Here is a 144,179-nt window from a genome sequence, read left to right on the forward strand (position 1 = left end):
TAAGACTTTCTCTTATCTTTCTTTCTAAAATTTTTAATTTGAAATTTTGTATTTAAGCCAGTGGTGCATTTTTATCATTTTTTATACAAGATGTGGGGTTCAGGCTGAGGTTCATTTTTCTTTGCTATGATGTTCCATTGCTCTTGCTACTTTTGTTGAAAAGGCTATTTTTCTTCCTCTGAATTTCTTTTTGTTTTTACCTATGTAAAAAAAAAGTTGAAACTTGAGCACATTATTAATCAACATTCTGTAACTGACATTTATAAAATACTCCAAACCATAGCAGAACACACATTCTTCTCAAGCTCACCTGAAATGTTCTCTATGAAATGCCTCTTTCTGGGTCTTATACCACACCTGAACAAATCTGAAGGAATAGAATGCATACAAACTATGTTCTTAGATCACAGTAGAATTAAAAAGAATCAATAGTTTAAAGATAATTCCCAAATATTTGAAAGCAAAGAAACATGCCTGTAAAGTTGAATCTGTATCATATGAAGTGATGCTTTGGCCTGTTCCTCTCTTCGTGTGGCATGGTTCTTTTACTTGAAAATCTTGATATTGGATAGACTGATTTCTTCCACTTAATTTTTTCCCCAGAGTTCTTTTAGGTGTTTGGCTTTTTCATCTGTCAACATAAATTCTCAAATAATCTTGTCTATATTTACAAAAAAATATTATAGAGTTTTGATAGAATCTATTTTTAACTTTTGCCCATATTTGGGAATTACTGACATCTTTACTACTTTAAGTTCCCTTATCCATAATCGTGGTGAGTTCTGCATTTATTCAGATCCTCTTTGATTTCTTCCATCAGCATTTTCTAGTTCTTATGCTAGAAGTCCTCTGTATCATTTTTGTTGAATTTATTGCCTATTTTTTTCACACTTTAAGTGATTTAAATGGGCTGGAAGGCCATTTGTTACTGTTGGTGGGGAAGAGGGTCACCATTTGCCTTTGGGCTGGCATTCATCTTGTCTTGGAGAGGTAGGAGAGACAGCTTGCCTTCCCTACCTGAATTCACTGATGCCCACGGAGGTGTGTGGTCTTGCTACCCCAGTGTCATTGTGAAAGACCTGCCCCACACTGGGCCTCCTCTCACAGCACTTGCTGGACTGGGGGAACTGAACCTCCTTGCTGCTGGCTAGAGGTGGAAGCCCAATCTCCCACTGGGCCTTCACCAATACCGTGACAGTAGGGTATTTTACGTATTTTTTGGACTGCACCTTTTTGCCTTTCTGTGTTGCTGACTTCCTCTTCAGTCTTCTTATATTTATTGTATATATGATCTCCTGGGGTTATTCTTTGCAAAATAATCTTGCAGAAGAAATAGGAAAAAGCTTGTCTATCTTCCCAGAAACCATTCTTTCTATGTGGAAAGGTTAATATTAAAAGGTTTTTGATTTCCCCAGGAAACTGCACACATGAAACTGAAACTTTATTTTTATCCCCCACTTGAAATCTCATGTTCTTTCCAACACATTACACTAGTATGTTTACTCCGTATTTGAGTTCTGAACTAAGTGTTCAGTATCTATTAAAAATAGACTTGCATTAGTGCCTATATTTATTCTTGACACATTGAATAAACAGAGAGCCAAAGAATCTATTTGCTCATTAGCAAGAAAGTAAATCATGGTATGTCCATACAATAAAACACTACTCAAAATGAGAACTGAGCTACTGAAATATGGATATATTCTAAAACATTATGTTCAATGAAAGAGCATGTGCTGTAGACCACCATTTACTTGATGCTCCAGAACTGGTAAAACCGAGCTATGACAAAAAAAAAAATGAGATTGGTGACTCACAGAGGAGTCGGGGAAATTGCCTGGGAATGAACATGGAAAAACTCTCTGTTTCCACAAAGTGCCTGCCTTAATGAGGATGTGTGTTAGACAGGGGCAAACATTTATCCGAGTCATCGAATTACATAATTAAGACCTGATAATTGTATTGCATTCAAATCACATCTCAATAAGGCTGATGTGTGGCAAAGACAATGGTTGGCTAGAGTGTATATTTTGTGCTGTGCTTCTCAGTCATGGCAACAACGTGTGGCTGTGTTCACGGTGAGTGGTGTGGACTGCTACAAAATGGAGAGGAATGAGATGGCATGCAGGGTGGTGGAGTGGAAGGAATGGAGGGGTAAGAAGTAGACTTCAATCCTTGCTGAAGAGTGGAGGGGGGAGAGTTGTTGAAATGTTGGGGTTCAGTATCAGACTACAAAATTCACCTCAGTAATGCTCAGTGAGCAAATGAGTGGTTGGAGACAAGTCCCCTCATTCATTTGAGAATTCCATTGTCCTTATGGGTGATTCTGAGAGGCTGGAGTAGACTGTGCCAAAAAGAAAATTAGGGATAAAGACTGCACAGACATCCCCAGCCCATGATTGGAAACCATGTGTCTGACTCATACTGACAGCCTCATGGGACACAACTGAGACACAGACAACCTAGTGGGGAAAAGTCACTCCCTAATTCTTGTAACAGTGCATGCTGAGCTTGCACAGTACTGAGAATCAAGTTTTAAACAGGTTAGTGATCTGTCCAGGATACATAGTGTTGGTAGTGGATACTCCTTTGAAATGTGACTTATAGCCCTGGACCCTTCTGTTGAGACATATTTAGGAAGGCCTATGGATACCAAGTGTTCCAGATCTGTAAACTTTAGAGGACAGAAAATGAAATCAACGATGGCCACAAGGAGTGGGGAATGCTTTCATCATTACAGTGTGAGTGAGTGTGTGTGACTGAGTATTGAACCAGTAAGGCTCTTATTACCAAATTGGATGATCTGCAAACTCAAATTAGGCAGTGGAGTATCAGTGCCTCCGTTCATTAATGCATGCAAGATTCTTCATTAACTTGAAGTAAGGGTAGGAGAGCAACTAGTATTTAAAAATAGAGTCCAAAAGGTGGAGAAAGGATGCAACAGTGAGGCACCTCCATGATTTGTTATTAGTTTATAGAATTCCTAGTCAAGGCTGACTGCACCAAAGAATTCTTTTCCTATAGGCTATAGCTCATTGCTCTGTTTAGCAGTATTGAGAAAAAAATTAAAAGCAAAAAGAAAACTTTAATATGGTCAACTCTTTTAGAAAATAATTCTATTCCTGAAGCTACTGTTGATGGAGGTATTGCTGCATAATAATGCCATATGGCCACACTCCAATTTCAAATCACACCCTGAGGTTAGGAAAATGCCCTGATTATTCATGAGAAAATATCATATCAGGAAAACTAATTTTCAGTCTCATGCCTGTCCAGCAAGGTCACACCTTTGCCCTCAGACTCTCTGGGTGTGTTCACGTGTACACACACCAGGCACTCTTAAACGTGCACACACTCACTCACACAACTGTAATGACATCACTCCTTCAATACTGCAATCCTGCCCAGTTGCATTTTCTGCCCCACAAAGTATACACAAGCAGGACACCTTTGGAACCACCCTACTAATTCACCCTCTCAAATCTCCTCAGTGGGGGGTTGGGCTCTGGGTGAACCTCCCAGTGAGGTGAGCCTGCGTTTGCCTTGTGTAGCCTCCTGGCTCCCTCTCCATGATAGGATCCATTTCTCACTGTGTCTCTGAGCAAGACAAAGAGGGGTAGTTCTACTCCCTGTCCTCACAGGACCCCACCTCATTAACAAATTTAAAACCAGTGTTTCCAGGTTTTGTGGTTATTTTTACTTTCAGTAAAATCCCAGGCATTGGACCTTGGTCATCCTATTAGGGAGGGACACACATGTGGTACTTTTGTTGATATTCAGGACAAAAGAGGGCTAATGGGAGTCTTTGGCCCTCTGGCCTGACATTCCTACAGAGACCCCACTTGCCTGACCCTTTAGGAAAATTGTATTTGAAGAGGGAAGCTCTAGATCAGCTCTGAAAATGTAGTTAAATTCAGGGTTGTGTGCAAGACTGGTAATGAAAAGCAAACCCCAAAAGCAAAATTCCAAATGGAAACACACCTGGTGGTGAGTGAGCTGGTGGGGCTATTCAGTGAAGCATTCATTGCATCAGTGACTGGGATGCTGATGGCAGCTGGGACCCCACCGTCACCTCTGCAGGATTTGTCTCTGCAGAAACCCACTTGCTCAAGGCTCCCAGCACGCCTACCCCATGATTCCTGAGGTAGGAGCAGCCAGTTGAGCCCACCTGAGAGCAGCTCCCAAGGCCATTCCGGCTTTGGTAAACTGCAGGGTGGCAAAGGTTGTCGTTGGCACTGTGTCTCATTCAACCTTTCCTTTTACTCTCTACTGTCTTTGTCCTTTCCCTTCATAGTGCTGGCATCAGGGGTCCATCTCATGAATGCGTTGCCTCACCAAACTTTTCTTCAGCATCTGCTTCCTAGGGACCCCAACCTACATCCTGAACTTTAATATTGAGGTGACTGGAGTCATGGTTGTCCAGGGTAGCTTGGAGAGTTTCCATAAAGAGAATTGGGTTCTAATGGCCCCATGCTACCCAGCACAGGTTTGCCCAGTTCCGAGCAGGGGGAAGAGATAGAGATAGGGTGGTAGATAGATGGAGTGTAGAGATAGCCCACAGGATCATGGGACACAAGCTCTGGGGGGCAGGCCTCCTGGCATCACAACAGCTCCAGACCCCTGTACGATGGGTGAAGATGAAGGAGCCTCCTTTTGGCAGGTAACATCACTGCAATGTGCTACAGTTTGAGACAGATGAGCTCAGTCATAGGATGGAGGTGGAGTGGGACATCAGCAAGGAGCAGTGTGAGAGTGGGAGACGCCCTGTGTAGCAAGGGTAGGGGTGCAAGGAGATGTCCTAGGGTCAGGGACATGGTGGGTGTCCTGTGAGACTGAGAGGGAGCTTTCTGTTGTCTCCACTCTCCCAGCCTGCCCACACCTGGCCTGCACTAAACCCTGAAATATGTATGAAAACGGTTGTCATGGCAAGTTTGGAATCTCATCTTTATTTGTGGGGACCTGGGACCTCACCCAGTGGCTCTTCACCTACAGGTGTGCATGGACCAGACCCCGTTGACTGGTAGTCAGGATAAAATATAATATTATATTGTATTAATATTAATTATATTATATCAATTTATATTTATTGATATTAGCCATATTAATGTATTATGACCTATCATATTAACATCTATAACATTAATATAGTCATATGCACAAGTTCTAGAATATGATTTTTAACATTTTCCTTTATTTTTACATTTGTATTTGTTCTTTTTTAAATGTTTTAAATTTTTTATTTGTTCTAATTTATTGTACATGAGAGTAGAATGCATTTATACATTTTGAAAAATCACACATAAATGGAGTGTGATTTCTCATTTTTCTGATTATACATATTGTAGGATCACATTGGTCCTGCAATCATGTATGCACATGAGGTAATATGCCCGTTTCACTCTACTGTCTTTCCTACCCCACTATCCTTCCCCTCCCTTCACTCCTCTCTACCTAATGTAAAATGACTCTATTCTTCCCTAGCCCTTTCCCCAATTGTGAATTAGCACCTAAATATCAGAAAAAACATTCGGTCTTTGGTTTTTTGGGTTTGGCTTATTTTCACTTAGCATGATATTCTCCAGCTCCATACATTTACTAGCAAATGCCATAATTACATTCTTCTTTAACGCTGAGTAATATTCCATTGTGTGTGTGTGTGTGTGTGTGTGTGTATCACATTTTCTTTATCCATTTATCTGTTGAAGGATACCTAGGTTGGTTCCACAATTTAACTATTGTGAATTGAGCTGCTATAAACATTGATGTGGCTGTGTCACTATGATATGCTGATTTTAAGTCCTTTAGGTATAAACTGAGGAGTGGGATGGGTCAAATTGTGGCTCCATTCCAAGTTTTCTGAGGAATCTCCATACTGCTTTCCATAATGGTTGCACCATTTTGCATTCCCACCAGTAATGTATATGAGTGTAATTTTCCCCCCACTTGTACTGTTGTTTTTATTCTTGATAATTGCCATTCTGACTGGAGTGAGATGAAATCTTAGAGTTGTTTTGATTTTCATTCCCCTAATTGCTAGAGATGTTGAACGTTTTTTCATATATTTGTTGATCAATTATATTTCTTCTTCTGTGAAGTGTCTGTTCTGTTCCTTAGCTCATTTATTAATCGGGTTATTGGTTGTTTTGGTGTTAAGTTTTTTGAGTTCTTTATATGTCCTAGAGATTAAGCTTTATCTGAGGTGCATGTGGTAAAGATTTTATCCCAATCTGTAGGCTCTCTCTTCACATTGTTTCTTTTGCTGAGAAGAAGATTTTTAGTTTAAATCCATCCCATTTATTGATTCTTGATTTAACTTTTTGCACTTTAGGGTTTTTGTTAAGTAAGTCAGATCCTAGGCTGACAGCGTGAAGATTTGGGCCTACTTTTTCTTTTAGTAGGTGCAGGGTGTCTATCAGCAAGACAATTGTAAATATTTTTGCCCCAAACAGTAGAGCATCTGTGTACATAAAACAAACCCTTCTAAATTTCAAGAACCAAATAGACCACAACACAATAATACTGAGTGACTTTAACACACCTCTGTCACTACTGGACAGATCTTCTAAACAAAAACTAAACCAAAAATTACAGAACTAAATAATACAATCAATAATTTAGACTTAAGAGACATATATAGAATATTTCATTCATCAGTGAGCAAACATACTTTTTTTTCTCAGCAGCACATGGATCCTTCTCCAAAATAGACCATATCTTATGCCACAAAGCAACTCTTACTTGATATAAAAAAATGGAGATAATATTTGCATTCTATCTGAAATTAGAAATCAATGATAAAATAAAAAATGGAAGCTACTCTAACACATGGAGAGTAAATAATAAACACTATTGAATGATGAATGGATAGTAGAAGAAATCAAGGATAAAATGAAAAAATACTAGATAAATGAGAATACCGATACAATATATCAAAATCTCTGGGACACTATGAAGGCAGACGTAAGAGGAAAATTCATGCATTGAGCTCATTTTATTAAAGGAATAAAATGTCAATAAATAAATGACCTAACATTACATCTCAAAGCCCTGGGAAAAGAAGAACAAATAGCCACCAAAAACAGTAGAAGACAGGAAATAATTAAAATCAGAACTGAAATCAGTGAAATTGAAACAAAAGAAAAACTGAAAATTTGACAAAAGAGTTGGTTCTTTGAAAAAGTCAATAAAATTGATAAACCCCTAGCCACACTAATGAAGAGAAAAAGAGTGAAAACCCAAATTACTAAAATAGGTGATGAAAAAGGAAATATCACAATGGGCACAACTGAAATACAGAAGATATTTAGAAACTATTTTGAAAATTTATAGTCCAATAAAATAGAAAATATTGAAGAACTTGACAAATTTCTGGAGACTTTTGACCTACCTAAACTGAATCAGGAGATCATACATGATTTAAATGGAAAATTTTCAAGTAATGAAATAGAAAATGCCATCAAAAGCCTAGCAATTAAGCAAAGCCCAGGACCAGAGGGATTCTCAGCTGAGTTCTACAAGACTTTCCAAAAAGAACTTTCATTCTGATTATACATGAAAGTAGAATCTCTTTTGACAAATTTACACAAATATGGAATATATCTCATTTTAATTAGGTCCCCAGTCTTTTGGATGTCCACAATGCCACCTGTGTCAATTTCATTGAAATATTCCCAGAATTGAATACATGGGGCTTAATAGTTTAAATTCTTATGAGGAAACATTTCACCTGAGGGCGGTAAGTTGTTCCCTCCAGAGTGAATAGGTACCACCAGGTGAAGGTGAATGTGTGGAGTAGATCCTGGAATCAAATTTGCTACTAAAACAAGAATAAAAAAAAGTGAACAGGGCTTCTCATCTCTTTTCAGGGCAAACCGCTGGTGTTTGACTGACTCAGATGCCTAATTTCCTCCTTTTTCTCTGCTTGTTTCTGCAGCAATAAATGAGGTCTCACTGAGATGTTGGTGTTTTCTTGTTTGTTTTTTTTTGGGGGGTGGGGGATATGAGGGAATTCCCTTCTATTTTCTGCAGTCTGGCAGTAGGTCACCTCCTAACTCCTCTCATTTCCTCTGGCCGGGAGAGGGCATTTGGTGTTTAGTGTCTTGCATTTGGTGTTTAGTGTCTTCCATTTGATAAAACCTCTATAAGGATCAATTGAATTCAGAAATACTACAAATCATGAGACTCTTCTGGTTTATACAGAATAAGTTACTATTGTTGACATATTTATTTATTTATTTATTTTTGCGGAGCTGGGGATTAGAACCCAGGGCCTTGTGCTTGCCAGAGCAAGCACTCTACCAACTGAGCTAGATCCCCAGCCCGACATATTTATTCATCAACAAATAATAAGATGAATATGGCTCTATAGAATTTAAAATCAAATATATGATTAAATTGATTATATATCTTGCATTCATAAGAATGGATGAATAATTTGGAATTAAGAAGCAAATAAAAATAGAGTTGATAAATTAATTCTGCTGGAATTTGAGACAATTGTGCTGTCAATTTATATTCAGAGGTATACAGAGGTATTCAGTTGTCTCATGGGTCTAATAATTGGCTTCAATTCAAGCACGTACAAATTAAAATGGTAATCATTTGGACATGTGCTCTGCCTGACCCAGATATGGTAGTGAGCTCTAGGGGTCTGCTGGCGTGATGGGGGAACCAGGGCTTCAGGTACCATACCTGTTGCATTTAATCCTTGTTTTATATTTGTGAATATGACACCAGCAATCTCTTCTCACTAATGGACATGCAGCAGTCATCAAATCAGTTTTCCTGCAATTCTAAGAAAGAAAGAAACAGCATACTACAGTGATTCAGCTACATCAATGTTTATGGATGATCAATTCACAATAACTAGATTGTGGAACCAACCTAGATGCCCTTTAATTGATGAATGGTTAAAGAAATTGTGGTATATATACACAATGGAATACTACTCAGTCATAAAGAAGAATAAAATTATGGCATTTGCAGGTAAATGGATGGAGTTGGAGAATATCATTCTAAGTGAAATAAGCCAATCCCCCAAAACCAAAGGCCAAATGATTTCTGATAAGTGGATGATGATACATAATGGAGTGGGGAGGAGGCAAGAATGGAGGAAGGATGGATTATATAGAGGAAAATGAGGGGTGGGGAGGAGGTGGGGGAAAGAAAGATAATAGAATGAGACTAAAATCATTATGAACATATATGATTACACATACGCTGTGACTCTACTTTGTGTACAACCAGAGAAATGAAAATTGTACCCCATTTGAGTACAATGAATCTAAACTTAAAAAAAAAAATGTGAAAAAAGAGGCCTGTTAGGAAGGGGACCTTCAACCAGACACAAAATCTGTCTGTGCCTCTGGACTTCCAAGTTCAGAACTGTGAGAAATAAATTCCTATTCTCTACAAAAATAAAAGAGAGAGAGAGAGAGAGAGAGAGAGAGAGAGAGAGAGAGAGAGGAAGAAACAGGCGTCATAACCAGAAAACTCAAAACATGCCAGGTCTTCTTGGCCAAGTGTGACATCTGAAGAGAAGGCACACAGCCTGGCATTAAGGAACCTCAAGAAATATCTGGGATGTGAATGAATGAATTATATGAATTATTGAATCTCATTCATCATTTGCCTGTATTAGACATTTAAGTTTTAAAGATATGTTCTGTTGTTACAAAGGGTGTAAAAGTCAACATACACAGACACATCTCCTTTTTATGTACCTGTGCTGGAGTTTCTCTAGAATCTTGCTAAGGGAGGAATTCTGGGCTGAATCGTATGTTTATGTTAACAGGTACTGCAATTATTTTCCAAGCTTGTGTTCCAAAGTTCCTTTGCACTAATAGCATACAGTGGTTTATTTTCCTTGAACATTTGCTGATTTGGACCTGAACTTAAAGTGGTCAAGGACCAAGTCTACTTAACTCCTTTTAATGCCATTTTATGTAAAGGTCCAACAGGCAACGTACCTTCTAAATGTTTATCTCCCCTTCTTTTATTAAGGAACTTGAATGTTGCAGAAAGTCCTTCATGACATCCTTAACATTAAACTCCCCGCTTCTTTATAGTAGTAGCTAACAGGTCAGAGTCCCAGCAAACAAAACCTTGGCAGAAACCCCTTAGAAGGACACACCTTCATGAATGAAAGACCCAGTTTTGTTGGGGAGAAAAAATTCCTCACCCATTTATACCTCTAAAACCTCCCTAGGAGGGCGTGTGAGGCAATGAGGAGTAGAAGTCACCTTGAGGCATGAGGTGGCAAGCATGAGGGAAAGCCTTGCCAATGATAGTGGAGTTTGGAAGTCTCTGCCTTGGCCCTCTCTTGAAGGCACACATATTTGTCCCCTGTTTATTGAGAATAGCAGCTGAGGACACACCTGGTTTTCTTGTTAGCCATTGTCTTTGATCTTGGAGAACCACTGCCCACTGCTGCCCAGGCAAGAACAGGGTAAGCCAGAGACCTGGAGGCCTCATGGCAATGCCTTCCGATGAGAAGACCCTGGAGGGTGTCCTGGCTCCCAGGCCTTGTAGGATTGGCCAAGGCATCAGTTGCACCCATTTTGTGGTTCAGCTCCTACCTCTGCTCAGATCTGCTTTTCTTACATCCCTAAGTTCTATACCTCCTCAAAGCTCTCCCTGGTAAACCCTCTGAAGGCAATGCTTGGTTTCAGCACCTGTTCCTAGTGAGGCCAATCTCAGATCCTCTGAACAAATGAGCACAGATGTTGAAAAGCTAATGTCATTGCTCAGATACCACTCGTACCCTGAACATCTCCCAGATGCTTTGTAATATGTGGCAAATAACATCTTTTCTGTTTAAGCGTCTTCATCTGAATTTCTGTAACTTAGAGCTATATACAATTGATCTGTGCAGTCCCACGTGTTTGACAAGGGGTCAAAGTCCTGATGAATGTGGAGTGCTAGGAGTTACAATTTTTAGCTGTATTATGAGGATATATAAACAAAGAGAAGGTGAAATTGTTCTCTGGTCCTTAGCTTTCTCTTCTCCTGCTCCTTCAACCTCACTCTATCTTAAGAGAATGATAATCCCAGACTGTGTTTTCTTCCTTTTTGGCACATATCACTATTCCAAACTGAGAAGCTTCCTGTGCATTTGGAAAGCACATCATCTTCACCACTCAATTCTGGCTCATTTTTCTCCTTCCCTGGATATCCTTTTACTATCCTGCCTGTGCAGCACCCACTATCCCCTCTACCTTGAGGCTATAGTTTTGGACTTAATTAGATTGGAGCTACCTATTCCCAAATGTCTTTGTGCAAGATTTTGGGTAAAAGCTGGCTGGATGAGTTTTTATAAAATTCGGAAGGCAGAGGAGAAACAGCAAGTGTTGTTTATGATCTAAAGTACCATGTAGGGCAGCCAGGTGCTGTGTGCTTGAGTTTGCTGTCTCTAGCTGGTTGACTCACCTTGTTAGTTCATGGTCGTACAGTTCCAACAGGCAGCCTCCTGCAACTGCTCCAGATTCTGGGTCGAATGAATGCATTACTCCTTGGCAAAAAGCATGACATTTCCTGCAGATCACCCACATCATTAAGGTTTGAGACTGTGAGAGGCAGATGTAGGTTCTAGTTTACCTTGTAGGTTGCTGTTTGTCCTCATGGGTTCCAGTCACCTTTGTAGATTCTACTTTGTCCTTGAAATCCCCCATGTCACTTCCAGTCTTCCTTCCTGTCTGATGGCCAGGCTGCCTTCAGACTTACAGCCAATACCAGACATGAGGCAAAGCCTTACATAGACTTCTGAATCATCTTAATCATTGCAAATGGTTCACTCCTGTTAATAAATTCCTTATTCTATATAACTCATAATTCTCCTTCTGAGAGGGAATACTAGCGGATACACTTAGTAATCAATCCCTGATTTATAGAGTGTTGATGAGTTTAAAGAGTACATTTTTCACATCTCATTCCAGTAATACTATCCAATGAAACACTGTAATGGGTGGCATTTCATGGAGGGTGTCTGGGAAATTGGTTGGGGTGTCCTTTCTGCTGCTTCTCTTTCCCCTTATTTCTGTTGAAAATTCAGACATTTAGGTATGAGCTCCAGTATCATTATGTAACCTTGAGGAAGGAAGACACAGGCCAGGATAGCAAAGCAGAAAGAATGAGGGAGGCTGGTTCCCCAGTGGATTCCTAGAGCTGTAGCAGAGTTCTGGACTCTGGACTTCTTTGGGGGGAGGGGAAGAATACTACAACTTATTAAAAACCACTAGAGTAGAAAATCTGCAACTAGTCACCATTTCTTATCGATTCAGTATATAGTTTGCTCTTCTGTGAAATCACTTGCACTATGCAGCTTTGTTGTCTACGCATGAATCCTCCTGGCTAGGAATTGACTGTGAACCCCATGGCAACTGTGTAGCTCATCTATGTCCTTTACACTTGGTATAGTGGCTGGTACATAGTAGGATTGCTGGAAATATCTGTTGACTATCACTGACTGAAGATTCATATGGTTATTAATTCCCCATGAAGAAATTAAATTTCACTGAAAAATCATTTAGCAAATCTCACACTGATGTAGCACACCATGATCCCTGTTCTTCCACATCCATTTTTTCTATAGCTATCTATGCTAGAAGAAGTCAAAGTGATTATATTTTAGGTTTATAATAGGCTTTTACCCTTGACTGCATCTGTATTCAATCCTTAGTGATTTTTGTGGGGGTTTGCAAAGACTGTGGTCACCTAAGTGGACTCCAGACTCTTGGAAAGAACAGGATCTGTGAGTAGCTAGGGATTAGCAACATCCATCATCACAGTTGGCAGAGCTGAGGCCCCACTGCTCTGGCTAAGCAGTTGTGGTGTGGTTTCCAGGTAAAGGCTCCCTCCTCATTGTGCCCAGCTAAGCCCACAGAGATATCTCCCTGGAAGGGCCCAGGAATTTGCCCAACCTAGAATTTCATGGTAGCATTGAATGAAGAGATCAAGTCCTCCAAATATTCCTTATAATAAATCTAATTTATGTGCATATGAGTTGTATGGGGGGAGATAGATAGATAGATAGAGAGAGAGAGAGAGAGAGAGAGAGAGCACGAAAGTGAGCATGGGAGAGACAGATATGCACCATATATCTATCTCAGGGTGCTGGGTATATGACTGTATAAAATTGAATTCTTAGGATTAGTAGCACAAAAGTAAGGTTAGTAAATGCAAGTACAGTGTTTTGAGGTTTCTAAATTTATAGAGAAAGTTAAAATGATTAAGTTTTATTGCACAGCATTAATTAAATCATATCTTGGGTAAATTCTGAAAGAAAAGTGAAAGAATGCATAAATTAAGAGACAAAAAATAATAAGAATATCTGATTTATCTAGAAGAAGTTAAACAGGCTAAAAACATAAAAGAAGTAGGTAATATAGAAAGCAATTAATAAGAGAAAAAGCTAACTATATCTGTGTTTATGTAAAATATAAGTGGATTAAATAGTCTTTATAAAACGGTAGAAGATGAATTATAGTCTGATTGAAAGTATTTGACACATATCCAACAAAAGATTTTATCTAGAAAATCTCCAACAAAGTCCCTTATCTAAGGAAGTCTAAAAATTTAATATGTTGAAAAAATGTATATATAATGAACAACAGACAGGAATTTCATCAAAGAGGATACATAGATGGGAAAAAAACCCATGAAATGATATTCAAGATAATCAGCCAGCAAAGAAATGTTAATTAAAACCACAATGAGACATTACTACAAAAATATCAGAATGATTTAGATTTTAAAATTATATAAGAAATAACACCAAATATTGGTGATAATGGGGAGAAACTGTATCTCTCCTATATTCCTGGTAGGGATACATAGTATGGTGCAATGAAAATCAGTTGGTCAGTTTTTATTTTTTTTAATAAAATTAAATATGTAATTTCCATACAAACTGGCAATTGCACTCTTGGGAATGATATAAAAATTAAATGAAAATTTATGCTCATAAAACATTCACAGATGAATGTTAATTGCAGTTTTATTCATAAAAATCAACAATTGCAAATACTCGAGATGCCCTAAAACAGGTGAGGGTTAAGTTGAGTGTTATATACTAATGATGATAAAAATAAATGAGTTACTGATACACACATTTCCCAATTTCACTGAGTGAAAAAAAGATCCAATTCAAAGATGTTACATACTATTCAATTTCATTTATTTAAATTTTTGATATGAAATCATTTTAGAGATGAAGAACAGATAAGTTATTGCCAGGGTATGGGGCAGAGAGGCGGAGGCAAGGGAAGGCATGTTTGCTCACAAATGGGTAATACAAGGATTACTGTGGTGATGGAATTGTTTAACATCTTAACTTTCGTGGTGGATATGAAAATCTACAATATGGCAAAATTTTACAGAATTAAGTACACACATCCCCTACGAATGATTACAGGTAAAGTTGGAGAAATATTAATAAGAGCAGTAGACTGTATTCTGGGTTGTGACATTGTACTATAATTTTATGAAATATTGTCTTTGAGGAGAACTTGGAAAATTAAACACAGGACCCTCTGTACTATTTATTACAGATACAATGACTGTACAATAATCTCAACAAAACATCCAATTAGAAATCAAATAGGAATAAATGTCATAAAGATGTTGAGCAGCTCTACACTGAGGACTATATGATATTATTACCATAAGTTAAAAGAAAAACAATATAAATGGAGTGCTGTACCATGTTTGCTGACAGTAGTAGTCAACATTGCAATGTATCGTTTCTTCCTTTGCTTTCTACTTAATACAATCTCTATGCAATGAAATTTTAGGTGGCTGTTTTCAGGTAATTACCAATTGATGCTAAATTATTTTAGAAAATACAAGTGCCAAGAGTAACAGAGGTGATCTTGAGGAGCAGAAGAATAATTCTGGAATATGCATATTATATATCAAGATTTATTTTTATAATAATTAATATTTGTCATAATGGTGCAAGAACAGATAAATAAGTAAACTAGACAAAACAGAGACTCCAGAATAAGACACCCACACACACAGGTAGTCAGGTACTATATGATAAATGCTGTGTACTGAAATTATTGTTTTCAGAAGCAATTGGTTACTATATAGAAAAAATATAATAAATTTTGACCCCTATTTCCTAGTTATGCAAAAAGTCAATTTCAGGTGGATTGTACATTTAAATATAAAAATCAAAATAACACTTAAAATTAAAAATATCCTCATTACTTTCTAGTAGGAAAATAGTTCCTAAATAGGGAACAGAAGTGCTATTTTTTTAAGAAGGATTTGATGAATATGAGGACATTGAAACTGGGAATTTGAATTTATCAGAGGAACTGTTAAGGGAGAAAAAGCCCAACACTCAGAAAAGAGTTTATATATGATAGACATCTACCAAAGGATATTTGTCCAAAATTTGTAAAACACACTTTCAGTTGGCAAAAGACTCAGACAAGCACTTCATGAAAGAGCATATGCAAGAGCCATAAACTTGTGACCAAGTGCTAAATCTAATAATGGTCTGAAGTAACAAATTAATACTATAATTCTTGTGGTTACATTATTTGTAGGAAAAGCCTTATTAATTATTTATGTTTCTATATGTTATGGTTTGAATATGTGATGTTCCTCAAAGATTTACATGTGAGAAAATGCAAGAGTTCTGAGATGAAATGATTGGGTTATGAGAGCCTTAACTTAAGCAGTGCATTAAGCCACTGATATGTGTTAACTGGGTGGTAACTGAAGGCATACCGACAGGGTGTGGCCATAAGAAGTAGGTTACTGGGAGCATGTCTTTTGGGCTCTATGTTTTGTCCCTGGTTAGCAGAGCTCTGTCTGCTTCCTGACTGCCATGTCCTGAGCTGCTTCTTCCATTGTGACCTTCATCCACAATGTTCTGCCCGTATTTGGACCCAGAGCTATGGAGTCAGCCATCTATGGACTGGACCCCTGAAATCCTGAGCTTTTCCTCCATTGTGTCTACTTGTCAGGTCCTTTAGTCACAGTGATGAAAGAGCTGGTCAAACACTGAAGTTGTGTCCCTTTGCAATGAGAATTTGCTTCTTATCTCATGAAGAAGTAAGCTTTATTTTCATAAGTACGGCATCTTTACATGCAGGACCCCAGAATCCCTTGAATTTGGAATGGTTTTGCAACTTATTTTCTTTGGTTAGAATCGAGGAAGTGATGCTACGTACTGCCTTGAAGTACTGGTCTTGCCATAAGGAGCCCAGGCTAGCCTCCTTGAGGATAAGAATGCATTTTGATAGGCAGAGTCAACAACCAATACCAAAAGTCAAGCCCATGAGTGTGGCCATGTTGAACTATTCAGCATCGATTGAGCCACCAGGTAACTGCAGCAGCATGAGTGACCCCTGGAAAAAATAACAAAAACACTGAACAAGTAACTCAAAGCCAAATTGCTGACCTTTGTAATTGTGCAGTGTAGTACACTTATTGCTATTTTAAGTCTCTAAATTTTGATAGGTTTGTTACCCAGCAATTGGTAGCTGAAGCAAAGATATAGCACTAAATTCCTACAAGACTAGCTAAAAATGAGAAATAGAAATAATGCTAAATGTTAACCACAATTCACTGTAATTGGAACTGTTCACTCTGTTGGTGGAAATGTAAACTGGCACAATCCTTCCGAATACCATTTGGCAGTATCTCCTAAAGTTGAATAGACATACACATACTCATAATACTTTGAAAGTCTGCTTCTTAGGTTTTTGCTTGAGATGAATGAACCCATAACAAATGCAAGACTATTAACTGCAGCATTACACATAAAAGGTGAAAACTGGAAACCACTCAAATATAATAAAGACAGGATAGAAAAGTAAATTGTGACACATTTCTACATTATACAGTCACAAGAAAAATGAATCACAACTACTTGGGTGGTTAGCACAAACATAATACTAAGAGAAAGATTTCAGACACAGCAGAGAATACATAATGCATGACCAAATTTATATAAAGTTCAAAAATGAGCAAAAACTGTCTATGGTTTTAGGAGTGAAGAGTGTAACTACATGAAGGAGTTAGGAGGTAATGTAAGAGTGTTTTCAATGTGATAGTAATATTTTGTTTCTTAATCTGAATGTTAGTTACATGGACATATGTCCTTTGTCAGAATTCACCAAACTGTACAATTAGAATCTATGCATTTTTGTGTATATTTGTCACATTTCACAAAAATTAACAAAATATAAACTCATAGTGAAAAAGAATATGTTGCTCAAAGAAATATTGACAATTTGATATTAGAGAAAATACTGCTAAGCATTGATTACATGAATAAATACCAAGAATAAGTATTTGGCAAATATTACTTTTAAATAGGTAGTAAGTGTAAGGATTTTTGTCAATTTTTTTAATGTTAATTTATAAAGAGTATATTTTCAGAGGAAATTTTACTCAATGTTGTTTTTGAATAGAATAATTTTTAACTTTAAAACTTGTACTCAATACTTTAAACTTGTAATCAATAATGCAACTATCAAATTTTACTTCCTTTCAAAGCTTATCACTCTTGAAATTTTCCTAGTTTGGAGGAAAAAATATATGATCATCTATCTGCCATGTTCCACCTATTTTTTCATATAGTACTATTTGAGATTTTATTTCTATTTGCTGATGGTTTCTCAAAGTTCACTCTTAGCTCCATGTTTAACATATTTTTTTTATGCACTTTACCTCTGCCAATAAGCTGTAAGTGGTTTCTCTGCTTGGCCAGAGAATCGGGTTCCTGTACGTTCTCCTAGGCCCATCTGTCACCTCCTTGAAAAATCTTTTAGCAAAACCCTTACTAAGTCAGTTTAGCAAAATCCTCTTCACCACTACCCTTCCCTATCTCATCACCCTCCTTTATCTGATCAGGTTCCCCATCCTCCACCATCCCTCAGGCGATGTCTGATCTTCCTGGCTGTCCTTAGGAAGAATCTGGATCAATCAGTTTAGCCAGAAACTTCTTTGAACTCTGATGTTTTCCATCAAAATTTTCATCCATTGATTCTGACCTTGCTTCTTGGCTATAAATTTCCACTTGTTCATGCCTTATTTAGAATTTATTCCAATCTTTTTCTTCTCTGTCAAAAATCCCACTGCAGTGATCCCTGTGCCTATCATGGTGGCTCTGAACATAGTCTTTCTTACCACACTTTAATAAGTTCATTGAATAAGTTTCTTTCTCTGACATTGCTTGCTTCACTTGCTATAGCAAGGATGATTTGGGGGGGTCCACAGTCTTGCAGATCTTCTTATAACTTGCTGTTTTGCTTTTGATTTTCTGAGATGGGGATTTCTTTATGTTGCCCAGGCTGGTTTCAAGTTCCTGGGCTGAAGCAAATCTCCTGCCTCAGAGTTTAGAATACCTGGACTACAGGCTTGCATCACAGTGCTGGCTTCCCTGTTTCCTTAGTGTTCCAGAATTTTGTCCTTCTTTTAGAAATCTCTTGGGAACTTTGGCCTCTCCCTACAGAAGAATAGCATCTCCCCTTCTGTACTCAAACACATTTTCTTGTAGTTTTAAGGGCATTAACGAACACTGGTGTATATGAATTTTCTCTTGGCCCTTGGACCTAAGTGTTCTGAGCACCTGTTGCTTGGCCAGCTAGGCCAGCAGATCCCCTTGCTGGGGAATCTGCTTCCTGAGTACAAAAGGACCCTGGGAGAGCACTTCCTCTCTGCACCCCAGGTCAGTTCTGCTGCACTGCACTAAGCAGACTCTGAATTGTTTCCCCTCTAATTCTGTCTTCTCTGAAGCTTCCAAAAAATCCCCCCTTACTATGAACTCTCCCTGGGCCCCTGCTGCACCCTCTTCCTCCTCTGAGAAAGAGCTTTCCTTTATCATTTGGACCTTTGTGTATTTACTGCTGCAGACTTTACTTGATTTTCATTTCCGACCAAGTTATATTGCATATTATCCTGGTTAATACTGTGATTTGAGGTAACCTCATTTCTGTAGGATAATGAAAATATCAAAAAGAATGACTGTTACATATATAGTGCATAATGCATATCAGGCACTGCTAGATTTTAACAATTCTTATAATAACTCTTTCCACGTTGATATTGTGATTTTGATTACCATAGGGAAAAGGGTGGACAGGAAGATTCAATTGCTTGACTATCATCTTTTGACTGTACAGGGTAAAACTGAGACATATCCTCCTGTCTCTAATATTGGCACATCTCTTCTTGGGTCACATCTATGTCCAGCACTTCATCACTGGGTTGATTTTTTTCTGACTATTGGTTCTGATTATTGCAACAAATTGTGTTTCATCACCTATTCAAAGTTTTTATTCCCTAAATTTATGTGATTTATTTTTTAAAATGAAGTGTCTATGGTTTGTTTTCTCTGTAACTAATGTTGAAATTGAACCCCCATGGTGAGACACTAAGGGGTGGGACCAGGTGGGAATTTTAAGAGGTAATTAGGACTCTGCCTTGATGAATGGGTTAATTCAGTCATAAGATTAATGGATGAGTAAGGTTAATGGGTTATATGGGGAGTGGCTCTGTTTAAAAACCAGATTGACTAGGTCTCTGGCACGGCTGTCTCTTGCCATGTGATGCTCTTGAACTCTGCAAGCAAGAAGAATATCACCAGATGCAACTCCCATAAAGATGCTATGGGATCCTCTTCTTTCCTGGGATTTATAAGGTTTCATTTCTCCATGTGTTTCCCCCACATTGGGAGAACAATCTGCAGGGAAGGAGTGGTTGCTAGATGGTAACTTGGAAGAAATTAAGTTTTGGGCTTCCCTCCTTTCCCATTTCATCAAACATAAATAATTGTGCAGTGTACCAACCTCAGGGAGAGGTCTCACCACAATACTGAAGTTAATTTTATTCCCTTCTCAATTAACTCTGCAGCAAACTCTGTGAGATCAGAAAAACAAACAAAAGAAAATCTCAAATGCACTCCTAAACAGAAGTGAGTTATGGAGGTCCTTGAATGGTATCTATAAATCAGATATGAGGAATCAAGGAAGGTTCTGAGCTTACTTTTGAAGGGGACTAAACATTTACCAGGTGCAGGAAAGGGAAACTATGAAACAGCGAGCAGTAGGGTCAGCAACTGCTGGGATCTGTGAGTGAGCATGAAACTGCAGGTGTGGATGAGGAAGGCAGGAATCCAGCAAGAGAGCAAGCAGCAGAGGAAAGTGGGTACTAGACCAACCAGGCAAAGGACGACATTCTGTAGGAGACAGGGCACCTGTAATCAGCTTACCTGGTTGTTATCTCTTAGATATGTAGTGTTCCCCAAAAACTCATAGGTGAAGCAATGCAAGAATTTTCAGAGGCAAATGATTAGATTATGTGAAGAGTAAACTAACCAGTGGATTTATCTACTGATATGGATTAACTGGACAGTAACTGTAAGCAGGTAGGGTGTTGTAGGTCACTGGGGGTGTGACTTAGGGGTTTATATTTTGTCCTTAGTGAGTGGCACCCTTTGCTTTCTGGTTGCTATGTCCTGAGCTACTTTCCTACATCACATCCTTCTGTAATGATGTTCTGCCTCACCTGGGCCCCCGAGCTATGGGATTGGCCAACAATGAACTTAAAACTGTGAACCAAAACAAACTTTTACTCCTCTAAGTTGTTCTTGTCAGGTCTTTTGGTCACAGTCACACAAACACTGACTAAAACATTTGTGAAGATGTGCAGAAAGCTTACGCCAAGGAAAAGATGAAATAGTGATTACATGTGCAGATTTCAGTATCGGAAAGATTTGCCAGCTGTGTGAGCATGGTAAGTCTTAGTCTCTGGTTCCTCTACTGTAACATCTTGATGCCAATGCAGATTTTAAAAGGTTGTTTGGGGGAGATCAAATGAGAAGGGATGAAATCTACTTAAGCTCAGAGACTGGGTCATAATTACTGTCCAGTTAATGATAACAATCATACTACTACTACTTTCAGACATCTCAGAATGAGGCATTTCACACCAGATCAAAGAATCCTGATGTTCTTCTGTACCAGAGGCTCCCAAAGTTCCTGCAAATGGCCTGTCAGCTGAAGGCCCAAGGATCAGATGTAAGCATAATACACAGGACACAGAGAGTGATCCCTCCGTTTAGCATTCTGGAGCAACTGAAATTCCCCACACCCAATCACAGTTGCATCTGCATCCCTAAATTGTACATTATTTTCTGATGCTCCTCATGATTTGAATTTTAATCATCCCTTTCTTGAAAGACAAATCAAGAAATAAGAAAAAAAAAAGGGCTATAGATACTGATTTTCTCTGGAAGGCTACTGCTAATTAAGATGTTGAAAGCAATTTTAACACCATTTCTCACCATTCTGACAAATCTGACAGGTTTACAAATTAACATTCCAGGACTCTAAAACTGAATGTCCATGTTTGTCAGATTCTTACCAAATATGTTTGGTAATTGCTGCAAGTGGCAAGTGGTACACTACCAAAGAAAAATCCACGTGGAATTTCAGGGAACCCAAAGTGACTCAGACCAAGTGGCCCCTGCTGCCCTCACATGTCTTCTGTAAGCTGTACTGGCCTGGGAGAGCAGAGATGGAGACTCACCCTGCTTCACGCCACCTGGCCATTAGAACCCTCTTCCTTCTGTTGAAATTGTTCTCTAGGGCTTTTCACAACTGGCTCTGGATCAGACCTTGTGGGCTACACATGACAATTCTAAAGACTCTTCCTAACACCAGCCATTCAATGACACAACAATATGGCAATTAATGTGTTTTACCTTGTTCCCCTGCTTTGCTCAACATTCATCCACTGTGTCATAAAAGGCTTGCCTGCAGATGTGTAGACTATCCACCATTTTATTGGTGAGACCTGTTTCAATTCAAAAAGATGAAGTAATTTGCTCCAAGGCACACACCTGTCACATACCTAGTCAGTGGCAATTTGGCTCTTAATGATGACCCTGGAATATGGTTTAAAGTCTCCTTGTTGATATGAAATAAGCTTATCCTCTCGAAATAAGTGCTAGCTCATCTATACCCATAAATGTGGAACTTGAAGCTCTGAGTTCTGTAAAGCAACTGGGTCCACTGGGATGATGTATTTCAGGTAGGAACTTAAAGGAATGTCATTTTAATAAATCATATTCAACAAAGTAAGTACTAAGGATTTAATAAGGAAATATCACAACTAAACAGTACCTGCACAGAGAGAAATATTCTTGCTAAAGAGAGGAGTAGGGTGTGATCCCACTGAGAAGATACCCTCTTGCAGAACCACTTTTCCAATCCCAGGACATGTGGCATGGAACTAAAGATAGAACCTCACTCATTCTCTGACTTGGACAGTCTTTTGCTCAACAAGTTTATGTGAATGCATGTGGGTGTTATTACCAGTAATGTTTTAAAATTGGTGTTGGGGATTGAACCCAGGGCCTCATGTGTGCTATGCAAGTACTTTACTGCTAAGCTACATGCCCAGCCCCAGCAATTTCTTTATACCACCACATTTTTCAGTCCAAAGAAACCTTCCTATGTGGTTCCTTGAAATGCTCATATCTGACATTGCTGTTATTTTATTGTGTTGTACTTAAAACCTTAATTCCTTATTTCTGTCATTACCATGGGTTTCTGCGGGAGGGAAATCCTGCCATATTTATAGCTAATATCCTACTATAGGATGAGGGCTGGCATGAGATAGGTAGTTGCTAAATATTTGGTGCAATACAAATTCTGAAGTATCCTCCAAATCATTGCTTGACAAATCAGTAACAATTTTAAATCCTGTTAAATAACACATTCTGCTGAAGACAGTTTTGTTTGCACTAAAATTATTATTTGGGGCAGTTAATGAGAAAAAAAAAATTTCCTTTATTAAGGCCAAGTTGCCAATTCTTCCAATCCCTGTGCTAGAGATCCAAGACATATGGTCCCCTAGTTAGGGTCCTTCAAGGATATTTGGAATGCAAGATGAAGATGAAATACATATCTCATATAACATGAGTTGCTCCAGATATATTCTTGTCCAGCAAACAAGCTAGTCAGGATACTTTCTCATTTTATTATGTTCTGCAGCTGCTACTGGGATAGCTAAATCCTCATTTCCCATAGGAGAAGGACAGAGGCTGTTTAAAAAGGTCATTCCTGCCAGGAAATTTTTGATAAATTGGCAGACAGACTCAATGTTAGATGATAATATTTTTCTCCTTTCTCTTGGTTTTCTCCCATTACTGTTCTTCCTAATTTTTCTTCTTTAATTTTTATTTTCCCTTCCTATAAATCTATCCTGTTATTATAGTTTGGATATGAAGTATCCCTGAAACTCCTGTATTAATATAGGAGTATTCAGAGATGTAAACTAATCAGTCCCTTATAATTTGAATGGACTGCATGGGTGGTAAATATAGGTGGGGCATGGCTGGAGGAAGTAGGTCAGTGGGGGGCATAACTTTGGGGATTAGATCTTGTCTCACTGGCTCTTCCCTCCCTCTCTTTGTGCTTCCTGGCTGCCATGGACTGATGGTTTTCCTCTACCATGCCTTTCTGTCATGATGTTTCACCCCATCTCAGACCAAAGCAATGGAGGCAGCCAACCATGGACTGAAACTCTAAAACGATAAGCCAAAGTAAACTTTTTCTCCTCGAAGTTGTTCTTGTAGGATATCTTGGTTACAGTGACAAACATTGACAAATGCACCTCTATTAGATATTTTAGGATGGGTAGGTATCAACTGAGTAGGAAAAAACAGATTCAGGTTGAATCTCAAAAGTACTCAGGACATTATTTGCCAAGTAAACTTCAAAGAAAATTTAGAAAATGGAATCAGAAATAAATATAAGATGATTTTTTCTAACCATTCTCCTTTTCCATGTGTACATCATTCTTCTCCTTGTGTCCCATGGTGAAGACTTTTAATTTCAGTTATTACAATGATACCGATGTTTAGCACACTTTGGATTCCAAGTATGAGCTGGGGGAATTATACTCATTAACTCATTTGATTTTATCAATCTCCTTTTAAATTATCTTATTCTTGTATTTTAACAGAATTTTAAGAGGCTTAGAGAAGTTAAGTGACCTGTCCAGGGAAATGCTGGTAATATTAATCTCTATCCATCCCATGTCTGTATACTTCCAAAGCCCCATGTCTTTAGGTCTGTCCTGTTTCTCTATACCACGCACTTACTTGTATCTGATGATATCTGTCGAATACAGAGTTCAAGTCTTTTCTTTGCATCATAAATGCCTGCCCAGTGTACCTACAACAGTTGCTTGATATGAGTTTACTGAAAGAAAGAATAAGCAATTAAATAAACCAGTGATAGAGCAATACTGCCACTATCCCAATCCTTCATTTGCTGAACATTGTTTGAGCATTCACTGTGAACTAGCCCATGTTCCTAGAAGAAGAGCCTGAGACAAGGACTCACATGCACTAGATTTATTGAGCCAAGGATCCCCAGAGAGAGGGGGATAGGAAGGATGATGGAGCAGGGTAAAAAGCTAAGCAAAGATGGGGTCCCAGCTGGAGTCTTGATTCAGTCTGACCTCTTGGAGATCTTTGGTGTGTGAATTGTACCACAGAGTGCAATTAGGCAAGAAGCCAGACTTTCATCAGTTTGTCATTAGCTGTGAGCTGCCCATAGGGAAGGGGCCATAGCTCCCCAACCAGTAACTTCTATTAGCCAAGTGAGATTCCCTGGAGAAAGGGGCAGCTGTGAGTCATTAGCAGCTAAAACGCAAATGAGCTGGCAGTCAGTGGTGGAAAGGGCAGTGGTACACAAGGAAGGTAAGGTACATATGAACAGAAACCAATAATCTCTCCCCAAACAGACATTATTAGAGTTCTATGTGCATTTCCATAGGGGATTTCTAATTAGGATATACTTTCAGTGCCTACACGCACTCCATCTATGGGTTTACCTAAAGACCAGGCTTTCCCATGAGGCCTCCCTGGACCACTCCAAGCCACATGGGTCTTTTTTATTCAAAAATCATGCAGTACTTCTCTGAATCATAATTAAAGGCAACTAATCATTGCCTTTAAATGCCTTCTGATTGTTGTGAATGCATATAATTGTTTTCATATTAAATCTTAAAGCTCCTCTAAAGCATGGATTGTGGCATCAAAGGTTAATGTGTTATTTAGCAGTCTTGCTGCACTCAGTCCAGTGCTGGATGCTGTTAGAGATGCAGTAGAAGGTATGAATCCTTTGTAGTAATAAATAAAAATGATAGACTGAACAGTATCAGATAATAACATACATTTTGTAGTGTTTTCTATTTGCCAGGCAATGTGCTGTTCACTCAACAACCATTATTTCATATAATCTCCACAACATTTCTGTTGAGTAGTCTGTTATTAGAAACACTTTGCGGCATTATATGAGAGAAATTTCCTGGATAGAGTATCTTAAACAAGTTAGGAATGTGTTCATCCCATATATCAGATAGAAATGGGTTCATCCTCTATTCCAGGAAACCTGGAGATAAAGTCCACCTGGCAGTGGTTCAATGACTGCCTGAGATTCTCCTGACCCTTTCCACATGCCTGTTATTCCATGGTTGCTGCTGCCCCAGGTATATTTGCATTAATAATAGAAGGAAGAACTATTACCAGCTATATCTGTCCCATTTTTTTCAGATAAAATAAAATCCTCCAAAAACACTAGAAAATTTCCATGTCCATGTTACATCCATAAAACTATGTTATAAGGTTATCTTTTTCTGCATGATAGACTGACAAAATATGCATTTCATCTTCTCAATTGCTAGAATATAGTAGGATGTATTGCAATGACAGAGAACAATTGTTGGAAAATGTTAGTCAGGATATCCCACAGACATTTTCAAACACATGTAGCTACTACACTTGTTTGCATTTCATAGATGAGAAAAATGAGGCAAGTAAGTAATTTTCCAAAAACTGATAATCAGTGAGTCATGTATTTATGTTTATCTCTATGTAGTCTGCACTGTTGCCTACTATTTCTACCTCAAAAATGCCAAGAGTAATTTCAAGCACCACCTCACCTTTATCATCATCATCTGTGAAAATCAAAAATTTCTAAATCTTGGTCTGCTCTCTATTTACAAATACCAGATACGGGAAAGTCGTGTTTAATTTAACACATGAGAGGTCATCAAGACATGTGCACCCAATTAATGACTGGGCATTGTTAACAGAACAACAGAGCAGGCAAGCTTATGCCACCCTCCGTGGTTAGTTACCCACTTATCTACCTCTCCTTTGGCTTGGTAAAGACCACCAGTTTCTTCTTTCATAGCGTCATGTCTAGGTGATTTTGCACATCACTAATTTTATAGTCCACAACCTCCTGGATTGAACAATTTATTGATTTTGGTGGTGTTTTCTCAATCTCTGCTACAAGTAAGACACTTAGCAGGAGGTCTGCTGGTAGAAGGTGTGGTATAAATGTAAAGTTCATGAAAAGACATGCACTTTCTCATCTTAAGGTACGAGTAACTTTGAGGATACAAGTAGAGACAATACAGACGAGAAGGTACTAGGTTTCATACTGTGGTGAATTTCTTTCTGTGTTCAGGGCATCACACTGATAGCTTGAAATCATCCACAGTGGGAGTACTTATTCCACACATGTTGGCAAACATTCCGAAGAGGAACTTTTTTTTCTCTCAGAGAGTCAGTTGTTGCACATTTTGTAACACACCATTTTTGTTGAGCAGTCCATTCAATGAGTTCAATTGTGTATCCAGAAAAAAAAAAAAAGGTGTGTTAATCAGATTTTCATCACTCTGAAAAACACATGAGAAACACAACTTAGAGGAGAAAAGGTTTGTTTGGGCTAAGAGTTTCAGAGGTTTCAGACTATGGTTGGCTGGTTCCAAGGCAGAAGTATATGGTGGAAGGACCTGAAGGAGGAAAGCTACTCAGGTTATGGAAACTTGGAGAGGTGGCAGGGTGGGGAGAGGGTGGAGAGGCTGAATGGAAGGAAGGAGAGATGGAATGTAAGTATCTGGAACAAGAAATACCCTTCCAGGTCACACACCGCAGTGATCTACTTCCCCCAACCATGCCCCACCAACCTATAGTTCTCATATCCTCCCAGTAAACTATGGAGGCATCAGTGGATTAATCCACCGATTTGGTCAAAGCCCACATGGTCCAGTCACTTCTCCAAAGCCCCATCTCTGAACACTGCTGCCTTGGGAACTGAGCCTTTAGCACATGACTCTCTGGGGGACATTGCAGATCCAAACCATAACAAAAAGGAAGAAAAAGGGAATTTAAACAAAATTTCATCAGGCTGGTTTAGGATTTGGGAAGGATATCAGATGTAAATTCCTAACTTCCCAGCTGCCTCACTGTTATTAACATGCAAAGCCTTGTACTGTTTTCAGCAGGGTCCTACAGCTCTAGGCAACACTTGGTAGGCAACTGGCCTTGGTTCTTTAATCAGCACTTGTCTGTTTCTTGCTGAATGCACCTGTGACTGGGATCAGAAATTCAATGGCATGTGGTTACATGTATTTTGAGTTTCTTAATTCTATGGAGCAACTTTAAATGTTATTAAGTTCCTAGAGGCAAACTTATGAACTCACTTTGCCTTGCATGTTGGTGCTCCAATCTCCCATTCATTATCTCTCTGGTGAAATGGCCTTTCACAGGTAATCAATAGCTAAACTGATAAATGGGAAGGCTCCTTAAAAATCCATTGCTTGATTGCTGAGATGGAATGTTTTATTCATTGACAGGTGTAATTTATCATTCCGTGGCAGGAGGAGAGTGCTTGTTCCAGCTGTTCTCACCACCATTGCTCAGCAGTGGGGCTTTCTGTTTGTTTCCATAGAGCAGACCTAGCTTTTGGTTAGGGAGCTGCAGTTATATTTAGCATATTATACCATTAGTCATCTATAAACATTCTAGATGCATTATTCTTCTCATTGTTCATATTTAAACTCCCCATCAAGGATCTAAATGCACAGGAAGCCATGCAGAATCTTTGATCCTGCATTCTGATTTCAAAAACTATGAAGTATTTCTGCCCATGTGGAAATCCTGCCAGGACTCAACCCAGCTCCCTAGTGAAAAATTATTGATAGATGCCATTATTGAAAATTTATTTATTGTGCTCTAAGCATTCAGTTAAAGACTTTCTATGCTAGCTATATAATATTCATAGTAACTATGAAACAATTTTATTTCTGATGCCTCTCTGATCATCTCCATGTTGCACAATGGCAAATAGCCCCTGTCAGAGTTCAAGTCAAGAAACAGAATCACCGGAAGTGATACAGAAGAAGGGATTTATTATAAGAATTTGAGTTTATCCATTGTGGAAGTTGATTGAAGTGTGTATGTGTGACTATTTATTTTGATATCGCACCTGTAGCCAGCTAGGCTTTAGCAGGCAATAAGGAAAGAAAGACAGATGTGAAGTGAGAGAGAAAGAGCAAAGGCAAAACAGAAACCTGTGAGGACCATCTAGAATCCATGAGGATGAACTGGAAGCCACACTGATCTGTCATGGAATCCAAACCTCCAGCTTCAGTGATGGAGGTGCTGTATTCATTCATAGAGGTAAACATGGATTTGTCTTTGGAATCTGAGAATCTTAATGTGAAGACAGTAGATGAAAGACATGCAGACCCAGCTGTGGTTTCACAAACGTGAACAGGGGAAAAAAATACAGCTATCTGGAGCTGGAGGAGCTGGCTGCTGTCCCATGCCAAGAAGGTGAGTCACCACATCAACAATGGCACATGAACTGCAGTAGAGTATGCTGGAGAAGGTTAATCCTGAGCTGCGCTCTCCTGACTGTCGGTTGTCTGCCTGTGTTTTGGTATTCTCACTCCTGATGGATGACAGGTAATGATAATACCTAACTCCCATCATCCAGGATCTTCTGTCACAATGCTACATAACCAACTCAGCTTATAAGAATAGGGGACTTCAGAAGCACTGGTCCAAGGCAGACTTTGGAACCCAGAAAGGATTTGAATCTTACTCAAAAGTACTTGTGATGACCTATGTGCTTGTTAACTCTCTGACTCTGGCTACATCAGGCAAAAAATAAGTTGTAAATGACACTCTCTAGCTTGCATGAAGATTCCATGTGAAAAGATTTGCAGGGTAACCTGTGTAGTATTTGGGAAGTATGTTACTCAGTTTTTTATCACTGTGATCAAAAGTCTTGAAAAGGACAACGTAGAAAAGGAAAAGTTTATTTTGGCTCATGATGTCAGAGGTTCAACCCATCATCACCTGACTATGTAGTTATGAGGGAGAGCTTGAATACAATAAGGTAGAGATAACTTAGTCCCCAAAGGCACTCCTCCAGTGACATACTTCCTCTAGCCTACTACTTGCCTACAGTTATCACACATTAATCCATTCAAATTACTAACCCATCAAATGAATTAACCCATTGCTTAGGTCACTGCTCTCACAATCTAATTATTTTACCTCTGAACATTCCTGCATGGTCTCACATATAAACATTTTGGAGACACCTCTTATCCAAATCACAACAGGATGTGACATGTAATGCAATTCACACATGATGGTTCTTTTCTCTTCCCTTTTCCCTCTGTCACCAAAACTATCTGGGTCCCTAGCCTGACCCCCTTCACCCTACTTCACCTGTGTTTGAGGCTCTTCCCCTTTCACTGGCACCTCCTTTCCCCACAGGTTGGAATATGGAACCTTTGTGTATTGACCCTTCATGGGGAACTACTCTCTTTGAACTCTGAACATCAGTCCTTCCCTTGCTTCCATCAGTGACTCTACCCAGCCCAAGACTCCCATGACCCAGCTGCAGACCTCTCACTGCCAGTCCTGCTCTGATGTTACCATGGGCCTTTATGGGGCTTGGCATCCACGGGCACCTGCAGCTCGCTCTGACCTTACCACCAACTCCATACCAAGATGGGCTCTAGTTTTGGCACCTAGAGCCTTTCAATCTTCTCTACTCTTAGCATTTACCAGTCAAGACTGTACCTTACCTAAATGTATAAAAGATAATCAGTTAATAGTGGAAACTTTCTGGTTTTGGAATATTTTCTATGTATTTTAACTGTGTATATCTGCAGTGTAGAATTAGAACTTCATGGGCTGGGGAGATAGCTTAGTCGGTAGAGTGCTTGACTTGTAAGTACAAGGCCCTGGGTTCGATCCCCAGCACCGCGTAGAACATGATGAGTTGATACACTCACATATTGTGAAATCATCTAATAAATACCTGACTGTGCATGGTTACCTTTTGTATGTGAGTGAGGTGAGAACACTTAAGATATCTTTTCTTAGCAAATTTCATATATGGAATATAGTACTGTGCTCTATATAAGGCACATGTCAAAGAGCTTTTTCCCTTGTTTTCTTCTAGGATGTTTATAGTTTCAAGTCTTATATTTAGGTTTTAAATTCATTTTGTATTGATTTTTGTGTATGGTGTAAAATAAATTTCCAATTTAATATTTTGCATGTAGATATCCAGTTTCCTAACATCATTTGTTGAAGAGACTACCCATTCCCTCTTGGGTCTTTTTGATACCTTTGTCAAAAATTAGCTGGTTGCAGATACTTGAGTTCATTTTTGGACTTTCTATTCTGTTCAATTGGTTGATGTATCCGTTTTTATACTGGTACCATGCTATTTTGAGTGCTATAGAATTGTAATATAATTTGGAGTCAGGGACTGTGGTTACTTTAACTTTGTTTTTCTTTCCCAGGATTAATTTGGTGATTGGGAATCTTTTGCAGGTCCGTGTGCATGTAGATTTTGTATTTTTTTTCTATTTCTGTGAAAATGACATTATAGTTCTGATAGGGGTTGTGTTGAATCTGTATATCACTTTAGGTAGTCTGGATATTTTAACAGTATTGATTCTTTTAATCCATGAACACAGGACATCTGTCCACTTATTTCCATTTTGTTCAAGTTTTTAAATCAATGTTTTATAGTTTTCAGTGAAAAAATACTTCACCACCTTGGTTAAATTTATTCCCAAGTAGTTTGTTCTTTTTGTGCTATCACAAGTAGAATTATTTCCTTGATTTCTTTTTCATGGTATAGAAAAATACAAATTATTTTGTATTTTAATTTAAACATAATGATTTTTAAATGATTTTCACATTTTTATTTCATATTCTGTAACATTGCTCAATTAATTCATTGATTCTAATACTTTTTTTGAACTTTAGGGGTTTCTACACTTAAGACCATACGAGAGGCAAATTTTATAGCTTCTTTTCAGATCCCATAAATATTGACATGCATGTTTTCAATTTCATTTTTGTAATGATATTTTTATTTCCCTTTTGAATCTTCTTTTACATATTGGTAATTAAAGAATGTGTTATTTAATTTCTACTGATTTGTAAATTTTCCAATTTTCTTCCTATTGTTGTTTTCTAGTTTCATACCATTAAATTAAGATGGGATAATTAATGATTTCAATCTTCTGATATTTGTTAAGACTTGCTTTGTGACCTAATATATCACCTGCCCTGAACAATGCTCCATGTGTGTATAATAAGAATGCTTGTTCTGTTGCTTTTGGATAAAATGCTGTGCATGTTTGTTTGATATATAGTGTTCAAATTCACTGTTTGTTGACTCTTTTTATCTGGTTGATCTAGCCAATGTTGAAAGCAGGGTATTGAAGTCTCCTGTTCTATAAGTCTATTCATAAAGCCATAACAAAATATCTTTGGATGACTTATAAATGGTGGGAATGTATTCATATACTTCTGAAGGCTGTGAGTTCCATCATCAAAGTGTGAGTAGATTCAGGGTCTAGTGAAAGTTCACCCTCTGCTTCAGAGTGTTTCTTGCTGCATCTTCCTATGGCAGAAGGGGAAAGTACTGTGTCCTCACATGAAGGAAGGACAGAAGTCTTCCTAAATCAATCCTGGAAGGTTCATCTGCTAAGACCATCACATTGAGGATTTAATTCCAGCATGAACTTTGGAGCAACACCAGTATTCAGACAATAGCACCCACAATCACTGTACTGCTGTTTATTTCTTATTTCAGCTCTGTTGTCATTCATTTTCAGATGTTCTGAATATATATGTATCCATGAAAGTAGACATAGACATGTTTGTTATTTTCTATTGAAGAATTGATTAAACTTACATGGTGACTATCTTTGTCTTTTGTGACAAGTTTTGTGTTAAAGTAGATTTTGTCTAACATAAAAATAGTCACAACTAATCTCTTGATTATCATTTACATGGAATGTATTTTTCTACCTTCATTTTTAGCTTACATGTGTCTTTTTGTAAACTATTTTTAAGCAATAAATTTTTTATACTATATTTTTAATTTTTAAAATTCTGTTGGTACTGGGGATTGAACCTAGAGACACTTAACCACTGAGCCACATCCCCAGCCCTTTTTTGCATTTTATTTAGAGACAGGGTTTCACTGAGTTGCTTAGGAGTTTGTTAAGTTACTGAGGCTGGCTTTGAATTCTCTATCCTCCTACCTCAGCCTCCTGAGCTGTTGGTATTATTATAGGCATATGCCATCATGCCCAGCTGCTGTTTATTTTTTATGTGGTGCTGAGGATTGAACTCAGTGCCTCACATGTGCTAGGCAGGTGCTCTACCACTGAGTCACAACCCTAGTCCCTAATTGTGTCTTTAAAGCTAAAATGAGTCTGAGTAGAATTTACTTGGATCTCGTTTTATTGATCCATTTAGACCCTTCATGTCTTTTGATTTGAGAATTTAATCCACTTACATTCCAAGTAATTGTTAATAGATAAGAACTTACTTTTGACATTTGGTTAATTATTTGCAAACTGCTCTGTGGTTCCTTTTTGCCTCTCTTGCAATCTTCCTTTCCCATTTGATTTTTGCAGGATTATGTTTGATTACTTTTTATATTTTGTGTATCTGTTTTTTCTTTATTACCATGAGACTTACATAAAGCATCTTAGTTTAGCAATCTATTTTAAGTTGAGTCAACCAGACATTTCATGTACAAAGACTGTATATTTTTACTTCTCCCCCATTTTATGTGATTGATGTTACTATATCTTTTAATAATATATATCTATTAATAATCACTATGCCCATAATTATTTAAAAATTTCTTTTTTTTAACTTTTATACTAATGCTAAACATGATTTACCACTATTACAGTATTAAAATATTCTGAATTTAACTATAGTACTACAGGTCTGTGAGGATTGAATGTTCTTCTTCATTCTTCATTCTAATGTTACTTCTGTTATGGAAAATTTTTATACAATTTTATTTAGTAATCAAATTGGCCAACTGTTTTGACAGTGAGACTCTGTTGGATTTGAATGGGTTTACCCTTCATATTGTTCATTGCTAATTGAGTGAAGTTATCCCCACCTCCATTGATTTCACCATTAATTTCTTTTATAAAAAATTACAAAATTCATTTCACCTGTTCTTTATTCTCTATTTGCAGCTTTCTGAATTTCACTTCTAATGTCCTCATTATTTATTTATATATTGAGGTTCAAGGAAGACTTTGATATAGAATACTACAAATTATTAGAGTAGAAAAAAATTATACATTTCTATTAATTTCCAGTTTTGCAGATGAAGAAGTGAAGAATCAGAGAAATGATGGTCTTGTCCCACCTTCTTGGCTAGTAAGGTTCATATCACAACAACTAAGATCTTTTCATGCCTGGTTCATTAAATAGGTTCTGATTACATCTCCTCACCACTACAAACTCATTGTCTTAGTGCAGACAATGCACTAAAGACTAAATAAAAGGATCCTCTGGAGTCTTTAATTTTATTTTCTTTCAATAGATGCAAATAGAAGCAACTTCTTGTTTAACATGGGATCCACATTCATAGATGTCTGTTATGACCCTTAAATGTTGTTACGGAAGTAGTGTAAAGATTTGAGGCATTTGTATTTATATATATATATAATAAATATATTATTATTATTATAGCTAGTCATTTCAGGTTTTATCGCCTCTTTTTTAAAAACTCCCTAGAGAGGTTCTCTTAGGACTCAAAGATACAAAAAGTAGCTACCATGGGCTAGTTAATTACAGATGGGTTCCAAGTACCAGTGTACATTCTTGTCTTGAGCTGGCTCACATTCCTTAGAATCTTATGGAATTTCTTGCATCCATTGCCCAAATTGTACCACCTATGGACCCTGCTCCCAAAGAGATATTTGATGCCCTCATAGAGTTGCAGGTAAGGAGAAGTGAACTGATAAAGCGTGAGGACCAACATAGTTCTAATGAGAGAAGAGGAGGAGGGAGACAGAAAGAATGAGAGAGTTGGCTGTTCTTTCCATCTCCACCCCTCCTCTGCCAGGAAGGACCAACCACATAGAATTTCTTCTCTTGGGAAGGAAAAAAGAGGACAGTGGGCAAAGATAAGACATTTGTTCTCTAAATTAAAAAAAATATATTTGTTTTATAGGATTTCTTTAAAAGTGTTTCTTAGAGTGAAAAAAATTGAGTGTAGGTGGCTTTTCGTGACATTTGTCTTTCACCAAATATGTGAGGTACACATATAAATAAAAAAGATGGAAAAGAGAGAGTGACATTAAAAGATAATAGGGGGCAGAAGGAAGGAAAATAAAAGGAAATGAAGATAGATAGAGGATGTCAGGGGAATGAAGAACAAAATGGGGTAGAGCTGGGGTAGAGATATCCTGGCAGGTTTTAGGGTCATGGCCAGGGGACATAAAGGGGGGCATGCCCTGCAATCAGCGAGCTTACTTTTCAGTGGAAGTAGCAACTAGCTACTGTTTGAGTCTGTTCAGTCCTCTATAACACAATGTCCTAGAGCAGGTGGCTTATAAACAATAGGAATCTATTTCTTACAATTCCAGAGACTGGGAAGTCCAAGACAAGAGTGCCCAGAGATTCAGTGTCTGGTGAGGGCCTTGTTCTGGATTACAAACTGTTTTCTTGTATTCTCACATGGAAGAAAAGGGTTAAAGAACTCTTTTGTGTTTCTTTCATGCGAGTACTAATTCCTTCATGAAGCTTGGTTTCGGGGTGATGATTTCAACAAGAATATTTTGGGGGGTATGGAAGGGAAGCATCACTCTGGCCATAGTGGTAACTGTGGATTTGAAGCTATTTTGGGTGTGGTTGATCTTATCCAGATACTTCAGTTATGAAGACTGACACAAGCCCTGTTTTGAAACCAGTTGTGATTAACTAGTCCATTTTCACTCCTGGGACCCAGTTGAATTTTTCATGTGCAGGAAGGAAAAACAGTGAATTGGTCTCAATTCCAAGGTCTTCTTATCTCTGGAACATCATGCCAAGTTCTGAGTCTGGGTCACATTCTCTGTGCTTTTTCTGTTCCCCAAAACTCTCATCCCCCATATCCTCCAGCACAATGACTGTAGCCTCCTTCTTTGTCTCACACCGGTGTCTCTGGGCCAGGGAATGTGCAAGACCTGCAGAGGTTCCTGACATTTTTTGCCAGTCATTTCCAATCTGACTTACTGTGCAAGATCCGAACTTTACTTTCTGTCATTAAGTCCAGAGTGACATCCTCAAATGACAGAAGGAAAGGCAATTTACACGAATGACTCTACTACATGCTAACCCAATAAATTAAAAATATAATTTCTCCTTTATCTTTGTAGGTCACTGTTTCTGACCATCACATCCTGCAGCCCACTATAGTCCTTTTTTCAAAGACAGTTGCCCTGGCTAAGACTTCTGTAGCCTACATGCATGCCAGATATACACATTTACATACGTGAGTTGTGCAACCCTCATGTCAGCCATGAGGGAGGATGTATTGTTATCATTCACTCCTTTTACAGGTGAGTAAATTAAGGCACAGAGAAATTAAGGGACTCACGGCACCTAGCAAGTGGGTGACAGACCTGGGGTGAACCAAAGAGGAGTGGTTCACTTCCATGTTCTGCTTGCTAATCTCCTGCATTAATTACTAGCATCTCTCACATAACAGGGAGTGTATGCCATACTCTAGTCCACAGAAATTCCAGATTGTTGATTCTGGATGCCCACAATGCTGGTTTATTCATAAGACAAGGATTTGGAAAATGATGCTTCAAAAAATCCTCAGAAATATAGTGTTGACCCAGTGGCTATAAAATCTCTAAACTATAGTAGTTCCCTATGTTAGTTTCCCATTAATTAAATCTAATTTAGTTAGGTCACATTTTATATAATTTCTGTGCACAAGATAAAATTACTACAGGACTAAAAGCATAGAAAATTGAAACACAATAGAAATAAGGTAGACAGAGGGGATTGATAGGCTATGGGCAATTCATTCAGCCTCTCTTCACAAAAGGGCTACCATCTCTGACTCCATGTTTGCATTTGTATTCCAGGTCATTGTTCAGGTTGCACCACCTATATTGCATGGTTTGTGTGTAAATAAATTAACTAAATACATAAACAGCCAAGCACCTGAGTGGAAGCATGACATTAAGCTTCACTGTTTATGTGTTAGCTAAGAATTAAACCATGGCTGCTGAGTAAACTATCTAGAATACTTTAGGGGTTTTTGGCTAAACAGATTTTCATAAGAAAACTGAAGCCCAAAGAGCAAAAAATATTTTCTCAATTTTTTATAGGTGATTATTGGTAGAGGTGGGACTACTATTCAAAATCTCTTTTCACTTCCACATGTGACCCCCTTCCAACCCTATTGATAGGTAATCTTCCCTGGCCTGCGTTTATGAGATGTGAGCTTTGAAGAGGGATCTGAGGGGTACTTTAGTGCATCCAAGAAGTCACTAAGATGCGGGGAGTGGTGCTCAGGGGCTTTGGAGTTAGATCTCCTCCCCATTCCAGGAGACCATTTTACTGCATAAACCCCCATAAAGACCTCAAATAATATTATTTTTATAAATAAAAAAGACCTGGATAAAATTAGGTTCTCTTCCCTCCAATTTCTAGTTACTGCTAACAATTGCTAATGCAGTTTTAGCATCATAATACATTAGAACATCTTTAATACACTTTTGAATTCAAATCATGAGGAAATCTGAATTGGTTTCAAAGCCCCTGGAAAAGATTATTGCCAAAAATCTTCTTGGAAAAGTTCTATTGCCTTTGTTTCTGCTCTGGGGCACAGTACTAGCTGCATATTTATAATTTCTCAAGTATTGGTCACCTTTTCACATTTAATTCTTCTGACTGATTTATTTTCATTTAAAAGCAAAGAGAAAACCAGGAAGCACCATGACAGAAGCCTCAAAAATCACCTCTTTATTCAGGATGGACTAGATTATGCTCTATGAACCAAACCCAGTGGGTTTCCAGACTTACACACGAAAACACTTCTCTGTCACTCCATGCAAAGTTCACTCTAGAGTTCACCACCTCTCTGGGACCATGTTTACTAGCTCATCCCAGAAGTAACACTGTGACTTTACTTCCTTGGTCATAACTAGTCCTTTGTGCCACTATACTGCAAAGGACTGTGACCAGAGCCCCTGATATGTCTAAAGAGGAAGACTTGAGTATTGTGGATGCTAAAATCATTGTTTGCCCTAACAGTTAATTTCTAAGACATTTAAACTCCCAATTTCCAACCAAGAATTTTCCTCACTGACAGAAGATGTTTTAGGAAAGATTTTATATAAAATGCATGCATTTACCTATTTTGTCTCTTATTTTAGCTATCGTCTTCACCAAAGGCATAAAATAAGGGAAAAAATCTACTCCACCACTAGAAATCAGAAAAGAGTAGGGTGACATTCACAAATCTCCTAAATATAGTTCTTTGACATGAGACTGGATTTGGGGAAATGTTGGTCAGGGAAGTACTATATAAAGGAATAGTCTCCATGAATCTGAATGGAGGAAGAATTGCCAGTATCATTTTTCAAAATACTTTCTGATACCTGGCAGCACTGGGCTGGTGATAAATGTAGTCAAATAGGGAAATGGGTTCTCATTCCAATGGAGAAGACTTACACACTAGAAGCCAGAGCTCCCAGCTTACTGCCCGCCCCCAGGCCCACCTGGCAAAGGGACTGTAGAGGGCTCCCTGTGAGGCTGCCCATTCCTCAGACTCAAAGCTCTTGATGTCTTTGAAACACCCACAGACTTCTAAATCTTTTTTTTTTTTTTCTGAAAACTAATGCTACAATAACTTGAATTTTTTTTTTCCTAAGAAATTCAGAAGTTCACTAACACAATTTCAGACCAACATTTCAACTTTTAATGTTGGATAAACTTGGAATTTATCCTTAATTTGAAGAAGAAAAAGTACACATACACACAATGTGTATTGTATGTGTGTGCCAATATGTGAAATATATACCATGTACGACAGATTTGGATTCTTATCATCATTATATCTAGAATTCTTGCAAGTCCTAAAAAAAAATAGAAACATCACAAGAAAAAAACAGAAAAAGGATATGCACAAACAATTCACACATGGAGAGATACAAATGACTAATATGTAAATAAACAGCCTGTGTTGCTGTTAAGTAACACAATAAGCTGTGCCCTGCAAATCTGCTATATATAGGAGACTTGAGATAGTGATACTGTAGAGAATCAAGGAATGGGATAAGAGACTATTACAGGGTAAACATGGAAACAGGACAGAACCTGTTTGGAGAGAAGAAAATGGCTTTGGAAACATTGCAAAAGCAGGTAAATGGAATGAAAGATGAAGGTAAAGCAATTCTGCTTTTACATATTTAGGAAATGAAATCCTGGACTTCCTATAATCACACAAACTAGATTATGGAGACTGATCATTTGGACTAAATGGTCAAATTTTGGAAGATTGTGAAGAGCCTAAGGACATGGGAAGGCAGATTGGTATCTTGAGTATACATAGGAAAAACTTCAGAGATAATAAATGTCAAAGTATTTATAGTGTCTGAGAGTAGAAAATTATTTCAATTTACCATTTTTAGTTTTGTCTTCTATTTTAAATATATTATTCAATAAATATGTATTGCTTTTTCAATAAGATACAATTTTATTTAAAATAAAGAAAAAAGAAAGAAAATTTGTCAGTTTAAAATCCTGTAGAGCTTCTGTACTTCCTCACACATGTTCTAATGTAAGAGAGATCACCATCCACTGATCCTAAACTAAGTTCATGACTCTGCCCCTAGACCTAGCCTGCCTTGGTAAATGTCACCTCATTCCAGCAACTCAGAACAGTTGACCTTTTCTTCAACTCTTACTCTCCCCACCTGTTGAGAAAAACTTGTCCTGTAAATTCTTTTTCCTCGGTACCTTCTACAATACCTTAATACATTTGATGTCCTTATCGTTAATAAATCCTCATCATCCCCTGGCTAGATAAGGATCCTTACTGGATTCCTTTAGTTATACTTTCTCACAATCTATCTGCCATTCTACAACAAGAATTTTCTTTTTTGAAATGCAAATCTGACCATGCCTTTCAATTTCTTAAAACCCTTCAGAGTCAAAAGAACTAAAATCAGCACATTATAGTGATACAGGCATACCAATGTTTATAGCAGCACAATTCACAATAGTCAAATTATGGAACCAGCTTAGGTGTCCCTCAATGGATGAATGAATAATGAAAATGTGGTATTTATACATAATAGAGTTTTACTCATCCATAAAAAAGAATGAAATTATGTAATTTCCTGGTAAATGGATGGAACTGGATAACATCATGCTAACTGAAATAAGCCAGACTCAGGAAGCTAAGGGTTGAGTGTATTCTCTCCTGTACAGAAACTAGAGAGGAATAAGAAACTTAAAAAGGGGGAAAGGAATATCATGAAAATAGAGAACAGGACAGTAGAATAGAGGAAGGAAATTAAGGGGGAGGGAGGAGAAATGGGAAAGGAAGAATAAAATTGAACAAATTATGCTTTGTGCATGTATGAATAAGTGTGATCACAATTAATTTCACTTTTATGCATAACTATTATGTACCAATTATAAGTAAATAGAAGGAAGACCAATAGATTAGAGGTAGGGAGTCAGGAGGAAGGAAGAAGGGTGAGAAGGGAGTGCTACTGAGGATTTAAAGGGAGCAAATGATGTCATATACATTCATGAATATATCAAAATGATTCCTATAATTACGTAAGACTACATGTGCTAATAAAAATATTAAAACACTTCAGAGAGCCCCCATAGTTTTTAGACTTCAATCCAAACTCTTTACATTAGCTCCCAAGACCTCCATCACCTCTCTTCTGCGACTTCACCACTTTCCATTTTGGTCTCTGCATCTGGGTTTGTGGAATGACTTTCAGAAGCCCAAATACCTTGAAGATCTCTATGTCTTTACCCACCTTTATCTAGAGAGTACTCCTTAATCATTCTTTACTTCATCCTTCAAAATCCAGCTCATATTCTAAACATTTTATATTCAACAAGCTGAGGCAAGCACCCTTCCTCTGCCATTCTTTTTATCTTTATTTTTTGGACAAAACTACATTTTAATAATTATTTCCATGACTGGGCTCTAGGAGTCAAGGACTGTGAATTACTACTTTGTACCCATTAGGTCCTGACTTAAGGCTTGCCACATGATGAGCTTTCAATGAATGGTTGTGGAATGAAATGTTCTGGTACCCTTCCATTGGGGAATGTGGGTTTTGAGTGGTCATGATCTTCATGGTGCTTTTGCATGTGTGTGAATTGTAAATATATGAAGATCTGTGAGTAATATTTTTGATAACCATCTAAGTCAGTATCAGATGTCCACCTTGGGAGAACATTACCAGCATGATGATAGCTGTGGAATGAGAAAGAGAATGACCATCAAACATTGTGGGTGGCCAGGTGGAGATTAGGCAAAAGCACTTCGAGAAGGCTGCTTGGGCCACTGCTGCATTATTTGGCATCTGGGACTGATTGGAGCTATGAAGATGAACCTTTTATTCACATGAGATCATCCCATATTTCCTGGAATTTACATTTAATATGGAAAAGTTCCTTCTTGGGAGAAGATGGTTAAACTTGATTTCAGAGATTCCCTATCATGTTCACTGGCAGGACAGTTGACAACACCACATTACTCCAGCTGAACAGAGAGGGCCAGAATGATAACTAAACTGGAACACCCTCCCTCCCATGATCCTCCTTCAAGAGGAATCTGGATTATTAAACTTGAGTAACCACATATCTCTTTATTCTATTTGTGTATCTGATTCCCTGGCATGATTGGGTAATGGCCCCGGTGAGAGCAGATGTGCAGTCATTTCACTGGTACATCATAACCTTTGTCCCATGCCAAGGCAGAGTTTACACCAGAGCAGCCACATGCCAAGTATTTCTCCACTGGGGTCAAGGATAATGTCATCCTGTAGTGGGGAGCTGAGAGTCTCTGTGACATCTTGGAAGAGGGAGGGAGCCATTGAATTTCTTGTACTTCCTCAGTGTGATCTTCTACCACATGAAGGCAACTTCTTAACTCTCCTCCCTAACCTCCTAGCCTTGGAGATCTTTAAAATCAGAGAATCAGAAAGGTATAAGGAACCATAGTCAATATCTTTAAGTTTGCAGATGACTAAGTGGAGGCACTGGTCTTGTCATCAGAGAGAATTTTCTGAAATGCACATCTAAATGCGTTGATTACTTCTCCTGCCTCCATGCTGAATCTCACTTTTTCCAGTGGCCACAACTCCTCAGGCTGCAGGAGGTACCCTGCTAGTGTTTCCCACGCACCTCCCTAACCCTAACCTGTGGTATTTCCCAGATGAGGTACACTCTCTTTTGCCCCTAACCTTCTGCCTCATGCCTCCATGAAGCTTTTCTTCCTGACTTGGAGATGAATCTCTCAGTTCTTAGTTCCTCTCCTGCCTTACCCCTGCTCCTGCCTTACATTGCTCCTGTCCATCACTGATGCTCAGCGATGCCTCTACTCCCTGTATTTATCCTTGGCCTGGAACCTCCTCTCAGCTATCTGCTGAATCTGATTCATCTCTACCACTTCACAACTCAGCTCCCAGATCCCCGAAGGTCACTGGTCAGTGACCTTTTGTGAGAGAGTGAAGGGGAAGATGGACAGTTCAGTGAGCAAGGGGGTGTGGGAGTGCTTAAACCTGTGGATGTGTGGGTGGTAAAGGTGAGGGTAAGTAGCTACAGACACAGTTGTGGATTAGTGAGGGGCAGATGATGTGTGAGTTAGTGGGTTAGCAGTGAGAGTGTGAGTGGATGGTAAATGTGTTGGAGGTGATTGAGTAGTGAGTGTAAGTGATCAGTGAGTAGATGGGTGTGGGATGGGGCATGTGGGTAAAAGAATGGGTGGATGAATGGGTCAGGTGTGGTGAATGAGGAGTTAATGGAATGAAGTGGATAACAACATGACAAGGTCAAGGCTGTGCAAAACCAAGCATAAAACTCCTCCCTACCAGGTGATCTTTCCAGCACCCTATGCTAGCTCAACCTTCTCTCTGAATTCTTGATTCTATTATCCCAAACCCTCATTTTCCCTTTATTTATTTAAGTACATGCCACAGGGTCACCTAGAAGCAGAAGTTAAAACATGCAAACCAAAAATGAATGAGGTCTCTCTCAGTCCTCTGCAGCCCAAAGGCTGGTGTGGAGGATGGGATTCACATTGGACCCTTCATCACATCCTCTGGACAGTGAAGATAGCATGGGGGCTAGTGGTGGGCTTCTCTTCTATGATGGGCTTTTATGGCATCATCACATAAAAAGGGGATCTACAGATAGAAGGGGGACATGCATGTATGCAGCAGCCCCTGTGATAAAATGGTGCACATGATTCTCCTGAGATCAGGAGTAACATCATCGCTGCATCTGTGCATCCTCAGGACCCAACTCCAAACTGGAGACTCAGGGCTTAGAGAATGAAAGGAGGAATGGAAAGAAGGAAGCTTCCAGAATCTGAAAGTAACTGCCTCTCCTAATTTAATGTTCTCACCCACATGCTGAAGACCCTGCAGGGACCTAGCACCGTATTACCTTTGGTTTTGGAAACTAAATTATAACTGGAAAACTAAAGACATTAAAAAGAATTATAACAAGCTGGGTGGTGTTTGAAATCTCAGCTCATAATAAGACTGACTTCACAAGCAGCAGCAGTGGCTGAGAATGGCTATTTTCCCCAAAGGTGGAACCTTACGAAAAAACACATTTGGAAAGTTAATGAGGGGGGAAGAGGCAAAAAGAAACATGATTTATTTTAAAAGACATATGGAGGGAAGAATCCTCAACAGACTCGAGCAGCATTAGTGATCCTGATTGTTTGATATTTGTGTGTCAAGGACAGATCACTGAAAGCCTATGCTTGTCCTACTTTTATGAAATTACTTTTATGGGCAGTTAGGAATCTCACTGCTTTTATTAACTGCTTGAGATGTTATTTACTTGATTGACTTACAGTTCTGACCATTAACACTGGAATAGCAACCCAGTTCATTAACAGGGAAATACGGTGACAATGCCCTGACCGTCCTTAGGGAGCCACAACAGTCCGTGGAGCGCCCAGGGATGAATGCCCTTGAAGGAGCAGTGCTGGACCATTGTTTAACCGGGCGCACGGCTTAGCTCCTGGGGCTTCTCATTATCTGCCTTCTCTGTGAGGGATGATGTGACTTCCTTTTGGACTTCATATTTGACTCCAGGGGCTGAAAGAGGAAGGGCCTATTGTTTCCTGAATTTCTGATATGCACCCATAGCTTAGGTAAATTATCACTCCTAACCTTGTTGTAAGAGGATGAGGCTCATGTCTCTAGTTCACATTCATAAAGGAGCAAAGTAACACGGGAACAAACAAGTGCCCACAGCTCATTCCTTGCCAGTGTCATGAGGTTGATCTCCTGTTGTTCTGGCTTCAGGGCCCATTCAGCTGCCACGCTTGTCATCAGCTGTGCTTTTAGGAGTTTTCTGAAGCATCAAAATGAGAAATGAGGGGATCTAAGAGGAGGGAGGTGTGTTTTCTGTTTCCACAGTGTGGTTGAGTCCCTGTCCTTCCCCTGTGGCCTCTGCTCCCAGCCGAGTCATCACAGGGATCTGAAAGCATGCTTTAGATCACATATCAAACGATCCAACTTCTCAATTCCTTGCAAGTAAACTTCCCTCTGGGGCAGAGCCAAACCACAGCTGTCTGCATGAGCTGTGCCTCTCCCCTGATGAACAGCCTTTGCTATAGTCACCTCTAGATTTTTTTTTTTCCTTTTTACAGGAAACACACAGTGTAATAACCATCTGGCCCCTTTATTTCTCAGTGGAGCTTGCGTGTGTTCAGTGCTGACCTCTCTGGCCTCGCATTTGGCTGGAAGCAATCCTCTTATTAAATCAGAAACCAAAGAGGACCCCTGCCCCTTACCCCTGACCCTAGGACAAGCCTGAGGCTGGCCTCATCCTGACTTCAACAGACTGTCTGGCATTTAAATGCCAACATCTCTCCAAAGAGCCGTGATGCAGGCAGTAGCCTGTGAACAACATTTTCTATTTCATTTCTCATTTATAAGAAGAAAGGAAAGGGGGAAAATGTCATGGGAAATTTAGTTGATAGCCATGGCAGCTAGCTGATTGGGCAGAGGGGCAACTGCCTAGGGGCTGAGAACTCAGTAGTGCCTGGAAAGGTTGGGACCCCTCCCAAGAGACCCCACTGTGCCTGGCCTTTGCAGAGTCTCTGCCATGTGCCAAGGACGGTGCTTTACCAGTGTATGCCCTATGTTAACCCTCACCCTTATTCAGAGAAGCTGGAAGTGTACCAAACCTGAGAAAGATAGGCTTGGCAAGGTGGGGAGAAGACCCTCTGTCCCCCAGACATGTGGCTTTGGTTTTGTAAATTCTCCACTGTCCAAAGTCTAGTGATTGGTCTGCGACTTGGAAATCTGAGTTTAGGGAATGGAGAATTTACTTCAGGAACCAAGTGCATGTGGGCACTGTGGTCTGCACTTTCTCTTCTATCAACTAGAGAATGCAGAAAATTGATGAGAAACTGCATGGCCAGCTCGGAGCAAGTCCAGTACAAGAACCACATATCCATGGTGGCCTCCAGGTAAGGCAGCTTGGAGTTTCCTACTATATGTGGGATATTTTCCCTGGACCACCTTGGCATGTGGATTCTGCATTTTTTTCTCCTCCACCTCTACTTTTGTGGTTCTTTGCATTGACAACCCTCTGCTGACTAATTCAGTTTTTCTATCCATAATTTATATTTACCTACTCTTTCTCTAACCTGGATTCCCATGAAGGTTGAGACCTCAGATCTGCAGAACCTTCATGCAGCTGAAGTTTTGGTGACATTATTCTTGAGATTAAGAATGGAGAGCAAGGGTGTAGAAGCATAACTCAGGGAGCAGGAGAAAGGCAAGACAATTATGGGTATGGGTTTGGAGCCTTAGGAACTTTCTCAGCTCCTGAACCTTCTTGGTGAAGGTCAGCCTGAGATGGTAACTCTGGCATCTCCATATTGTACAAGATTTGAGGCGTAGGTGGCAGATGCCCCAAGCCATGTCATCAGAAAATTCCACAGTAAGAAGCAAGAAATCAGAGGCAAAGCACTATCAGTTGACTTCTGTCTGAAGCAACACCGACCACTCAACTCTGGTCACTACAGAAGTGCCTGGTGTGAGACAGACTTAAGAGTATTTGAGTGGTGTCCCACACTTTAGCAATTATATTCTTCATTTCTAGTAGAGGTATCAACTCAGGATTTAACCAATATCCTTATTTAAAGAGTTACTCTTTGGGTTTTGCTTGCCTAGAAGTTGTTCTATTTCTTGAAGCCAACTTTTCCTGCCTCTTTTCATATGCATGCAGATATAGTATTTTATTTCTTCTGGGGCAATCAGAGTACTCAAGTCCAAGATGTCTCATTACAAACAGATGAACAGAATGAGTCTCAGAAACATTAAGGAGTTCTCTACAATGCACTGAGCTCATAGATGCTGAGCTAGGTTCTAAACCCAGAGTATGTTCTCTTTCTGCTACACCAATCTTCCTCTTGGCTTCTTAACATTAGAAATTTCACATGCTTTTCACTTGAATTTACTCAAAACAAAAACAAAAACAATGCTCTCTTTTGTTTTGTTCTTCTCAAAATTGCTTTCTTATTTGTCTTAATGAGACTTTGGATGCCTCCGCATTACTTATAGAAGAGACTACAATGAATTAACTTGACTTTTGAAGTGCTCTCAAGATGTTGCCTAACCCACTTTTCCTTCATAATAAACACCTAGAAGATAATTGGTTATTTTACAATTTTTCAAAACCTCCATAGCTTGCTGCTTCTGCTATTTCTCATACTTGTTATTCTCTTTACTTCTATATGTCCTAAAATGATGTAAGTAGCTTTGGAATCAAGCAATTGATGAATGCTAGAAGAATTTCGAAAAGCATTATAGAAAAGCTTTAGATGACTTTAAAGAGACTCCCAAACATGGACAATGTTGAAGTAAAGGAGAATTTTAGAAAAATCCCAAATCACCATTTTGTGGGGGGGGGACACCTAAATATCAGACAGTAGAATGTTAGTGGAAATGTATATATGGAGGATTCTACTGCTAAGGGCTCAGAAGATAGTGAAGGACTAGTTATTAGAAACTGGAAAAAAATGAAATCTTTGCAATGGAGTGTCAGCATAGCAAAATTGTATCTTGTGTGATTACAGAGATTTGAGGAGTGAGGAAGAGTAGGTGGGCTATTCTGCAAGAGGCAGTTTGAAGATGAAGGGGTCAATGTGAAGATGAAGGAGGAAATTTAATGGGGCATTCAGGTGGTCTTAAAGAGTTGAAAAGGATACGAACTGATGGCCACAGAAAATGCAGACCTGAGATCTACGAATGCATGGAGCAGAGCTCTTCCAACAACCCAATAAGTGAGAAAACACAGCCTCCCGTAGAGCTGTTCAATAAGAGCCTGGCTGACTGACACCTTGGTGTCAGCCTTGTGATACTCTAAGCAGGGAAACCAGGTGAGCCTACCTGGGCTTTTGACTTACAGAAACTATGAGATAACAAATATGTGTTAATTTTTCACATTTTTAATTTTATTCATTCATTATATTTGTGCATAAATTGTTATGTGTCTGTACATGCACACAATATAATTTGGTCAACATTACTCCCTAGCATTTCCCCCCCAAAATGTGTATTCTCTTAAACCACTAAATTTGTGGTAATTTATTATAGCAGCAATAGAAAATCACTACACTAAGATCCATATAGAGACCTTAGACTTTTTAAATATGTTGTTATTTTTAAAATCTATTTGAGAAAATTCCTATCCATTCCTCATCCACTTCTTCTGACTCATTCTTTATGACTTCCCCTCCTGGACCTCTAATTACGTGACTGTTAGGTAATTTTGTCATTACCCTTCGATTTCTTACATTTTAAAAAATGTTTTTATTTGTACTATTCATCTTTATTTCTTGCAAATATTTGAAGGGATAGGTAAGTAGAACTTATTCTACTTTAGTTCATTAATTCTCTCTTCAGTTTGCTGTTAAGACCATCTACTAATTTCTAATTTTATTTTTATACACTTCACTTTTAGAAATTTTATTTCGTTCTTCTTATTACATTCCAGTTCTCTGGCGAATTTCTTCATCTTGTCATCTATTTTCTGGCCCATATTAATAACACATGTTTCTTGGTATATTTTCCATTTGCTATATTTCCATTGTAGGCTTTTTCTCTTAGTCTTTTTTTAAACTTCTAATAAAATTTTTATTACTTAAAAAAATGGAAAAAATGTTTTAACAGGCATTTCACAAAAGAAGATATCCAAATAACCAATAAAAATGAAAAATGTGCTCAACCTCATTATGCATTAGAGAATGCAAATCACAATGACTATGAGATATTCATCAGAATAGCTGAAATTAAAAATATTGAAAATAGTAAGTGTTGATGAAGATATGGTCCACAGGACTCCCTTACATCACTGGTTTACTGGTCAGACTATAAATTGGTACAACTACTTGGAGAAAACTTATTTGGTTGTATCCACTAAAGATACACACTTATTCATTGAAAGCTCTGAGATTTCTCCTGAATTATGTACCCAGTGATACGATGATAAATGTTAAATGATAAACATTAAACTGTCTGTCTGGGTTCTCTTAGTCTTAAACATTTAAGAGACCCAGATTCATCTCATCTTTCCTCAGTTGTGGTTCAGTTTTCCTTTGGCAGGTGGCCACAGTGCAGGCAGATCAACTCAACCAGGTATCTGTCTGAGCACTCTAGGGGCTGGCTGGTCTTTATAAAGCCTGACCTATTTCAGGTTCAACACACTATGAAAGTAAAGGCCACTAAAGGTCCAAACTGAAATCTTCAATTGTCTTACTCTCCTGTTTTCACCATTTTCTGCTCACCCTTTTAGGCTCTTGTGTTTCAACTTGAGAACCAATAAATGCCTAGAGAGTGGGCTCATTTTCCTTCTCTGGGGCCTTGTTCCTTTGTCAAATTATGATTCTAATTGTGTTCTGCTAATCTCAGAAAGCTCCAAGAAATCTGCTGAATTTCTTCTTCCTGCTTGACTTTCTCCTGGGCCTGTGGTCCAAAATCAACATAAGCTCCAGATATTAGACCATCTCCAAGAGCCTCTTTTCTCTCCAGGATTTCAGCCTCTCTAGCCTAGGCTCCTTTCAGTCTGTAGCTGCACAGCGTCCTGGAAAATACTGTCCAAGATAAGGAAATAAAACCACATTAACCATATGAGCTTCAGTGCGCCAAGCCTGGGAGTAACACATATGGCTTTTGCTCATGATTCACAGGCTATACTTCAGTCACATGATCACACCAATCACAAGGAAGGCTGGCAAGGATGGTCTATGTCTGTGCCCAGAAAGGAGAAGGCCAGGTTTTATGAGCACGTGGAAAACTGTGCATTGGCATGATCTAGATTTAATAAGGTGAGAGATTTAATTTGGGTAGTTTCATAACATTGGAAATGTGGAAGATGAACCAAATGACCTCTGAAGACACCTTTAGGCCTCCTAATCCCATTCAATTCCGAATGTGGTTTATTAAAGAATTGTCTACAGCAGGCTGAAATGCAAAAATGTAAGACAGAGACATTCTGCTCTTTTAGGAATCAAACGCTGCATTCACAATATCAGTGCATTTTTCCTGTCTGAAGTGCCAAGATAGCTCTCATGATTTAGAATTTACAATAGACTCTCTTAAAAATAACATTCCTACACAAATTAATTCAGTGAGTCCTGTGAATATTTAGCTTCAATGAGCTGGAATAAATGTTCACTATATATTGGATAACTCAAAATTCTCATCTAGCATAAAGTTAAGATGCCTTTGTATCCAGGAGAATATGAGCTAATTTCAAATTTCCACTGTCAAATTATGGGTAAAGTCCTAACTCTATACATTCACCACCTCAAGACTTTTAATAGGTATTCGGGGGGTTACAAGCAAAGCAAAACAAAGGTATCTTTTCCTAAAAATATTGGACTCTCACCAAAGAAGCTTAGGCAAAGAAAATAAAGCAGCTGGAAAACATCAACATTTGATTCTGAAATTGAGAATCATGTCATCATGGCTATTATTTGTGATTAAAAAAATAGATTGTTTCATTCAGATTAGCTTTAGATTTAAAGAAAAACTAAGCTGATAGGACAGAGAACTCCCATATACCCCTCTCCTGCTCTCATTTCCATTATTATCACATCTTGCATAAGTGGGCTACACTTGTTACCTAAGAGGAACAGATACTGATGTTGTTAACGAAAACTCATAACTTACATCAGGTATCACTCATTGTGTTGTGCATTCATATATGTTTAGAGGAATACTCTCCGGTGTCTACCATTATAACAATTGAAAGAGTAGTTTTATTGCAGTCATTGTAATATGCAATTTCTGGGGGACATGACGTGGACCATCTTTCCATGTGCCAAATTACCATCTGCAAACTTTTTTTTTTAATTGCCTTGTCAAATATTTTGCCCATTTTTAACTGAATTATCTGTTTTCTTATCATTGCTTTTAAGGGTATCTTGTATATTTTGGATACCAGTGCTTTATTAGGTATGTGTTTTGCAAATCTTTTCTCCAAATCTATGCTTTGTCTTTTCATTCTCTTAAATGTGTGTTTCATAGGTCAAAAGTTGTTTTACATTATTGAAGTCTAGCTTATCCAGCAATTGTTTTTCTTCCATGGATTGTGCTTTTGTTGTATCAGAAAGTTGAACTTAAAGTTACTAAGATTTTATCCTGTTATCCTCCAGCAGTTTTCTAGTTGTGCTTTCTACATTTAGGTCTATGATTCCCCTTGAATTAACTTTTGTGAAAACTGAAAAGTCTATGTTTAGTTTTATTTTTTTTGCATGTGGGCACTGAATTATTTTAATACCATGTGCCAAATAAAAATTTTTCCATTAAATTTCTTTGCTCCTTTGTCAAAGATCAGTTAACTATATTTACATGGTTCTATTGATGAGTTCTCTATAATGTCCTATTGATATATTTGTCTATTCTTTCATCAAAACAATACTCTCCTAATTACTGCTGTTTTATTTATTTATTTTAATTTTATTTTTACAGCCTGCATTTTGATTCATTGTACACAAATTAGGTACAACTTTTCACTTCTATGGCTTGTACACAATGCAGAGTCACACCATTTGTATAATCATACATGCACATAGAGTGAGGATGTCTGTCTCATTCCACTGTCTTTCCTTCTCCCTACCCTTCCCACCTCATTTCCCTTTACACAATCCAAAGTTTCTCCATTCTTCTCTAATCCCCTGACTCCCGTTATGTATCATCATCCACTTATCAGAGAAAACATTTGGCTTTTTGGTTTTTTGGCTTATTTCATTTAGCATGATATTCTCCAACTCTATTCATTTATCTGCAAATGCCATAATTTTATTCTTCTTTATAGCTGAATAATATTCCAGGTATTGAGAACTGTCCTCCAACTCTGCTCTTTAATGTTCTGTTTTATTTTCTTTCTTCCTTTTGAAGATGGGTTGGGTATTTAGAGATTAATTTTGTCTTTTTCAGGGCAAGTATACAATTCTTTGAATGTGTTTCATGCCTGGGAGTGAAGTGCAGATGCCTAACTGGGCTTTTGAAGTTTATTCCTTGCTTACAATTTTCCAAAATATCCATCACTCCACCAGCACCTGTCCACTCCCTGCTCCTCTAACTCTCCCCAAAATCTCATCTTCTTCCATGTGCATGTTGTTCTGTATGACTGGATGCCTTTCTGCCTCATCTTCACCTGGATACATTGTTGAGGGACTCTGAGGGCACATAAATGTCTATTGTATTTATCGTTTTTGGTGACCTTGAGAACAGCATTTTTTAAAATGGGAGTCAGAAGAAACCTGGTTGGAAAATGATGAAAAGAGAAAATTATAGATTTGGAGGTTAAGACATTAGCTATAAAGAGAAAAGAAGCAATGGGAGGTAGTTGCTAGAAAGGGATGTGGAACTTAGGTGAACACTTTTTTTTTTTTTAAGATGGAAGTTTCTAGAATAGTTTGTTTTATGATGGACATCCTCCTTTTAAGAACTCATAGCACTTAGTTGCATTCCCTACTTTAAGGAGGTGATTTATTCTAGGACCTCAAGAATCCACTAGAGAGTCCTTTGCAAACCAACCTTCTATAAATGCTGTTGAATGAATTAGAGCCCTCTGAGAGTCAAGCACAAGTGCCCAAAGTTAGGAGACTATGAAGTGCACTGAGGGATATACACAGGGGAAGGATTTCAGGGTTCTAGATCATGCCAGGAAGGGAGTATCTGGAGCCAGTATCTACGAGCTCAGCTAATGCTCAAGATGTGGCTCTGAGAGACAATTCACAGGGTTCAGGTTTTGGGGAAAACTGTCTGGTGGGTGTTAGTTATCATAAAAACCCATTCCTTTCATTTCTTGCTGTAAAAACAAAACAAAACAAAACAAAACAAAAAAAAAAAAAACAACACTTCTTTTTTTTTTTTTGAGCAGCAAATATCTTCAGCCAGGACATTTACTAACTCTTTTCATTCCTAGCCTCCCTTAAAGCAAGGATGGGCCATATGACAGCTTCAGTCAATGAGGAAGAAGAAACCAATGAGGCTTCCAGAGTAGGTTCAGGTAAAATAATTTTTTGCTAAAAGAAAATCTTTCTCTATTTTCATTGTGTATCTGGGATTCTGGGGTGAAAACGTAGCCTGGGACTGCAGGCTACAATCTTGAGATTCTGAGGTGATTAACATAGGACAAAAAGCCAACATACCCCAAAGAGATGAGTTCTTGATGGACTCATTGATAAACCCTTAAGCTGCTCATCATACAACTGGTTGTTTAGTAAGCAATTGATACTTCTAAGGTTTAAGACAGTTATTTTTCTGTTTCTTGCATCTGACCATGTGCTAATTAATCAATGAAATCTCTCATTCTTACTTTTGTCACAACATTTCATGATTTTCCCAGACAGAATGCACAGGAAAAAAGACATTGGAAGACAAAGTAAAACTTGGACTGAAACTTGCTAGTTAGGGACCTTGAGTAATTTGGTTAATTTCTTTGAACCTTTAATAAAACATAAAAGGAAGAATATCAGATGTTCCAGTAATTTGGGCAAACTTAATTTTCCACTAGCAATTTCTGAACAAATGAGAAATTTTAGATTAATAGATTTATTTATTATAATTGACTTATAGTTGAACATGCTGATAAAGTAAGTTGTAAAATGTAGTCAAGTTTTCCTAAGCAGATAGAGGAGGGACTGGCATGGTCAATGAAGGAAATAGAGCACTTCAGATTGAACATGACTGCAGCTTCCTAAAAGAGTCAGGATCGGCAGTAGGAACAGTCCCTGTCAACCATGGGCAGAGTGCTCTTGTTCTGAAATAACAAGAGTCTATGGTATGCCTTGATCAAGCCTGACAGGCTTGTGAGCAATCAGGATGTTAAGGACATTCTTGATTGAATACAGGCTCTTCCTTCAACTCTTACTTACCAAATCAGAGCAGAGGGTGCCCCATCTGTGCAGAGTTGAAGAGCAGCTGTTCTCATTTGGGGGAATTTTAGCATATGTGTTGTGGAAGTTTTCAGATTCAAAATGGAGCCACTTGTGTGAAACCATGGCACAATGGAGCCAGGGAGCACCTTGAAGGAAGGGCTCTCATCCATGAGTTGTGTGCTCATAGGAACTATCCTAGGAAAATTTTCCAAACCACACTTTACTACAGGAGACACACAAAGGCATCCCAAAAACAGCTAGCCACTGAGGCAGCTAGGTTGCCTGAGATGCTGCCTTGTAAACCTAATCCAACTATAATGACAAGTTTTACCTGCAATTGCCCTCCATCAGAGGTTGCCAGCTGCAGAAACATATTGCCTGTACCAATGAACTTTTTTTCCCAACAACTTATAAAATTTTTCTTTTTCCTGATAAAACCCAGAAATTTCCCTTTGTTTTTCAGACATATTGGAGGCCACCCTGACCTGTATGAGTGTCCTGAATCTTTACACTCTTTCCAAATAAAACTCTTTTGCTAGGAGATTCACCTCTATACTTAACATCGATACTGTTAAGCTGTCAGTGTACACCAGGACCTGGCTCCCAGGTGTAGAGATGGCACAGAGCCAGCCTTAGCTTTCATTTAGATATTTTTCTGTCCTCTCAACCTTGTAGATCAGCTCTTTCTTTGTGACCAGAAAGAAAGAACCCAGTCTTAATTTTAAGAGAAAGTAGTATTTTTTTTCTTTTTAAGTGAAAAAGGAGGAGGCATAAAACAATTAGGTTATGGTATGTGAAACTGAGGTTAGAACTTAGTTTTCTCCCTCTCTCTCTCTCTTTGGATGAGGTCTTCACCCAGGTTGGCTGTGAACTCACCATCCTCTTGCCTTAGTCTCCCAAGTAGCTGAGATTACAAGAATGCACTACCACGCCCGGCTCACAACCTGGTTTTTCAATCACAATGTCTGTTCTTCCGGCAGCTCACTCCAAATCTGTTCCAGGCAGGATAAAATAAAATAAATTCAAAACATTACCCTGAAACTGCAGCACACAAAGTTCAACTATCCACAAATAAAAGACAACAGATTTCTCTTAATTGTGACAGAAACTGGAAGACAACATTCACAGGGTGTTCAGAGAAATCAATAGTTACTGAAATAAAGGCAAAGTTAACCATGAGCAGATTTAAAAAAAAGAAACTAATAAAACATATGCTTTATGATGAAAGAAACAAAATCCTGAAGAAAGAAGTACGATAGCTAAGAAAATGGAAAACAGAAATGGTCAAAATAGGATATATCTAACGAAAGAATTAACTATGTAAACAGAGTGGAATGGAAAAATATCAGATAAGGAGAAATGGAAGGGATGAGCAGTTTCATGAAATAAGTTTCAAGTTCTTACATTGTTTTGACTAAAGGTGGAAATAATAGATCACTTTTAGACATTTTGAAATGAAGTATATATCCTAAACATTTGTGTGACTACCAAAGGAACAAATAAGAGATTTTTAACTACTACAACAGTAGAGGTAATAAGATAATGATAGAATTGGTCAATAGAGTAAAAGACTGGGGATGGGGGGAAGGAAGGGGAAGGAAGAAGAAGAATCTCCAAAATTCCAGGAAAAATAGCTCGGAATAAGATGGTCATAAATATAGTTCTATAATGAGCAACTCTCAAAGTAAATATGAATTGATTGAATTTTATGGTTAAAAATACTTGCTATCAAAGTATCTTATCATGGTTTAGTTATCAGAAAAAATGCCCAAAATATAGGGAAAACAAAAAGTTAATAGAAAACCATGAAAAAAGATATTAAACTATTAATTTAAAAAACAAGCATAGAAATACTAATATCAGCTAAATATACTTAAGGAGAAAGTACCACTATGAATAGAGAAGCTTGCTACAGGACAAAAGGAAAAAAATGCCTAGGAAGATATATGAATTCCCAACTTGTATTCATTAATTTGCATAATCTTCAGTTAGCAAAAAGCAAGCATTAATGGGTTTACACAAAGAAAATTACAAATCCAAAAGTGTAATGAGAAAGTCTAACAAAAATCTCTCAGTAGTTAATTTACCTTAAGGGAAAAAAGTAGCACAATTATAGAATATTCTAACAGCTTTATTGAGGTATAAATGATATGTGAAACAACTTCACATTTAATGTGTGCAATTTGATGAGTTCGAATTTATGTATATATATATAGGAAAACACCACCCAAATTAGGATGATAAACATCCATTGCCTCCAAAAATTTCCTGTGCTCCATTTTTGGTTTTGTTTGTTTTGAGTGGTAAGAACACCTAACTTGAGATCCACTTTTAATAAATTCTATAGGCACATTACCTATGTCAAATATAGCACTTATTTATCTTGTGTAGCTAAAACTTTATGCCAGTTGAATGAGTGCCCATTTTGCCTTGGAACTATCAATGCGTGGTAACCACTGTTCCATTCTCTGCTCCTATGAGTTTGACTAATTTAGATACCCCCTGTAAGTGAAATCCTGCACTATTTTTCCTTCTATAACTGGCTCATTTCAATTAGCATAATGTACTCAAGTTTTATCCATGCTGTGAAAAATAGCAGAATTTCTTTTCCTATGATAAGGAAACAACACAAAGTCTGTTGACAGATAAATGGGGAAAAATAATGTGGATGGTGCAGCCTTTAAAATTAAGGCAGCAGAATTCTTTTTAAATGTATTTTAAGTTGTTTATTTAATTAAATAGCTTCATTTAAAACCATCCCTCACATTGAGGAAATTTTGCAGAATGATGGATACTATCTTCTTTGGGGTGATGAGATGTATGAAACTTAAACCAAATTGAAAGCTCTAAATATGTCCATTTAATTGTCAATTATACCTCAACTACAGAAAAAATTGATTAAAAAAGATAGAGCTATGTAAAATAATAATAAAATCAAGGAAAAAATTAATAAAACTATCCTCCCTTAATAACGTGAAAAAGCAGTTTCTGTCCCAACAAACTTTAATCACATTAACCGCACACTTGATCAAGGACCTAAATTATGGGGCATTTCCTCTGATCGATGTAAAATTAAGTCATGAATCAATTCTAATAAGAACTTTTAAAAAAATCTGTGTTCAGGTGAAAACAATACAAACAAAACTAGTGTCAACAAATTGTGGGTCAAAAACAGAGATGATAGGAGTGGGAAAAGAGATTCTTGCACAGCCACTTCCACATGCACACATTAAGCCTGGTGGTTAACTCCTAGTCCTTGTTTAATTCCCTCAGCTGGCAGCCCATGACAAACGACTCATTTGTCAAACAGCTCTTTTCACTGGCCCTTTGGAATGCTCTTTGTCAGCAGCCTGCTTTCTGTTTCCTTCTCTTCTCTCCAAGTGCTCAACACAGAAAACCTCAAAAGCAGATCATTGCAACATCTCCTTCTCTGATCCATGACACGTCCTTGAATACCACCTCTAAGTCAATGACTCCCATGGTGGATCCCCCAATTTCAGACTTGGATCTCTCCCTATGCATGTCTAATAAGCATCTCAGACTCCACCTGCCAGAGCCCAGACTCCCAGTCCTCACCTGACTCCATTCACTTGTAAACTCCTGGTATATTTCAATCCATGGTACTTTGTCCTTCTAGTTGCTCAGAACCCAAACCTGATATTTTTTATGGATTGTTCTTTTCATTTCATATTCTACACATCTGGTCACTAGAAAATTCTGTTGGCTACTCTTTCAAAATATATCCGGAATCCTATCACTCCAATTCATACAACTGGTCTGCTCCTTCAGCCACTCTCTCACAACACACTCCCTATCCCTGGACTTGTTGCTTTTACTCTTTCATCCCTGAAGTCTATTTTAACATAGCTCTCAGAATGATAATATTAAGATGAAAATAAAAATGCATTATTACTTGACTCAGAATCCTCAATCTTCATTTTACTTAAATTAAAAACTCTCAGCCTTACACTGGCCCACAGGCTCTAAAGATCTCAGCCTCCATGTTGTCTCTTTGGTCCTTGGCCATTCCTCAAAGGTGGCAGTATAGCCAGCCCATGCTGAGGCTGTCCTGGGCTTGGAATGGGAATGTTCCTTCCCTTGGTTTGGTTCCCTCCCACACCTTGTTCAGGCCTGTGCTTAATTCCCTTGAGTCCTGTTTTAGTCCATTTTCTGCTTCTATAATAGAACTTTGGAGATCAGATAGTTTACATAGAACAAAATTTATTTGGCTCACAGTGTTGGAGGCTGGAGGGACTATGATCCAGGTGTTGCATTTGGTGAGGGTCTTACTTCTGGGGGGGTCTCTGCAGAGTTCTGAGATGATACAGAGAACATGACAACATCACATGACAATAGGGGCATAGCTGAGAAACAGCCAATTGCCTTCTATAATAGACTCAATCTTGAGATAACCCATTATCCCATTAATGGATTAGTCCATTAATGTGGGAAGGGTCCTCAAAACCTAATCACCTCTTAAAGATCCCACCTTGTCTCCCTCTTAATACTTCATGATGGTGATTAAATTTCAACATATGTTTTGGTGGGAATGTCAAATCATAGTACCCCTGGATTCCCACCCACAGATCCCATTTACCCTTGCTTTGAATCCTCATTGATTCCTCCATGACATTTATCTCCTTACAACAGAGATCAGAAGGCCCCTTGGGTCCTGGGCAACCCCTAGTCACTAGAATGTAGGCTCTGTAAGTGTTAGAATTTAGGTGTTTTGGGTTCACTGCTGCATCCAGAGTAGGACACTGAACCCATGGTATGTACCTAACTAATATTTGCTGAATAATTGGAATAATGAATAATAATGTCATTGTTACATAGAAATGCCTGGGATGCAGATGTGTAGAACCTGAAAGGAAATTTCCTTAAATGCTTACATTAGCAATGAAAAACCACTGAGTATTAACAAACTAAGCATCTTAATTCAAGAAATAATAATGAAACAATCAAACAGCATATTTGATTAACAAAACAAGTAAAAAGAAAGAAATTTAAAAATAGAAGATCAGAAGCTGATGAAATTAGAGTATTAAGAAAAACAGAAATAGATCTAACGATAGTTTCTGGGATGTGAACTGTACTATCTAAACCACTAGCTGCATGTGACTGTTAAATAGCTTGAATGTGATTACTTGTGTGCCTGAGAACTTTTATCAAACATGTTTAATTTTAATTAATTTCAATATCCACATGTGTACAGTGATACTTTATTTGACAGTACAGTTCTAAAAGTACACAAATTGACATGAACTCTAACTATGGAAACACAATGAGGAAACATTATGGAAACATAATGTACTAGGTCTGTTATCCAGATTTGCATTACTATAACAAAATGTCTGAGATCAACTTTAAAAAGGAAAGATTTATCTTGGTTCTCAGTTTTGGAGATTTCAGTCTGTGACTGGTTGGCCTGTTGCTTTTGTATCTGTGATGAGACAGCACCTCATGGTAGCATCACATGTTGGGGGGAAATCTTTTTAACTTATAATAGTTAGGAAGAACACAGGGTCACACATGTAGTATACACATGTGAGAGAGAGAGGGAGGTGGGTGCAGAGACAGAGACAGGGCTGGGGAACTGGTATCCCGCGGTTCTATTCATGGACTAACTTCTCCCTCTAGGACCCACCTTCTAAAGGTACTGCCACCTCCCAATAGCACCACAGACTGATGACCAAACTTTTAGCACCTAGACTTTTAAGGAACACTTATCCAGTCCTTAGTATATAGTAATTAGACTTACCTTAAGTGACCGTCAGCATTAAAATTTATAATTATATTTTTCCAATATAAATTATATATATTTTTCCAATATAAAGCTATTTAAAGTTAAAATTTACTAACCAGGGTTGCTGGGTGGAATAATAGATAAATGCCAATATTCAATTACAGCAATTTCAAAGATTCTAATGTATCTATGAATATATTGAAATTTCATAAACGTTCTATTCACTGAAGAAAGCAAACTGCATAATAGTACGTAGAATACCATGCTATGTGTTTAACATTTTAAAGTGGCAAATTTATTTTTCTAGGATAGAATTATGTGCGGGAAAGTAGTTTAATACTAAGCTGAACTCACAGAAGTTTGTAGCTCTAGAATGCGAAACAGAAATGCCTTTGGAGGCCTGGGTAGGGCCCTTAGATTACTTCATTGCTTAAAAAGTTGAAGCTAATGGGCAACATATTAAAACTTGTCAAACCTGGTGGTAGGTATTCATTATATTGTTCTGTACCATTTGTCATGTGCTTGCAATACTTCATAATATAAAAGAGAGAATGGCTAAAAGAAGAAAATGAATATAAATAGCACAATCTATACTTCCAAAACCCCTGCAGCATCCCTCCTCGAATCTGAAGCTCCTGTTGTGCAAGTCAGTGAGGCTACGCCTTTCTGAAAGCAGCTGGTGCAGGAGGCGAAGAACACATCTCAGTTCTCCTGTCTGTTGAGTGGGATCTTTCTGGGTCAGGATGGCACTCCTATGTCCACCCTCAGTGACTCTGCAGAACCACCATAAGGATTTCAGGTCATCTAGCTAGATTTCACATGACAGTGAACAGTGTAACCTGGCCTGCCACCACCATGGAGAGATTTACCTCTTTCATAAATGACCTAGAATCATCAACCTATAATGCACTCCCCATCCCACAAAGCCCAACCCACGTCCTGTTTCCTCTAGGAGATCATTGTCTCTCCTGCAGACTCCTTTCTCCAAAGTCTAAACACCTGTCCCTACCCCAATTATCAAAGGCCACCATCCATCTGGCCCCAGGAGCAGAGTGAAGTGGCTTGGGTTCGTACCACCGTTCTGCTCACCCCTTTGGTATAGAATTCCTTGTTCTTATTTGCTGTGGCCAAGGGAGACTCAGAGAATTAAGAACTGCACAGACGGATGTTGGAATACCAACTGGCAGTGGAAGAGATGTTGATGAGGGCTTTCCTCATTTTACTCCCAGATCAGACCAGCCCACTCAAGCACAGTCAAGAGAGAGCCTTGGGATTTCTTAACTGAATCTCAGATTGGACCTACCTGTTCAGTCTCCAGCAAGGGGAGAGCTTCAGGCCTCCTATGCCTGAGAGCCCAAGGCATGAAGGAGCAGAGCCAACTTGGGCTCTTATAGGTGGACATATCCTTGAAAGATAAGTAGGAGAGAGTAACTTCTCTTTGCTTATGAGCCTGATGCTGCTCCCAAGTGTACTGGACATATGATACACTCCTTCCCTCACAGAGGGCGTGGGGGTGCAGAGGAAATAACCTGTAACTAAGAACTGGCCCTCTACATAGAAGGGTCATTTGAACTTCCTCAAATAGGCCCTCGTAAGCTTTTTAAGATGATTAAATGAAATAATCTAAAGAGTCATTGGTGACAGGGGTTTGCATTCTTCCTCCCTAACAGAGATGATGATAATATCAATGAGTAACAGATAGTGATGATTACAGTCCAAGTCCAACTCAGAGCCTGAGCTCCTGCCAGTGAGCCAGTTGACCTCTGACTGCAACTGTGATGTGCAGGAAGAGGGAGCCATGAACTCTGAGTGCAGATCTCATACGTGTGCCTGTGCCCATCTGTCCCATGACTGTAGCTGGTATATACAGAGAGAAGGGACTGTGGATACTGGGTGTAGATCTCGGTATGTGCTTAGTACCAGCCTTGCCCCTGTGATTGAATGTGGGCAAGCCGTGTAGGATTAAGGGGCTGTGGGCACTAGGTACATCTTGCATCTATCTCCTCTGCCCGACTCTGTCCCTTGCTTGCAGGAGATTCAGTACCAATAAATTGGTCTGGCCCCTGGGGGGCAGGAGTGCCACTGTGACTACATTGTGCCTGTGAATACAGGCATGCAGGAGGGAAGAGGGAGGGGAGGAAGAGCTGGCAAGCAGAGCTGATGCAGATGTAGGACCCTCATGTCAACCTCCCTGGAGACAAATCCTTCTTGGGCAGAATACCAGGGCCAGACTAAAACAGTCCTCGTCCCAAGTGTCAATTGTTCTGGTGGAGTGATTGTGTGCCAGAGCCCAAAATAATTTATCACACGAATCTGTTTAATGAGCACAGACATTCAGTTTGGAGCATAATGAAAATAAATCTCTGCAAAGTGTTTTCAACTGATTTCCCCATTTAAGATTTGTCGCGTTATGGTAGCTTTCTGATTTACAAAACAAGTCTACAGGAAGGCATACTTAGAATCTCCTAAAAATTGTTCACCTCCTCCCTTATTGATTTCAAAATCTGACTTTTCCATGTTCCTTTTCAGTACCCACGTACAGAATGCATGTGGCACAATGCCGTGCTGGTTACTCAGTCCTCTGAGGAGGAGTGAGAATAAGATCGGTGCTCCGCCAGCTCCCAGCAGGGCGACGGACATTCATGGGGCAATCCCTCCTGGGACTGCTATTTTCTAGTGTCAGGGGATATGAAGATGCTCCTCATCTCTCATCCTTTTGACAGGAGAGCTAATTATGGTACAGGATATACAGAAAGAGGCACAGCTCCCTCCCCAAGACCATATGCAAATCTGAGATATACAAGGAAACACAGAGATGTGATCATTGACCACAGAGTCACCCACATTTTATGCACAAAAGGCTTCCCTTCTTAAGATGTGGGGGATGGGAACATGATAGGTTATACTCACTAACCCCATTTTCCCACTTTTTATTGCAAAATAATTTTAAACAGAAAGTTGAAAGAATTTGAAGGTAGGTACCATATTCATCTCATAAATTCCATAATTAACATTTTATTCATTTGTTTCAATCAATTCCTACCAATCTATCCATCCATCGAACTATTTATTTTTCCATCCTTTCCAAATTAAGTTGCAGACATCTTGACAGTGCATTCCTAATACTTCAGCAAAGTGTGTCTTTAACAAACTGTGTGTAGTTCCTTTCTACACAAAACTTAAACACAGTGCAATGCACAGATCTAAGTCTAGAAGAATGCTGGTGTAAGACAAGCCTGTGGCAAAATGTGGAAGGAACCCCATCATAGAAAGTGCTGTCTCTGCTGCACATCCCTGAAGAGACTGTTCCCCAGGGTTCTGATTGTTGACAGAAGTATTTTGCCCATTATAGAACTGAATGTAAAAGAAATTATACTTTAGGTGATTGTATGTGTAAGGCTTCTTTCATTTAGCATTATATTTTGAGAAGCATTCTCATTACAGCCTGTGCCTTTAATTTGTTCCTCTTATGGAGCCAACTTGACGTGGCTGCTGCCATCCTGAGTTGTAACAGCCATGACTGCTCCTGAGTAATTCTGGTGTGTTTCCTCACGTAGTTTCCCAGCATGCCATCACTACCGGGAACCCTGAGAGTGGTATGTGGAGCTCCATGACTGGACTCTGACCCCACCAGTGCCAGGAATGGGACCGACATGCTTGAGGTTAGCTTGAGCTAAACCACACACATTCTGGCTCAAATGGAGTTGTTCTTGTCTTGCCAACTTTATAAGCCCTCTACTTCTAATCCAATTACCAGATCAACTGGTCTTGCTGCCTCCAGGACCATACTTCCTCAGTATGTCTTCAGTAAATTCCTCTCTGTACGATCCTGGATCCCTTGGTCTCTTTCTTAGGTCTCACAACTCCTTGCACTTGGTTCTTTTACTAGATTTTCTTGAAACAGTTCCTTTTATTTCTGAGTAACTTTTCATTATATGAATATACCACAGTTTTTTTTGCTCACACTTGTTGATAAACATTTGTGTTATTTCTAATTTTTGGCTACTTTGAAACATATATATATACACACGCACACATTGCTGGGAAATCTTGTATAAGACTTTTTTGTGGGCATTTTATTATCTTATTTTATTTTTCTTAGATACAATTGAGCTCAGAAACAGTAAATAATAAATAAAAAAACAGATTTGAATTCCAATAAATAATGAATATTTTTAGGGTAAGTATGTCCCATCAAATATTTTATTGGAACGTACACAGAAAATATTTTTCTGAAATTCAAAATTAACTCAGCATTATCCTGTACTTTAGCTGGCAACAAGAAACTACTGCATCTCCTTTTTTCAGTCCAAAGTGGTTACACTCTTTTATACTTCATCAAATATGTCAGAGAATTCTGGTTTCTCCGTATTTTCACCATGGGATGGGCATTGTGTGTGTGTGTGTGTGTGTGTGTGTGTGTGTGTGTGTGTGTGTTTAACTTGAATACTTTTAAAAACTGTTTTCATTGATCCATTATAATTGCATATAATAGTGGGAATCATTGTGACACATTCATATAGGCACATAACGTAGTATAATCAATTTCATTCCCCAGCACTACTGAAAAGACCAGTGCCTGTTAGAGAAACCAGAGGCATTCAGGAAATTAGGAACACAACTGGAAACATCTGTAGTCATCACATTATCAAGGATGTAAATGGAGAAATGAGATAATGGAAAGGCATCACAGCAAAAGTGGGTTGCTCACTCCAGAAAACAAGTAAGCAAAAGTCAAAGAAAATGAGACCACAAAACCACTTCAGTCATCCTAAAGATACATAAGGAGAGCAGATCAGAGAGCCTGAGGGAGGCTGGGAGACACTTTTCTCAGGAGGAACGTTGGGAAACGGGTGTGGGGTCCCAAGGAGAAGAGACGCTTTTATCCAGTGGTTCTCAGAGCCTTCTCTCCAGATGAGCAATGACAGCATAACCAGGAAACTTGTTAGAAATGCAAGTTCCCTGGGCCCGTACCCCAGACCTGTTGTAACACTGAGGTGAAGCAACAATCCACATTTTAGCAATTCTCTAGGTGATTCTGATGCAAGTTCAAGGAAAAGAATCTCTTCAAGCCAAGACTCCTCTGAATTTAGATAATTTGATCTTTTGTTACCTCCTCGGTGCATCAAATCTAAGATGTTGTTATTTTGTGTATCACTTTGAAAGAAAAACACTACCAATTATTTAAGAATGTAAGAAGCATCTCCATTTCAGAGAAATGTGGGGAAATGTGCATCTTGGAGTCAGTGGAATGCAGCTTTATTAATGGAGTAGAACAGAAGTGTTGTTACAGGACCTTTTGGAAAACTGAGGTGGTACAAATCCCTGCCTTCAAACCCATATTCCTGTGATCAAGTCAGAAAGATTTCAGGCAAGTTGCTCAGAGTTATAGGTGTAGATTCATTAGAAAGGACAGAAAAGAGGAAAGGGGATGTTTTCCTGGGAGGGAGTAGGTCCTCTCAGAGAGGAGAGGAATTACACACACGTCCTGCCCTCCAGTTTCATTGGGGGTCCCAGATAAGTTTCCAGAGAGTCCCAACCAGATCCACCTTTTGTCTTTTGACTGAATGACATCAGACTTTCAGGTCCCCACTGTCATGACAACTCTAAGGTCACTTTGGCCTTGGTTGACCTATCATAATTAGAACCTGTTCTTACAGATTTTATGGTTAGGGAGAATTGCTCTTATCAGCCTGAGTTCTGACATTTGGTCTGTAAAAGAGTCACAAATGTCTCCCCCTTCTGGGGTAAATTGTGTTCTTCTTATCAGCCTCTTGGGGTCTGTCTGCATTTCTCTTCTGGATAACAGGTTGTTTGTTGAGGAACATAATGTATCCTGTCCACTTAAGCCAGGCAGGGCTGGAGGTATATCGCTTTTTCAAAAGAATGCCTGTGGCGATCAGATAGAGGGCCCATTCCCTTAGCTTCATGTTTCCACTACTCCAGTTTCTCATTACCGAACAAGATTCCAGTCTCTCAGTGTCAGGATCAAATGGAGGAGGGGAAAGTTTTTCAACCAGGCTGTAGAAACAGGGGAACCTCAGAGAAGAGGGTCCTTGTGCACATGACAGACTCCCCATCTGTAGCAAGGATTTCAGCCTAAGCTCAGTGTTCCCTGGAAGGGTGAGGTGTAGGAAAGAGAGACCACTAGGTCTGGAAAACTGGAGAGTGTGCATGTGTATGAGAGCAGAGGTCAGATGGAAGGCATTTTGCATTGCGTGCCTACTGGCTCAGCCCCTGTAGACTTACACCTGAGTCCTAGGGAAAGGGGGCTGGCAGGAAAACTCACTTCCAAATGACTACTTCCAAATGACACAGCATACACAAAACAGCATCATTTGATTCTGTAGCCTCCAGGGAAAGCCCACCAGAGTATCCTGATTTGGGGCCACAGTGGACTTACCTCCACCTTTCCACTTTTCCACTGTTAGAAATACTGGGATGCCACCAGGAATCAAACACATACTTGTAAGTAGCTCAGCAAGGCAAACTTGACTTCTACAGAAGTGCATGCTACTGAACCTGTCGAGCGCCACACTTGGGCAGGCAATCTGCCTGTTTTTAGCACAGCAGTGCCCCTGGCTGTGATGGAAGTAGCTCAGGGTTACAATCTACATGATTGGCTAATTTTAAAATCAGGAAGGGAAAAGGGGAGGGCTATAGTTGAAATGGGTACGACTGGATCTTACATCCCAATTAAGGCTAAATACTATATTCTGAAAACGGACCCCAGGACTTTCTATTTCTCACACCACCATTATTCTAGGAGAACCAGAACTTGCTGGAAAGATTGGTCTGAACTGGAGTCACAATTTATCCTATCTCACTATGAGAATGCTCCACTATTCCCTGTAATTCATGTGTCTGGGTACATTGGGGACTTGTCCTTACAGGCTTGCAACTGGGACTGGGCAGAGAGCCTCACCATCCTCACCCAGAGTGACCTGGTAGTTCTGACCCAATGCAAATACTGACATCTTAAGGCAGTCAGAGAGTTTCAGACTCCTCCAATTGATTCTGTGGGTTCAGCATTCACCCTGGAAACCTTAACCATAACTACAGCTAAGATAGTCCATTTACCCAAAAGAACATTGTTACAACAGAAATAGAGTGGAGATCAGTATGTGGACCATCAGTCCTATGATCCCCAAACACTCTTTTCCCAACTCTGCACACCACACTCAGTGTGATATTGTGAGATACATATTTGGCTTTTGTCCTGCTGTGGCTCAGACTCTTTCTGGCAATTGAAATAATGTATGAGGCAAGTTGAGAGAATGACATGCTATTTTTGAAGGTGGAAGCAGTCCTTTGAGTCTTTGCAGTAGGCCTTTTTTATGTGCAGGCCCCAACAGCCCCCCCTCCGCCAAAAAAAAAACAAAAGACATGGTGCCAACAGGTTACATAAGTGGGTGCATGCTCATAAACAGATATTTATGACCTTGAGCACAAATGCTGGATTAGGGCGTTTATGACCTTGACTTCATACTAAAACACAGGGGCCTAGAAGTCTCAGTGAGGGAGCCATCTTGGGCCTGCTTCATAGCTTCATTCCTATTTTTGACCTAAAACTCCTAAAATCCTTAGAATCTCTGAAGTAATCATGTCTTTTGCATACAATGAATCAACCATGTCTTGAAGTCTCTAGGTGGCTTAATAAGGAGCTAGTCACAGGAAACACTAAGGCGGGATTAGAAAGTTGGGATTTCCATCCTAGGGCTGAGCCTGTAGGGAATAGAAGAGGAGCTGAACATTAAATTGATCACCAGTGGTCACTGATTTAATTAATTTTGTCTACGTAATGAAACCAAAAGGATAGGATTCTGAGAGGTTCCAGAGTGCTAGCTAATCATGTGGAGGTGTTTGGAGAATAGTACCCAGAGAGGGGGTGGGTGTTCCATGCCCTTTCCCACATGCTTACCTTATACATCTGTATTCTTTGTAATATTCTTTATAATAAATCAGTAAATCTAAGTATAGAGTTTCCCTGAGTTCTATGAACCAGTCTAGCAAAGTAATCAAATCTGTGAAGAGTGTCATGGGAACTTCAAATGATGGAGCAGATCTGGAGGCAGGGACTTGCTACCAGGTTTGAAGTGGATGGTCTTGGGATCAGACACTATCTCAAAGTCAATAGTGTCAGAACTGAGTTGGATTGAATTAAAGGATACCCAGCTGGTGTCTGATGCTGCAGAAATAATTGCTTGCTTGCTGGTGGAGAGAAATTGCCATACCTTTTGTGGTCACAGAATTCTTCTGATTTGATTTTTGTGGTGTGAAAGCAGAAGGAAAACAGGCATTTTGTCCTTCTTAATACACCTCATGTCTCGGGAAACAACAATTGTTCATTACTATTTCTCACATTCTGTGGACTGAATAGGCACAGTGGGTGCTTCTCTCGCAGGATGGTACATGGGTTAAAATCAGATGGTACATGGGTTGGAGTCATCTTATAAGCCTCTTCACTCACAGGCCTGGCCATGGATGCTGGATGACACCCTAGTGTGGAATTCTGGCTAAGACTTCCACCTCTGATGTCTTGGGGTGACCAGAGCTTTGTCATAGCATGGCAGCTGGGTTCCAAGGTTAGGTATGACAAGGCAGACAGAGTTAGGCAGAAACTCTAAATTCTCTTATGAATTGTACTTAGAAGTCCCCCAGTGTCACTAAATTCTGTATGGTTGAAGGAAATCTTCAAGCCCACATTGAAGAGGAAGGGATTTAGACTCCCCCTCCTGCTGAGAGACATACCAAATAATTTTCACATATAATTTTAAATCACCACAAGTTTTACAAAGCTCCATATTCTTACCTGCATAGGGATAGCAAAACAGGCAGCCAGAGAATTCACACACTTTGAGATTTGACCGGCTGATTTCACCAGAGCTGTATTTTCTTTAAGATTCTGCAGAATGGAAGGCTGTTGTTATTCATGACCTCCATCACTTACTACTCCGTATGTGTGGGTACATGCTGTGGTTCATTAACAAGCCAAAAAGGACTAGAATCATTCACTACTTGCTGTATTTTGCGCAGCAAAAGCAAGTAGGAAAATGAGCTGCTGATGTCCCTTGGTCAGGGCAATGGTCAGTGGAACTAAGAACTTTCTAGGAGGGCATCAGGGTTGACATTCTGTGCAACCCATAAAGAATGGCTGGCAATGTCTGTGTGCAGGGTGGGAATCAGATATAAAGGAACATATCTTTACTCATGTCACTTTTGACATTCCCTAACTCCCCAACCCTAAAACCAATTCATGAAGCACAACTTTTTCTGGTGAGAGAAGCTACTTGCTGGACAATGATAACAAGTACCTGTGTCCTGGCTTGTCACTTCCCCTCCTCTGAGTCCTGAGCAGGTTATTTCCTTCTTGCTGTTTACAACAGCTGATTGTGTGTCTGTGTCTGTTTCTACGTTGGTCCGGGTGTTTTGTTTGCCTGTATGTGAATATGTCTGTGTGGGCTTGTGTTTGTCTATGTGTGTGTGTGTGTCTGTATCATACCACTGACAGTAAATTCTGTGAAAAATAAAGAAAGCACCTATTATATTGAGCAAACAACTTTACTTTTCTGCTTCCCATTTTATATGTCTGTAAAAGAGGACTTTAGTGGCTGTTCATGGACTTTGTGTGTGAATTAAATAGGTGACTGGGATTTTGTGAAGCAGCAGAAGCTGCTGTTGCTATTGTGATCAGCACCACATTGCAAGGGGCAGGGGCAGGATCCCCTTTACAGTCTTTCTGTGAAGAGAGCTGCTGGATAAGGGATCCCACTGTGGCAACAGCTGGCACTCCTTGTCCTCTGGGGGATTTGGATCTAGCAAGAACATCCACAGTTGAGCTGCCAGCCTTCTCTCTAGTCCTCAGCTGAATAAACACCTTTCTTGTCTTAATTACCTCTCTGGGGGTTGAACACTCAGGTTTTCAAGCAAAAGGGCCAGAGAATTGAAAAATGAGAGTTTTAATAAAAAAGCAAGCCAGACTTCAAGTGGTCCCTTCTTGTAATAATGAGAGTCCCACACATGCCCTTATCTTGTTAATGACTTCTACCCACATCTTCTTATTCTCACACAATCTTTTTGGGTGATTTTGTTGAAAAACATTTTCTGCAAAAGTAGAACTGAGCAACCACAGGGAGTTGATTGATTCACTGCTTTCTTCTGATTGGGTAGAGGTGACAGGAAAGAAGAAAGGGATGAGCCCAAGAAGCAAGTCTGTCAGGTGCCAGGATTTCCATGAAATGGGGCTGAGGAAAAGGCCCAACAGGGCAGTGAGCGAAGACTAGACCAGGCATGAACCTTGCTGTCAGAATTCCACCTCACTCCTGACTCTTCACTATTAAAACCTACCTAATATGGTTTCCAAAAAGGAACAGGATGCCTTGGTAAAGCCTTTAAACCATCTAATCCAATGTCCTCTGTTAACAAGTACAGAACCGGGTGAGGCACATGGTTTGGAAACCAAACCTCCAGGCCCCCAATGTGCAAACAGACTTGAAAACAATAAATATAGCTAATATTTTTAAAGTGTTTATTTTTCCCAAGCTCTGTACGAAATGTATTAGACCACATGGGTTGTTTTAAGGACTCTACATGATATTCACATGCATTAACCTAATTTTAAAGGGAAAGAAACTTAAGCAAAGAAATCTGAATTAATACTTAGATACTACAAAATAACAGGGCCAGGATGATTCCAGCAGTATATGCCAAAGCCTAAGCTTTATGACAAGAGTCTAATCATGATAACAGTTGCTACTGGTACCCTGTTATGGGACAGACTGTACACCAGGGGTCTATATATTCGTTCTTTTTACATTTTTTTTTTTTTTTTTTTTTTGGTACCTGGGATTGAACCCAGGGGCACTTGACCACTGAGCCAAATTCCAAGTCCTATTTTGTATTTCAACTAGAGACAGGGTCTCACTGAGTTTCTTAGTACCTCGCTTTTGCTGAGGCTGGCTTTGAACTGCAGATTCTCCTGCCTCAGCCTTCAGAGCAGCTGGGATTACAGGTGTGTGCCACTGTGCCTGGGTATAAATTCACATTCATTCTTTACATTAGTCCTTTGACACATATCTCTTACAAATGATGAAACTGAAACTCTAATATGAAATCCAGGACATTTTTCCACTTCCAATGCTGATGAAGCAACGTCCCTGGAATGGTGAGGGCATATTTCTGAGTCTCTTGTTTCCCTTATTTCTTTGTTCTTGGATAGTTGCATAAAAATATCTCTATTATAAAAAGTCACTACTTTGAATCTTTTTTAATCTCTAGGATGAAAGAAAGAAAAGATGAAAATATATTACTACCTGTGTTAATCAACTTTGTTTTGCTGTGACAAAATACCTGAGATAATCAACTTACAAGAAGGAAAGATTTATTTAGGTTCATAGTTTCAGAGAGTTCAGTTCAGACCATAAAATGTAGCAGAGGTTTGTTCACCTCATGGCAGCTGGGAAACAAGGAGAAAAGAGGAGGGGTTAGAATTTCAATATGCCTTTCAACGCTGCCCACCCTATAACCTAACATCTCACTGGGTCTCATCTCCTAAAGTGTCCAGCACCTCACAGTAGTACCACAGACTGATGAGCAAGTCTTTGACACATGAAAATTTGGGGAGTATTTAAGATCCCAACCATACTACCCATCAAGTTTAGCAAGTCATTTAGAGTTGGCTTAGGATGTCAAGGAGAGTAATCATCACTGTTTAGAATATCAGCATGATAAAGTCACCAAGCAACTTAAGAACAAAAATTTCGTGTTGTGTAATAAAGAATTTGTCTAGTCTTTGTGCACAGTTCCGGGAAGATGTCCTTCTATGTCTTTGGAATGATAAGAGTGTCTTTGTTATTCGTGTGGAGCTTCTCAGACCACATAGACCTGAGTTTCTGCTAATGAGGTTACTCAGGTGGGCCTGAGATAGTTTCAGGATGGGGAGTGGCCATGCAGGGAAGACCAACCTTTTCACTAGAGAGCTGGGGCTCTGAGCCAGGGGATGTCAGCCTGATCTCCTGGGAAAGGATGGTAACTGGTGATGACTAACTGATGCTTATGTAATGAAACTGCAGTAAAAGCTCTGGACACCAAGACTTGTGGTGGTGGTGAGCTCTGTTAGTGATGTATTATGAGAAAATGGGAGGGAGCTATGTCTGGAAGGCACAGAAGTTTTGTTTCGATTCTTCCACACTTCACCTTATGCATTCTCTTTTTTCTGCTTCAGATTTGCATTATTTTACTGTAATAAAACTATAATTGTGAGTAGTCTGCTTTCCTGAGTTTGGTGATATTTTGGGGCATATTATTAAAACTTAGGAGGTATTAGGAACCCCGCAATTTTTAGCCCAAAGTGTGGGTATCCCAGATACCCTTTGAGTTTGCAGTTGATATCCAAAGAAGGCAGCAGTTATGGAGAAAATGCATCTGTGAATTCTGGCCTAACTCTGGTCCTTAGTGTCAGAAATGCATTGTCTGTCCTTTCTTACACAGTAAAGATGGGTGGGAGCCTTTCAAATAAAGGGCAAAAACTGAAGGCTCATTTTGCTTGTCTCCTGGAATTATTCTCTCCTCAACAATCACCACCACAACAAGAAGGAGTCTATAAAGAAATACTTTGCAAGTTATGAGAATTCATGTAGATAATGAATAGAAAGAGCCAAATAGATTGCTTAGCATATACTATGCTAATATTTATTATAGTAATAAAATATTCACATAAGAAAACATTGCTTTATTTTCTCCTAAAATTCTGCTTATCAAAGATTTCCATCTAAATTTGGTCACCCTGGACCTCTGAAATAACTAATCAATCAGGGTTGGGAACTGGTACCTATCAGGGAAGATAGGTTGTGATAATCACACGTTCTTCCAAACTTCACTATATGTATAGTAGAGGCATGGCAAGGGTGGGAGCCAGAGGGCAAAGAGCATGAGGCAAGGGTGTTGAGGACATAGCCATAGGGAATATGTGCAACTCCTTCCACCTGTTTGACAGAAGGGAGAGCACAGAATGAGTTGGTGCCTTGAGATGGGACAATCAGCTTTTAGTTCAAATATTTGTAAGTCAAGGACTGACTAGATCCCACTATCTTTAGGTGATTCCCACTAATGAAAGTCTTTCTTTAATAATTTCCAAAACTGCTTTGCAATGAGGAGACTCTATCCTAGCAAATCTCAAGCCTGTACATGGAGGATTCTTTGATGCAACCCAAGGAAGAAATGGAATCAATAACACGTTTTGATCACACATTACATGTCAAATATCTCATCAGCTTTATGCCATTAGGTAAGTACACAGCTCTTCCAGGAAGAAATTAATATTCCCCTTTTAAAGGTGATAAACTTGAGGCTTAGCAAGTCCTCTTATACAACCACAAAGAGAGTAAGTGGGCAGGTATCCTGGCTTTCCTTTGATCTTTTCACAATCCCACAATATTTCTGTAGCATTGGTAGAAGGAGATGGGAGTACCTAAACAAATAATTTGGATTATTTAGTCTATGAGAAGGAGAATAAAATAGGTTTATGTTATGTAGAACATAAAGAGGAGAACATGGATTTAAAGTTCCTTCCTTGTCCCAAACCTTTTGATTTCCTATGGTAGCTCAAAATTGCCAAGATTGTAAAAAATACCAAAAGCTAGAAACTATTAAAAGCTTTAAGCTACTTTTCTAAACTAGTTCACAGCTGAATAATCAGAACATGTTAAGAAGAATTCTGCTTTTGCTTGATCTAGATCTCTGAACTGTTTCAGTAGACATGAGCATCCACTGAGGCCTTCTAGAAATCTTTCTGATGCCCCATCTGCAGGCGGGACTTTTAACTGATAGAACTAGTTAAATCAAGATGTGGATAGTCCAAAGACAATTCTCACTGTGTAGTTAAAATTTTCTGGTGTCTATACTTAACCTAAATGAAGTTAAGTATAAAAGTGAATGTTTAAAGATTTTCATGTCTAATGCTAACTTTCCATTAAACTTTATTTTCCTATCCATGTTTTGGGGATCCTGGCTGATATATTCCATTTTATTTTCCCTCAACTGTTGTCTGTGGTAGATTCAGTTCCAAAATAATTTGGAGTGAGAAAGGAATCCACACCAAGGCTGGAGGAGGGGTCAGAAGTTCACATAAGTGGAGGAGGGGGACTCAACCAAAGAAAGCATAGAGCCTTGGAAGCAAGCAGCACCTAGACATGTAGGGAAGGTAGGATTAGGGAGGAGCAGCTAGGACAACTTCTGCAGGTGGAAGAAGGTAGGGTTTTCATCCGACTGGCCCAGCATCAAACCTGATCTCCTTCACAGATGCTGAGCAACAGTGGTCACATGGTCCCAGCTGCAGCATTTCATCCAGTCAGATACCTTGTTCCCCAACCCTTTCAAGCATTTCTGCATTTGAGGTCTGTCCTACTAGTGTTATAACCATACTTTTTTGTTTATTAAATCATCTGTCAAATCATAGTATGTCTCACAATGCTGGTGTCACTTTCGATAAAGAATCTGTGCCTCAATTCCCTTGGATGTAAAATACAGGAGATGATACTTAATTCAAAGAATTCATAAGAGAAAAACAAGAAAACATATCTGAGATGATACTTATGCCAACAAAGAAAAAGATATATATTAAGTATTCCATATTATAATGATTGGAGTGAGTGTAATTGGTGTGGCAGACTAGAGTGAAGGCCAGTGTTGAGAAGGACAGTTTTTTTAAATTAATTTTACTGTTAACCTAAACTTTTTATTTGTCTCTCAGGAACATAGTCAATTGTCCATGGGGCTGCGGATGTGATCGCCATCCATTATCGATCCATCCACCCACACATCCATTGTCCCTTTATTCAGTGGTTCGTATAATATTTATTGAATTATTTTTTTACTTTTCCCCCACGTTTTACCTCCAAACATACTTCTTCACTTGAATCAATCCTCATGAGTCCATTTCCATTTCCTGATGAGTAAGAACAGCTCCTCCCTGGTCTAACCTTTTTGACTCATACAGATAGTTATTTTATCATGCTCCTTCTTTCATCACCCTCCAGATTGAATGAAGCCTATTTCTTTCACCTTCTCAGAAAGGTCTTCTCTCACAGCCTATTTCTCATTTCAAAAATAAACCCCTGGAGTAAAGGTGAGGAGAAGCAATATCACTGGCACTCGTGGGCAGACCGAAACCTCCTTTGCCTGGCACCTGGTGCTCCCTGCCTTCCTTCCCTGAGCCAAAGGGAAGCTCAGCAGCAGTGCTTACGGGTTAACAGCCTGGCAGAGGAGGCACCCAGGTAACTCACTTAAGAGTGAGGGGAAATGAAAAGAAATTAGAGAGATATCCCCTTTACCCAACTGCCTAGCTTTGAAAACTGTTAAAGACAGAGACCTTCCAAGATGGTAAAATATCCACAGGATGCATTTGACATTTGCCAGGAAGAACTTCCTCTTCTTTTTTCTTTTTTTTCAAAAACCAGCAATTAAACCTTGCCCCTGGAACATTTTCTTGTATTTTGACTTTGAAAGTATTCGGTATTCTCTGCTCCACACCTGCAAGGGTGGTATGCAAAAGTAAAAAGGGGGAGCTCTCAAACTGGTTACGTCTACTGCAGCACAAAAAACCCATTTGCAACCTCCTTGGGTATTATGACATGTGACAAAGGGCATTAGGGTCGGGGAGACTTGGAAGGGCCTGGGCAAGGCTTTTCCAGCCTGCAGCTCCTTGGCACATGGCTCTGTGGGGTGATGATATGCTTCCTACTCAAGTAAGTCAAGAGATACTTGAGTGAGCACAATTTCATAGCACTTTAACTCAGAATTTTCCAGAGCTGTTACTATGCTGATGTTCATTTTAATTCTCTAGGAAGAAAATATCATTAAACATATGTATGTTGCTGTGAAGGTAATTTTCAGATGAGATTAGAATTTAAATCAATAATTTTACCTAAAGTACATTGTCCTCCATGATGTGGGTGGACCTCATCCTACCAATTAAAAGTCTTTGCTAAAAATACTGAGATTCAAATAAGTCTATGAAATATTTTAAGACCGAAGCATGCCTGAGAATGAAGGAAGCCGGTTAGAAAACTGCCTTTAGACTCAAGCTGTGCCATCACTTCCTCCCTGCTCTGGTACTGAATTTCTTTTATGTGGATTAATAACACTTCGTTATATAGAAACATCACATTTCATTTATGGACGCATCAAGTAGTGAACACTTTGGTTGTTTTTTCTACCATCAGATACTATGAATGATGCTTCTGTGAAACTTTGTGTATAAACTTTTGTTTGAAACCTGTTTTCAATTTTGAGGTATATACTTAGAAGTAAGATTATTGTGTCATATTGTAATTTATATATAACATATTAACAAATTGCCAAATATTTTTTCCATGGCAACTGCACAATTTCACATTTACACTAACAGTATGTTGATTCAAATTTTTTTCATTTTTGTCAACTTTACCTTTCTTTTTCTTTTCTTCCTTCCTTCTCTCTCCCTTCTTCTTTTCTCCTTTCTTCCCTCCTTCCTTCTCCTTCCTTTCTTCCTTCCTTTCTCTCTCCCTCCCTTCTTTTATTTTGTTAGAGCTAGCCTAGTGGTTGTGAATTATTTAATTGTAGTTTTGATTTGCAATTCCTTAATGGTTAATGATATTGAATTTCTTTTCATGTGCTTGTTAGCTGTTTGTATATCTTTGTTGAAAATATGTGTATTTAAAATATCTATTTTTGGTAAGACTTTAGGAGAGAAAGAACATTTTATATCCTTAGGAAATTTAAGGTAGCGGGAAGCTGTCTACACTGGGGACCTCTGTAGATTTATTCTAGCTCTCTGTAACCCCTCCTTTTTTCCCATATCTGTGAAAATGGGGTGTTACTGCAGAAGCTATTTTAAATCCGCATCCTCTAAGTTGAAAGGAATTTACATTCTTTATGTTAGTTAATATCATTACCCTCAATGATATTGTTTTTATGATTCCCAGTTACAATAGAAAAAATTTATTAGAGAATTTGAAAAAAAAAAAAAACAAAAGAAGAAAACATTGTCTCCTTCCTTCCTAGGAAAGCAGTGCTCTTAGGAGAAATTTTCAAAACAGTTTTATGAAGATGTAAGTTATATATCATACAACCCATTCTTTCAAGCATACTATTTAATGGTTTTATAATTTTCACAGAGTTGGACAAACATGACCTCCATCTATTACAGAACAATTTTTCACTCTAAAAATCATCATCTTGCACACTGGCCTTGATGCCTCCTTTGCCCCCAAACTCCTAAGTCCTAGGCAACTACTTTGTATATAGATTTAACTATTCTGGACATTTTGCAGAAGTGGATCATGTAACATGTGGTATTTGTGACTGGCTTCTTTGCTTTTGAAAATTGTTTTCAAGTTTCATTCATTTTGTAGCATGTATTAATAAGAATGTATTCTAGTTTTAAACTGCCAAATAATATACAATTGTATGGTTGTAGCCCATTGAATTTATTCATTCATAAATTGGTAGACAGTTGAGTTTCTTCCAACTTTTGGATAACATGACAAGATTTGTGTAGGTATATGTTTTCATTTCTCTTGAATACATACCTAGGATGGAATTTCTGGGTCATACCATAAATCTATATTTAACACTTAATAACCATTTTACCATTTCATAATTCCAACAGCAATGTATGAGGGTTCAACTGCTTCAGATCCTTTCCAACACACTACATTATAGTCTTCTTTATTTTGACCATCTTAGAGGAAGCAAAATGGTAGCTCATTGGAGTTTCGATTTATATTTCCCTAATGGTTAATGACATTCATCATCATTTCATGTTCCTACTGGCCATTTATATATCTTCTTCAGAGAAGTGTTGAATCATATGCTTTCCCATTTTTATTTGGGTTGTTTTGTTATTGAGTTTTACACTTTATTTAGTATGGGTAAATGATTTTAATAACATTTGATTTTCAAGTATGACTCTGTAAAATTGTTTTTAATTCTTTTACTTTCTTGAATATTTATAGCACAAAAATCTTTTATTTTTGAAATATACATATGTGTATATAAGTATGTATAGATTCCTTTTTTTTGTTTGTGATTTTATTTTCTATGATGTTTTTGACCAACTCATGGTTATTTGTGTATATTTCTATGGTTTTGTGTATAGTTTTATAATTTAACTTGTACAATTACATAAAAATTCAACTGACCATAAATGTAAGGATCTATTTGTGAATTTTTGATAATGTTCCATTGTTCTGTGTGTTTATCCTTATTTCAACAGAGCACAATCTTGATTATGATAACTTTGCAGTAAGTGTGAGATTGGAAAGCATGAGTTCTCCAATATTTTTCTTAGTAATATTTTTATTGTGGTAAAATACACATAAATAAAATTTAGAATTTTGATCCCTTTTAAGGGTGTAATTTAATAACATGAAGTGCAACCACAGTGTTGCATAACCATCATAGCAATACATTTTCAGAACTTTTATATCATCCCAAACAGAAACACAGTGCCCAGTAAACAATAACTCTTTCCTCTCCCTCATCCCCAAAACATGGTAACCTGTATTCTACTGTCTTTATGTATTTCACCACTCAAGGTATCATATGATCATAGAACCATAGGACCTGTGTTTGGACTGGGTGCACTTTCTATGATCAGGGAGGCTTGCTTTACCAAGGGATTAGTCCAACAGATTAGATAAAGATCTTATCAGGTCTTTTCTGAGAAAAATGTATTATTTGGGATGGGTCCATTGCATTCCAAATCTCCCCATTTACATGACTGAGTTTGAAGGTCCTAACTTCCCACCTTCTCCTCTAAATCTAGATGATCTATTATGTCTCCAACCGCATTTTCTTTCTGTTGGCATGGTTGGTTTGTTTATAGTACTGAAGAACTCTGCTGTGCCATGTCCATAACTTCTTTTGCCGGTTTCCAAATTCTCCAGGCAGAATTAGTGAGCATCCTCTTCACGTAGTACTCAGAAAGGTTAGAATAGATGCACAGAGAAATTTGCAAATAAGGGCTCTAGGAACTAGGCTACCTTTGCTTAAGATCCACACCATCACTACCTGGGGGAGGATGTGAGGCCAATGTGAATACAATTCCCATAAAACTGTCCTCCAGTTTTGAACATGCCTTTGTCTTGATTGGGTATTTTCTTGATTGCTATAAATCTGATTATTTTTCAGAGCTCCCAGGAAGTCAGTTCAGACAGTTTTTAACATTTTTAAAAATACTTTTCTTTGTTTCTATGCAGGGACAAGAACAAGAACAATTTCATTTTTGAATTGCTTCTCATTAATGTATGGAAGTACAACTGATTTTTGCATTAATGATTGAATTATCTAAACTCATTTATCATTTTCTTCCTGAATTAACTTATTAATTTTAGTAATGATTCTGTACATTATGTAGGATTTTATATATATAAGAAATCTTGCTGAATTCATTCATTATTTCTAATTTTTGTGGGTGTGCATGAATTTTTTTGCTTTTTTCTGTGTACAAGATCATGTCATATACAAGTAGAGAGAGCTTTACTTCTCAAAACTGAATGCATTTTATATCTTTTCTTAGGTAGTTTCCCTGGCTAAAACTTATAGTAAAACGTTAAGTAGAAGTGGCAAGAGCAGACATCCTTGTCAGATTCTTGACCTTAGGGAAAAATCATTGTCTTTCCCCATTAGGTGTAATGGTAGCTCTGGTCTTTCCTCAATCTCTTTATTGGATTGACAAAATTCATTTCTTTCTCTAGTTTCTTGAGGCTTCTATCAAGAATTTCTGCTGGATTTTTTAAGGTGCATTTTCTATCACTATTAATATGCTCACATGATTTTTGTTCTTTATTTTATTCTATGGTGAATTACATTAATTGAATTTTAGACTCTAAACAAACTGCCTTCCTGGGATAATTCCCACTTGGCATTGGTATGATCCTTTCTACATGTTACTGTCATTGTGTTGTTTGTCTTATACTGAGGACATCTGTATAAGATGTCCATCATACAAACATTGGTTCACAGTTTCCTTTTGCGGTATCTTCCTCTGGTTTTAATATCAGGACATTATAGGCCTTATAGAATCAAGTGGGGAGTGTTCCACCTTCTTCCATGTTTTGGAAGATGCTGTGAAGAATTAGTGTCAAGTTTTCTTTAAATAACTGGTACAAATCACCGGCAAAGCTATCTTTGACTGAGACTTCCTTTACACAAACTTTTAAAATATCATTGCTAATTTAATAAATTTCCTTATTTAGGTTTATTTGGATTTTCTGTTTCTTTTTGAGTGTCTTTTGGTCATTTGTATCCATATTGATACTGTTAAGTATATTATATATCTATGCTTCAGGCATAATGATAATTGCTTTAAAATTCAATTAAGAGAAGGGAGAAATAAATTATACTCATTATTTCTCTCTCTCTATGTGTATATATATATATTTATACACACACACACATATATGTATATGAACTAGAATTAATATATATATGAATTAGAATTACTTTCTGTTACTTTCTGGTTACTTGTTTCTATTCTGAAGATCTTCCTTTAGATGTAAGGCACATCTACAAGAAATTTATTCTCTCAGATTTGTTTATTTGAATGTATTTATTTAACATTCATTTTCACAGATAATGTTGATGAAATAAGATTCTTGTTTAACAGTTTTTTTTTTTTCCTTTAGCATTTTGAATGTCATTCCACTGCCTTATCCTGAGGAGAAATTGGATGTTTATCCTGTTGAATCTCCCTTATACTTGGCAAACCACTTTTCTCTTGCTACTTTCAAGAATTTCTTTTATCATTGTCTTTCAAAATTTTTACTATGATTGTGGCTTTCCATGGTGTTCTTTTTCCTACAGAACAGACCACAGGTCACCTCTAACACAGAGTCCTCACATGCCACACTCTGTCTTTGCTCCTCTATTTCAAAATCCATGTGAACCCATGGACCCTCTGGGATGGGTGTCAAACTGCATGCTGTGAATAGCAGAGGAATATTCTGCATTGTGCAGTTGACTCGGTACATGACACATTTATCACAGTTTTCTTAGGGCTCTATTTACACCTGGTTTTCTAAGTATCCTACTGCAATATTTCAGCTAAGCGAGATTAACTAAGAAAAATCATACACAATGGAGGCTAAGAGGGAGCCCTGTGACTGGTGGAGACTGTGCTGCAGTCTCTTAGGACATAGATATTCATCATCTACCAAGGTTTTAATTAGTGATTCTTAGGAACCTTGGGATTCATCAGTCAAAGGGAGATAGAGACCTAAAACATGACTCTTCTAAAAAGACTCAGTCTATTTGGGAAAATGAAATCTAAATGAAAGAAAAAGTAAATAAATAGTTAATGATTAATGATCTTGATTTAAAAATGACTATAGATAATAAGTGTCTTGCATATTTCAAAAAGTTAAGAGTTTGAATATTTTTACCATAAATAATTTTTTAAATGATGAGATAGAAAACCTGATTTAAATATTATACAGTGTATATATGTATCAAAACACCACATGAGGGGGTGGGGGCAAGGAAAGATAATAGAATGAGACAAACATCATGTACATGTATGATTACACAAACAGTGTGACACTACTTCATGTACAACCAGAGAAACAGAAGTTGTAATAACCCATTTGTGTACAATAAATCTATAATTAAAAAATAAAATAAAAAAACCCATGGTAATCCTTAATATGCATAATTTTGTGTATTATATATCAGTTAAAATCTTTAAATACAAAATCTTGCTTTTTTTCCTTTTTTTTCCCTTTCTACATCCCCAGCTCTTCTTATTTTTAATTGAGACAGGGTCCTGTTAAGTTGCTTAGGGCCTCCCTAAGTTGCTGATGGTGATTTCGAACTTGCAATCCTCCTGTACCCCCTCCTCAGTTGCTGGGATGACAGGTGTGTGCCACCATGCCTGACAGTTTCTTGTTTTACCATATATCATTTTTAGTCCTTTACCTATTAAAATCAACACTTTGATTTAAAATCCAACAGTTTTTGTAATTTAGTTTTTTTTTTTTTTTTCAATTAAAAATGTTAGGTCTTTAAAATACTAAGCATTGGGCATTAATCAGATTCTCTTGTTTGCATAACTGGAAAATGCCTAGATCTCCTCTTATCAGGCTATTAAATACTTCCTTTTCTAGGAGACATACATGTCACCAACATTTTTTAGATCTTCTTAATATCAAGAACTGATAGAAATATACTATTCTTTCCTTCACGATTTAACTCAGATTTCTGAGTTTCCTGAACAAAATACAAATGGCCTGATCTTAACAATATGAATGTATTTTTCTCACAAAAGTCTTGGATTTCAACAACAGACTGTGAATACTGATGTGGATCAGCAGTGAGCGAGCTTAGCATCGCCCCTGAGTCAAGTTTGCAGAGAGTGCAAACCAGAGCCTTTTCCTCCTTATTTTCTCACTGTGTGTCACCCTAAAACTTTCCTTTTTCTGTCCAAGAAGAATGAGCTCCACACTGATGTGATTGAAGTCCTCCTAAAGGGGTCCTCTGAGGCTCTTCAAAATAATTGTGTGTCCATTCAGAGTGAGACTGATATATTATGGGATGTTTCCTAGGACTTTTTTCATTTTCACAGTATATTCAGCAAAGAGCTGAATGTTATTTGGATTTTGAAGTTTCTTTCCATTCCATCTCATCAAATGAAATTCCTATGATTATACGTTTTCCTCTTCTTTGGATTTATTTTCTCTGGTATTAGGAAAAAGAGCTACAGAGAGAGGAAGTCAACTCTTAAGTGATTTTTTTGCTGATATTGGTGCAAACCACTTTGGTCCTTTTGGAATAGTCAGTTCTGTGCAATGTTGATCATTCACCATATAGCTCCTGTGTGGAACTCCTGGAGGACAATGTTATATTATATATTCCCTCCCCCGTCTCTGTTGCTGAAGCACTATTGCATCCTTAGGAGAGTTCATGGGAAGTACCAAGTTCCAATCCAGATTATAAGGCTTAGTATCTCGTTCTCTATTGTGGCTTCCGATTATCAAATGCAAGGAAAGGAACCACCCAACACCCTTACATAGATGTGCATGTGGCGGATGGTTTACTTCATGTTATAATAACTGTAGAATCTCAGAAAGAAGAGAATGCACAGCAAGTTTTGGTGTTTGTTTTAAATTTCTTAAAGTAGGTGAGGAGACTGTAGAAGTTAGAAACCTTTTCATAATCCTAGAACAACATGATAAGAATCCTTATCAACGTTTCGGACACGTTAGATTTGTGAATTGTTAGCAAGTGCTGAATGTGCACACAACAATAGTTGTGATGTCACTTTTACAGTATGACATGTGAGTCATTCTCCCACTGGCTTACAATACATTTGATGAGTTAATAAATAATAAATGCAATCTTAAATATTTTGTTTCTGAGGAAAACACTTCTAGAGTATTATAGAGAAGAACAGCAAAAAATTACTTTTTTAAAAAAACGGTGAAAGTGCCAGCAACATTTTTCAAAAATGCAACTTCTTCAGAACTCTGGAAATTTACTCAAGGCTTCCAACAACTCAGGGGAAATGACTGACTGTCAAAACTAACAGAAATTTGTTGCATTTTAACTAATGATTATCTCATTCTCTTTAGTTCTGCAGTAGTTTTGAAAACAGACTCACAATAAGAGTAGCTGTGGAAATTAATGACCTGGAAGTCCCAGGATTAAACAGATTTGGAACTCCTCCAAATCCCACATTTGCACAAAATTTTCATTATTTAAAAGATCTGAAAGTTCCCTGGAAAAGCTTTTATCTTTATTTGACCTGACCCAAGGCACACTCATGGTAAACAACCTTTTTCCGAGGACATCTATCAAAACAATCAGTGGCAATTGTTTAATTCTGCATCTTCCTGAGGTAGTGATAACTGTTGAGACTAACAGAAAGCTCATCAAAAACCTTAAAAGGAAAAGCTGAGGAGGGAAACATCCATAAAGGATGTTGGAAAGCTCTGACGGATTCTCAGGAATCTAAAAGGTCTTACTCATTAGTAGGCCTGTGACCATGCCCAGTAAGGACATCTTTCCCTCAGGTGTACCTTGAGACTCATATAAGGCAGAAGTGAAAGCTACGGAAGAGCTGAAAACTGCCTAAGTGTTAAAGGTGTTCTCTAACCTGCACATAGTGTCTCTTGCAGGGAGAAATATTGGATCAAGGAATTTAAGAAAATATATTTGTCAGACCACTAAGACTTCAGTGGCTACATATATCAAATATTATGAACTTTACAAAATTAGTTTAGGAAAGTCACTAAGCAACAATTTTGGACTACCAAAAGGACAGACATAGACACATAATCAATGGAATATCATTGAGAGGATTTAAATCAACCCTTGCATAGATATTCAGTTGATTTTCAACAGAGGTACAAAATAATTAAATGGAGAAAATATTGCTTTCAAAAACTTCTGTTCAGACAACTGGATATCCACATACAAGAGAATGAATTCCAATCCTTTTTGACCATATAATGTACCTTTGTTTCATCTACACAGTTTCTTGTCCTTCTTATTGTTCTAGACCAAACCTGATATACCATGTTATTACATCCATTATATTTCAGTATCTCTAAAATAAAATAATTTTTTAAAACATAGCCATTATAACACTATTATACTTGAAAAAATAATGAATGCTTTGAATCATCAAATATATGATCAGTGTTCAAAATTTTCCTATTTTCTCAAATATTCTTTACAATACAATCATTCGAATCAGGATCCATATTTTACATTTTATCTGTTTGTCTATAGGTTCCTTTCCTTAATTCTTCCTTTTTCCCATCGCAATTCACTTACTGAAGAGACAAGACCACTAGTCCTTTTAGTTTTTCACTATTTTAGTCTCTCTAATGATATTCCAGATCCAAACTATAGCACACAGGCAGTCTAACTCATGTTGTAAATAATTTTTTTAAGCTGACTTTCCTAATGTCATGAGAAACCACTGATAAACCCATCTCTTACAAAACTCTGGAAGCAGGTGGCATTATAACAAGGCCTGTTGATGAAACTCAAGACTGCTGAACACTTGGTGGCTCCTTACCACACTTACCAGAGCCTTCAAGGAGACACAATGGAATTTTGAAGAAACATCTGTGAAGAAGCTACATTTTCAGTAGTTGGCTTATGACTTCAAGGCATTATGTAGCAGTTCTGTGAAGAACCCTCTGCTAGAAAGATCAGCAGTGTAGAGGGAAGGGAAGAAGGGGAGGGAAATAGGAAGTACTAAGGATTGAATTAGAGCAAATTATATTCCATGCTTTTATAATTATGTCAAAATGAATCCTAATGTCATGTCTAATTAAAAGAACCAATGAAAAGGAAAAAAAAATGAAAACAAAGAAACAAACAAAAACCTCTGCTGGACTGTCATTGTGCTATAAACCAGTAAATGAGGAAAAGAGTTCTGGTTCCCATGTGAGCCTATGGCTTCAGATGTCCACAAGACTGCCACCACTGACTGAGAGAGAAGGCAGAACACAGAGCCTCAGAATGAAGAACAGGAGTCTTGAGAATGAAAAGTATATTTACAGAACACTTCTTGGACTATAGATGGAGTAGAATGGACACATCATGTTTTAAGGAACTGATTCCTGAAGAAATTCTGAAACTGACCTGAGTCTCCAAACCTCCAACATTCATCTCAAGGAAACAGTCTAGGAACTGTGACATTCCCCCAAAGAGCTTCGTCTCCAATGTCCATTTCAGATTAGGCCTTGTGGTATAAGACTCAAAGAAAAACTTCTCAGGGGACAAAGTCCTAAGCCATAGATAAGATTATGAGGATAAAACTTAGGGAGGCCCTATGAATATCCTATGGAACAGACAGAAACCGGGTGTGAACCCTGTAGAAAATGTTTGGGGCTGAGTTGTTTTCCTTGGAGAGGGGATGAGTATGGTATGTGATTGGATAAGAGTACTCACAGAGGTTTGAGTGTTGGAACAGGTGGACTGATGCCTATAACCACAACAGAAACTCTGATTTCCCCAAGCCCACCATTGCTTAGCTAAAGGATACGAATCTCATCTTCCCTTGCTGGGCATGGCCGCACAATGAGAACAGGAGTGTCCTTCTCCTCCTGTCCTCCCCACTTTCCTCCAGCTAGAGAAGTGGTAAGGAACTGGTTTACCAGGGCAGTGTGAATGAGCACATGTTTAGGGGTGGCAGAGACCCAGGTAGACAGCTCCTGGCATCCAGCACCACTGATCCCTCACAATCATCCAGACTAAGTGTCCCAACTGCCACTGCATAGAAAACCAAACTTCTGCCTCATTTAGTAACTCTACTTTGGAGTCTCTTACAACAACCTAGCTTTCATCTAACTGCTATCTACAAATCAACATTATGTGTCCTGCTTTTGATTCAGTAAAGAAGAAAGTAGTTAAACTTGAGAACACATCAAATTGAAGCCACTAAATGTATGAGTTTGCATTCAGCATCCTGTTCCAAGAAATGGGCAGTGAGTATAAAATTCTGCTTTTCCACATAAAAGCACCCTGACTGTCGGGAAGTTGTTTATATGACTTTTTAGAACGTAGACGGAGATAAAAAGATATCTTTTCTTGATATTGAAAATGTCAGCAAAAGTCATTTATATGATTTCAAGAGGCTTGTTCAAGTGCTATATCACGTCAGTAGATTGAATGGTTTGAAAAGCCTCAAACTATCATTTTTAGAGCTGAAGAAGTATTAAAGCTCAGGATAATCAAGTTTTTGTAGGAAGACTAAAATGTGGTCCAAACTGCTCAATCATAGAGTTTGGCTCATTCTCAACCCTTAATGCTTTCTTTACTCTTCTAATAAAGAAATTGAGAATGTCTTCTTATGGGAAATATTTAATAACCATATCCTGCAGTAGATCATAAGGAAGTGGAATCTATATTAATATAATCTTACAGGAAGAATAAGAGTTAATTTGCTGCACAGTTTTGACCTTCCAACCTTCTATACTTTTTGTCTGGTGAAGCTTTCAAAGTAAATTTTAAGAATAGATTTCACTTAATGTTGAGCAGATAAAAATCATGTATTTGTGCATGTAGGTGAGCATACATGTGTGTTGGGTGAGCATGTGAAGCATGTGGTTCATGCCTTCTAAGATGGGCTTCCATAATCCCGACTGCTCTGCAATCCCCTCCTCATGAGTGTAGGCAAAACCCGTAGATCACTTCTAGCTATTTAATGCAGCATGGAAAGGCAATGGGATGCCCCTTCCATGATCAGGTTAAAAAGGATAGTCACTCCCATCTTGTAAAATACACTGTCTCCTCAAATGACTTTGATCCAGCAAATCACCAAGTTGGTGACTGAGGGCCAACAGTCAGGTAGGAGCTGAGTCCCCAGCAGTCTGTGTGGAGCTGCATGAGTCCTCTGTTGCTACAAAACTAATTATACACACACATAGAGTCTCAGCTGCAGGTAATGGTACATGCCTGTAATCCCAGTGACTCCAGGGGGTGAGGCAGGAGGATTGCCATGGAAACTTAGTGGGACCCTCTCTCAAAAAAATAAAGTAAAAGGGATGTGGATGTAGCTCAGTGGTAGAGTGTACCTTGTCAAGCCCCTGTACTGAAAAAAAAATAGTGCTATAAAATATCACACATCCATTATTTTACAGTTTCTGGGTCTCTCAGAAGGATGTAATAAAAGTTGGGTCAAGGCTGAGGTCCTCCTTGAAGGCTCGTCTGGAGAAAGACATGCCTTCAAGCACAGTTGGTTGATGGCAGGATTTCAATTCCTCAGAGGTTGCTGGGGCTCAGCTTTGGATGGAGGTTCCCATGGACCGCCCCCAAAATGGCAACTTGTTTTATTGACATCAGCAAAGGAGGCAGTCTGCTGGTAAGATAAAATCACTCCCTTTCTCAACCTAATTGCTGGACTGAGATATAGCTTGTGGGTAGAGTTCTTGCCTAGCATGTGAGAGGCTCTGAGTTGAACCCAGCACCAACAAAACAAAGAGAGAACATTAGCATCATAGCATAATGGCAGAGGTGGAATCTTATTGTCTTTCTCCTTTAGAGACAAACCCTGTCTTGGATTTTATGCTGAAAATTTTCTTATTATTTCTTCATAAGTTTATAAAAAAATCCTTGCCCCCTACATAATACATTGCTTTTCTTGGATGTCATGTTTGAAACTTTATGTAAATGGAAGCTTACAGCATAAAACAATAAATTTCTTGACTTACTTTTTAAAAAAATATGTTCCTGAGATTTGTTTTTGTTATTACTGGACCCATTTATTTTTACTGCTGAATACTATTTCATTGTGTGAGAATGACACCATTGAATTGTGACTAGCATTTGACTTATTTCTAGCTCTTTTCTATTATAAATAGTGCAATTGTATAATCATTTCTACTTCCTGATACATGTATTCAAGGGATTTTCCAGGGAGTAGAAATGGTGTCATGGAGAGCGCCCATTTTTAACACTAACAGATCATGACAGGTTATTTTTTAAAGCGTTTGAACAATTCATACACCCACTGGTAACCTCTGAGAGTTCTACATATCCTTGAAACATTTGTTATTGTTTGATTTTTCAATTTGGTTTATAAACTGGTAGGTATTAAAATGTGGTTTTAATTTAGATTTACTGATGGTGTTTATTGGCTAACTGCTTTCTGCTTCTCCATAAAAGACCTTGTTCAGGTCTCTTCATTTCTAAAAAATTTGTTTTGTTCTGTTTTGTCAAATGGCAGTATTTCAATTAAATTTTAGAGTTCATAAATTCTAAAACCTGATCTTTGATAAATTATAGGTAATATAATATCTTCTGTTACTCCATGGTTTTGCCATTTCACTTACTTTCTGAAATATATATGTGGTACAATTTATGAATATTTACCTTTGGGGTTTTCTGCTTTTTAAATAATATTTGAGAAATCCCCATATTCTTACTGAAAGATAAATGCAATCTTTCTTAATGTAATCTTTCCAGTCCTTGTATGTCCTTATATTGTATTTTTCATACTGAAGTCAGGAGTTGTGTGGGTGGGATAGCATGGAGGAAGAAAGGTATCATGTGGTGTGGGAGTCCAGTTTCTCTGCAGATCCACACTAGTTTTTGAAGAACTACTTTTTCCTGCACAGAGCTCCCATAAATAAAGTTTCACCTTGTGAGAGTCTGATCAGCTGATCTAGTTGTCAATCCATGTGCTAATATCACTGTTTATTATATTGTTTGAATAAACTTTGACATCTGATAAAGCAAGTGTCCCCACTATCATATTCCTCTGGAGTATCTCGATTAGTTTTAGAACTCTGTGTTTCCATATATATTTTCCAGCTAGACTTTCAAGGTACTCATTTGTGTACATACCACATATACCACGTATTCAAAGCAACTTCATTGTGTTGGTTAGTGTGCTGGTCATTTAGTGATGATTACCTTCATTGGAAGTCATTTTCTTATGTTTGAACACATGAATTTCCATTTATTCTATTATTCATTCATATCTTTCAATAAGTATGTGTAATTTTCTCCATAGCATCATATACTTCTTTTGTTCAACATATTTTCCTGATTAAATATTCCTAGGGAGTTGGAGTTCTTTTCACTATATAATGTCCTTTTAACTGTAAGGAATGCTTTCCACCCTAAAAATCGATTAAGTCACATAAACACAGCTGCACCAACTTTCATTTGTGCTTGCATTTTTGCACACTATTTTAATGAAGTCGTTTAAAGAGTACATATATTTTTCTACCTCTTTTTGCCTGTGTAAAGAATTACAATTGATTTTATATCCAGTAAATTTATTCAATTGCTTTTTTTAATTCTAAGAATTATTCCTAAAATAATTTGTAATTTTCTATATGGATAATCATAATAGACACATAATGGCAGTTTTGGTACTTTTGTAATCTTAAAACATTTTATATCTATTTTCACTTTATTCAACAGGCTGGAAAATTCAGTACAACTTTCAAAAATAAAGCACAATAATAGTGAAAACCTTACATCCTCATTATGAAGAAAAAAACTTTGCAATTTCACTGTATAGAGGTTTGGTGTGCATATTGTAAATATACTTTAAGTTTTAGAATCTTTCTAGATTCACAGAAAATTTGTAAGGATAGTAGAGAGAATTCTGCATGTCTCAACCTCATTTGTTGAGGTCTCATATTGTATGTACATTTCCCATGATCTCTCAGTCCTTGTTCTGTATCACTTGAGCATTTTTGAGGAGGACTAGTCAGGTACTTCAAAAGTGTCCTTCAATTGGAGTTTCTTTGATGTTTTGTCACGATTAGATAGGGGTTATGTGGGGTTTCGGTAGAAAAGCCGTAGAAGCAAGATGTCATTCTCACCACATCATCAACATAACATCTCACCTGTCATCAGCATAACTTAATGACTGCTGATGTTGACCTTGGTTATCTGACTGGGGCAGTTTTGTCTGACTTCTGCACTGTATGATTATTCTTTTCCCACTTCTGTTTCTGTACTGTACATTTTGGAAAGAAGTCTTCATGCAAAGCCTATATTTGGACTCCAGGGAGTTACATTCTACCATCTTGGATAGAAAAATTTACATAAATTATTTTGAATTTTCTGCCAAAAATTGTCAATCTATTCTATTTTCATTTATATACATCATTTATTACAAACAGGTAAAAAACATTATTACCTTTTAACCGATAGTGTTTTTATTGGTTCTTTTTAGTTATACGTGACAGAAGAATACACAAGCATATACTGTATCTTATTCTAATTAGGACCCCATTCTTATGGATGTACACAATGGTGGGATTCACTATGGAGTATTCATATATGTATATAGGAAACTTATTTTGGATTCATTCCACTGGCTTTCCTTTTCCTATCTCCCTCCCTTCCCTTTATTACCATTTGTCTAATCTACTGAATATCTATTCTTCCCCTCTACCCACTTATTGTGGGTTAGCTTCCACATATTAGCAAAAATATTTGATCTTCAGCTTTTGGAGACTGGCTTATTTCATTTAGCATTATAATTTCCAGATTCTTCCATTTATTTGCAAATATCATGAAGTCATTTTTTTCATTGGTTGAGTAATATTCCATTGTGTATATGTACCATATTTTCTTTATCCACTAAGCTGTTGAAGGGCACCTAGGTTGGTTCCATAGCTTAGCTATTGTGAATTGAGCTGCTATAAACATTGAGGTGGCTGCATCACTGTAGTTTGCTGATATTTAATTCTTTGGGTATATACCGAGGAGTGGGAAATCTAGATTAAATGATGGTTCTATTCCAAATTTTTTGAGGAATCTCCATACTGTCAATCTATTCTATAACTTATTTATATCAGTAAAGATTAACTGATATTTATTTTATTTTAGAAAAAAATTCTATTCTTTTGGTAGCAGGGATAGAACCCAGGGTCCTTTAATCACTGAGCCACATCCCCAGCACTATATTTATTTATTTATTCTTTTGAGACAGGGTCTCACCAAGTTGCTTCACTAAATTGCTAAGGCTGGTCCTGAACTTGTGATCCTCCTGCCTCAACTTCATAAGCCACTGGAATTATAGTCATGAGCTACCACACCTGGTGGCTAATATTTTATGCTTAGGGCTATGATCCACAAGTACTTTATTCGTTTGTTGCTCAATTTATTGAAGCATTCTCATGTTAGCTGTTTCAATGAACTCTTGGTATCCTTTTAAACCCCAAGCCCATCATTGTGTGTGTGTGTGTGTGTGTGTGTGTGTGTGTGTGTGTGTGTGCATATTTGTGTGTATGTATGCATTTGATGTATCCTCTCTTACTTTCTGGCACTACTAGATACTCCAGGCCATCTGTACATTCCCAGTCCCAGTGTGAGACTCAGTCATTTCTATAAGGAGCCCAGGTTCTTAGAGAGTAGTGTCAAAAAACAAAATATGGGCCCTGGTTGTACTCATTGCTGTTGTTAAATTGTGCAGTTGTTTCTAGAATTTCTTAGCTAGCAAAGCAAGTAAAAATATGTGTATATTAATTCATGTATATGCATATCTATAAATAATACTATGATACACAGATGTATAAATAATACTATGCATATGCGGTTCCAGCTATGTTAATCAAGTTCATACTGACCTGTCCAGTTTCACCCATCACATATGAATTATTCTATTATCCTGATTATCCTTTTCTCTTCTTGCTTATGTAACCTCCCAAACAGTGAGAAAGCTAACATTGATTTACTTAATTATTCAATTCCAATATCCACATGAAAAGTATTTTATCAACTGGAGTGCTGACAGATTTTTTTTTTTTACCTCAGTCTTAGAGATGCCCTCATTGCCAAAGTTATGTAGGTTAGTACTTTCCCCCCATTCCCCTCAATGAGGTTACTTTGTTTCATCACATTGTGCATTCCATTCTGGGATTCCTCCAACCTCCTAATGTATTTCTTTAAAAATGCATACGTAAAGGTTCACTTGTGCTTTAAAATTCTATGAATTTTGACAAATGCAGTGTCATATGTACATTATTATAGCATTAAATGGAATTGTTTTGCTTTCCTAAAAATCTCCTGGGCTTCACCTGTTCAAACTCCACCACTACAAACAGAAAAAACTGTTTTTATTCTCCATAATTTGCTTTCTCCCCTGAATATGATGTAAATGTAATCATACAGTATGCAGACATCTTAGACTTTTTTCCATTTGGCAATATGCATTTAAATTCATCTTTCTTTGCAAATTTTATAGTCCATTCCTTTTTATTTCTGAATAGTATTCGATGGTATTAATATATCATACTTTGCTAGTTCATTTACCTATTGAAAGGCATCTTGGTTCCTTACAGTTTTTGATTATTATGAATAAAGATTCTACAAATCTTTGCCTGTTGGCTTTTTGTGAACATAAATTTTTAACTAAATTGGGTAATACCCAGGAGTGCAAGTTCTGTATCCTACTTTAAGTCCATATTTAGCTTTGCAGGAAATTGCCAGACTGTATTCCAAAGTGACTGTACCATTTTGCATTTCTACCAGCAATGCTGAAGAGTTCCTGTTGATAGAACAACATCTCCTGTTGTTCCTCCAACAATTGGTATTGTGAAGAGTTTGTTGTACTTTAGTTATTTTTCTTCATTATTCATGGATGTGTTGTCATATTTTATTATTGTTTTTACTTGACTTCCCTAATTAATAATAATATTCAAGATTTTTTCACGTATATAGATGTCATCTATATATCTTCTTTATTGAGATATCTGTTCAGATTTTTGCCCAGTTTGGATTGGGTTTTTCTACAGTTGATTCTTACCCTAGAGATTTTTTTTCTATAAATCTTAAATAAATACATCTTATAAAGTTGAGAACTTTTTTTCTTTTGAATGATTGCTGACTTGTACCAATTTTTTTGTAAAGTATTGAGTTGATTATGTCTAATCAATTTTCTCTCAAACTGATATTGTTGTGTTATTGGATTATATTGATTGATTTGTTAGTGAAGACTAAAATAATTCTAATGTGGTCATGAGAAAGCATCTTTTTCTGTATTTCTGGTTTGGGTTCAACAATATTTTATGTAGATATTTTGGATATTATTTTCATTAGTAAAATAGATGTTACAGATCTTACTCATTACAGATGTTTTTATTTTTTCTCACTTGTCTATTTTTAAATTATAATGTATTTCTGCAGTAAAAATTGGCTTATTAATAATGTAATATATTTCTGGATATATATCAATGTTATCCAAGTGAAACCTTAGAAATATTGGCATGAAATTTTTCAAAATAAGTTTTTCTTATCTTTTTGTATATTGCTATTTAACCTTATGACCTGACTGCTGATATGACTTGTGTGTTCTTATGATACTTATTAAACTGACTTTTTACTCAGGAGCATGACCATGGGTACAGGGACCACTGCAACGGTATTTTGCAAAAGGGGAGAGAAATTGGGTTCAATCACAAGTAGAGTGGTTCACAGGTAATTTAAAGTCAAGAAGCCAGGTGGCGGTCAGTACATGGGGTGAGGGGTGGTTCTAGCAAAACCCACCCACAGGATTTTTGCTGATGTGATGGGCTGACAGATCTGGCTCCATGAGAATGTTATAGGCAGACTCTAAGAGAAATGACTAAACAGACTCCATTTTGCTCTGAGACGCCATGTTATGTAGGAAATAAGTTTCTCCCATGGGAACACCCTGCCTCTGTACCCATCATCAGTTACTTAGTGTGACATGTTTAATAATATACAATGGCAACTCCTATGTAGTAAAAATTGCTCTCCTTTGACCTCTATTGCTCTTAACCAATGTACCATGTAAACGGTAATTGTGTGGATGTTAGGAACCATTCTTTAGTTTGTACATAGGTAAGGGTCAGTTTGACCCACTTCCCCCTCTGTCGATGATCTCATGATGTTAGTTTGCAATTCTGAATCATAGCAACAGACACTTATTATTGATGTGATTTTTTGGTATAAGAACCCCTACAACCCTGTGGTCGGGGCTGTTCTCCCAATAGCCATTTTTTGGGGCATTGTGTGACACAGTCAGCTGGCCGGTTTAATAAAGATTCTCAAATTTGGACTTCTTAGTGGTGATCGGTCTGTTCTTAAGTTGCGCCCCATAACACTGAAGACAGGTCTGGGTGTTCAGACATCATCTGGGGGAGGGTAGAGGATGGTAAAACTGATCAGATATTGAGAGTGATCAGATATTAAGGATGGTGATTCTCACTAAACTGATGTAGTAGGGTTCTTTGTTAACTGGATTTTATAAGGAAGCACAAAGATCAGCATAGATGTGTCAGTTTTCCAAGAACATATTTGAACTTTATTGTTCCTCTTTATTGTATGATTACTTTTTATGCAGTAAACCTATATTCTATCATTTGTTCTTTCTTTCTTCTACCATTTTTGTATTACCTTTCAGTGATTTTTCTAAGTTTTAAATTAGGTACCTTTTACTTTTTTATTTGTATTTATGCTATCTATACACATTACAAGTTAAAATAACTTCTTTAACAATATCCTACAAAATTTGATACATATTATTTTATATTTCTAATTTTCATTATTATATTTACTTAATTTTTAAAAATTCTTTGAAATGACATTTTAAAATTTTTTCTAGGTATGGGTTTTTTTTTCTTTTTTTTTTAAGTTTTTTTTTTTTTTTTTTGGTACCAGGAATTGAACCTAAGTGTTCTTAACCACTGAGCTACATCCCTACCCCTTTTCAATATTTTATTTAGAGGCAGGGCCTCACTAAGTTTCTTAGGGCCTCCCTAAATTTCTTAGGGCCTCCCTAATTTGCTGAAGCTGGCTTTGAACTCACAATCCTCCTCCCTCACCCTCCTGAGCTGCTGGGAATACAGGTGTACACCACTGCACACTGCCAATGGGTGGGTTTAAATTTACTTATTTTTTTTATTCATTTCTAACTTATTTTCATTTTCATCTGAGGATACAATATGCATAGGAGTTATCTGAGCAATAAGAAAGGTATAGAATAAAACTCTTCAAAACTCAGTGGCTTATATTTAGCTTGTTTTTAGCTTGTGAGTCTGCAGACTTGCTAAGTCTTGTTGGTCTTGACTGGGCTTCCTCACATTTCTGGGGGCTATCAGGCAGTTACTTTGTTTAGAATGGCCTGCAGTAGGATGCCCAGCTTGACTTGGCCTTGGTTCACATACCTTTAATGCCAGCAGGCAAGTTCTTGTGGCACAAAGAATGTGAAAATTTACCAAAGCAAGACATTGTACCTTCCCAGACTTGAATGGAGGTGAAATGGAGTTTGCTTTTCCACTCAGAGGAATGGCAGACGTTGTAGGAAGGGTAAAGTACTGATCAATCTACCATAGTAAATTATTACTTTTTAAAATATTTTTGAGTCTTGCCTTATAAATTAGTTTGTGGTCAATTTTGAAAAATATGTAATGCAGGTACAGTTTTATCTTGCTAATATTTTCCTGGTATTTTTTGCCAACATTTTATGTTCAAATTTTATGCATGCTTATATCTTGGATGCAAAATCCACATGGATCATAAATAAAAGGTTTAACACTCTTATGTTTGTTGTATAATTGCAGCACAGAAACCACTCGTGTACATGGTATTTATCAAAATATTTGTGTATATGCATCACACACTAGTGTTTGTTTTATTAACTCAGTCCTATGCTGCTTCTTTTTTTCTTTCTTCCTTTCTCTTCTAGTTGGAAAATATGCATCTCAGTTTTGCTATTTTGATCATATCCACAAATGTTTTGACATACAGTGTTTGCATATCAGTATCTAAGTTCAATCAATAATTATCCATTTATAAAACAAGACCTTTGGAATACATAACTGTCCACTTACAATTTACATACTATTTTATGATGTATTTGGTTTTAACTTTAGAGAATTCACAAGCTATGATTATTGTGTCAAAAATTACTTAGAATTACTCACATTTTTAACAATGTCTATGTTTTTGTTTTCTTCCTTCCTTAACATCTTTCATCTCACATTATTTTTCTTCTATAAATGCATGTCTCTTAAAATTTCTTTAGTGAAGTTTAGCTGGAACCATAGTTTCTCATTATTTCTAAATATAAAAATATGTTTACTCTCTTTCTTTAAATATGATTTTGCTAAATTTACAATTCATGAATAAGACTTAGTGTTCCTCATCACACTGGAAATACGATCATACCATCTTTCAGGTTCTGTTGCTGCCGTTGAATGTCAAATTGCCCCTAATTTTGAACACATCTACTTTCTTTTCTGCTTCTTTTGAAATCTTCTTTGGTTTTCTTTCCTACAACTTTGCATGATGTATCAAAAAATTATCATTTATCCTGCAGGATATTAAGAGTCCTGCATTGGAGGTGTGTTCTAAAACAAAAGAAGAAAAATTTTGGTCTATCTATTAACATATTTTTCTCCAATTCTGCTCTTTCTGGAACTTCCATTATACATATATTATATTTTGGCAGTTTCTCTTAACATCTCTTTCATTTCCCCCAATCTCTTTGTGTCTCTGAGCATAATTTCATGTAATTCTTCATCTTCAGTCTCCAGTTTCCTCTGCCCCAACCTAATTTGTCATGGAATGTTTCTATTAATTTTTAAAATTTTGCTAATCTCATTTGTTATTTCCTCAATTTCTATTTTGTCCTCTTTTCATATATGCTACTTATTCTTCTATTTTCTTGTTTCTTTCTGCTATTTTTAGTCCCCTATTTGAAGTATATTAATGATTTCAATATACTCTTCACATCACTGCATTTTCTCCAGTCTCTCACTTCTGATTCTTTTCCCCATTGTTTCTGCTGGTCTTACCCTGCACCTTATAATCTTAATATTTCATGTGCTTTTTCTGAAAGTTCACATTACATAAAACACATAGAATCTTACTCATTCTTTAACTTATTTGTATTGTGAATATTGTTCAAGGACTGAGGTCTTTGTGGACTCTTTCAGAGAGGATTTGCATTCCTGGCAGATACATGGACACTATCAAATTTCAACCTCTTTTAACTTTTTATCTTCAGATCTTTTGAGATGATGTAGGTAGTATGAATCTGGGCAGCAGAGTGGTATAAGGGCATATCTGCAGTTGTGTATTATTTGAACTTTTCAAAAATATCATTCCACATAGCACAAGTATTCTAAATACAATTTTCCTTGCTTCTGGGGATATGGGTATTGTTTTTTTCATCCTTACAGTACATGTGAAACCCAAAATGTACAGATTTCTCATTAGCCATTGTCACCCTCACTGCTCCTAAGATTTGTATACTGAATCCTGAGCCTTAAAGTTCATTGAAAATAAGTCCTTAATTTTCCAAAGTTTGGTCAATTATATCAGAGTAAAAACTTGTTTCAGTTTCTCCTTTTTGTCCTTAAGTTTTTCTTGTAACATCACTCTCTGCCTTCTCCTCTTCTTCTTCCTCCTCCTCCTCTTCATCTTTCTTGCTTCTTATCAACTCTTTATGCTAAAGTTCTGAATGGGAAAATGGTTGGTCTCAAAAAGTCATTTTTCTTGAGTTTAATCTAGTTTTCATTTGTTTTTAATGAGTCAATGAATAATAAATAAATCCAAAAATAGATTCTGAAAATGTATTTCAAGGAGAGGATTTGTAGTTCCATTATTTTGCTTTCCAATTCCAAACAAATATTCAGAACTAACATAGAGGATTGCTAAACCCTAGTGATTAAAGAAAGGAGGATAAGAAGAGGGGGAAAGAGAGAAAATGAGAAGGAAGAAAGGAAAAGAAAAACTTTCAGTGCTAGAAGACCTTTTAATTCCATAAAGTGAATAGTAAGGAAAGAAGCCACTTGGGTATGGAAGCACTACTTACAGTCTGTATTATCAAGTTGCAGGCAGATAACATGGGGCAATATTTGCATAAAATCAATATCATACCTCTCCCATACGTAAAATAATTACTGCATTTAAATTTTTTAAATTTCATTTTAAAGCTATTTTAAATATGTTTGTCAGAAATTGGTGGTTTACATGTTTTTCCAATATCATGATTTATTTATCATTTATAAACTTGAGAAACACACTTCAAGGTAACAGTTTGTTTGCTGCTCATTCAATCAACCCCCTCCAACACTGTTTATGATAATAGCCCAAATAGGCTAGATATAAATGACATGGAGATGAATTAGACAATTCCTTCAGAAGTTTCTACAAAATCAAAAGGATCAATGCTTCAGTGATTGAAATACAGAGGAAACATGATTTGACAAACCACACAGAAAACCTGGGAAGCTCTTGGTCAAGGAAAGCTTCCTTTTTGAGGGGATGTTTGAGCTCTGCCTGCTAATATAAACAGGTATTAGCAGTGGGGTGGGTAGGGGATAGGGTGCATCCCAGGGATAGGATTTATGTTTAGATAATATTAAATAGCTTGGTGTGCTCATAGCAGACATTTCACAAAATCAAATGATTCTGTGTATATCTAAATGAAGGGCATTAACCTTTTTGTTTATAAAATTTTCATTTTCAAACATGACTTTAAGACCCTTTGGATTTAAATTGAGCTCAACTTATTTTGCCTGATATTTTTACAATTTATATGGAATCTGATCCCCATATTTAAGATAGTTACACAAACACTAATGAAAATAAATGAAAACTAAAGACCAAACACGTACCAGAATCAAAGAAGAAAGAGGGTGCAACTCTATCATCTCAAAAGGAGAAAATCAGTTGAGGAATTACACACCAAAGTTATCTCTGAACTTCACAGAGATCAAGGCACAAAAGAATTCATTCAATAATTGAAAATTCATTCTTCCTTTTCAGAGAAAGTGCTCTTCTTCCAGGAACTGTGTTTCCCCACTTCATTCAGTTGCCACAGAATAAGATTTGTAACTGATGTGGTAAATGTGTCCAGGGACTGACTATTCCTAGTGAGGTGCTAAATGTTTTTGTGCACTACTGAGGTTCAAGGATTCTTCCTGACAAGATTCCTGGCCAGGCCCACTGGCAGCATGACTCTGTGGTTTCTTTCTAGAATGTGAGAAGACCTATTCAGCAATCCCGACCACCCCTACCCAGAAACTTCCACATGGAGGAATTGATTAGGGTTGACCTGTCTCATATTTGCTGCTAGGACCAGACCCTCATCAGTACCAACAACACTGTCCTTGGGTACTGGGCTCAGGCACAAGGCACCCCCATCCTCTAGATTCTGCAATATAGACCCCTTCATTTTATCTCTTTTGCCCCTGGGCAAAACAGTTGCTTCCCCCTGTTATCATCCTATGGGTAATAGTGACTGCATCATTTTTGTTATTCATTTGAAACTTCCAACACTAATTCTCTTTATTAACTCTGTTCTATTTGCTAAGAATACACTAGTTTCGGTTTTTCTGAATGGGAAGTAAAATGAAATCCACATAGGTGTACTGTTTCTGGAGGGTAGTGCACATTTCACTTGGGGCCACAGATAGCACAGGTGTGGCCTGGGAGACATTTGTGATATTGACCTTTTAACCCAAAAGAAGGTGGTACAGCCAAGGAAGCACATAGCTAGTGACATTTTTGGGAGGCATAGAATCAAAACAGAAAATTCACAAAGGAGAGGAGAAATCTAGGCAAGGTGGGAGTAAAGGGTTTTAGGATGGGAAAGGTGTGCAGCTGCCAGCATTGACACGTGGTAGGAACATTTCTTGGACTCAGAGTCAGAGGAAAACAGGACACAAATACTGGCCATCCTGATGGTAATGCTTCTGCTCCTCGTCACCATGTTGCACCAGAAGGGTGGAAAATAGCAAGGGTTCTCTGCACTACACCATGCAATTCTCAAAAACGTTGGGTTCTGAAGAATCACTTGTGTTAAGTTGCAAACATACTGGGCCAGCCCACTGAAAACTTATGCTGCTTTGTATCCAAACTCTACAAAAGATAATGCTCACAAAAAATGCTAACCTCATCTTAAAGAAATAATAATCTCTCAATTAATAGAGGAAGTGCAATTAGTACAATTTTACTTTAAAAGATCTTGCAAAGCTAGTTTGATGGAAGCAGGTGTAATGATCAGCCAAGGCTGGGGAGTTATAAAGACAAAAGCAGAAGGAAAACCAATTATCAGAGGGTACAGGTGACATAAAGCAGTGGTTGGCTTTGCACAATGCATGGTGATCCAGAGATGATAGTCATTATTTTGTGTTGATTCCTTAGAGCATAATAAGCATAAATCATGGGGTCAAACTTGTCCCAGAGAAGGACTTTTGGGAGCAGCTATTCTGTGTCCTTAGTGCTCAATTTCTGTTACTTGTGAATGCTAAACAATAAAATGCCCAGAAAAAAAAAAATCACATGTGAATCAAGACAACTCCGGGTTTTACTGACACCATTATCTTACTTATTAATATGTGAGAGTTAATTTTCTTTTCTGAAGATATCCTGTTGCAGAACAGACAGTACATAAACAAAAACCCAGGTCCTATGATCCCTGTGGCATGTTTCATTAAAATTAGGCTTTCAAGTAAGGTGAGGATGAGTTTATTTACCTTTGGCTAATGGATCTAAGCCTTCTCTTTGCTCACAGAGTACCCTATACCTATCATGATTGCTACCTTACAAGCATAACAGCTTTACTAATGCTATTTATTTTCTTGTTCTGTTTTGTCAGAGCTGTGCTTCTGGAGTGTTGGAATCGTATTACATTCTTTTTTGTGTCCCACCACCTCTCACAGGGCCAGATAGAGAAATTTTAGTAAAATGCTTGCAGGATGAACACATGTAACCAACTGAATGGGTGGCCGGTGCCCAGCCCCAGACAAAAACCTGCATGTGGTATGACAGCATAGGTCACACAAGTGCAGGAGTTTTTAGGTCCTCTAATATGCACCCTGTAGTGATGCAGGTACAGTATCAATAATTCCCTTCAGGGACTTTCAAATTATAGAGGAAAAGAGAACATTTAGGCTAAAAGAGGCAAAGTGGCTAGCCCTGTGTCCCATGATGGCAGGAAGCAGGCTTGTGGATTTCCCTCAAGTCTACCGGAAAACTAGGCCTCCAACACTCTTCCTACCCCCACTTGTAATCATCATTCCTGAAGTCATTTCTTTGATTTTTGCCAATAATCAAAACTCATTTGATAGGGAACTACACAAATATTTTAATGAGAAAGACAGATATATAGTGGAAAGAAAGCAAATTGAGAAGACAAAAGTGGATTTGAATTCACACCCTACCTCTATCTATCCATCTGTCATCTATCCATTCATTGTCCATCCATCATCTGTTTATTTATTCATCTATTTTTCAATATTTATATCTACCCATCCATCCACCTATACATCTACTATCTATCATTCAACTATCCATCCATCTGTCCATCCCCCATTGATCTATTCATCCACCCCTCATTTCCTATAGATCTATCATAAATCATTTCAACTGTCTGAGGAGAATACCATTATTTTCTTTCCATGGTCATCTCTTGATAATACCACAGATAAGTTTCTGGGTGAAGATCAACCCCAAACCACTGCATCCACAGTGTTTGTAAAGTTCACCACCCAAGCCTCCCCTAAGGCAACTATGTTGCTGTCACTCCATTGAGCCTCCTTGTGCCACTTCCTGGTACATTTTGTAGGTTGCTAATGCTTACTTTATAAAAGGTCATTGCCAATTTACAGTTGCACCATTGGCAGGGAAAACCTAGTCTGTGCTTGTGTCATGATTTCCTGCCTGTCTGAGTGACAGTGATAGCTCAGGTGGTTTTTATTCTTGTTTGGAAAGACACATAATATTTGTATATACTTATGGGATACTGGGTTATAATATATGCACATAATGTGTAATGATTACAGAATAATTAGAACTTCCATCTTCTCAAACACCATTTCTATGCTTTAGGAAACTTCAGGTCTTTTTCTAGTTACTTTGAATATGTATCATCAGTTATTTTAGACTGTGTTGACCCCACTGCATTATAGAACATTTTAACCAATTCCTCTCATCTAATGGTATTTTGGTACTGGTTATCCCACTCTACAAATATGTCCCTCCCCCTTACCCTTCCCAGCCTCTAATGACCACTGTTATACTATCCACTTTTATAGGTCAACAATCTTAGCTATCACAAATGAGTGTGGACATGTGGTCTTTGTTTTCTGTGCCTGGTTTATTTCATTTGATGTGTTGTTCTCCAGTTCCATCCATGTTGCCACAATGACAGGATTTCATTGTTTATTTTTTAGGTTTTTTTATGACTGATGTTCTATTATTTATCCATTCATCCATTGATGAATACCTTGATGGTATCATATCTTGGCTAATGTGAATAGTGATTCAATAAACGCAGGAGTGCAGATATCTCTTTGATATAATGATTTCTTTTCCCTTAGGAAGAAGTATATATCCAAGTAAATCAAAACCACAATGACGCTTTGCATCACTTCAGGTAGAATGGCTACAATCAAAAGACAATAAAAAAAAATAGTAGGGAAGATATAGAGAAAAATGAATTCTTATATACTGTTGGTGGCAACAAGTATTTGTACAATCATAGAGAACAATATGGAAGTTCCTCAAAAAACTAAAAAAATAATAATAGAACTAACATTTGATCAAACAGGTTTTTCTTTTGTTTTGTTCATGAAGAGTCTTAAGTGGTAGAACTCACCAGTCACCATGTGTTTTTTTTCCAACAAAATTTAAAAGCAGTATCAAGAGAGGATTAGTAAGTCATAAGGCCAAATCCAAGCCTGAACTGACAACATGGGAAGCCAGCAATCTTCCCAGATGGACATCCCTGACAGATTTCCTTTATTGCAACAGTTTGACATTGTGCTCTTGGAGAGAGAAACTCCTCCACTGGTTACTAACAGTTCTAATCCGTATTGATGATGTAACATCAGGCTCAGTGACATTTTGCAGAGTTTAAATGCCAGCATGGAAAACTTCAAGCTGTCCACTAGAAAGGCAACTGACCCTTCCAGGGTGTCATTAATGTTTTAGCAAAGAACCAATGTCGTAAAAGGGTATGGTAGTCAGAGTACATTGACCTGCCAACTTCTTCCTCTCTGGTCACATCCTCCCATGATCTCCCATGAATTGAAGATAATGGTACCAAATCTAGAAGTTTTGTTTCTAATTCATGGAGCCCAATATGTGAACAAGTCATGCAGGTTACCTCCATCCAGACCACTTACCTGGAACTGTGCACATAGCTCAGCTTGCACCTACTGAGGTCCGACCTTGTCCTTCATCCAAGTTGTTTCACAGGTCATAATTCAGTTCCTCCAGTAAGTCATGCTCTCTCTTACCTCCAAGTCCTTATCTACACTCTTCCCTGGTCCTGGAATTCTCTTCCTAGTGTACTTCTCCATACAGCATCTATACTGTGAAGCTTCACTCTGGAAATCAACACTCCCTTTGGAATTTGTGCTTAGCCTCCTGAATTGGATTTTAGAAATTCTCCCTATGATGCCCTAGTGCCCTGTCTTTTAATTCCATGGTTATCTATATTTATTCCTGAGGGATATCTTAACAAAATATCACATACTTAATGCTTAAAACAATAGAGACATAATCCTTTATAACTCCAGAAACTAGAATCCAAAATCAAGTTATTAACAGGACCACTCTTTTCCTTCCTTACTTCTACCTTTTGGTAGTTGCTGGCAATCCTTGGCATTCCTCGGCTTGAAGTCAGACATATCACTCCAATCTCTGCTGCCATCTTCCCCTGGAATTCCTCTCTGTCCTGTCCCAACAAACCATACTCTTGACTAGGGTAAGACTGGTGTTTAGTACATTTACTGTTAGCATATGTACTAGTATAGAATGTGCTTATGATTCTTACCACATCATATGTGCTTAGTCAATACTGAGTGTATGAATAAACAAATGGATTACAATCCTGAAGGTAATGTCCCTGAAAAGAAGTTATTGTACATTGAACCTCAAGATTCACAATTCCAAATCTAGCAAGGAGCAGCACAGGGAGATGCAGCAAAGATCAGAGCTGAGGTGGTAATTGGATCAAAATGGAAACACCTGGTTTCCAGGATTTCCTTTCTCTTTTCCTTAGCTAGAAACAGGGATGGTTTCCTGCTTTGTCAAATTCTGTGTTGTGTTGTCTGCCAGATTGCAGGCATTTAGGAACTCATGGTGGTTTCCCCTTTCTTTTTTGGGCCCTGAAAATTTTTCATCTCTAGCCTGTAAGTACATCTGAGTTCCTGACAGGTGAACATAGGTAGCAGGAACTTTGGTCCATAAGCAAAATTCTCATGTTGCCCATAAGAAGGAACACAGGGCCAGTCAGACAGTGTTCACGCAGCAGACAATATGGACTAGGCTGAAGGTAACTCTTTCCCAATCCTAGCACTTCAATGGTCATAATTGCATATTCCAGGAATAAACAAAGGCATAGCGGTGAGGAGCAACAAGGAGAACCTGGGGCATGTAACTCCGCTGGAAGCACATTCCCAGATTCCATTTCCTCTGTGATTCCTTGTTATTGTTGGCTTCAAGGGAGCCTTTGTAACTGTAATTTTATGCTTTTAGGACAGGGATGGGATTGTAGCCCAACAGCAGCTCATGAATTCTGCCACTTACCTGCAGGCTTACCTAGTCATCATGGACAGCACCCAGGCTTATATGTCTCTGGTTTCCTTTGGGTGTCTTATTCTACATCACCTGAGGTACCTTGGCTTCTCTAGTTGACCCCTAACTGGCACGAGGTGGACATTTGTTTACCTGAGGCTGAAAGAAGGGTGTGGGGGTAGAAAAAGAAAGTAAAATTGCACACAAAGGGACCAATCAGACCAGGTCCAGGATGGCTTCCTCCCCTGCTGTCCAGGGTTCTTGTGGCAAGGACCCTTGCAATGTCCTTCCCTATGGCTTGCTCTGTGCTCCGATAAAGAACGGAAGTCCCCTTTGCAGAGAGCACCAGGAGCACCTGAATCTGGATTTGCCCTCTGTCATGAATAGCAGCTCTACATGACTGCCCACTGCTTCAGTGGAGCCCAGGAGATGGAATTCTGATCCAGGAAGGACTATCGTGAGTCAGAGCCCTCAGCCCATAAGTTCTACTTAAGCTCAGAAATAACTCAGAGCCCAGTGGGGGCCTGTAATTGATGAACTCTGCCAGCCAACACGTTTCCCTACTACAAATGGGCTCTGCTTGGAAAGGCTGATTTATGTATGTTTTATGGCTTATTTTGTGGTGAAGAAAAATCAATAAAGGCATTCATTTTTACATTTTAAATGTGCCAGGCAAAATCAGAGCATCATCAAACCTATGTTTTACACTCTCTATTTCCAAAGGTGAATAGGTGTAAATGAAATTAAACTTTGACTTGGAAATCACCCCAGGGCTTTTCCCTGTCTCAAGTTCTGGTCCTTGAAGTGAAGCAGAGTGGAGAAAGCCTGGTTCCTACTGCAGGTGAGTTTGCCAGCCTCAGCCACAGGCACTTTCCACACCCAGCAGTCCTGCTGTTAACCTGGTCAGCTAAGACTACAGAAGAGAATGTTGCAGATCTGGGGTACCCTCTGAGATCAACCCTGTCCACCTTTGTCTATTCAGGGAGCAGGACAGTGGGACTGACCTTGGGCTCTGTATGTGGAAGTGAAGCCTCTGGGTCTTTGGCAAAGTCACTTCTGGGCAGCAGCCACCATCTCTTCACTTTGACACTCTCACCTTGCTGTGCAAGTAGCATGGAGTGAAGAAAGGTTGGTGCTGCTGCTGCTTTGGAAAATACTGAATACCTGCTATGTACTAACCTCATAAAAAGAGAGAAAGAAATGGTCCTTCATCCATTCTTGCATCTTCTCTTTGTTCTCTGTCTCTGTCTCTGTGTTTATCCACCTTTCTCTTACTATGTGTCAATCTCTCACTTTCTTGCCTCTCTCTCTCTCTCTCTCTCTCTCTCTCTCCTCCTCCTCCTCCTCCTCCTCCTCCTCCTCCTCCTCTTCCTCTTCCTCCTCCTCCTCCTCCCCTGTTTTCATGTGAAAAGATGAAGGCTACCTTGTCCCTGCCTGTGAACACATAGCCTCCCCATACCATACTGCCCTCCCTTCCTTCTCCTGCCACAGTCAGAGCCATTTGAAGCCCTACACTCACAGTGCTCAGCTGTCCTGCTTCACACACTTGCCTCTGCACCTTGCACTGGGGACCCTTCCACTCACATCTCCCTGATGAGGTTTCACTGCCTAGTCCAGGGGATGCCTTTTACTCAACAACTTTCTTGATATTCCACAGCAGTGAATGTGGCTCACTTTCTGTGTTGAACACTTCAGTTGTCTGGGTCCTTCACTAAGATTGTCAGTTTATCTTCTTTCTGACCTGGCCTCTGGCTCTTCTATTGACTTCATTTTCCCTCACCTGTCCCTTACAGGTTGAGTTCCTTGGGGATTCTGTCCTGTCCCTCTTTCCTTTAACTTTCATCCTGGGTGATTTAGTTCACTCTCAGAACTCCATCTGCACATAATTCTAGTCAGTATTTCCAGCTGATTTCTCTTATGTGGTCTTGGGACTTGCTACTATACATCCAGACTCATGATGGAGATTTATTCTTGCTGAGCACTGCCCTTCCCCACCTTCTGCTCACCTTGATTCCTCATTTGCACAAATGGCATAACCTTCTGAGTAGGTTTAGGAGTCAGGAATGTATAAGCCACTCTGTCCTCCATCTGCATGTTACAGGCTTGCTTGTCTATTGAGTTCCTGCATCCCAGTGTCAACACTTGTTGGCACCTGATAACCCAATGATGTCTCTGTTTATTTCTCTCCTTGGTTCCACCAGACAGAAAACTATCCCAGGCCTGGACCACATCTAAACAAACATAGACTCTCTACTTGTGACTTAGGGCTTCCCAAGCAGAAGGAATGCAAGAAATGCCTTCTAACTGCACTTAAAAGTGTTAGGAGATAGAGTCTCATTTTATGTTCCAAAGCATTAATGGAGAACCAACATAGGATAACTAATTTTACCAAAAGAAATGGGAAAGATTTCACAGTGGAAGGGCTATCTGAAATGGGACATACCAATAAGAAGCCAAATACACAAAGGAAAAATGGCAATTCAGGAAGAGGTAATAGAATAATCAAAGCAAACAGAAACTCTCTCCATATATGAGAATTACTAAGCTGCCCTGGGTAGGCAGGTTGTGCACCACAGGGTAAAGGAAGGATCCAATGACTCCTCAAAACTGAAGTGGAGGGATGGGTTCAGCATGCTGAAGAGTTGGAACATTAATGTAAAGACCACAGGAACAGCAGTACAATGACAAGTGGGAAAAAGACCTGGTGTGATGTGCACAGAGAGGCCAGCATACCAGGGAAAGAGAAAATAAGCATGTGGCTATCATTTTCACCCATTTTTAGAAGGCAATGCCCAACTAAAGCAATGGTGGTACAGAGTGAAAAAGAAGGTCTGGGAACATAGAGCTCTTCTGATCCAAATATGCAAGAGATGTACTTGGAAGTGAGAAGGTTGAGCAAGTCTGAGATACCTCAGGGATTTCCTTGTGACTACCATGTGAGACTAGGTGAAGGGGAAAAATAATTGCCATTTAAATGCCCAAGTAGAGTTACAAAGGACTTTCTCATGCATTATTTAATGTAATTGTTAAGATGACTTTATAAATTAGATGTCATGGAACAATTAAGTTATGTAAAGACTCCAGTTTAAAGGATATTTGGTATGTTTGGGCAGAGACTTGGGCTAGAGAGGCATGTATGGGGCTATGATTCTGTAGGCCATGTAGCTGTCAAGGGTGTCCAAAACCTAGAGAAAGGTGGCATAGGAACAAAACAAGTAAAGTCAGAATATTGAATCTAAAATCCCTTTGAGCAGAATAAAATAGAACAGTTAGGCTGAAAGAAAAGAGCAGAGGAGAAATGGGGAGAGAGGGTTTGGCAGAAAGGGAACTTCAAAGGGAAGCATCTGGGCACCCACTCTGGAGCAGACCAAGCAGCTGAGAGCTTCTTACATTTCTCTGCTATTTCTTGAGAAAGGCATGTTCCAGGCTCTGCCTTGTGAGGAAGCCTGTTCCATGGGTTGAAGGGCATGAAGAACATCACCACTTGGATATTACTTTTATATCCATAAGTTGGAAGACCATAGAGATTCAGCCACTGTCTCATGACAATACTGAGAATAAGCTATGTTAATGATCTCCCCCAAGATTGAGGGAGCTGAGATGAGTCTCATATTAGCATGCTCAGTGTTTGCAGGGGGACAAATTGTCATTGCCATTGCTCAGTTCAATGTCTAGGATTTATGCCTTATGGCAAAACTGGGCATACACCTTTCTGCTGAACAGATATGGTATTTCACATCACAGGAATCATGGCTCTAGGCCTTCTTATGTCTCCTTCACCCAGATACCACCCACCCTACCACAATTTGTTACTTCTCTTTCACTACTTACTTGAACTGGGGCAGCCTAGTCACCATCAAGATAGAGAGGAAGGGATTACTAGTCATGGTGCATTGCTTCAAATAAAATTACGCTGATTGTGGACCAGGAGATCCTGATGTCTCTGCGGGGTATATATCTCCTCATATCCTCTGTTGTTTCAGAAAACCAGGCCATGAATGTTGGTGAAGATTCCCTCAATCACATGGGACCAGCAGAACCTCAAGACAGTTCCTATGATATCATGGAACCCGGGCCAGGAGCCTTGACTCTAAAGATGGAGGGGGACGTTCAGAGCATCCAGGTGAACAAAAGAAGGGATGGGCCAACCATACCACTAGTTGAACTGGCTAGATTGTTCCTCATTTAAGGACTGATAAATTACAAAATCAGCACTCCTAAAATGACAAGAGATGTGGTGACATATAAATTGGCACATTTTAAAAAGGCTGAATGTTTTCTCTGAAAAGAGGATGTTAATTCACAGTAAGAGGAGTAGATAGGAAAGAATAGAGTTACTTTATATTAGTAGAAGGGAGTGAAGTGAGAGGAAGAGGTATAAGGTTAGGAAGGATAGTAGAGTGAAACAGACATTATTATCTCATGCACAGATACGACTGCATGACTGATGTGATCCTACAATATGTACAATCAGAAAAAATGAGAAATTACACCTCATGTATGCGTGATTTATCAAAATGTATAAATGCATTCTACTTTCATGTACAAATAATTAGAGCAAATTTTAAAAAATTAAAACAAAAAAAAAGAAACATACAAAAAATGGTTTAGCTTTTCAGTAGATGGTAGAAGAGAGATGCTGTGGATCTAAACAAAATGTTCTAAAGAGAGAAAGGGCAACCTTTTTAAAAAACTACAGGGTGAGATGAAAAGGAAGAGGGTGACATCCTTAGGATCCCAAAGCCACAAGTGCTTGCTATCAAAGAACTTATATTAAAGAGAGTATAAAGCAAGCAAGCACTGAGGAACACTCTGATGTGGGATTCAAGCCTGTGTAGCTCTTTCATAAGAAAGAATCGAGTAACGATACAGGGAGATGACTAGAAGCTAGATGAGACCCCCACAGGAAAAACAGAGAGCTGACCCAGCATCCAGAAGTCCTCCTAGCACTCAGCAAGACATTCAGAGCAAAATCATCTTTTCAAAATGATAAAAAGTTGATTTTTTTTTATTGGGGCAGATACTTTTTAGACTCTCAGGAAGAATGAAGAAAACAGATGAGCTACTAGGGAATAGGTTTGAGGCCAGGTCCAGCTCCCTGGACATCAAAGACTGACAGAGCAGGGAACAACTGCCACAGGTTCTGGCACTGGTTCCTGGAGCTCCAGGACACAATCAGCCTGGTTTGCTGTCATTTAAAAGGCCATTCTTAACTACGCATGAGTTCAAAAAAATTACACAACTGTGTTAGTCAGCTTTCATTCACTTTAAATACTTGAGCTAATCAACTTGTGAAAAAAAGGTTTATTTTGGCTCTCAATTTTGGAGGTTCTAACCCATAATCAATTGTTCTCATTGCTTTTGGGCCTGAGGCAAGGCAGCTGTATATCATGGCAGGACCAGGTAGAGGGGAAATCCACTTACCTCATGTCCAAAAAGCAAAGGAGGGGGTGGTATCCCACAATCCCTTTCAAGGTGTATTCCCTATCACCCAAAGACCTCCCACTAGACTCCACCTCCTTTCCAACCCTCCATAGTACTGCTCCCCTGAGGACCAACCCTTTAACCCATTGACCTTTGGGGAACACTTAAGGTCCAAACTATAACATCAATCTAGGTTTCTTCTTGCAAAAGAACTATCTGAAGACAAACCCCAACTGGCCAAGAAATTGAGTAAAAAATAGTTAATTCTGAATCATCAAGATTCATGTCATTGCTGTACAATGAAAATATAAGATATGACTTGGCAAAGCTGTTATCTAATGTGAGAAAAATTGATAATAGCATTTGAAGCTGCAATCATGCATTATATTAATTGGGACCACAAAGTAGAAAGAAATTTTGAGGAATAAAACTCCTATGAACATCTTATCTTATGCTAAAAGATTTTAAAAGTATAATTTACTTTTTTACTTTCTTAAGTATACAATTATAAAAATATTTTTGAAAAAAAGAATTCTTGGTGATAATCTTGATTAGTACTGAAAATAATACATTTATTCCAAATCTTAGGAAGAAAATGACAAAATATCATTTTTTATTTATCAAAATATATAAAATAAAAGGAAGTTAGACATTTTATTTTTCACAAATAAACATAAATAATCTTAACTCTCAGATTTAAAGATGAATTCTCATTGACACAGAAATAACAAAAATCCAGCACTATGCATTTTATGACAACTATGATCAAAACAATAGGACAAAAATTCGCATAGCGTAGGCAGTGTATTAGCACAAAACACAAGCTAAACAAAAGCAGAGTTAAATTCAAAGAACCCAGGGAAGCTTAATATCAGGCCTATATATTTGGGAAACACCATAGAAATCTCTTTTTACTAAAAGAAAGTACAAGTATTAGAGAATCTCTCACAAGCTTAAATTTGGAGACTAAAACATGACCTAATATTTCAGCTTCAACTTAGGCAGCAAAAGACGTTACCATCTTGGATTAATAAAAATCCATAGGGCACAAACACTCAATCACACACATGCATATGATTATCTTTTCTGTGACTATACAGAGATGGGATTAATTTTGCTCTGAGAAATGTCTGGTATTTCAGGTCCAATAAAATTAATATCCCAGATGCTATCAACACACTGGATGCACCGAATGTCTATTCTTGCTGACCCTCTTTAAAAAAAAACTCTAGTCCAGAAAAGACCCAGAAAATAAATTAAAATGGAAGCCTGGGGCTTGACTCAAACTCCCCAGCTCTGTTATCAGAACTCAAGAAGATCCTTTTATGGAATAAAGAGCAAATCAGAAAGGGAAAACTGGAGGCCTGGAAAGAATACAATTTATTTTTAAACACACACACACAAATTTCAACATGAGAGTCACATCTATAGAAGAATTAACTTAGATTATAGATTTAACATACAAAAACATAAAATATTCAGAAAAATTTAGAGAGGATATTCAAGATCTATTGCTAGGAAAACAATTCCCAGAATTTACACCAAAAGCTTAATACATGCAGTAGATGGGGTATTCCATCAAAATTGAAAAATTCTGCCCTGCGATAAAACTCAGTTAAAAGGGTTATACAAGCTAAGGGAGGAAAAAATATTTGCAAACCATCTATCTCAAAAATTAACAGTAAAATAACCATTCAATTAGAAAATGGACAAAAAGCATGAATAAATATTTCATAGCAAAGGATATGCAGATGGATATAAGCACATGAAAAGATATTTAATAACATCCGTTAATTTGGAAAATGCAAATTAAAGTCACAACCACATTGAGATACTACTACATATCACTGACTAATATAAAAACTAATATTTTTTAATACTGCTAACATAAAAACTGCTTTTTAATACTGCTAACATAAAAAAACAATCACAACACCAAATCCTGAAAAGGAGAGAGATATACTGAATCACTGATAAATACTGAAGGGAATGTAAAGTTGTGCTAGCAACTCAAAGTTAGGCAGTTTCTTGAACAGCTAAATATGTGACAACAATAACTAAATAATTTGCTTTTGTGAACATTCATCCCAGAGAAATTAAACTTATACTCACACAGGAGACCATACATGTGTATTATACTTAGCAATCAACAATTGGGGTGAATCCAGATTTTTTCAATGGGTAAATGGTTTAACAATCTATGCTACATACATACAATGGAATGCTCAGGAATATAAAGGAACAAAATATTGGTATTTGCAGCAATTTGAATGAATCTTCAGGGAGTCTTTCTGGATTGAAAAAAAAGCACTTTATGATTCCACTAAACTAATATTCTCAGATATCAAAATTATACAAATGAAGAATAGATTACTGGTTCCCAAGGTTAGTGAGAGAGCAGGAGCAGAAGGAAGTGGGTGTGCCTGTAAAAGGGCAACATGGTGTACAACCACAAGACTGGGATCCAAATTAGAAGTTCTCCATGTTTATATGAATAATTCAAATTATACTCTATTGTCATACATTACAAAATGGAATAAAAATTAAATAAAAATTTAAAAGAATGAATTCCTATTAGCAGGTAAGTGGAATTGAGGCATACATTTAACAAAACAAAACATGTATAGCATCTGTATGCTGAAAATTATCAATGTTGTTGAAAAAACAACCACTTAAATAAATAAAGTGATACACATCATTCATGGGGATAAAATGTAGGGGGTGGGGCAATGTGAGGGAGCCTCTCTCTTGACTGTGTCTGGGTCAGTATCCTGGTTGTGATACTGCACTTGTAAGATGCTGCCCTTGAGGGAATCCAGGTATGACACACCTGAGAATTCCCTGCATTACTTTACAACTGCCTATGAGTTGACAACTATCTACATGAAAGTTTAAACTGAAAAAGCCTTGACGGCAGGAAAAGAACACCATTATACAACCAAAAAGTGGATTTTCCTTTATACAAATTGGAAAATTATGTCCATCAACTAAGAATGTTAGGGGATTCACAGGTCGCATGCAGACTGTGACAAATGAATCCTACTATATTAGAAATATGTAATACAATCTCACTCAAGGGATTTGAAAAAAAAGGAGTTGACCTTGGAAAACTGTCTTCAACTTGAAGATTCAAGATGAAAAGAACTTCTACCAATGCTGTACTCTGGTTATTCCATATATTTCTCATACGAGTAATTCCATAATTCTGAAAGTATGTTGTATGTATACTAGAATTGAAAAAATAGGTCAATACATCGTATGGAGTGGGAGCTAGATTTCTCTGCATCCAAAAATTTAACAGATAAGAAAGGATAGGATGGGCTGGAATTACTTCTACAGTACTTGTTACCAGTCCTGGATATCACTATTCACTTGTTTATTTTATCATATGTTTACACATAACTAGACAGAGAAATACACACCCAGGTTAATATACACACATTAGCACACAAACATATTTCCTAGCCCTATGCATGGAAAATTCATCAATAAGACATTGATGAAAGAAATCAAAGATCTAAATAAATGTGGAGAAATGTGAATTGAAGGAAAGCAATCAGTATAGTGAAGATACTGATTCTTCTAACACTTCTTGTCAAATCCACATGAGGATTATTTTGGGGGGGTAGATAAAGAGATAAAGTTGAATTTATTCCAAAGTATATATGAAAAGGAATAATAATTAGAGTAGTTTAAAGCAATAAGCATTGACATCCCAGTTGTTAGGCGCACACCAAGAGCCTGGATCCTGTTTTCTACTCTCTTGATCTTCCTCTGATTTTCATGAGATCTGCACCCCCTTGATCTCCACCACAACTTTTTTTTTTTTTAGTAACTGGAATTGAACCCCAGGGCACTTAACCTCTGAGCTACATCCCCAGTCCTTTATATATTTTTTTATTTTGTGACAGGGCCTCACTAGTTGCTGAGGCTGGCTTTAAATTTGCTTTCCTCCTGTTTTAGCCTCCAGAGCTGCTGGGACTACCAATACATTTCTTTTACTATTTTTCCCTAAAGCTTCCACATAAGAAATAAAACATGGAGTTAGGATTTGGAGGAATTTTGGACAAATGAATGATTCTTGGGCTGGGTCTGAGAAAAGTCAAAGAAAGCTCGAGCTTCTTGCAAAACAAACAAACAAAAAACCTAAGGAAGTGCTTCAAAGGGAGAAGGGAGGGTGAACATAGGTGCCAACCTGAAAGAGTTCCCAGAAATAAAAGTTGGCACAATATGGGCAGCAAAATAAATAATGTAGCATTGGATTGTAACTCAAAGTACAAAATAAATATACATGAGTCCATGCTGATTTAAATACATGATTGATCTTCTTTACAGAAGAATTCCAAATAGTAAAAGTAAAAGGAATTGGGGAAATAGAAATCACCATTAGAGCAGCACTGTGATGATTGCTGTAGGCAAATGACTAATGAATTCTAAAACTAGACAGCTAAACATTAAGGAAAAATAGGATATTTTCATAGCTTCAAAGTATTAAAATATTTATTAGTTACCATAATGGTTTTAACATATCCACAAATCATGTGATATTCCTCCCTCCAAGAGGTAGACCTTAGTTCTCCTCCTCTTAAGCCCAGTCTCATTGAGCTATTCCAAGTAAATTGACTATGGAAAGGGAAATGCAGTAACCATGCAGTCGGAAGCTCTGGCAGAGGAAACTTCAACCAAGTGATCAAGGTTAATATCACCAGCAACAGCCCTGTTGATACCCTGTGTCTCTTGTTATAGCAACAAGTTGTGAATGACCTCTGTGTCTGTGATAATCTGCTCCACTCTCTGTATGAGAAAATATCTGAAAAATATAGATTGATGTACTACTACAAAATATCAGACACCTCAGATGTGTTAAGACCATGAAGAGACAAGGATTGTTTGAGAAACTGTCACATATTGGAGGAATTTAAGTAGATATGAAGACTAAATGCAATGTATAATCCTGGATTAGATCCTGGAACAGAGAAAAAGAAATTAGGGGGAAAGGCAGCAAGAGATGTATAAGATCTATAGTTTAGTTAGTAGCATTATGTTAGTGTTAGTTTAAATTTTGATAAATTGAACTTTACCAAAATTTAAAAGAATCTGTTCTTAGAAAGGTATCTTTGCAAAGATAAATTCTAGAATGAGAGAACTTCCATATAGAATATACTGAGAATCCTTAGCCCTCAAAGTTAAGAAAACAATAAATAAATAAATAGGAAGGAATAAATAGTCAATTACTGCATAGACTAAGTACAGATAACAAAAAAAGCTATTTTGATGTTGATCAACTCAACATCATTAATCATCAGGAAATGTGAAGTGAAAGAATGATGAGATGTGATACCAGAATTATAAGCAGAAACATGAGATTTTAACTTGTTTAAAGTCTGTTTTAACTTGAAATGTCAGTGATATGCAGATGAAATAGAACTCTCATGTACTGCTGATAAAAGCATAAAATTGTTCAAATACATTGAAAAAGTTTGTCAGTTCTTTTTTGTCTCAGTCTATTTTGTGTTGATCTCACAGAATATCTATGACTGCATAATTTATAATTAAAAGACATTTGTTTCTTACAGTCTAGGGGCTCCAAAATCCAAGATGAATGAGTTGGCATCGGCAAGGGCCTTGGTGCTGGTCATCCCGTGGTGGAAGGAAGAAGGGAGAGTGAGAGAGCAAGAGAGGACCAAAGTCACTTTTTTAACTAATGCACAGTCCTGATAACCAACCCACTCCCTTCAGAATGACACTAATTCAGAAGAGTGGAGCCTTTATTATCTAATCACTTCAAGTTAGCCTCCACCTCTCAAAACTGCTGCATTGAGGATTAAGTTTACAACATTAACTTTGGGTGAAACACTCAAATCATAGCACTTAACAAAGAAGAATATGCACTTAACATGGAACCCAGAAATTCCCCTTGGAGATATGGACCTGAGAGCAATGAAAAACATAGGTCTACACAAAGATTCATACGTGAATATTCACAGCAGCTTTATTTGTAATGACCAAGATGTGAAAACAGCACAAATGTTCACCAACACATAGTGGTAAACAAATTATATCCACACAGTGGAATGTCACTCAGAAACATAAAGAAATAAAATATAATAAAACAGTATGGGACATTTTCAAAAACTTACAATAAATGGAAAAAGTCAAAGAAAATATACAGATAGATGAATTATACTATCTATATAGCAGTTCTAGAGCAGAAAAAAATAAGCTATGGTATAGAGATTTTATTCATGGTTGCCTGAAGTAGGAAGAATTGACTGCCAAGGGGTATTAACGAATCTTGTGAATGATGCAAATGTTCTGCTTTGATTGGTTTAAGGTTTCCATGGATGAGTAGATTTGTGAATAATCATTGGACTACACTTAAATGGGTGCATTCTATCATATGTAAATTATTTCTCAATACTGATGATTTGAAAAGACAAAAACAAAAACATTTGTACATTGTTTTCTTGAATGAGACTATTTTTCTGCAAGTTCTTTACCCCAGGAAGATATAAGCAATAATAACTCATATTGAATCGACTTAAAATTGTAAATTAATCTAGGATGTCTTCATTGTGCAAAGTGCCAGGGAGTGAATAGATCTGCCAAAGAAATGAAAACTTAATGTAGAACACTGAGTCAAGTCTGGGAAGAAAAAGGGTGTGGTAAAGGGCATGTCCGTGATTGTGGTGGGCTCTGAGGGAGGATGTTAGGGAGGAGATGGGGATATGATCTTAGACATCCAAATCTACCTATTCACACCAGTCCCCTCCCTAACCATGTTACCACAGAAACTTATTACACATTAAAAAGAGAGAAAGAGAGAAAATTAATGAGAATATTTTAAAATTATCTTGTTCCTGAAAAATAAGACAATATGTGTAAAAGAATTCCAGTGATGCTTTAGAACTTATAGCTCCTGTTTTGCAGCTGGAGGCCCCCACACCTTGTCTCTACTGCAGAATCTGGAAAGGGTCATGAATACTGATTTTGGTTGGAATTATCTCTGTCTGATTGATTATTCTTCAAATGTTTCCTTTCTCTAGTGATATTGTCAAGCTCTGTGAAGTTGTAAATGTGAGGATGAGATCCCTAAATATTACTGTGGGCCCTATCCATGCTGAGGTGCCATGTGAAAGGATCCTGGGCCAACTACACCTGGCAGCATTGTTTCTACAGAGAAAAAGGGAGAAGAAGGGCTTCCCAAAAAAGACCATAATGCAGAGCAAATCTGAAGTGAAGCCAGGAAAGGCACTGATTTCCAAGAGGAATGAAGTTGGAGGATAATAATAGACCCTGGGCTAGAAAGCAGCAAGGTCAGTAATCAGTGGAATCAGCAGCAATTTTCCATATGGCTTAGAACCAGCCTGAGGCGGCAACCAAAAAGCTGGTCATCTTTTGGCTGGCTGAGACCACTGGGAAACAAAGGGGGGTATAAGCCATGAGGTTCAGTGTCAAACACCTACCTCTGAGCCCCACAGTGAGCAGGTGGTCCCAGTCTACTCCTCTGCCTTGTGTTTCTAAGAATAATTCACAGATAAAAAGACAGAATGAGGCTGAGAAAGACAGACCATTCTGGCTAGTTGGTTCAATTCAGGAGAAGCATTTGAGATTTTGCTATACTTCCTGAGGCTCCAGACAGAGTGGGATAATTATGATACTGGTAAGTGCTGGAACAGGGGTGGAACTGAATGGGTACCAATGCCACAGAAAATAGAAGGAAAGAACACAAGCTGAGAAAGATGAAGGCTGTGCAAGGCAGTATGGTAGCCCATTGCCAGGCCATCAGAGATTCTATAAAGCTATCATGCACCTGGAACTCCAAGCACATTTTATTTTATTGCTAAGAAATAAGTGAACTGTCAGAGCCTTGGGGTCTGTGGTTAATATGGAATCAAGACTAACAGTTCATTAGGGCTGGAATATCTTAGGAGGACCAGATGAGTGACTCAGTGTCTGCATATCCTTTTCTGAACCCTGCAGTTAGCAAAAGCCACCTCGGAGAGCGGGAGGATGCCAGAGAACCCTAGTTGAATGGAATGTCAGAGTTTCAGACTCATTGACAAATTCAGGTACACTGCAGGTCATGTGACAGCCAAACAGACCACTAAGCAGGACTTCACCCTGTGTCTCCCTATTGCACACTTGGAGAGGGGATCACTGAAGCTAGAACAGTCTTTCATGGAGTTTCACCAAAAACCAAGAGGCAAAGGTGAAAAGCATATTGTTATCCTATAGCTTCTAGGTTCATAGTCAAGATAAAATGTTTTAGATGGAATATAAAGTATATACAGTGTTAAGTGAAATAATAAGGTTTAAGGTATTCCCTTTAGGAAATAGCAGGCTACAAACACACTTTCTTAAGAAATTAAGGATTGTGCCTATCCTGATAATTGCCTAAGTCATGTGTGGTATGTTTATATTTCCTTCCATGTGTTATTCCCTGAAGATGGCTAATGAGGGTGCTAGCTATTGAAATCCCCAGCTGCACAGAACAGTGCTAAGGAATAGATTTGTTTGAAAATTTAATTTGTGCTTTTGCATTGATACTATGTAAAAGTACTATTCATTTTTCTGATTGATATGAGACCTTTCTAAACTCACTTATTAGTTCTAATAAAATTAGTTTAATGGATTTCATTGGATTTTCTATATAGATGGTCATGTCATGTGTTACCTGTGAATGAAAATGGGTTTACCTCTTCCTTTCCAACCTAAGAGTCTTTTACTCTCTTTTGCTCCCATTTCACTACCCTATTAAATTTTCAATACAGTGCTGACCAGAGGTGGTAGGGTAGTCATCCATGCATACTTCTGATCTTAAGGGGGAGAGCATTTGGTCTTTTGTCATTAAGCACAATGTAACCAACAGGTTATTTGTGCATTTGTTTTAATCTGTTTGCTGTAAGTTTTTAATCAGGATTGGCTGCTAAGTTTGGTCAATGCTTTTTCTGCATCTTATAAGATGATAGGTTTTCTTTTTCTCTAGTCTGCCAATATGATCAATCACATAAATTGCTTTATGAAACTTAACTTCATTTGGTCTAGTAGGTATTACTGGGATTGATTTGCTAAATGTACAGTTTTTTGCATTTTTACTCATAAGTAATGTTCACCTGATTTTTTTTTTCTTATACTGTCTAAGGATGGTTTTGGTTTTGATAGCAGAGTAGCAAAGGCAACACAAAGACTTGGAGAGTGCTCCCTCCTCTTCAGTTTTCAAGGGTTTATATTGAATTGCCAAAATTTTCTTATTTAAATATTTTGTTTGATTCATCAGTGAAGGTACCTGAACATGAAATTTTCTTTTGGGGATAGTTTTAACTACAAGTATACTTCCTTAATAGATATGAGGACTATCCAAGTTCTTTCTGCTGAGCATGCGTTGCCAGTTTGTGTCTTTTAAGAAACTTAGTCATTTTACTTAGTTGTTGAGTTTATTAGCATAAAGTTGCTACTACTCAGTTCTTTAATCCTATATGGATTTGCAGAAACTATAGTGATGTTACCTCTTTCTTTCCTAATATTAGTGGCAATTTTTGCCTCCTGTTATATTTTCTTTTTCAGTGTAGGTAGAAGTTGATCACTAGTAATACTTTGCCTGCTTTCTCACAAGTTACCAATCTTCTAAAAAAATCAGCTGTTGTCTTCATTGATTTCTCTATTATGTTCTGAGTTTATTTTTTCTTGTTTCCTTTCTTTTCTTTTTCTTTTTTTTCTTAGAAATATTGTTTAATTAAATTCCACCCAACAAATAAAATTGAGTGCCTATCACACACAAAGAGTTATGCTAGATAATGCAGGAAATAAATGAATAAAGTGTAGCTTTCTCAAAATGCTTATAGGCTAATTACAAAAGGTGGAGAGAGAGAAAAATAGGACCATACCCTAAACCTCTAGGACAGGGAAAAATAAGTACCCAAGTAAAAATGTGTTTTTTTTTTTTTTTTAATAATTTGGGTTTCTTCCCTTTGAACTTTACCATTTCCTTTCTTTTGTTTATTCTGACTCTCATTTGCTATGATTTTCTAATTTTCTCATTTTCAAATTGATGTAATTGATTTGAGACCATTTTTTTCTCAAACTGAGTGAAGAGCTGTGAATTTCCTCACTAGCAATGCTTTGTCTGCCTCTCATAAATTACTGAATCAGCCTTCATCCCTAGAAAAAAACTCTTCTCAAAGTATATATTTATGACTATATATTGCTGAATTACTTATGCTATTATTTCCATAATGATTTTTGCATCAACATTTATTAACTATTGGCGTATAGTTTTTTTGTACTTACTTTGGTATCAGATCAATATGGCTTCATTAAATGAATTGGAAGATATTTCCTTTTCTTGTAATTTTTGCAACAGTGTAAGTAGAATTGAAATTATTTGTGCAAAATTCTCTAACGAAATCATTTGGACTTTTACAACTTTTAAAAATTGGTTCTAAATTTCCTAAAATTATATGGTTGCTTTAATTATCTATTTCATACTGAGTGAGTTTTGGAATGTTGTCTGTTTTGAGGGGTTAATCCATTTTGTTTACACTGCATATATACATGTGTAGAGTTATTTTCATAGTATTTTAAAAATTTATTCTCTTGGTGACTGCAGTGTCTATTATGATATTCCCAACGTCATTCCTAATATTTGTAATTTGCTTTTTTTTTTCTCCCCCCACCTCCACTCCCTCTCTTCCTCTTCTCTCTTTATCTCATTCCTTCTGGCCTTCCCTCTCTGTTCTCTGACCTGCTAGAGACTTTTTTCTATTTTATTAATTTTTCCAAATAACCAGCTTTTGTATAACTGATATTTTTTATTGTTTCCCTGTTTTCAAATTTCCTGATTTCCCTGTTATTCCTAAAGGAAATTTTTGGAATAAATCTGGCTTGACAGGTCTTTCCTTCAGCATTTGCAAAATGTTGTGCCACTTACTTCTACTCTCCATGGTTTCTGATAGGAAATCTACTGATAGCCATTTGATATTTTTCTCTCTTGTTGTTTAAATAATCTGTTTGTTATAGCGTGCACATATGCGTGTGCATGTGTGTGTGCATGTGTGTGTGTAATTTCCAGAGCTTGATTAGATGTTTCTGGACATGGATATATGCATGTTTATTCATGTTTGGGTAGAACTTATTTTTTTTGAACATATAGAATAATTTTTTTTTTTTTGCCAAATTTGGAAGGTTGTTAACCATCATTCTTTAAATGTTTTTAGCTTCATACTTTTTCTTCTTATGAAACACTGATGACACAAATATCAGATCTTTTGTGATCAATCTTATGGATCTCTGAAACTTCTGAAAAACCTATTTTCTGCCCTTTTTCAGATGGTGATTTTAATTTTCCTATCTTCAAATTCACAGATTATTTCTGCGTCATCTGCATCCTGCTGTCAAACTCACCTTGTGTTTTTTATCCTGACTCACATTTTTAATTTATAAAAAAATCCCATTTTGTTCTTCTTAATATCTGTCACTTATTTTCTGAGACTCTGTTTCATTTCTACATTCACATTTATTTGTTGGAAAGTTTTTATGATGACTGCTTTAAAATCTTTGTCAGGCAAGTCCAACATCCATGTCCTTCTAGGGTTGTGTCTGTCGATTGTCTTTTCTCAGTCAAAAGGAGATTTCTTAGTTCTCTGGATGGTTGGACGTCTCAATTATATGCTGTGTATTTTGGATATAATATGAAGAGCTATGTCTTATGTAAGGTTTCTGTGTAAACAGGCTTCTTTGATGCCAAGTGGAGAAAGGGTCTGCCCATATCTTGGCAGGTGAAGGTGAAATTCCGGGTTGTCCACTCCACCTGCACTGAAGTCTTGTTGGGGAGAAGGGCTTCCTTGCTGCTGGACAAGGGGCTTTTCTGGCTGCTGACCATGCCTCTGCTGATACCACATACACTGGGAGGAGGAGGGCACCTTGTCACTGCTTCTTCCCATGTGGTATGCAGTGGCATCAAGTAGGAGTCGGCCTCACTACTACTGTGTAGGGATGAAAGTTAATGGCAACATGACCTTGCCTTTCACACACTGCCCTAGTTCATGGGGATTTTTTTGTTAGTGTTTATTGACATTTTCCAAATTCTACCATTTTCAGTAAAAGTCTGGGATATATTATGCAACAACCCAGGAAACTTGTCACTCTATTGTTCCTGGTTCCTAAGGCCCCTGGCCAATCTGCCTCCCTCTTTCCACCTCTCAGAGTCTTTTTATCTTTGTCCTATCTATAATGCCCAGAATTTTTAGCTGTCTCATAGGGAGGGGTAGGTAGCAGTGCGTTAAATCCATCTTCTAGAACTGAAAACTCTGAGTCAGTTTTGATGGATTGATTTTTCTTCTCCTCATGGGGTATAATTTCCTGTTTCTTTGCATGCCTGGTAATTTTTTATTGAATGCCAAAAAATGTAAATTTTAACATTTTGGATACTTTTCTATTGCTATAAATATTCTTGAGGATTTTTCCCCCTTGGACATAGTTAATTGGAAACAGTTGGAACACTTCAGAACTTATTTTTATGACTTTTTAGGTGACACACACACACTCGGTCTATAGTTTAAAGTTAAATTTCCTTTCTACGGGTACAAGAACCTTCTTAGAAATCTAACTAATGATCCATTAATCATAAGGTTTTCTACTCTGACTCTTAGAAACAATCACTGTGGTGAACCCCGTGTAAGTTCCAGCATCCTTCCCTCTCATCATTTCAGATGGTTCTTTCCCATGCTTTGTTTGATTTTCTGGTAGGCATGTGCACAGTGATTGATGCTCAGATGAACATTGCAAAATGCCCTCTGAAGGCCCCTATATCTCCCTCTAGGCAACTTTTTCTCTTTGATGTTCTGCCCTTCCTTTCCCTTGATTTTCAATGTTTTCTCACCACCTTGTTTTCCTGAGTTCCCTCTGCCTACACCCTTTCATAGGCAGGAAGCTGGGACCCCAAGTCAACCTGTTATTTGAGTTTTCTCCCCATTTCTCACGGAATCAATGCCTTTTATCACGTTATTGTCCATTGTCTTAATAGAAAGTGTTCCATACATTGTTTCTATAATTTTTAGTTATTTCAAGAAGGTAGATAACTCTGATTCCTGTTACTCCATCTTGACAGGAGACAAAAAATCTGAGGGAAGGATTTTTAATCCTGGTGATAATGTCCTTCTAAAATAGTAACAGGACAGGAGACCTCAAAAGGGAAGAAGTATTAAGTGCTCATAGGAGGCCCAAGGGCCCAGCGTTTGGATAATATATCCTTATCATTCTTTGGTGATAAGTGTCACTATTATGCATGTAGAATCTCAAGCTAGTACTTGGGAAGTCTTCAGACTGAGATGTTAACTTTTTGACTATGTAAAGACATGAGGAAAAAGAAAGAATTTCAGTGTATATGTTTCAAGTTGAGAGGTTTATTTTTCTGTTGTTTCTGCTTTTCCCAGAGAATCGTATATTACAAGGCTCTAAAATATGGTTGGAAAAATTGAGCTCAGTTGGACCAGGTTTCAAAGGGATCAATTTATTTACAGGGCAGACATTCTGAAGATGTTCCAAGAGGATCTTGGACCCACAGGTTCTGACTTTCCACCCAGAAAACAAACAGGGCAAAAAAGGGAAATTTTTTCTATTTCTTACCTCCTACTTCTTAGGTCTATGTTCTACCACCACACACCAACCATCTTCCCTGAGCACACAGCCACCAAATGAAATCTGAGCCTCCTCGGGGTCTAATAGCTAACCTTGGGCCTGTGCCTATGGTGCAGTTTCATGGCTTCTAAGCCAAGACATAGAGGTATAAAGTAATTTTTCTGTAAATGATTGAAATTCTAATGTTCAGTGTGATGGTATTAGGAGGTAGGGACTTTGGGGGGTGATAGGTCATGAAGGTGAAGCCTCATGAATGTGATTAGAATCCTTCTCAGAGGCCCATGCAGCTGTCTCAGTAGTCTTCCCACCATGTGAGAACTCAAGAAGTCATGCAACCAGGAAGAGCCCACACCAGAACCCAACCATGCTGGCTCCCCGATCTTGGACTTCCAACCTCCAGAACACTAAAAGATAAATTCCTGTCGTGCATAAGTCTCCCGATGTATAGTAATTTGATATAGCAGTTCAAAATGACCAAGACGATTTGTTTGTCCTGATTTCTGTCTGTTCATCATTTTGCTTGGGTGAGCATTAGAACAGGTACTTTGATTCTTCAGCCTCAATCTCTTCAAGTAAAGAACGAGAATAAGAAATCCTGATCATTGGATTTTGCAAAAATTAGATAAGCTGATCCATCTAAAATTCTTGGGAGAAAATGAATATTTACTTTTTGCCCCATTGGGTTTTAGCCAAAGAAAATATGGGTATGTCATTCTGCTTTTTCCCTAGAGGGGGGATATTTTTCAAACCTATGAGTTTCTCCTGACAACAGAGGTAGTAATGAGCCCACATGATAAACACTCAATTTCTTTTGCTTCTGAAGAATTGAGAGCTACCACAGTTCACTGTTTATAGAATGCAGTCACCTGAGGTACCTCAAACTTTCCAGCAAACCCTAAATCCTGGAGTTAAAGGGAAAAAAATTAATGTTGCCATCCAGCTCAGACCAGCTGTGCCTCTATATTGCTAGATTATTCACATGAAAGCAAAAAGTATCTCCAGGTCTCTGGGTAATCAATCTGCAACCAGCTCAGTGTGTGGTTACATACATGCTCCTGGACAGGGGTTGTGTGTTTTAACCCCTCTCTTTGGAGATAAAGCCCATTCTTGCCAACATTGCTGCTTTATCCTGGGATCTAAGAGTGAAAGTCTCATCAGGTTTTGGTCATGGTTAATGTAATGGCCTGAAGCATTCAAGAATGTAAATAACTAGGCCATATGTTATTTGTACAGAAAAGCAATTTGCACACATTGCTATTTGGTATTTCTGGTTACTTCTAGCTGCACATAAACTTAGCTTCAGTTGAACTCATTTTCTGTCTTAAATAATATCTACTTCTACCCAGGAGAGGGGCTTCTGACCTCACAGGGAAAACCCTGGCATTAGCAACTGGCGAGGGCCTTCCTGCTGATGATATGATGGAGAGCATCACATGCTGAAACAGAGCAAGCATGCCAGCTCAGACCTCTTCCTCTTCTTACCTTCATAAGGTATTCTGTGTTATGATCCTGAGCAAACATTTCACTGGTTAGCCTGGCTGTGTTTGTATCAGCATTGTCAGCTTAGGGCCTTGTTTCTGCACCCTAAGAAAATTTCCCAGAGAGAACACTTGGCAGAGATGACCCTGACTCTGACAATGGTGAGTGAAACTACCTCCCCAACTCTTCTCAGTTCATTTTCTGTGTAGATATTTTACCTTAGTGACTTGAAAATGGGATGAAAATAACCATACATTTTGTTATTAGAGCTGTTCCTATCCCCAGCTGAACCAGGGGAAGATAGTGAGTTTGATTTCAATAATTTTAACCCAATGGTTCCCAAGTCCTAATCTCTGCCACGCTGGTGGTTATAATACCTACTGGAGTAGGGATAGAGGGGAATGTGAAAAATAAGACTTTATTGGCTCCATCTGTGGAAATTATAATTCTTGAGATATGTAGATTTAGCAAGTCCCCAGGTGATTCTGAAATGACCAGGTTTGGGTTTCTAGTTCACAGCAGGTACAAAAATCATGCACCATTCTCAATGCCCAGCCCCTGAACTCTTGTCCCTGGAAAGAAGTACCATCCTGCCTGCACAACACAGCCTGGTCTGATATCCATAAACAAATCCTCTGGGATAGCATGAAGGGAAGTTAGGATTCCTGGACTTTGCACATTCTTGACCAGCATCCATTGTCAGCTGGTCTCTCTCACATACTCTCATTCCCCAAAAGCACTGAGCCAGGCTGCCTCACTGTGCTGATCTCTGGTCATCACCTGTGGCATTCAGCCTATGCAAGGTAGGGGGGTAAATTGATGACATCTGGACTATGTATTTATGTGTTAATTTTTTACCACATAAGGGAGCCAGTTTCCCTGCAGTTTCTTTAAATATGGATGTTTCTCTTTTAATGATGGTCTTTCCCTAGGGATTTACTATCTCTTCTGCCTGACACATCCCAGAGACCCATGGTGTCAGAAATACACTCACAGAGAGAATATTTCTACAAGCCCAGGAGCAGTAGCCATAATAAATTACCTCCTCCTCTATCGCAATTCAATATGAAAATTATTCTTGGGACAGGAATTTTCACAGCCCTCTAGCTAACGAGAGAGTAGTGGAACCCCACTTGCTATATGATTGTATGAAGCACATGTGCTGCCCTCAAGGAGAGAAGAGTTGGTCCAAGCACAAGTCAGCAGGAAGCAGGGCTCTAAAATGCATGCAAGCTTTTAGCTTCAATAAGTGGCGTGAGTCAAGGCTAAGGCTAGAGACTCGTCCTCATTCCTGGAAGTTTGCAAATCAGAACTTTAGGACCAACATAAACAGAGTTTTTTGGCTACATAAAGGCAGTGGGAAGTAAGAATCATGGGATAAATGCAGATGAAGCACTGCCATCAAGGTCCAGGGAAAGAGACTCAGTCTTCAGGATGCATTTCTTGGTCTAGTCTTTTTGTGAAGCAGGAAGCTGTACAAGCCATAAGTACAAGTCAGCAGCCTAGCCTGAAAACATTAGGGAAAAATTGGAATAGAGAACTGGAGTGAAGCCATTTCTGATTTTCTTTTGTTTAGCATCAGGATTGCACATTCTCCGCTGCCCCAATTTTTAATTATTTCTGTCAACGATTTTTGTATGCAGCATACAGTTGAGTCTTGATTTTTAAAATCTGATTTGCTAAGTTGGGGTGGTCGGTCATTTCCATTTAATGTAATTATTAATATGATTAACTTTAAATCTATCTTGTTGCTATTTGTTTTTGACTTGTCTCAATTGCTTTTTTTGTTTTGTTTTGTTTTCTTACCCTTTTCTTTTTTTCTGTCTTCTTTTGGATTTAGTATTTTTTACAATTCTCTATTGTCTTGTTTATCAACTCCTTAGCTGTAACTTCGTATATTGTGACTTTAATGGTTGCTTTAAATCTTAAGGTATCACAATCTACCTTCAAGTAATATTATAACACTTCTTATGCTGTAGAAGTGTATTTCCATTTCTCCCACCTGGCTTTGGTGCTGTTTTTTGATGTATATTACCTTTGCAAGTTATTAGCCACAAATTGTGTGGTCATTATTTTTGTTAAATTGTCAGTTATCCTTTAAAGAAACTTATATAACAAGAAAAGAATATCACACATTTACCATGCAGTTCCAGTTCCAGTCTCTGCATTCTTTGTGTAGACCTATGCATCAACTGATGTACTTTCTTTTCTTCCTGAAGAACTTACTTGAGCGTGACTTGGACACAGAGTCTCTTGGTGGTGGAACCTCATCAGCTTCATGTGTCTGAAGAAAGCATTTCAGTTTCAAACGACATTTTTGAGAGACATTTTTTTTCTGGGTCTATAATTCTTTAAAGATATTGTTTCACTGTTTTCTTGTTTACATTGAGTCCAGTGAGAAATCTATGATCCTAATGAAATAGCTGAAATTGGACAATTTATAAAAAATAGAAATACATTTCTCACAGATGTAAAAGATGGGAAGTTGACTTCCAAGGTGCCATCATTCACTGCCTAAGGAGGGCTGCTCTCTGCTCCCAACTTGATGCCTTGCTGCTGTGTCTTCACAAAAGCAGAGGTGGTGAATGCTGTGTTCTCACATGAGAGAAGGCAGAAGGGCAACAAGGGCCTACACTTCTTCCCTCCAGTTTTTTAATAAGGCCTTTCCTGATGCACTAATCCGTTCTTGAGAGTGGCGCTCTCATGATGTGATCATTTCTCCAGAGGCTGCTTGTCTGAGTTTCAATGCAATGGGGGCTAAGTTTCAACATGAATTTTGGAGAAGGTATTTTTTTATTTTCAACCCAGGTCCCACATTTTGACTAGAGCTTGAGAATGACTAAAACCTGCCCATCTTGTCCAGAACCTATCTATGTAGAATTTTTGTATCAATATTTGAGTATACTAATATTACAAATATTGTAAAACTCAGCTGAGCTCTGCTTGATCCCAATTATCTTCTTTATATTCATGTGTAACTGGTGCATCTAATATTTACCACTTTATTTTTTTCAGAAATTATAACTTTATTCAAATATTTAAATAAAAATATATTTAGAGTAAAAATGGAAATGCAAGTGATTAAGAAACAAATGTAATTTCAAGAGATGAAGACATATACATAAAAAAATCACCAACAGAATTAACACAGATTATGCCAACAGTTCTAACCGGTACAAGAGCCTATTTCTGTAAATGAACTTTTTTATTTGTTCTGAATAGTTATACGTGACAGTGGAATGCATTTAGACACATAGTACATAAATGGAGCATAACTTCTTCTTGTACATGATGCAGCATCACATTGGTCATGGAATCATATATGCACATGGGGTAATATGTCCAATTCATTCTACTCTCCTTCCTACTCCCTCCTTCCTACTCCCATTCTCTGTTCCCTCCCTTCACTCCCCTCTGCCTGATCTAAGGTACCTCTATTCTTCCCTAGCCCCCATCCCCTTATTGTGAATTAGCATCCACATAACAGAGAAAACATTCCACATCATAATACCAGGTCTTAAACTATACTACAGAGCATAGTAACAAAAATGGCATAGTATTGGCACCAAAACAGACATGTAGACCAATAGTTCAGAATAGAATATACAAGACAAATCCGCATAAACACGTTAACCATACTAGACAAAGGCATCAAAAATGTTCATTGGAGAAAAGAGACTTTTCAACAAATGGTACTGGGAAAACGGGAAATCCATACGTAGTAAAATGAAATAAAACCCCTATCTCTCACCCTACGTGAAAATCAACTCAAAGTGAATCAAAGACAAGGCAGTAGAACAGAGACCCTGCGCCTAACAGAAGAAAAAGCAGGCCCAAATTTTCATGATGTCAGCTTAGGAACTGACTTCTTTAGCCACTCTCCTAAAACGCAAGAAGTAAAATCAAGAATCAATAAATGGGAAGAATTCAAACTAAAAAGCTTCTTCTCAGCATAGGAAACAATCAATAACATGAAGAGAGAGCCTACAGAATGGGAGAAAATTTACAGTATGCACCTCAGATAGAGCACTAATCTCCACGATATATAAAGAACTCAAAAAACTTAACACCAAAATAAATAAATAACCGAATCAACAATTAGGTTAAAGAACTGAACAGACACTTCACAAAAGAAGAAATACAAATGGTTAAAAAAAAAACTTTAACATATCTAGCAATTAGAGAAATGCAAATCAAAACTACTCTAAGATTTCATCTCACTCTAGTCAGAATGGCAATCATCAAAAATACAAGCAACAATGAACGTTGGCAAGGATGTGGTGGGGGGAAAGGTACACTCGTACATTGCTTGTGAGACTGCAAATTGGTGCAACCATTATGGAAAGCAGTATGGAGATTCCTCAGAAAGCTTGTAATGGTCCCACCATTTGACCCAGCTATCCCACTCCTTGGCTAAAGGACTTAAGGACCCAAAGGACTTAAGATCAGCATACTATAATGATACAGTCACATCAATGTTTACAGCAGCTCAATTCACAATACCTAAACTATGGAACCAACCTAGATGCCCTTCAAAGATGAATGGATACAGAAAATGTGATATGTATATGTATATATATATATATATATATATATATACACACACACACACACACACACACACACACACAATGAAATATAACTCAGCCTTAAAGAAGAATGAAATTATGGCATTTGTAGGTAAATGGATGGAGTTGGAGAATAGCATTCAAAGTGAGATAAATCAATCACATAAAACAAAAGGCTGAATGTTTTCTCTGAGAAGGCATATCTAAATCATAGCAATCCTTATGCTTTTCTCTCTGAACATATGATTTGTTTTCCCCCCTGGTGGTTAAGATTTTTTTCCTTTCCACTGTTTATGAGCAAACTAATTATGATGTGACTTTGTGTAGTATATTCATTTATTCTTCATATATTTGAGGTTTATTGATCTTTGATGTAAATTTATAGATTTAAAAAATTTAAACATTTCCACTCTTTTCCTCTCAAATATTTTTCTTCCTCCCTCCCTCCCCATCACCCACTTTCTCTCCTTCAGTGGCTCCGATTGCATGTATATCAGGCTGCCTGAAGTTGTCCCTTAGTTCACTGACACTTATTTTATTTCTTGAATTATTTTTCTGTTTCATTTTTCAGAGTCTCTAGAATTATTTCTTCAAGTTCAGTAATCTTTTCTACCATATTTAATGCTTTTATCTCATCTGGTGCATTTTTTTCTCAAACATTGTTATCTTAAACTCTAAAAGTTTAATTTGGATATATGTAATATGTTTCCTGTCTGTAGTTTTTAACATATGTAACTGTTAACTAACATAGTAACTGTTTCATAAACTTGTCTGTTAAGTCTAATGTCCATGTCCATTCTGGTAGGTCAGTTTTGCCTGCTTGATTTTTTTTTTTTAAATCTTTATTATGGGTTTGCATTTTTTGGATGTTTGCATAACATGCTATTTCTCATTTGGATGCCAGATATTGTGAATTTTACATGTTGGGCTACTGAATACTTTCTATAGCTTACAAACATTCCTGAGGATTTTTTTTTACTGTTTATCCTCTCTCTCTTTGTCTAAGTTATCTGGAAACAGTTTGATACTTTCTGGTTTGCTTTTTAGATTTGTTAGGCAAGAATGGAGCAGTGCTCTGTTGAGGAATGACTACTCTCCACTACTAAGACACCACTTTTCTCTACTCAGTGTTGCATGAATCCTGCATTTCCCAGTTTGGGTTGGGGATCAGGCACTATTTCCTTTGCGAATGCTGGTTCTATGTACTCTAATCTTTTGAAGCAGAACTTCCATTGTTCCTAATTCCCTCACATACGTGCACTACCCATCACTTGATGAGCAATCCAGTTGACCCTCCAGGGGCCTCTTCTCTCTGAGCAGCTCCTCCTCTTTGGTACTCTAGCCTAATGAGTTCTAGTTGTCTTAGTCCTTGGGCTCACAGCACTGTCTGCTGAATTCAGGGAGAACTCTGGGTTCTATCTCAGTTTCTCCCCTTTCCTTCAACACCTGGAAACCCTCTCAAGACAGCAAACTAGGGCAATCACAGGGCTCACCTCATTTGTTTTTCACTTGCCAGGGAGCTGAGTCCTCCTTTGCTTCACTTAAACGCTGTACTTTATATATTTGATCCATTTGCTGTGATTTCAAATGGTAGGGGGTAAATCTGAATCCTGTTTTTCTTTGTTTTGTTTTGTTTTGTTTTGTTTTCTTAATCTGCTAGCGGCAGAAGTCTCAATTTGTTGTTTATACATTGTAATTCTTGTTATGTGTATGTTCAGCTCAACTCTCACTGAAGTTTAGGTTCTATATCCAAATAGCAGCAGGGACCAGAATTCACTTAGCATCTACTGTGTGACAGGCATTGATATTTTCTTCCTAATTCATATGGACAACTTTCTGATGCAAATATTGTTTTCCTCACTTCACTGATGAGAAAACAGGGCCTTGCAAGGTTCAGCAATATGTCAGTAATAGATGTTAAGAGGGGGTTCACTTACATCACTGTATAATTGAAACCAAGTCCCCATCCTATTTCAAACTTCTGAGTTGTGAGCAAACTGCTTTCTGGACATCTGTGCCCTGTAATATAATACATCAACTATAAATCAAATTGCCAGGAATCTCTAAGTGGTCTTGAGAGAATGTCCAGAATGGTCAGGAAGCCCTGTCCAGACCAACCCTTGATACTAGTACAGACTTGAAAATCCTCTCCTAGCTGGCCCAGGGAAATAACAGTAGCTCTACAGAAAGACAAGCACTTTTCCATAGGCACAGAGATGCTAAGTAGGTTTGCTTTGACACAGTTCCTGGAATCCCAGCCTCCACAGATACGTGGCAGACATGGCCCTGCTAGTGAAAAGCAGCTGCCAGCTGCAGCCTTGCACTCCACGAGCTTTGAACTAAGCTGGTGGAGACCCATTAGCTCCTGCCACCTAATGGGATGTCAGAATCTAACCAGCCTCTGGGATTGCTGTAATCAGAGAAAGTAAGTACTTTCTCCTCATCTTGCCTTTTCGGTGAGCTAATTTTCTGCAAGAAAGGACACAGAATTTTCCAAGGATACTGACAAATTCCCACTTCCCATGCTCAGGTCCTCTGGTTTTCCTAAGCACAAGGAGGAAAAGACCAAGAGGAATCCATGTTTATGAAGGTTCACAGCCAAGTGAGGTAGAGGAGCAGGAAGTGGATTATGTTTGCTCTGTGGCCTGAGCTACCTGAGAGGGCTACAGGGAGCCCAGGGAGGAACATGGGGTCTTCCAGGGAGAGTCTTGGAGGCTTACTGCTAGAGATGACATTTAATTTAACTTTTGAAAAAGCTGAAATTAACAAGATGGAGAAACTGAGGCAGACATAATAGGGTGTGCAAAGACCTATAGGTCTCCTAAAGTTCTGATGCATGAGCAGGGCCTTTCATTCCCTTCCCCTTCCATCTTGATCATCAGTTGCACCTGCAGCAGCATTGTCTCCTCTTGGTGTAGGACAAAATTGCAAAGACCTCAGCTGGGAGCAATATAGTTAATTAAAAAATAGGTAACACTCTTGCTGATCACTAGAGCTTATCCAGCTCTTCCTGTGTCAATCCAGTAACTCTTGATTTTATTATTCACCTTTCTTTTCAGGCACAAGGGCCTGGGAAATCACCACTTTCTCTTTCTTCTTTGGTGCAGAAATCTACGCATTCCTGCCAGACTCTCACACCAATGCAGCTTGAGCCACTAGCCCAGCAAAGATAGGAACTTAAACACTTTTTGAACGACCACCTATGATAACTGCAATTCATGTGTCCCAGTTCTGTCTTTTAGGTTCCCAAAGCATATTTAGCTCCTAACTTCCTCCATGGGAAATCTGGGAGACAGTACCAAATTCTGCTCAGTTGCAGTTTATCAAATGCCAGTGACCTTGAAGCTGCTCTGTCAACTGTTGACAGATACTCCCTCCCTCTAGGGGACAATAGAAAGTGTTTGGAAGTCTAGCCTTTGCCATTTAGGTATTTCTAAACTTTTAGTTCTGCCGTGAGATAGGCACTTCAGGTATCCCTATCCCATTCCCTCCACCTGCCTCCCTTCAGACACAGCTGCACAGGTGGTTCCATGAGTGCTCACACTCGCTCACCACATCACACCTCCCTTGCTTTCCTGTCTAGGGTCTTCACAAGCCTTGGGAATTCTGTTGATGGGAGAGAAAGTGAGTTCAGAGGAAGAAGTTTCCACCTGTGAAAGCAACGTCCATGCACGAGGAGTCAGGCCCAGTGACGACGCCCCCACCCCCAGTCCTCCAGGGAGACGCAGTCCCAGAAATCAGAAGGTGTTCTGATTTCTTCTCATTGGTTCCAATAGAGCCTCTCCTGTAGCTCCCCGTAACACACTCTTACATCTCCTTTCTTCCTTACCCTGCATCTTTCTTCCTTGCTTCAGATTCCTGGGATCACCTCCCAATTTATGCCACTTCTACACAAGTCCCTGTCTCAGGCGCTGCTTCCAGGGAACCCACTGAAGGGAAAGGGGTATTTCCTCTCCAGCCTCCTTCCCATCCAGAACCCTCCATCTCTTAGGATGCATCTGTGCACCTGCCTTCAGGATGGCTCAAGGCAGCCTGTGTCATGGATATCATCTGCCAGCGGTGCTCTCTGTCTCTCAGACCGAGCATATATTCAAACCACATTGTTGAAAACATCTCCTCCCCACTACAATTGCCATGTCTTTCAACCTTATTGTCTGTCACTTATGACTTTTAGACATCTATACTTTGTACATATTAATTAAAGAAAAATATTAGTAATGTGAGCACAAAGGATGGAACCTCAGGGTCCTCGTCTAAGAATAGAGACAGTAAAAACCACATGGCAGAAACAATGCTATGTTAATAGCAGTGTGGGGTGCACAGTCCAGTGGCTGGCCCTCACCAAATGTTCTCCCCTGCCTTTTCCTTTCCTCTTTTCTTCCTTGAAACCAGTATGTATGTCATCATATTGCAAAAGCATCAACAAACTGTTTAATTCTAGTGATGATCAATTATGTTCAGAACCCAAAAGAAGTCAGGTAGGGGAGAATACAAGGGTTATAAAACCTGCCTGTCCAGAGTTCTTCCTCTGAGATGCTCAAATACTTGGCCAAGTGTTTTCAAGTTAATATTGGAGCATGATTACAGTAATAAAAATGAATTTTGAAATAAAAAATAAAATAAAATCTCACAACAGCCAGGAAGGTAGCAGCTTCCACACTTAAAAACTAGGATGCTGAGGCCTGGGAAGTGTAGCCACTTGTTAGAGACATCACAGCATCTCATTCCATCTGCCTTCCTGGTCCCTCTGACCCCCTGCAGGGGTCTTTTGGGAGATCACTCCACTCCTGCCCTGCTGGGCAAGAACTCCTCTCTCCCCTCAGAAGCTTTTCAACCTTCTAAATAAAAAAAGGACTTTTCCTAGAATTATGCCTGATTCCTAGGTGAGGAAGTAATTATTTTACATGCATTTTCTTACCATTTCAGGATTTTGGAATCTTTATAGTATGTTTTTATTATTATTATTATTTTTACTCTAGAAATTTTCAATTAATGAGACTGAACTTAAAAGAGACCACAGAATAATAGTGGAAGAAAACATAATAAGGCCTACAGGAAAGGGGAGAGAGAAATTCTATGGAACAGGCTGACTTCCCTGATAATGGTCATGCCCCACTGGACATGCATAAAGCCTCCAAGGAGCTGGATCTGACTTGCCAGCAGGATCTTGACTTTCTCAGCAGTACTTTACTTTCACATTTTGAGACACTGATGTGCATGTGCCATTTCAAATTTTTAGTCCTGCTCTCATTAAGTAGTGACTGGAATAAAGCCCATGGGAATGATTGTTTAGCACAAAGCCCAACAATGACTAAGAGTGACCACGCTTCATCTTCCTGGACTCTCCATTCCTGGCCCACTCTGCCCAGCACTCCAGGAGCACTCCAACGTCTCTCTTTATGTTTTCTCAATGTTCTTTGGCAGGTCATCTAGACTTTTTTAGGTTTCAACCAGCTCATACGTGGCATAATCAAGGAGAAAAACAAAGTTGTGTGTGGTTCTCAGGATTTCTTTTGTTGCAAGTAAGAGAAAAATCAGCTCAAATTGGTTTCAGCTGCAAAGGACTTGTTTGTCTCCTAAGAAAAGAAGGGGTCCAGGGTCCAGGTGTGGCTCAGTTCAGGCTCTGCAGCTCTGTCACTTGTCCCTGCCTCTGTGTGTCAGCATCATCCTCAAGCTGACTGTCCTTGGTGTGCAGAATGGCCATCCACAAGCACGGGAATACAAGGTAGGTTTTCTTGTCCTCATTCAAGAAGGGAAAAGATAACCTTCTTCTGCCACTATCAGTTAGAGACATTGGCCTTCTTTGATTGTATTAAGTGGACTGAGCCTGGTGACCCAAGAAATGCCACACACCAATGGGTCCAGACTGAGCCAACCATTGTGGCAAATGGGGATAATTGCATGGATGACTTGTGCCCACTAGGCTTTCAGCCACAGGTCTTCCTGGATTTCTCCAGCACTGCCCACTGCACAGGGAGGTGGAGAGTTCACTCTGGTAAACTCTGGGAGTTGCTAAGAAGAGGGCAAAGGGGCAGTGGGTGTGACAAAAGCAACATGCCCTCACAATCCTAGCTTAAAAATGGCACAGAAGACACTTTATTTTAAGGTTATTGCTATAAACTGAATGTTTATGTGTCCTAAAAATGCATATGTGTAATAATAACTTTAGTGTGATAGTGTCATGATTTTAGACGGTGAGGCCTTTGTGAGGTGATTAGGACCTGAGAATAGAGTCTTCCTCATGAGATTTGTGTCCTCAAGTAAAGAGACTTGAGAGTGTGCTCCCCCTTTTTTCTGTTCTCTGCCATGTGAAGATGCAATGAGAAGGTGACCATCTGCAGATTAGGCAGCAAGTCCTCACCAGACATGAGTTCTGTTGGTTTCTTTATCTTAGACTTCCAAACGAACGTCCAGATCTAAAAGGAAAAAAAAGAAAACTGTATATAGTATTGTGTTACAGCAGCCCAAACTGACTAATACAGTTTGCAGTCAACGCTCCATACCTACAGATTCAATAAGTCAAGAATCAAATTATTTGGGGGAAGATTATTATTCTATGGAATGTATACAATTCTTTTCATTATTCCCTAAAGGTTCCCTCTCTTTCTCTATTTTTTCTTTGTATTAGGTATCATAAATGTTCTAGAAATGATTTAAAGTACAGGAGGATATGTGTAGTTTATATGCAAATGCTACCCAATTTTACACAAAGGACTTGAGCATTGTCAGATTTTGGTACTCTTTGGGAGTCCTGGAATCAATTTCCCAAAGATATGGAGGAATGATTGTAATTCAGTGATAATGGAAACAGTGGACACTTCCCTGAGATATTATAAAATCAAAAGTGACTTTTATTAGCTTCAACTTAAATAAAGTGAGACAGTGGTGATCAAGGGAAGAAGATAATTTGAAAGCATACAGAGAGATGGTTAAGGATGCTGGGCTATTTTTCTTTTACATTTCATCTCCAAAACTTAGTACAGAATAAGTACTCAATTGCATAACTGAGTAGATAATAGGATGAATACCCCAGAGAAGTCCCAGGATTATGATGAACCCAGTGCTTTTCACCATTATATTAAAACTGAATTGACTTAAGGAATTGGCTATTCAATGTCTGTCTCCTGAAGGGCAGGGATTATACATCTCTTGATCACATCTATATCCCCAGCTCTGAACACAATGCCTGTTGCAGTCTGAGATCAATAAATACATGTCATATGGATGAATGAATGGACCAGGAAACAATTGCAAACATCCATTTAATGTCCTTCAGTGGCTGAGGCTGGGAGGACCACACAGGAATCAGTCTTTCTGAATATCTACTCCGGATGCAACTGCATCTCCTTTAACCTTCCTAACAACTGGACAAGGAGGTGTCTTGAGCACATTTTAGAATAACAGAGATTGATGTTCTCAAAGACTGAATGGCTCACCCATGTCCTGCAGCCTGTAAAAACTGGAGCTAGAAATAGGAGTCAGAATCAAATCTGGGTCTCCTGAGTTCAAATGACATGGCGTTTCCATTCCTCCTCGATGCATCTGAGATACAAGGAAAAAAGGAATGAGCAATATCAGCTCTTAACATAAATTCCTTTGGTCTATTCAAAAATGTTGTCTTCTTACTGAGATAATTAGTCACATATAGTTGTAACAAATAATACAGAGAAGTTCTCTGTGGACTTTATCCAGTTTTTCCCATCGTGACATTTTAAAAAATTATAATGTAATATCACGATCAGGACATTGACATTGACTGATCGTGTTCAGATTAAACAGTTTTACTTGCTCTCACCAGTGATGCATCAGGTGATCTCAACCATATATCACATATTCTCTCTCACATGTGGAAAATTAAAGAAAAAAAAGATACCTGAGTAGAAGAGGGATTACTAGGGATTAGGAAGGGTGTGGGGGTGCTGGTGGAGGGAAAAGAGGGAAACTAAAAGGGGAAGAAGGTTAGTAGAAGGGTGGATGGATATGACCAATTCAAAATGTATGCATGCATGGAAATATATCACAGTGAATCACATTAATTTGTACAATTAATACACTAATAATTATAATTTTAAAAGAAAATAGAAATAAAATTTGTGCAGAACAAATGCTGTGTTATACAGTATAATGCTAGTACCAGTTGGTACTAGCTTTTATTCATTCAGAAAAATTCCCTGTAAAGTCATAAAATTGTGGCATATATCACTATTTTATTCCTTTTCATTGCTGAGTAGTATTCCATGATATGTAGGTACCAATTTGTTAAACATTTACATGTTGAATGACCTCTGGACTGATTCCAGTTTTTGTTTTTAGCTCTCACAAATAAAGTTGCCATAAATTTTCATTTGCACGTTTTTAGGTGACTGTAGTTTTTTTTTTTTTCATTTTTCTGCAATACACTCAAGGTTGCAATTACTTGATCATAGGGTAATTACATGTTTTGCATTGCAAAAGTTGCCAAAATGTTTTCCTGAGTGGCAGTGCTATTTTCCATTCTCACCAGAGATGTATCAGTAATCCAGTTCCTCTGTATTCCCATAAGCATTTGGTGTTGTCCCTTTTTTGTACATTTCAGCTCCTCTATTGCTGTAGAGTGATACCCTATTGTGGTTTTAATTTTTATTTCCCTGATGACTAATTATATTGATTATCTTTTGATGTGTTCATTTGCCATCTGTGTATCTAATTTTATAAAAATATTTGCTCATATCTTTGGCCCATTTTCTAATTGACTTGTTTATGCTTTTACTTCTCAATTTTGAAAACTCTTCATATGTACTAGATACTAGTCCATTGTTGAATATGTAGTTTTTGAATATTCTCTCCCAGTCTTTAGCTAGTTCTTTCATACCCTCATCCCTTCCTCAGGAGCTTTGTTGAACAAAACTTTACAACTTTGATGAGATCCAATTTATCAATTATTCCAATTATTACTTCTTTGTATCACACTTTGTTCTTTGTTTGTTTTTGTTTGTTTGTTTGTTTTTGTTCTGTGCCAGGAATTGAACCTAATGGCACTTCACCACTGAGTCAAATCACCAGTCCTTTTTAATATTTTTTTATTTTGAGATAGCGTCTTGCTGAGTTGCTTAGATCGTCGGCTAATTTCCTGAGGCTGGCTTTGAACTCACAATCCTCCTGCCTCAGCCTCCCAAGCTACTTGGATCACAGGCATGAACCACCATGCCTGATGGTATCACACTTTTGATGCCAAGTCTACTGATATCACAGTCATAGTTACATCAATTTTATAGCAAACTTCAGTATTGTGTAGAGTGATTGCATAGAGATTAATTTGTATGGAATTGACACCTTTACCACACCATTTTCACAATGTGAATATATTATCTCTATATATTTATATATATTTTATTTTTAATACATTTTATAATTTAATATCTATATTTATTGACATATTATGTATTTGATTTGTACCATTAATATTTGATAATTTTCAGCATCTAGATTGTTTTGTAAAGGAGGCATGCAAAAGTATTTAATTTTCTTTGGAGAAATTATAAATGGTATTATGTATTTCTGTTTCCACATATTCAGGTCAGCATACACAAGTGTGATTAGCTTTTGTGTGCAGTTCTTACAAATAATGCAACCTTGATGATGTCACTATTTATGTCTTATTTTTCTTTTCCTTTAAAATCTTCAGGACTTTCTCCATTAAAAAAAGAATGCAACTAGGGAGAGTTCTACATTTTCCTCGCCAATCTTTATGCCTTTTGTTCCTTGGACTTCATTCTATTCATTTTGCATCTATTTTGTGCTTCATACTCTGGTTTCTAGAGGTAGAAAATTAGATTGTAGTTGTGAGACTGTTTTTGTTTTTATTTCGTGAGTTTACAATGTGTCCTGGCATGGATTTCTTTGTGTGTATCCTACTTGGGGTCTGTTCAGCTTTTTAAAATTCATGAATCAATGTCTTTTGTCACATTTGGAAAGGATTTAGCCATGTTTCTGCAAGTTCTCTTTAGCCCACAGCCCTTCTCCCCCTCAGGAGGCAAATGGAACGAAGGTGGGATATTTTCTTATTGTCCAGCAGACCCTGGACACACCGTTCAATCTTCTTTTCAGTCTGTTTTTCCCTGAGTTGCTCAGATTGAGTAAATTATTTTTCTTTTCAAATTGATCTCAAATTTGCTGACAATGTTCTGTCTTTTCCACTGTACCACTGAGTCTGCCAGTAAGTTTTGTTTTTTAAATATCTTGTTGCAATTTTCTCTTCTATAACTTTTATTTTAAAAAATGACTTCTATTTCTTTTTGGAGATTTTCTACTTTTCACTTCTTTCAAGAGAATTTGTAATTTCTTGTTGAAATATTTGTATGATGCCTGCTTCAAAACACTTGTCAGGTAATTCCAACATCTCAGTCATCTCAAGATTGACATGCATTGATTGCTTTTTTCTCATTCAAGTCATGATTTTCCTGGATCTTGGAATGACAGGTAATTTTCAGTTGTATCCTGAATATCTTTTCTCTTACACTAGGGGCTTAAGCGTTTTATTTCTGCAACCTATCTAGGTGTAGTCCACAGGTCTTTTGTGGCCCGTGGTTCCAATGGCAGTTGGAGGCTCAGAGACCTGCTGGGCTATTTTGGTCTGGTTGCTTTTTCTCCTGTTGATTGGACAGTTCCCACTGCTGCCTCGGGGGCAGATGAAGGGACCCCAGGTCCAGGAACTGGTGTCTTTAGAGGGGAAAGGCTTTGGTGTGATGCCCTGTCTAGTGTCTCATGTGTCCCTGGTACTTCTGGACTTTTGGGCCTAAGAGCTGGCTGTATCTGGACTGTCTGTGTTGTACTTGCCTCATGTGCCCTGGTAGGAAAGGAGTCTTAAGGTCTTAGGTCCACAAAGAGAGGTGAAGGAAGCTCCTGGGCTGCTGGCTATGCCAGACCTCTCTTGCCAGCTCTGCTTGTCCCCTCTGCTCTCTGTGGGAAGCAGAGATGGGAGAACCACTGGTTCCTGAAACCAAAGATGCTTTCTTGCAACACTTTTGCTGTGGCTGGCCCCCTCCTTCTTGGCTCAGGGACTCTTGGTGGGATGGGGGTTGAGATGTGGAGGGAGAGCCCTCCTGACTATTGACATCAGGGGATGGATCTTCCATTCTGCTGGAGTAGAAGGATCTGGAGGAGCTACAGCAACTCCGCTTAGGTCTGTGAAGAAAAATTTAGCCGCAGTAGTGGCACTTATGCCTGGGGGCCTGGAAATATTAAATTTGAGCCACCTTCTTCTGGGCAGGGCACAAGGTCCCTCCCCTACTGTGGTGGTGCTGCTGTCCCTCTGTTCTGGGGTCCAGTTTGCTTTTCTCTTCCACCTCACAGAGTTCTCCTTGGTTGTCTCCTGCATTCTTTCCAGGGTTTACAGTTGCCCTTCCTTACTAAGGAGGAGCATCAAGAAAGAATCTATCTTGTCCTAGTCAGAAGTTCAAAGGTTTCAAAAGTTTCTTCCTACAATCAGCAGAATCATTATTTTTAGTTTTATTGAGCATAATTGACATGTTCAAAAATTGTACAGGGTTGGGGATGTAGCTCAGTTGGTAGAGTGCTTGCCTCACAAGCACTAGACCCTGGGTTCAACTCCCTGAACTTCAAAAAAAAATGTACATATTTAACATGTACATTTTGATAGGTTTGGATATATGCATACAATTCTGATACCATCACACAACCAAAACACTAAATATATCTGTTATTTCTTATCTTCTAATATTGATGGCATGTATTAGGGTGCCAGGGAGCACAAGAATACTTCACATAAGTTATCCTCTTGATATATTAAAAGTGCACAATGACATGTTATTAACTGTAGGTACTGTGTAAAATCATTCTTGAAAAAATCAGAAGGAACGTGGGAGATGAATGGGTCTTTGTAGAGCACAAAAGGCACAAAATGCTTTTCATTACGTAAGGTTTTCTAGGATGCTCCTGCCTGCCTTGTCTTGACTCTGGTTGTGTCCTAGGGATGCCATTTCCCTAAAACTAAACTCTGCATTTTGCCCACTAGAGAGCTATAGAGAAGCTTCACCTAGGATGGGTAGGAATGAATTTTCTGTGCCCACTCTACTGAGTCTGGGACAATATTTTAAACCCTTGCTGCTGCATTTCAGAGGAAGTGAGTCATTTGACTGAGGCCATGTAACTAATGTGTGGGCGACTGATTTGAACCCAAGGCCATGGTGACATCACACTGCAGCTTTCACTAAAGCAAAGGAAAATGTATCCCCCACTGCAAATAATGGATCCCTCATTTACCTGTTTTCCAATTTTGAAATTTTTTTATATCAGATTTTATAAAAGTATGCCCATCTCTAACAAAGCAGGCTAATTGTACAATTTCTTGAAGGGGGGACCTGTGTGTCTTTTGGAAGAGATAGAGAAGGACTTGTTTGGGAGCCTTTCTGGTATGGTTAGTGTTTCCACAGACTATTAATTAACATTGGATTTCTTCCTTCTTTCTAATCTCTTAGAAAATTGACTTCTAGAAAAGCATAGGGTCAGAGGATATTTATCTAGCCTAAACTAAAATATGGTTAAAAACTCATGTGTTTAATTCCACATAAGATGCTAATATGTTTTGTTTGGGGGACAAAGGACAGTGTGGGTTTGATGGTGAGCTGAACAGGTACTGAGGGGGTGGGGTGAGGGGCATCTGCTCTGCTCTGGTTTGGATGTGTGCTCAGACCCAAAGTCCAAAGTTTACCACAGCCAAATGGCACTACCTAGGTGACTTTTGGGTTGTGAACCTTAATTTTTAACCCAGTTCAAATGTTTATGTGGGAACCAGGGGAGGAACTCGTGTTGAGAAATCCAATTTCTGCTGCTTCTTCCCATTTTCATGGCAGGACATTTTGATTTCTCTTTCCTACTTGTGCTCTTGTTCTCTGGAACTGTCCAGATGGGTCGCTGAGGTTAGCAGCTGAAAGACAACACTTTTACAGACCACAGTTAACAAGTCCTTAGCACTGTATGAAATAAGAATGATCACATGCATTTCAGAGAAGAGAGAGGCTCAAGAAGAGTAAGTGAGAGCTGGACATGGGGCAGGACTCCTTGCAGGTGCCTCTGATAGGGGACCAGCTTACTCTTCCACAGCCCTAGGCCTCCTCCACGGGGGCCTCCACCCTCTGAGCCATCTTTTCTAGAGAAATCTGACCCTAGGGATCAAGCCTTTTCTCTCCATAGAACCTGAAGCCATGGACAGACATCCCAGTTGCCTACCATTCTATTAAACTGAAATTAGCAGGCTTCTAAAAAGAACAGGGGAGGGAGTGTAGAAAGGAACAAAAAAAGGACTAGATCTTAGATAAACTAATGTGAGATGAATCAAAAGGTAGTCCCTGGTCAGCACTGTGCACTTGCTAGAAACCTGTGTCACTATTGCAGATAATTGCATCATGGAGTCCACACTGAGTGTAGGGAACCTCTGGTACCACATCCTCCTGCTTAGCCTAGGAGCACTGGCTTCTGCCACTTGGAAACTGGCTTTCTACGTTTCGGGGTTCCTCTGAGTTGGATTCTCAGGTCAGCATCTTGTCCCCCCTCCACATTCGGAGTCGTGCAGGGTGCTGAAAGTGACCGCAGTCAACTGGCTGTGGAGGCAGGTTATTTATAGAACAGGAATGGAGACATGACACGTATAAACCCAAAAGAAGAATCTCGTCAGATTCTTAAGAGTGAAGCAGCTCTTCAAACCTGGGAGTGACAGCATGTTCAGAATTTTCCTTGATCTCTCATGCAGTGTCCGTGTGAGTGTGGTTCATTTTCCTGATTAAACAGGACAGGGTCTGATCACACCATGGGCTGTGTGCCCACTGTGAAATGCAGCTCTGTGCTTCAACTTCTTTGTCCTCTTGGAAGAGATGGAATAAGCTAGAGTGACCCTGCCTTACTCTGGTTGGGTAACCTTTTCTCTTTATTCTAGCTACTTCAGGACAATTCAAGCTGGAAGAAACATTTTGAGAAACTGCTGTGTGGAAAGGTTTCACTGAAAAATAAGATAAGGTTGCTCTCCTTAGGAGAATCAAAGACAGCTGGAGAGGCAGAGAGACTGCTTGGCCACAGTGTGCAGCAGGTGACCTGAGAGCATTGCGGGTGGAGGCAGCTCACATGTCTGGAAAGGCTTCTTGGAGGAAGTGGCATGGAAAGAGTGCTGGAAGGGTGGCTGGGACTTTGAGTCAAAGACAGGGTAAGACGACAGACTTTATTATTATTATTATTATTATTATTATTATTATTATTATTATTATTATTTTGCATTGCATGTCAAAGGTGGAGCTACAGACCTCCAGGGCATGTTTAAGTTAACTGGGTTGTTTCTGGTATGGTTAGGCTAAGGCCAGATTTTCATTCAACAATGAGAATCATCTGCAATGCTGCTACAAACACAGTGGTTCAGGCTACCCTGCAAGGCATTTAGTCTAGAGAAGAAGTCAATTATAAATCTGTTTTTCTATTAGAATGCCCAGAGTGTCACTGGGCAGCATAGGGAACTGTTCACTTTGAGAAACTGTGAGGTCAAATATGTTTGAAGGGCAAAAAGAGAAAGATAAAAAGGAGGAGAGGGTGGGGACAGGAAATCTTGATAATATCAGGTAGAGTTGAACTTCAAGTAATTGGAGAATCATTGCTACTTTGAAACTAGATGGAAGTCTACGGCATTGGCTCTGACAGCAGGTAATAAGAGCTTCAACAGGGCTTTATCACCAAGGTTAAAAAGGAAGCAAATAATGTTAGAAATACTGCAGAGGTCTAAAGGAAAAGACTTCAATTCTGAAATCAGCTCTGCTGCTAACTAACCTCATGTAAGGCAAAGTATTGAACCTCAGGTTCTCTAGAACCTCAACTTTTAAGGAAGGATTAGAGCAGACAGGTGTTTTTTATGATATCAGAATCCATATATTTTTTCCTATGATTTGGAGACTTTCAAATGTGCAGCTCATGGTTGAAGACAGTGCCAGATATTCTCTCATCCTGTCTGCTAGCAACTAAGTGTAAGCATGTGAGCCAAGTTTGATCCAGCATCAATCTCACCTGGGTCTCTGGACTTTGTGGAGGGATGCAAGTCTGGAGGAGCTGGGGAATTTCTCATGGCAGCAGCAATGTGGAGAAGCCATCAGATGCTGCAGTGTGGAAACAGCACAGCAACCTTTGCATAGCTCCCCAGCATTGACATCAAATGTCCAGGGTCATCTATTCTGTGCTGTGACCTACATAGTCCACTGCCTACCAGCCCACCGCATTTCCTGCTTCTCTTGAAAGCGTGGTTCTCTATCCTCCCCAGTGATTTTGTGGGCAGCTACCCAACAGGTTTTTTCTTTTTTCCTTCTTAATCAGGTACAGTCAGCCATTTACTGTTGCTTGTTGGAACTAAGGACTCTAACTAATGCAGAATACAAATGAGAAATATATATTATTCATGAAGTCATTTTATAAATGGTGGGCTATTTTTTGTAGGCTAAAGGAATGTTAAGCTTCTGAATCCTGGACTTC

This window comes from Sciurus carolinensis, chromosome 3 (assembly GCF_902686445.1).
Source record: "Sciurus carolinensis chromosome 3, mSciCar1.2, whole genome shotgun sequence".
NCBI lineage: Eukaryota > Metazoa > Chordata > Mammalia > Rodentia > Sciuridae > Sciurus > Sciurus carolinensis.